Source organism: Tachypleus tridentatus, chromosome 9 (assembly GCF_004210375.1).
Source record: "Tachypleus tridentatus isolate NWPU-2018 chromosome 9, ASM421037v1, whole genome shotgun sequence".
NCBI lineage: Eukaryota > Metazoa > Arthropoda > Merostomata > Xiphosura > Limulidae > Tachypleus > Tachypleus tridentatus.
The window spans coordinates 160,942,128-161,080,045 of NC_134833.1; the positions used below are offsets into that span (position 1 = coordinate 160,942,128).

The 137,918-nt window shown below is 36.3% G+C and overlaps 1 protein-coding gene and 1 long non-coding RNA gene across 3 annotated transcripts in view; one reads left to right on the forward strand and one right to left on the reverse strand.

The window, feature by feature from the left end:
* The window catches only part of LOC143226823 (uncharacterized), a 78,175-nt gene extending 63,934 nt beyond the window's left edge, over positions 1 to 14,241 (reverse strand). The window contains exon 1 of the mRNA XM_076458266.1: positions 14,100 to 14,241. Coding sequence (XP_076314381.1) covers positions 14,100 to 14,137 — 38 coding nt within the window. The 5' untranslated portion in view covers positions 14,138 to 14,241. The remainder of the gene's footprint in view (positions 1 to 14,099) is intronic.
* Positions 14,242 to 46,430: 32,189 nt separating this feature from the next.
* On the forward strand, positions 46,431 to 112,582 carry LOC143226824 (uncharacterized). Of its 2 annotated transcripts, none has more exons than XR_013014760.1 (2): positions 46,431 to 46,688; positions 112,166 to 112,582. It is a non-coding gene; the product is annotated as an uncharacterized LOC143226824 (long non-coding RNA). The 2 variants fall into 2 exon arrangements; XR_013014759.1 differs by lacking the exon at positions 112,166 to 112,582 and adding an exon at positions 96,462 to 97,312.
* The last annotated feature ends 25,336 nt before the right edge of the window (positions 112,583 to 137,918 follow it).

Consider the following 137,918-nt stretch of genomic DNA (forward strand, 5'->3'; position numbering starts at 1 on the left):
AAAGACAAATGAAACATTGTATTAATTTATGAAACTGCTTTAACACTCCTACGAAAAGACGTTTCTAGTCCTGATTTCTCCAAGCCCGTTCCCCTGGCTGTGGTTTCGCTAGATAGTAGATAGGGACAGTGGGAATCTCGTTAATCCATTCATTAATGGATTCAAATGGCAGTTTCATTTAAATACAAAATTATTAGCCTAATATTAATAACCTTTCAAGTTGCTCTGGGGCCTATTAGGCCTCACTTTTCGTAGGAGTGTTAATAAGATTTTGAACGATGGGTTTTATACCCGTAAGTAACACGTAAAGTGACTAACACGTCATCATAACACACATCACACGATTGGATACGTTGTCTTCCACGTGGTTAAATTGATCTAAACGTGGAGTTTCACAAATATTATGACCATCGGTTTCTTCACTGCGTTCGTGTGAACAAGAAACCTGTTCGTTTGTTTGTTTTGCGCGAAATTCAAAAATACTCTAAAACAAACAGACAACATAATCGGAAATCTGACGCAAAAAAAAAGATTGTTGTTGTTGTTGTCCATCAACACCCGCGATCTCGAGGGAAAGGGTGTATTTTAGAGGGTGAAGGAGGTGTTGATTCAACCAACAAATGAACCAGAATCAGGCTTATCTAAAGTCTCAAAACTATTCAAGTGTTATAACCAATGAAAGTCGGAGTATAGGACGTTATATAACGAACAGGTAAACAAGTGTGTTTGAGTACATCTTTTGTATTTAAAGTCTGTAAACATATCGTGTGTTGATATTGGTGTTTATAAATAATAATTCGTTGAAATTAAGAAAAAATGATATATTTTTAAAATGACGAAAAATCCAAGTTCAGAAATAGTGGGTGATTTTTACCCAACAACTTAGAGACGACATAAGGTGTAACAAGACTGGATAAACACTTTGTAATTAAAGTGCTAATGTCGAAAAACTAACAAACATGACGCAGTCGTATGCTTTCAAGCGTATGTAATTTCATGATTATGTTTTCAAGGTTTGATTTCTTTTGAATTTCGCGCAAAGCTACACGAAGGCTATCTACGCTAGCCGTCCCTAATTTAACAGTGTAAAACTAGAAGGGAAAACACGTGGAATGTGTTTTACGGTGACGCAATTACTGAAGAGACTAGCTCAGGTAATACTGGACACGGCAGCATAACCCTAACACAGTTATTTCCCAGTCAGAATACTCACGTGGTCATATGCACAAATATCAGCTTAATCATAATACAATTCATATCTGTTAATCACTATCAGAAAATATTGCTTGGAACTGAACATGTGATATGTATTGTTCTGAGCTGGTATTTCTAATGGTATGTATACAATGTTAGACGGGATTTTGATATGTATTGTTCTGAGCTGGTATTTCTAATGGTATGTATATAATGTTAGACGGGATTTTGATATGTATTGTTCTGAGCTGGTATTTCTAATGGTATGTATATAATGTTACACGGGATTTTGATATGTATTGTTCTGAGCTGGTATTTCTACTGGTATGTATATAATGTTAGACGGGATTTTGATATGTATTGTTCTGAGCTGGTATTTCTACTGGTATGTATATAATGTTAGACGGGATTTTGATATGTATTGTTCTGAGCTGGTATTTCTAATGGTATATAATGTTAGACGGGATTTTGATATGTATTGTTCTGAGCTGGTATTTCTACTGGTATGTATATAATGTTACACGGGATTTTGATATGTATTGTTCTGATCTGGTATTTCTACTGGTATGTATATAATGTTAGACGGGATTTTGATATGTATTGTTCTGAGCTGGTATTTCTAATGGTATATAGTGTTAGACGGGATTTTGATATGTATTGTTCTGAGCTGGTATTTCTAATGGTATATAATGTTAGACGGGATTTTGACGCCAAGAAACGAGAGTGTGTCTTGAAGTCTGAAACTTTCTTGAAAGGTTAAAAACATTTATCATGAATTTCACGCAAAGCCACATGAGGGCTATCTGCGCTAACCGTCCCTAATTTAACAGTGTAAGATTAGAGGTAAAGCAGCTAGTCATCACCATCCACCGCAAACTCTTGGGATACTCTTTTACCAACGAATAGTGGGATTGACCGTCACTTTAAAACACTGCTACATCTGAAAGGGCGAGCATGTTTGGTGGGACAGGAATTCGAACCCACGACCTGCAAATTTGCGAGTCGTGCACCCTAATCATCCGGCCATGCCGGCCCGGGTTAGAAGATAATACGTTTATGAGCCATTCTTATTAATTTGCAAGTTTGTTGGTCATTGTTACTTCAATTTTGTGAATTTTGGTTGAGCTTGTGTTTTATAAAGTGTAGCACATACGAGAAAAATTACCAAGCAAGTGAATTTCTTACATTAGTTTCTGCTTTAAACTTAGGCTTATTAGTGAACGTTACTTGAGCTAACTTGTAAAATTTAAAGTTATAGAAATAAAACACATTAATTCTACTGGAGATCTACGCGTGACTTCAGATTATTTTTTAACCCAGTAAACCAAAAGAACGAATAATAAAAACGGTATGGAAGTATTATGTGTTTTCTTACATCAAAGCCACATCGGGCTATCTGCTGCTGACAGTAATAACTCCTCTGTAAACAACAGCTGGTATGTCAAGAAAACCACGCGTAAGGGCAATAAATGAACAAATATTTTAAGTTTACAGGATTATATTGATGTTGACCATTTTGTTACGGTTTGGGCCGGGCATGACCAGGTGGGTTAAGGCGTTCGACTCGTAATTTGAGGGTCGCGGGTTCGAATTGCCGTCGCACCAAACATGCTCCCCCTTTCAGCCGTGTTGGCGTTATAAGGTGAGGGTCAATCCCACTATTTGTAGGCAAAAGAGTAGTCCAGAAGTTGGCGATGGGTGGTGATGACTAGCTGACCTCGTGTAGCTTTGCTCGAAATAAAAAAAACAACAACAGACAAAACAAACTGTTACGGTTTATTAGTTGTCAATTTTTTTTTAATTTCGTGTTCGTCTGCATCTCATTTCGAAAATCTTAATCAATGAATGTGTCTTCATCACACATAGTTCTGATAATGTTAAAACACAACAATAAAAACCTCTAGAATAAAGGCTGCCAGATGTTTTTTTTTTTTTAACACATACCACAGTAGGGGTTACCCACACCCATTATAAACGCCAACCGTACCTGGGAAATAAATGGTCTTTCAAGCATTAAAGCACATGCAGTAGAACTGTCCATCGGGCAAGAACTCGAAAGGAAAAGCGATTAGATTTCTCCGTTTGTTAAAAGAGGTTTGGTCTTGGTCACAAACGACATCGTATTACAGGTCCATTACAGTTGTCTATCACAAAATAACAGACACTAGGCAAGGTTAGGTCAGATGCCTACAGATATGGAGTAATATGAAGCTTTTTTGTGATCAGCAGTGGTCCAGCTGCACCCCCGCAACAGACAAAATCGGTCGAAGAGAATTTGTGTGCCGCGTGGCCGTTATTAATGTGTGGGCCAAATTTTGTTGTCGGGTGGACGTTGTTGTTGAAACCAGTTCCGGTTGGAGGTGGGGGATTGCATTGTCCCTCGGTGTCTCCTGATAACTCAAGCCAGTACTTTATTTAGAGCCCCTGGCGTTATTATCTGGTCACCGCCTAAGTGATAATGGACGACACACCTAAAAATGTACATGGGCCCGTCGGAAGGCACGTGCACGATAGCAACCAGAGCCAGCTACTGCGCGGTTGATTTTAATGATCGGGATTCTGGAAGGGAAGGGTGGTAAGGGAGGTGCGGGACGTTAACTTCCCATCATTGTTTGAGGCAGTCGACCTTATTCTTCATAAATGTTAAAAAAATACTCAAACATTCTACCGGTAGCATTAGCATGCTTTTACTCTAACCTGTATTCCACGGACACTGGTCTTAGCTTACACGAAAGTAATCATTCTAATAAGAACAGTGATGCTAGTATTACTTTAGTGTGTATTCTACAGACACTAGTTCTAACTTACACAAAAGCCATTATTCTAATAAGAACAATGATGCTAGTCTTACTTTAGTGTGTATTCTACAAACACTAGTTCTAACTTACACAAAAGCCATTATTCTAATAAGAACAGTGATGCTAGCCTTACTTTAGTCTTATTCTTTAGTTCTGTGCCATTATTCTACAAACACTGTATTCTGGTTCTAACACAAAAGTTATTATTCTAATAATATTATGGAGATGGCCGGGCATGGGCAGGTGGTTAAGGCGTTCGACTCGTAATCTGATGGTCGCGGGTTTGAATCCAGGTCGCACCAAACATGCTCATCCTTTCAGCCGTGGGGTCGTTATAATGTACGATGAATCCCACTATTCGTTGGTAAAAGACTGACCCAAAAGTTGGCGGTGAGTAGTGATGACTAGCTGCCTTTCCTCTAGTCTTAGACTACTAAGTTAGTGATGGCTAGCGCAGATAGCCCTTGAGTAGATTTGCGCGAAATTCAAAATAATAACAAACTGAAATATAACTCCAGACTTGGAGGATTCCTGGACAGTGCCTGAGATGCAATGCCTCTATTTGTCAGCTCCAGCAGGAATATTTATTTGTATTCCAGATAACAATACAGAGGACGTCGTTGTCTTCAGTTATCTACTTTTTAAACTAGGTATACTAAATCCAAAAGCTTGAATAACAGTATGCGATACCTCTTTATGACACTTTGCGCCCTCTAGTAGCGCAACGGCAAGTTTGAGGGTCTATAAAACTAGAAACTAGGGTTTGATAATCGTAGTGGGCACATTACAGATAGTCCAATGTGTGACTTTGCACTTAGCAACAACATAACTAAACTTAGTTAGAGCAATTTGTTTGCACGCACTCAAATCTACAGCTCTGACGTCACCAAAAACACCACCATCAGGCCAGTCTAAAGATTAGGAAAGCTAACTCTGAATGTTATGTAGAGCTCCATGTGCTTCAATTTGAGTATATAAAGTCAAACCTTTCCTTACCTTTACATACAGCGGCAAGTTTCAGAGATTGTTTCTCAGCTGTAACTCGTAATTTTAATCACGTAGTCATGAAATGACCTTGACCTTTGAGAATTCTTCCCAGTTTGGTTGAGCTGATTTAATTCTAAATCTTTTGTGTGCGTCACTTACAGAATATTGACTTCAGCACCCTGACTTTGAAAGTTGTGAAGTGACAGTCAACATTTCGGGCTGAGGATCAGAAGTGAAAGTACATGTTTTGCGTTGTACTCACACGGTCAGCAGTGGGTGATTTATAAGAGAAATAATCAATCCCGTTATATGATTGAAAACCAGACAAAACCCTTATTTTACGTGTGTGTGTGTTGAAGGGAGTTTGAAGTTACGTTTGAGTGCGTGCAAGCGAAGTGTTGTGACCTTGTTTAGTTTTGTTGTTGTCAAGTGCAGAGCTACATAATAGGCTATCCGTGCTGTGCCCACCGCGGGTGTCAAAACCCGGCTTCTAGCGTTGTAAGTACGCAGACATAGAGCTTTGTCGCTGAGGGGGACGGCTACCTTCCATTTGGTACAAAATTAAGGATAGATGCACCTGAGACCAACGAGTCTCTCTCTAGTCTGGTTGGTTAGTCTATGCTCTGGTTTAAAATGCCTCATAAAAAGTGCTCTTAAATTCTAATTCACAAAACAAATGTGGCAGATAATGTATTAAAACACAACAGTCTTCAGTCAACATCTGGTTTATGTAACAACAGCGCCGGTCCCTAAGTAAAAGCAAAAAAAGTTACTACAGAGAGCCTCGAACTGGTTACTTTTTGTCGTCTTTCAAACTTTGTAGTGCAAACTGGAGGCATTTACACATTTTACATAAGTTAAGAAAATACGACGTTTACACTACGTATAATTATGTATATTAACCCTGAAGAAGCCGCAATGGCGAAACGTTGGCTTAAACAAAATGTTACTATTTTCTATCTATCTGTAGTATGAAGTAATTATGTATATTAACCCTGAAGAAGCCGCAATGGCGAGACGTTGGTTTAAACAAGATGTTACTATTTTCTATCTATCTGTAGTATGAAGTAATTATGTATATTAACCCTGAAGAAGCCGCAATGGCGAAACGTTGGCTAAAACAAAATGTTATTATTTTCTATCTATCTGTAGTATGAAGTAATTATGTATATTAACCCTGAAGAAGCCGCAATGGCGAAACGTTGACTTAAACAAAATGTTACTATTTTCTATCTATCTGTAGTATGAAGTAATTATGTATATTAACCCTGAAGAAGCCGCAATGGCGAAACGTTGGCTGAAACAAAATGTTACTATTTTCTATCTGTAACATGAAGTAATTATGTATATTAACCCTGAAGAAGCTGCAATGGCGAAACGTTGGCTGAAACAAGATGTTACTATTTTCTATCTGTAACATGAAGGTTGTTTTTACTCTTAACTCAAACTGTTTATTTTGCTAAATTATTTTATACTTTGTAAAAAATACAACAAACTACGGACAATGAAAACTATATATATATTAACAGTGGGTTAGCCCTTTCTCAGTGACACAGCGGAGATATAAACCAAGGTTCGATACCTGCGGTGGGCAGAACATAGTTCACCGTGTAGCTTAACTACAAAGAAAAAAATAATAAATCTGGGGTTTTCTTGGCACACTCACATTTTTACACAAAATAAAATTTTGAGAGTCGGACCTATGAATCCACTAATTTTATAGTTTTGGATTCATTGATCCACCGAAGTCCAACCCACGCACGTCTTACATAACAAATGGGATGAAGGAAGTTATTTAATTTCCGAACACTCCGGGTCTTCAAACCCAGATCTCTTCTAGCACAACTCAGCTTCTTCATTCTACCAACTCCCACAGTCCATAGTAGTGAAATAGCTATTAGGATTTTGCACAAAGCTACACGAGGGCTATCATCGCTAGCTGTCCCTAATTTAGCAGTGAAAGAGTAGAGGGTAGGCAGCTAGTCATCACCACCCACCGCCAGTTCTTGGGATACTCTTTTACCAACAAATAGTGGGTTTGACTGTAGCGTTATAACGTCCCTACGACTGAAAGAGAGAGCATGTTTGGTGGGGACGGGATTCGAATCTCCGACTCTCAGATTACGAATGGAGCGCCCGAACCACTTGGTCATGCTGGGGCCCTGCGATTGCTCAGGCTTGCACTTTGTGCAGTTAGCTTGTTTGTTTCAGATTGTTCGTACAAAGCCGCACGAATGGCTATCTTCGTATAGCAGTCTCTAATTTTCAACTGATTGCCTAGAGGCATGGCAGTTGGCTAACAGCATTTTCTGTCAGTGTTGAGATATTCGTAACTGACCGAACAGTGGCCTCTGTTCACCACTATCATAGTTTATCCACAACCCTAAAGCGGTGTGAAATGTATTTTATTTTGTGACAACGGGGCTTGAATCGTGAATTTATTGGTTAACAATCAGGGCGTGTAAACCACAAGGCCACGCCCTGTCCGAGCACCGCTGAGCCAATATACCAGTTTCACGAAATTAAACAGACATTGTAAGCTGTGTTAGGCCTCAAATGAGCTTTCTTACAGAACAACAACAGAAAACAATCATGACGTATGCAATATGAAAATTCACGTAGTTTACCGATTTTTGAACACTGCAACACCAAACATATGTTTAAAGCAGCAAGATAATGCATGTCACTTACATGCAGTGTAGTCGTTTATGAATGACCAATATTACGTAATGGCACAAAAGTAAGCCTATTCTTCTGTCCGCCTACCTGTTTGTGAGCCTTATATTAATTTAAAGCAAGGATAGAGAGAGCATTATCTGTGTTCAGTATGCTTAACATTAGGGCACTATCTTCTGTAACCATGGTATCGCATATTAATACCCGTCCCGTAAAACCTCAGGTATGTCAGTGTCTTCGAACGGTTCATTCGTTTTCTAGGCATATACTAGTACAGGTTTCTGCTTGGAATTCAGGGTTAGTTGTTCGTTATTTCGTGTTTAAGGTAGAGTTGAATGACAATTAATATGAGATAAACTCCTACATTGCTTTAAACGGATGTATTTAGTTATTCATTTCTCTGTTTTTGTTTTAAGCACTAACCTTTCGGATATTCTTATAAATGTTATAAAACTGGGCATTTGTTTCAGGGTTAACACTGATTTTAAATTCTAATTACAATTTGCATTTATTAAATAACCAGAAGTGACAGTGGAAAAAACAACAAATTATTGTTACATCCATGTGGAATCCGAAGCATTTTAAAAATTGTTTTACTGACTGTGCTTTCTTTTGCTGAAAACAAACAAATGGAGAGTGATAAATTAATTAATTCACGCAGCTGATGAAGAAATAAAGAATACTGATTTTGAGAAGTGTGAACCTGGTGTTAACTCAGTGCCAGAGAAGGTGGGTAGAATCTCCTAACAGTCAAAGTCATTCCTTGTCCTCTCAGTCACAGTATGCTATTTGGTGTCCCCTCAATCAGAGCGTGTTATCTGATATGCCCTCAGTCAGAGCGTGTTATTGGTGTCCCTTAAGTCCCTTAAGCACGTTATTTGATGTTCCCTCAGTCATAACATGTTATTTGGTGTCTCCTAAGTCAGAACATGTTATCTGGTGTTTCCTAAGTCAGAACATGTTATCTGGTGTCTCCTAAGTCAGAACATGTTATTTGATCCCTACATGTTTAATATACGTTTCTTAGCACACTTATAATTTCATAGTTTTTCTTGAAATAAAATGTCTTAGCTACTTCCTTCAACTTTTTACAATGTGTGTTGGTTCTTTATGTGTAAACAATTTCATTCTGTTAGTTGATGTTGTCACAGTCCATATATTAGTGGATGTCCCCAAAGTTGTTGCATATTATATGGAGTTTTACAACTGTAATGTATTATTTAAAATTATAACGTGTTACTTGAAGTTCGTACAATATGACGAAGGTTTATTTGTTCTAGTATGCAACCATGTTCTTGATGTGGTCTCCTTTTGATACCTTAACAGTCGGCTTTTAACAGTGATTTTTGTACAAAGGAGTCTTGTTTTACTGCTATGTGTAACATTAAGCTATGTCTCGTCTTAACTGCTGAGTAACGTTTTACTGCTATGTGTAACATTAAGCTATACCTTGTCTTAACTGCTGAGTAACGTTTTACTGCTATGTGTAACATTAAGCTATACCTCGTCTTAACTGCTGAGTAACATTAAGCTAAGTCCCGTCTTAACAGCTATAGACAGTATTAAGCTGCGCCTTAAGTTAGCTCTCTAAATACGAATTTAACTTTTGCATAACCATACCTGCCATGTATAATCAGTATTTCACGAAGAGGGTGTAGGCGAAAAGACGGAAGCATCTAGGCCACAGCCTGAGGTCGAGAGTGAAGTCAGGACAAGAGAAAAGGGGGTAGGGGTGGGTAGTGACACGGAAAACGAGTTTACCGTCACTTTATTCTGCACGTGCAGGGGACTAGCTCTTCATGAGGAATCACGTGATACGATACCACGGAATCGATCAGTGACGAGTCAACACGATGTGTCGGTCAGCGCAGTGTGCACGGACAGATGTAATGAGGGATCACTTGATACGATACCACGGAATCGATCAGTGACGAGTCAACACGATGTGTCGGTCAGCGCAGTGTGCACAGACAGATGTAATGAGGGATCACTTGATACGATACCACGGAATCGATCAGTGACGAGTCAACACGATGTGTCGGTCAGCGCAGTGTGCACAGACAGATGTAATGAGGGATCACTTGATACGATACCACGGAATCGATCAGTGACGAGTCAACACGATGTGTCGGTCAGCGCAGTGTGCACAGACAGATGTAACATTTACATGGACCAGTGAAGAACATAAATATTAACTTATGGTCGAACAGTGAAAAATAAAGATCAAGCGGTGAATGTTCAAAGTATCATCTTTGTTCAAATTGTTCGAAAACATCACCTTTGTTCAATTATTCAAAGTACCGCCTTTGTTCAGATGTTCAAAGTGTCATCTTTCTGGAAACGCAGTCGTTGATTCACTACCATATAACATTAATTTCGTTAACTAACGTAACAGCAGAAGAAAAACACACTATGTGCAAAAAATGCATAATTATTAGGACCGCCTCAAAAACTGCCACTTTGACACATGCAATTAATTATTATATCTATCTCAAATAACATAACTGATGTATATAATTAATTTGAATAATCACTTAAAAAGAACTAAGCTTGACAAATGTAATTAATTATTGGAGACGCTTCAAAAACTGAAATTTGAAGCATATAATTAATTACTAAAGTAATCTCAAAGGATGAAACATGACGCATGTGTTAAACTACTACAAATAACTCAAAACTGAAACTTGATACATCTAATTAATAATTAAAGCCAAGTCATAAACTGAAACTTTACACACCTAATTAATTATTATAGTCACTTCAAAAACAGACACTTAACACGTGTAATAGATTACAGACACTTGAAAAACTGAAATTTGACCCATTAATTAATTATTACAGATGCATCAAAAACTGGAACTTGACGCATGTGATCAGTTACTACAGTCATCTCAAAACCTGAAACTTGACGTATACAGTTAATTTCTACAACTGCTTCGAAAAACTGAAACTTGACCCATTAATTAATTATTACAGATGCATCAAAAACTGGAACTTGACGCATGTGATCAGTTACTACAGTCATCTCAAAACCTGAAACTTAACGTATACAGTTAATTTCTACAACTGCTTCGAAAACCTGAAACTTGACCCATGTAGTCAATTACAAGCACCTCAAACACTGAAACTTGATAGGTGTATTTAAACAGACACGTCAGGCCCGGCACGAGCAGGTAGGTTGAGGCGTTCGACTCGTAATCTGAGGGTCGCGGATTCGAATCCTCGTCGCACCAAACATGCTCGCTCTTTCATCCGTGGGACTGTTATAATGTGACGGTCAATTCCACTATTCGTTGGTAAAAGAGTACCCCAAGAGTTGGCGATGGGTGATGATGACTAGCTGCCTTCCCTCTAGTCTTACACTGCTATATTATGGAGGGCGAGCGCAGATAGCTCTCGTGTAGCTTTGCGCGAAATTAAAAACAAACAAAAAAAGAAACAGACACATCAGAAACTGATGCTTGACCCATTTCATTAATTATTGGAGCTACCTCAAAAACTAAAACTGAGTTCAGTCTCAAGAAATTCTGATGGAAATAAGTTATATTGGAAACTTTAGTCCAGTGAAGTCTGGTAGAAGATTAACTTGAACAAATAAGTTGTATTGGAAACTTTAGTCCAGTGAAGTCTGGTAGAAGATTAACTTGAACAAATAAGTTGTATTGGAAACTTTAGTCCAGTGAAGTCTGGTAGAAGATTAACTTGAACAAATAAGTTATATTGGAAACTTTAGTCCAGTGAAGTCTGGTAGAAGATTGACTTGAACAAATAAGTTGTATTGGAAACTTTAGTCCAGTGAAGTCTGGTAGAAGATTAACTTGAACAAATAAGTTATATTGGAAACTTTAGTCCAGTGAAGTCTGGTAGAAGATTAACTTGAACAAATAAGTTATATTGGAAACTTTAGTCCAGTGAAGTCTGGTAGAAGATTAATTTGAACAAATAAGTTATATTGGAAACTTTAGTCCAGTGAAGTCTGGTAGAAGATTAACTTGAACAGATAAGTTATATTGGAAACTTTAGTCCAGTGAAGTCTGGTAGAAGATTAACTTGAACAAATAAGTTATATTGGAAACTTTAGTCCAGTGAAGTCTGGTAGAAGATTAACTTGAATAAATAAATATTAGAATACATATAAACCTGAGACCTGATATTAATGTTACTGAAAAAACAGTGAACTAGCATAAACATGTAAGAACTTCATAATTGTTGTTGTATGAAAACAACGTTTACGATACATTTTGACATTACGTATGAAGTACAGGACAGTGAGAGTCACTGAAACTGGTCACATCCCTGGTCAGAATATAGCTGTTCGTTCTACTTCCGTTTATCTTCGTCAGTTTTACTGGAGATCGGAAGGTCATATCATTTCCAGTTCAAGAGGTATGTTGTCCATGTGTTTTTACATCACGTGTTGCTTTTACCTTGACATACTTTACATCGGATAAAACACAAAACCTTTATCTTCGGTATGTCTGCGGTCTTACAACTCTAAAAACCGCGCTTCGATACCCATTGCAGACAAAACACTAATAACCCATTGTGTAGCTTTGTACTTAACTACAAACAAACGTCACGGAAATACCGCATACGAACTACTCAGAGATTTGATATTTTTAGGTGTTTTTTGTTTATCAGCAAGAGTAAACACGTAACAGCCAGCGATTATCAGTAGGTTAACGTATGGAAACACTAAATAATTGGATATAATAAAGACACCTATACCAGGGTTAAAGAACATCCGATGAGTTCAGTGGGATTTTTTTTTTTTTATGCCGGCAAGAAAAAGACCGTAACGGCTCGCTACGTGGTCATCAGAGCACATTGACACGTGTTCCTGTTTGCTAACAGACTAACCTTCCCAGGCAATGCTCGAGCAGACCGAACACCAGGGGGACGACGTTTTTGAGAAGAGACGGCAGGAGGCCAGTTTCTAAATGTATGAAGATCTGATGCCAGCTCTCAAGATGAAATGGAATAGGGGCCAGGACGATCTGCAAACAAACCAAAACAATTTGGGACAACTCTGAGGGAAGAATCTCTCAAGATGAAATGGTATAGGGGCCAGGACGATCTGCAAACAAACCAAAACAATTTGGGACAACTCTGAGGGAAGAATCTCTCAAGATGAAATGGTATAGGGGCCAGGACGATCTGCAAACAAACCAAAACAATTTGGGAAAACTCTGAGGGAAGAATCTCTCAAGATGAAATGGTATAGGGGCCAGGAGGATCTGCAAACAAACCAAAACAATTTGGGACAACTTTGAGGGAAGAATCTCTCAAGATGAAATGGTATAGGGGCCAGGAGGATCTGCAAACAAACCAAAACAATTTGGGAAAACTCTGAGGGAAGAATCTCTCAAGATGAAATGGTATAGGGGCCAGGAGGATCTGCAAACAAACCAAAACCATTTGGGACAACTCTGAGGGAAGAATCTCTCAAGATGAAATGGTATAGGGCGCCAGGACGATGTGCAAACAAACCAAAACAATTTGGGACAACTTTGAGGGAAGAATATTAGAGGAAATACAGGGACATTTTACTTCCCACGAACAAACCATATTCTTTTTAGTCCATTATTTGAGACGTTGTTATATCGTCCTCATTTTTCGTTATAAAACAGAGTTTATCTTAGTAGTCCACTCGTAATGACTTTACCTCATAGCCTCTTGTCCTATGATTATCATTTTCATAATCTCTTCTTGAACATGGCCCGCTATTCCAGTGCCTTCATAGACTTGTATAGCTGACCCTAGTGACATGCTTCCGCTGATAGAGGAGGTGGACACTCGTGATGGGCTAGTCTTTCACGTCCGAAATCACCGTGTGCATCGTATCGACAGGTAAACCAACTGACCACTTATAAAACGGGACGTCACGCATTGAAATTCCCACTCACGATTTGTATGTGTGGGGAGGGGTGTGGACATGAGTAGCACGTGGTATTGCTGTGACCGACTAACACTAATGTAATACCGTCAACCCTGTAATTTACTATTTTATAATCCTAAATACAACGTGATATCACGTAATGGAATGTTACCATACACTTTTTAGACAGTTTATGAGTCTAAACTGATGTTCCAAATACCGAGTAGAACTCGGTTGTTTGGTCGAAATAAATGAACATCTTAACTGACCATGTAGGTATTGCGACGTAAAATAACAAAACCCCAAATAAACCTGGTGGAAGATGCTGTAAACAAAACGCCAGTTTACATACAACATTAAACTCCCAACTAATTACGTGGAGTAAGTTGTAAAATTGTGCCCGTCTAAATACAATGTGCAAGTTCAAGTTAACCACTTAGAAAACAAATTATTATAAAACCTAGCAGACGAATATCCCAGGAAATAGCATGAAAACTGCAACCCTTTACTCATTTAGCATGTTTGTCAAGATACATGTAATTAGGAGACCAAGAAGTTGATCTTACCTGCACATTTGTAGAAGACTCGAACTATTGGCTAACATGGATACCCAGGTAAAGATCACTGAGACAAGAGACCGGGCTAGAACCCCGCCTCGACACAGAAGTCAAATACAGACTGCAGGCCAGAAGCTGGCACGTGAATCCCTACACTACACACGCACTGATCACCACCGGTCTCACTCTCACCTGGCTGGTTACCTGCTCACACCTGATTGGTTCCGAGGAAGTGACGCCACACTGACGTAATCGGAACTTTTCCAATGATTATGTATTGCTAGCGGGTAGTCTATTGAAAGCATGTGGAGCAGCTGTCCGCGCTGTTTCAGGTGGGAAACTCACCTATCGGCCGGAAAATGAATGACTATCTGGCGGTTCATTTGTAAGCTTAACCTCAGTGGGGGCTTCTTTAGCCGGGATTTGTTCTGAGACATCAATTATTGTTGATAGTGCACTTACAGGCTGTAAGTTGGTAATGGATGGAATAATCAGGAGACACCGGAATCGAGCTGTAACTTAATGAAATATTAGAGGAACTCAGTCAGGATATCCAGCCATTGTCCACTAACTGAACACAAGCTTAAGTATGACTCATTAGAGTATCCCATTCAAAATAGAAGAGAATGAAGTTTGGTCATGTCTCATTATTGTTACCTACTGCTGATCTACATAGCGAACGATGTAATATGTGATAATATTAACCAGTAAGACTAATTCCTTATTTCTACCCATTAACAGAGGACAATGTAAATAATAATAATAACTCATTACGATGGTTACTAAGCAGTTGATTGGTTGGTGTTAATTAGTATAAAACACCTATGCTATTTGCTCCAAATTACTAAACAGACGAAACCAAACAAAAAGAAAACATCGGCTCTTCTGACTGTTACACACTAGATAAAGAAATAAGTAAAATTTGACCACGTTCGCTGCTATTCACATAAAGACACAAAACTTTGCAATATTTCGTTGTTGGTTATAATCAGATATTAAAAAAGTGAAGGCAGAGGGTATGTCATTCTTGTTCGTTGCTGAACAAAGTAATGAGATGAGGTTTGCACCTTTGTGTTAGATATTAGATATTTAGGAAAGTAACGTTTGCTCAAGTATCATTGTTGTCCATCTCTGAAATGCGAATGCGTAACTTCTAGCCCTGTGCCATTTAACAAAAAAATCCTGACAATATAATATCTGCGCTAGCCGTCCCTAATTTAGCAGTGTAAGTTCTTGGGCTACTCTTTTACCAACGAATAGTGGAATTGACCGTAACAATATAACGTCCCACAGCTGAAAGGGCGAGCATGTTTGGTGAGACTGGAATTCGAACCCTCGACCCTAAGATTACGAGTCGAGTTCCTTAACCACCTGGCCATGCCGGGCCTTTCAGTATTGTTAATCCTTATGAAGGTAAAGAGATTTTGACCATGTCTCGTTATTTTTTTGGAAAGTATATAAACATAAAAATAGAAACAGACAATGTCCTTCGTTCTCCGCTAGTACAGTGGTAAGTGTACGGGTTTACAACGCTAAAATCAGCGGCTCGATCCCACTCGATGGACTCAGGAGATATCCCGATGTGGGTTTGCTATAAGAAAACACAGTGTCTCTCCCTCTATTGTTCGTTACTGGTATAAAAATAATAAAGCTCTGGCCATGTAGTATTATTGCCAGTCATTAAATTATCGAATAGATAAAGTTATTTATGTATTGTTATGTTTTTCACTAAATAAATGAGTTTTTAAGTTTCGCCATGTCTCACTACTGTTCGTCACTAAGGAAGTAAAAGATAAACGTTTGGCCACGTGTCGTCAAAAGTAAACAAACAATTAAAGTATTGTACCATATTTATAAACGACTGAGTAAAGTTTTGACACGCCTACCTATTGTTCGTTCCTAACGAAACAAAGTACGATCATGTGTCATAATTGTTTGTTACTACACAAAATAATTATTAAAGTTTTGTCATATATATTACTATTATTTCATTAAACATATGTCAGGTATAGACGTGTCTCCTTATTGTTCTAAGCTTAATATAAAGTATATAATGTCCGATGGTGTTTTGATTTTATCTCTTCTCTAAATAACGAAACAAGTAAGATTTCGTCACGTCTCTCTCTTGGAAAGGTGGTTAAGACACTCGACTCATAACTGGAAGATCGCAGGTTCGAATCTCCGTCACACCAAACATAATCGCTCTTTCAGCCGTGGGAGCGTTATAATGTGACGGTCAATCCCACTATTCGTTGGTAAAAGAGTAGCTAAAGCTCTTTCTGGATTAGGGACGGCTAGCGCAGATAGCTCTCGTGTAGCTTCACCGAAAAACAAACAAACGCCTCTCTCTCTCCAGTGTTCGTCACTGTGTAAATTAATAGGTAATTTTGAGCATGCTATATTACTCTAAGTCTCTAAATAAAAACACATTTAAAGAGGGTGCGTGTCACATTACTGTTCGTCTCTAAGTAAACAAACATATTCCATTCTGTACTAAATAAAAAAAAAAATTAAACTCTAATCAGTGTCGTTACTGATCGTGAGTACATAAACAATTAATCAGAGTGTGGTTACGTTTAGTTATTATTGGTCACTACTTAAACGTACAGGTAAAGTTTCACAATGTCTTATATTGTTAATGGTAAAATAGATAAACAATTACGTCTACCCATGAAAGGGTAAATAAAATATAACCGTGTGTCACAGCTGTTCATCAATAAATAATCGAATCAGTAAATTTTGTGTATTATTTCTAATGCTTTTCATTAATAAACAGAATAGTAACTTACCAATGTATATGTAAAAAGGCTCGTTTGGGTTGAGAAAATTTTTATGTAGAGGAGCGAACAGCCGTTTTTACATATATATTTTTACATGTATATTTTTACATATATATTTTTACATATATATTTCTCTCTACAAGTAGGTTTTTCTCGTCATCACTGATTAATAACCTACCAATGTTTCATTATTCTTAGTTATTCTAAATAGACGAATATGTGAAGATTAGCCGTATATCATCCAATGATCCTCACAAAATAAACAAGTATGTAAGTGTTGACTAGGTCTGTTTATTGTTATAAATTGACAACACCAAAAGAGTAAAGGTTGGTCATTTATCGTTTTCACCTATTATCAAAATAACAAAGCAATAAATAGCGAAATTTCCTCATTTTTGTTCATGAAATAAGAGAATGATCATATTTTTGACTATGTGTCGTTATTGTTTGTGAATAAATGGACGATTAAGTATGTCGTGTCTCGTTAATTGCTTATTACTCAAGAAAGGACCAAGTGAGGTCTGATCATGTCTGACTACTGTACGTCTAGAATAAACGAGTGATTCTAGTATACTGTTTTACACTATTATTCTCTGTTTGACAGGAAAAGGGCTCGGCATGGCCAGGTGGTTAAGGCATGCGACTCGTAATCTGAGGGTAGCGGGATCGAAACCCCGTCGCACCAAACTTGGTCGCCCTTTCAGCCGTGAGGGCGTTATAATGTGACGGTCAATCACACTATTCGTTGGTAAAAGAGTAACCCAAGAGTTGGCGGTGGGGGGTGATGACTAGTTGCCTTCCCTCTAGTCTTATACTGCTAAATTAGGGACGGCTAGCACAGATAGCCCTCGTGTGGCTTTGCGCAAAATTCAAAACAAACAAACAAATTGACAGGAAAAGACAAAATATTTAGTCATGTCTCGTCATTTAAATAAACAAAGAAATAAGAAGTGACCATGAATCGTAATGGTCAACCACTAAATGAACGAATGAGTATCTAAAGTCTGGCCATGTCTCAATATTGTTCGTGACTGAATAATATAGAGAGTAAACTTTGTTGATGTGTAATAATTTTTAGATATAGATAAAAGATATTTCGTCGTATCTCGTTATTAAATAAGTAAAGAAATAAAGGCTGACAATACATAATTACATAACTAAGAAATGAGCAAAGTTTGTCCATTTTTTATTATTCTCTGCTTGTAAATAATGTTTTGAACAGTTGTCTCATCTAGCCTAATGAACTCTGGATTGACCGAAACGCGTCGTCGGCAATGGATATGATAAATATAGAGTGGTTGGAATACCATTATAACACACTTTTCTAACACTTCAAAATCTGTATACGTGACCATGTATCTTTATTTTTTATTATGACATAAAAGGCAAAGTAACATTTTGTTATTTCATTGTCGTGTATATATTGTTCATGTATCCTCAATATTCGTTCCAAATTGGCCCGGCATGGCCAAGCGTGTTAAGGCGTACGACTCCTAATCTGAGGGTCGCGGGTTCGCATTCCCGTTGCGCCAAATATGCTCGCCCTTTTAGCCGTGGGGGCGTTATAATGTGACGGTCAATCCCACTATTCGTTGGTAAAAGAATAGCCCAAGAGTTGGCGGTGGGTGGTGATGACTAGCTGCCTTCCATCGAGTCTTACACTGCGAAATTAGGGACGGCTAGCACAGATAACCCTCGAGTAGCTTTGCGCGAAATTCACAAAACAAACAAACAAACGTTCCAAATTAATAAACCTGTAAGGTATGTCTATGCCAAATTATTATATTTTATTAAACAAACGAGTGAGCAAAGTTTAATCAAGTTTTATTATTGCTTGTCAACAAATAATGTAATTAGTAAGTTTTCGTCACGTGCCTTTTTTCAACAAAATGCTAACAAGTGAATAATGTTTGATCGTGTCTCATTATTGTTCATTATCATATCAATTAATAATTATGATTTGTGCTTGTCGTCATTAAATAAGCGAGTAAGTAAAGTCTGCCCACGTTTAATTGTTTTTATTCACTGAAGAAATATTAAACATTCATAAACTTTTTCATGTATCATCTACTTTCGTCATAAAGGTTTGTTTGTTCGTTTTCAAAGTCTGTGCAGAGCTATAGGAGGGCACTAGCTGTCCCTAATTTAGCAGGGTATGAGACTAGAGGGAGGGCGGCTAGCCGTCACCACCCACCGCCAACTCTTGAACTCTTCTTTTGCCCACGAATAGTGGGATTGACCGTAACATTATAACGACCCCACAGGTGAAAAGGCGAGCTTGTTTTGGTGTGACGGGGATTCTATCTCGCGGCCAACTGTTTGCGAGTCGAGCGCCCTAATCACCTGGCTACGCTGGACCACCGTCACCTAACCACCTGGCTACGCTAGACCACCGTCACCTAACCACTTGGCTGCGCTGGACCACCGTCATAAAGGAAGTGAATACATAAAGCTCATCCATGTCTTGTTGCTAAATATGCGAATTTTGATAAAGCTATAAAACTTGTCTATGTGTTGTTATTGTTCGTTATCATTACAAACAAACAAACAACGAAGACTAATTAATACGTTTCATTTATTAATCATTAAATAACAAAAAGCAAAATTTAATATATCCCATCTTTGTTGGTCACTAAGTAAATGGGCCTGACATGGCTAGGTGGTTATGGCTTTCGACTCATAATCTGATGGTTGTGGATTCGAATCCCCATCACATCAAACAGGTACGCCCTTTCAGCCGTCGTTGGGGCGTTATAAAGTCACGGTCGATTTCACTATTCATTAGTAAAAGAGTAGCCCAAGAGTTGGTGGTGGGTGGTGTTGACTAGCTATCTTACACTGTTAATTTAGGGACGACTATCATAGATAGCGCTCGTGTAGCTTTGTGCAAAATTCAAAAACAAATAAATAGTAAATAAATAAGTAGTAAACTTTGACCGCGTTACGTTACTGTTGTTCCTTAAATAACAAACGAATATAGCCTAATTAGGCCTCAGTATTATTTGTTAAGACATAAACAAGTAGAGTTTACTCATTTCTTCATTAGCCCTCGTCAGGGAAATACAATATTAGGCACAGATTGGTTAGTTATGTCTCGTAACTGTTCTTCACCAAATAAACAAATTAGTAAATTCAAAACAAACCAAACCTTTATCATGTTAATATATTATCTTGTGTTATTAACCGTCATGTGATTTGGTTGAGGCCTTCCAGTGGCCCAGCGGTATATCTGGAAACTTAAGCTGTGTAGTTTTGTGCTTAATTTAAAAAACAACAACAAGCATTTGGTTAAGCTAAAATAATAAGTTTTCCTACCCGAATGATACGATGACTAATTTGTTTATTTGTTTTTGAATTTCGCGTAAAGCTATTTGAGGGCTATCTGCGCTAGCCGTCCCTAATTTAGCAGTGTAAGACAAGAGGGAAGGCACCTAGTCATCACCACCCACGGCCAACTCTTGGGCTACTCTTTTACCAACGAATAGTGGGATTGATCGTAACATTATAACGGGCCCACGACTGAAAGGACGAGCATGTTTGGTGCGACATGGATTTGTGCCTGCGACTCTCAGATTACGAGTCGCACGCTTTAACCCACCTGGCCATACCGGGCCACGATGACTAGAAATATTAGGATAGAGAGAAGTGTCTGTATGTATATATACATAAGGGTTGTATTCATTTTGATTTCATCCTGTCTCAAAATAACCTTTTTGCCCTCCCATGGCACAGTGGCATGTCTGCCGACTTACAACGCTAAAAACCGGGTTTTGATGCCTGTGGCGGGCAGTGCACAAGGTGGCCCGTTGTGTAGCTTTGTGCTTAATTCTAAACAACAAATAATGTTCTAATTGTGTACCTGAAGACGTTGCTCGTTTTAACTGTGTTTACAGAAGTATCTTGAATATTACTATTTACATGTCACTATCGTTAGATGATCGACTAATTACAGTTTAGTCGCGCATCGTTATATTTCGCGTCATAATAAACGATTAGTCAAATTTAATTATTGTTTGTCATTATATAAGCGAGTAAGTGAATTATGACAATGTCTCAATATTTTTGTAAAATAAATAAACGAATGTCTTGTTACTACTCGTTACTGAATAAATGAATAAATGGTTTGTGTATCATTATTGTTTATCACTAAATAAGCGACTTAGTGAAGTTTGTTTGTGCATCATTATTGTTTGTCACTAAATAAACAAAGAGTTAGATTTTTGTCATGTCTCCCCATAACTTACTTGTCATTAAATGAACAAACAAATAAGTTTGGTGTGGATTCGTTATCGTTTGTTTGTTTGTTTGTTTTTATAGAATATAGATGGTAGAAATCCGATGCCCAATAATTCTTTGCCGGAGACATTTTGTAGCAGACCCATTGTAGCTTTAAATTATTACACTTTATTAATTTTGTCTTTGAATGGGAAGACGTTTCTTAAACGAAAGATCTTTCTATAAACACTAGTTGTATCTAAAGATAGGCCTTATTATACAGTTACTTTGACAACAAGGATTTCTAACTCCAATAAAACACTGTTATAGTTATCGAACGTTTAACAACTGTTTAAGTTCGAGAAGTGTTAGTCCTAATTTGATTCTCCATTCTCTAGAGCATGGAAAAAAATCGAAAGGCAGAAAGATGGCGTTGAAGAAAAATGTGAGATTAAACATCAATGACTTTTGAGAAGACGAATGTGTTGAATTTTTAAATTTGTGTGCAAATGATCAAATACGAGAACATTATAACTCTTCTATGGATGGAATTTGTTAGTCATGGGCCCGGCATGGCCAAGCGTGTTAAGGCGTGCGACTCGTAATCTGAGGGTCGCGGGTTCGCATCCCTGTCGCGCCAAACATGCTCGTCCTTTCAGTCGTGGGGGCGTTATAATGTTTCGGTAAATCCCACTATTTGTTGGTAAAAGAGTAGCCCAAAAGTTAGCGGTGGGTGGTGATGACTAGCTGCCTTCCCTCTAGTCTTACACTGCTAAATTAGAAACGGCTAGCACAGATAGCCCTCGAGTAGCTTTGTGGGAAATTCAAAAACAAACAAACAAACAAACAAACAATTGTTAGTCATATAACAATATTATAAACGGATACTTCAAATGAAGACTAAGTCTATAACTCTGTGATTTGAAATCCCCACTGGAACGGGAACAGTATGCCTATAATATTACAGTTTGAAATCAGTACCGCAACGGGAAAATTAGACTTATAGTATTGTAGAAGGAAACCAACATTTCATCGAGTTTACTACCAGACACGGTAGTGAGAAGTCAGTACGAGAAGGTTGGGACATAAACACTGTGAATGAAAACTAGGAAATCAAAAATGTAACAGGAAAGGTCGCTTGAAATCAGTACTGCAACAGGAAGGTTAGGCCTATATCTGTGCGCTTGAAAACAATAAGTATAACCTTTCAGTTGTAGTATTACTGTATGACTTGAAACCAGTACTACAATAGGAAGATTAGGCCTATTGCTGCGTGGCTTATAATCTGTACTGTGACCGGAAAGTTAGGCCTATATCTGTGTGGCTTAAGACCTGTACTATGACTAGAATGTTAGGCCTATAACTGTGTGGCTTAAGACATGTACTGTGACTGGAAAGTTAGGCCTATAACTGTGTAACCTGAAACTATAATCCTTTGCCGGGGACATTTTGCAGTGGACCCAGTATATCCTTTCAAGCAGATCGGACATTTCTATTTTTAGACGCCAAAAACTGTTGAACTGTGAGATTGAACATCAGCGAAGAACTAGATACGTAAATCTGTAGTTTGAAATTATTACCGCAGTGGGATGGGGGTCGCTAGGCCTAAAATACAGTAGACTGAAATCAATATTGCAGCAGGAAGTAAAGTCTAAGACACTATAGTTCTATAGCAGTCCAAAACAAGAAGTTTAGAACTACAATAGAATGGATGGAAATCAGTAAGTGATGCAATGGGAAAGTGATACCAGTAATAACGAAGGTTTGATAACGATGTTGTTACTACGCTAGTCAACGTCTTTTGAATTCAATTTTGACGATAAAATATCGAGAAAACTATCTTTGTAATAATGCCTTTGTTAATGTTGAAGCTTTAAAAGTTATGTCAGACGGTGATTGTATAAAGATAGATTTTTTCGCTTATTGGAGTAAGAAATAACGTTAAGTAAATGGTTTCTTTAGTCATAGAACACCAAAGAAAAACGTTATAACTTCTACTTTTCGAAGTAATAGAAGGAAGTATTACAATAAAAACAACACAGGGAAAACATCAACAGATTTGTTTACCGTGTGTGTTGTTTGGGTTTTTATGTCTTATGATTTTGCACTTTTTGATTTTTGTGTTTTATTTATATTGTTTTCTAAGATAATGAATTACACATGTTTTTTTTGTTGTTTTTTTTAATTTCGCGCAAAGCTATACGAGGACTATCTGTGATATCCGTCCCTAATTTAGGGTTGTAAGATTAGAGAAAAAGCGGTTAATCATCACCATCCACCACGAACTCTTGGGCTATTTTTTTAACCAATGAATAGTTGGATTGACTGCACATTATAACGCTCCCACAGCTGAAAGGACGAGCATGTTTGGTGTGACATGGACTTGAACCTGCAACCCTCAGATTAGGAGTCGATCTCCTTAATCACCTGGCTATATTATATATACACAGTGAAAGCTTTCTAAATGTAAACATAGTATCCATGTGTTTGTTGGTGTTGAACTGTATATGTTAATACTCGTATACCAACATGGGCTTGTATGGCTGTCTGTAATTTGCAGCATGACGTAACTAGTTGTTTTCTTAGCTAACTGACAGCTGTCTTGAAGTGAATTAAAATTCAAACGTGTGTGAAAGGTGTGGCGTGAACGTCAGATAAGGCAGTCTTTTTTTTTTCCTTTTCGTTTTATTATCTTGGTTTTCACTCAGTAAAAGACTAGATTAACTACACCTCATATTCTGAACGAGACATTCACGTGATTTTACTGGTCGTCACCACCAGTGGTGCAGTCTAGAACTACATGTACTATGCTGTAAGTTGCATGTTTCTGAATGGTCCTCGCCATAAGCAGATAAGAGTGGAACCTGCATGTTATTTGCTCGGAGTTGTGATCATAACTAGCTGTCACCGTTAGTTACGTAGCCTGGAATTATTTGAGTTTCGCTGGTGCTAGAAGCATAAACAAATATTTTATTGGATTTTGCGCTTGCATGTTCAACTAATGGACTAGAGACCAAGTGTGCGTGGTCGTGGCTAGTCTTAACCATACAGTATCATCTCTCTTTCTTTCTTCGTTTTCTGTTCACTAGAGTTTTCGGAGAAGGTACGTGTAGGTGACTCTCCGTCTGCGAGATTCGAATAATTACTACCTTTAAGCGTGCGTAAGAAGGGCTTCTGAATAGTTTATAGCACTGTCGCCCTTTTCAACTACCATCCTCCTTGAAAATAATTATACTCTATTTAGACGGCTCTTTTTGGGCCCTCAGTCTTTGTTTGTAGTATGGTTTAACTGTACTTAACTTTGATCTAAACAATCATCCTGAGGATGTTAACCTCAGGATGTTTTAAAAGATAGGTTTCATTCACTACAGGTCAGTGACTGAACTATCCGCATCAAAAGCAGATTTTGACCACCTTTACCTCTGAGCTGAGGAATCATACTATCCAATCCCATAATCACTCAGATATTTTTTTCACTTCAACGTTAGCTGAGTTTATCAGAACTGAACTTTAGAACAGTATAAAATATATATTATTAAATATGTTTTTTTTTCATAATTTCCTTCACCGAATACGTTACGGTACGGCGTATCAACGGATGACATACCAGTTGGTAAAATCATATGATTGGCATGACCTGTTGGATATCGTGTCAGGACACAGATTGATAGTTCCGGGGTTCGAGATGTTAATTCAATGAACACGCTCTGTAGTTTCAGCGATGGGCAAATTATAATAGTTAATACGAATATCATTAATTTATTCAAAGAACCAGACAACTAGTTGCGTTCCATTGGAATAGTAGTCCAAACATAGGGAATACTGTATTTGAAACTTACGGATGCCCTTCGAATGGAAAAGTATAATTTTTAAAATTCATGGCCTAGATTAAAGTTTTCTCATTTTTGTATCAACGACCTGAAAAGCTTTAACGTGATACGAGTTAATTGTTTTATGATAATTCAAAACAATTAATTAATAAAATAAAAAAGTTCCAACAATGTATTAACTACATTACGTCGCACTACGTGTTTTGAGAAGTTGGTTCACTCGCTGTTTTATAATTTAGAGCAGACTGAAAATTAGAAGAAGAATAAATAAATAATGAATACAATATTAAACGCAGCATATTATTTTTTCCAGAAATAACGAAACATTGTTTTTTTTGTAATTAACAGCCTTAAATGTGTAGTGTTTCAAATGTCCAATAGCTCTATAATTTTTAAAGTAAAACAATAATAAACGCAGTAGATATATGTAAAAATATCACCTAAGTACTACTGTTCTTTAGGCCAGGTGGTTAAGACTTGTAATCTGAGGGTCGTGCGTTCGAATCCCTGTCGCACCAAACATGCTCGCCCTTTCGGTCGTGGGGGCGTTATAATGTGACGGTCAATCGCACTATTCGTTAGTAAAAGAGTAACCCAAGAGTTGGCGGTGAGTGGTGATGACTAGCTGCCTTCCCTCTAGTCTTACAATGCTAATTAGGGACGGCTAGCGCAGATTGCCATCGTGTAGCTTTGCGCGAAATTCAAAACAAACCAAACTTTTTAGGCCTAACTAATAACTGTTCTTTAAGCCAAACTAATTTCTGGTATCTTCAAACTGCTGGTAGCAGCATCGTTAATGGTCTAGATGAGTGTTTTTCAAACTCTTGTATTTGTTAACAACCTGATTTTGTTTCAATTTTGAAGGCTTACATTGGGATATACACACTATACTGTCGCTGTATGTCCAGAAGTATTCAGTCTTTTCCCCGAATCTTCCGAAAAAAACAAACAACAAAAACCCTCGGACCACGGATTGAGAACCGGTACTCTAGATAATTTCTCTGCACGAATAATTTATGGGTTATGTTATTCAAACAAACAACCTTGAAAATATAATTTTATTTTCAAAATGATCCCGAGACAACTACATTCGCACTGCTTTTTATTCAATGCGTTACTTAATTTATGGCGGTTGAAAATAAACTAAAAAAAACAACATTTGTGGTAACTTTTGTTCGATATATTCAATTGTATAGATTGCGCATGTATATTAAGACGTTAAATGATGTACTCTCAACCCGATGCTTTTTTTCTGAAATGGTGTCGCTGTTCTCACAATACTACCGCAAAGCAATGATTATGTAAATTACGCTAACTAGTTTGGCGGCGACCGAATACAAGAACTACAGCGAGTAATGATACCCGCATGGTTGAACAAGTAGGGTCTGAAACCAGTTGATTATTTATATTAATTTGCAAGTACAGTGGAGGGGTGTAAATTTGGACAAAGGTTTGAGCAGCCAATTTTATTTTACTTATCAATCTAAAAGGCAGTTAGGCCTAACATGTATACATGTTATTAGGCTTTATTAGAAGTGATAGTTTTTTATTACTTGAATTTTTTAAGTGTCATTATTAGTTTTTAATTCGACTAAACTAAACTAGGGTGTCCGATATTCGAATATAAATTTATTCTGTTAATTTTCCTTCCAACCCTGTCAAACATGTGATAAACTAAGTTTGAACATTAAAATCAACAAATTATGATGAGTTGTCAATTTATAGTCAATTATATTTTAAAACTAATTATTAAGTTGATTTTAGCAGCGAAACTGTTTGTTTGTTTTTGAATTTCGCGCAAAGCTATTCGAGGGCTATCTGCGCTAACCGTCCCTAATTTAGCACTGCAAGACTAAAGGGAAGGCAACTAGTAATCACCACCCACCGCCAACTCTTGGGCTACTCTTTTACCAACGAATAGTGGGATAGTCACATTATAATGCCACCATGACTGAGAGGGCAAGCATGTTTGGCGCGACGGGGATGCGAACCCACGACCCTCGGATTACGAGTCGCACGCCTTAACCACCTGGCCATGCCGGGCCCAGCAGCGAAAGTGAATAAAACAAAAATATTGAATGATAACCTTGACCAAATTACAAACTGGTTTTAATAAAAATAAATCAAATCACATTATTTTGAAATAATGTGTTCCTCAGACAGAAGTTAACAGTTCTCTTGAAGAACAGATTGGTTTGTGTGATTTCTTTTCTATATTTTGTTATTCAATAAATATCCGTACTACCGTTTAGCTATTGCTGTGTAACACTGTCTAGCATGTGGTTATAGTTCCAGCACATTTAAAATAAACGCAATGTTGTGTCTCAAAATGAGTAGAAGATTGTTATAGTTTAATTCGAAATTAATCGTATTTGTAAAGCACAATAATATTTTTAACTGGGGTCGGGCGTGACCAGGCGTTAATGTGCGGCAACTGTGAATCTCGTAGTTTGTGTTTCGTTGCCGTGAAAACTTGTCCCACATTTTAAGGCTGAGGGTACGATATAAGATAAGTTTGGTTTCTAGCGTAAAGCTACACGAGGGCTATCTGCGCTAGCTGTCCCTAATTTATCAATGAAAGACTAGAGGGAAGTCAGTTAGTCATCACTACCTATCGTCAACTCTTGTGTTACTCTTTCATTGACGAATATTGGGATTGATTGTCACATTATAGCGACCTATAGCTGAAAGGTGCGAGCATATTTGATAGGATGGGAATTTGGACCCGCAATTTTTAGATTGGTGAAGAGCCCTAACCACCTGGCCCAGTACAAGAGAAACTTTCAAATAGTACTATTCGGTGAAATGAAAGTATCCCACCTGACCAGCTGACCTTCCTCTAGTCTGTCATTTCTAAATTAGGGACGCTTATAGGCATAGTTTTCGCACGTGTGGCTGTGCATGCAAGTCCTGAAACAAATAGATAGAACTTTTGCTCTGCTTTTCGTTACGTTTGTTCAACATGATGAAATGATTACGTGGAAATGTGTTATTTTATTGGACTGAAGTGACTTGTTCAGTAACAGAGACACAACCAAGTTGTTTAGCATTCGGTAACAGAGACACAACCAAGTTGTTGTTTAGCATTCAGTAACAGAAACACAACCAAGTTGTCGTTTAGCATTCAGTAAGAGAGACACAACCAAGTTGTTGTTTAGCATTCAGTAACAGAGACACAACCAAGTTGTTGTTCAGCATTTAATAACAGAGACACAACCAAGTTGTTGTTTAACATTCAGTAACAGAAACACAACCAAGTTGTTGTTTAGCATTCAATAACAGAGACACAACCAAGTTGTTGTTTAGCATTCAGTAACAGAGACACAACCAAGTTGTTGTTTAGCATTCAGTAAAAGAGACACAACCAAGTTGTTGTTTAGCATTCAGTAACAGAGTCACAACCAAGTTGTTGTTTAGCATTCAATAGTAGAGACACAACCAAGTTGTTGTTTAGCATCCGATAACAGAGACACAACCAAGTTATTGTTTCGCATGTTTGATTTCCTTTCACTTACGCAATGAATGTTCTAACAGCTATGTTCAATACCGACGCGGGTTGAACTTGTGGCAGAGCTCTGTATTTTGGAGCTAGGCCTAGCCAGGTTCTAAACTATGAAACAGTATAAAATATTCCCCCTTCTCTGATCAAGCTGCGGGTGCGTTATAAGTGTAACTGTCGATCCTTTAGCGAAGTGATAGGTGTTAGGTGCTGCTGATTGGTCAGTGGTTAAAAATTGCGGACATAAGTAGATATAACCATTACAAAAAAAACCAGCGTTTTGTGGCACAAAAATAAGTAAACTTATTTGATGTGAATTACCTTACCTTTTGATCTTGTTTTTCAAAAATGAACTCGCCCATTAACGGTTTAAATTAAATACTTAATCAACAGTGTAGAATTTTGTTTTTAAATTCGCGCAAAGCTACACGAGGATTATCTGCACTACCCTTCCTTAATTTAGCAGCGTAAAACTAGAGGGAAGGCAGCTAGCTAGTCATCACCACCCACCGCCAACTCTTGGGCTACTCTTTATTAACGAATAGTGGGATTGACCGTCATATTATAACGCCCCCATGACTGAAAGGGAGAGCATGTTTGGTGCGACGGGGATTTGAATCCGCGAACCTCAGATTACGAGTCGAACGCTTTAACACACCTGGCCAATAGACGTTTGATCTGACGATGGTAACACGTATACCGAAATTAATTGGCCGTTAGCTATATTAAATAATTTTAAACTGTGTATCTTTTAAACTGTATTTTTAAAGGAGAAAGAAAAGCGACAAGAGGTTGAGAGACCACACTTTAATCTGATAAAAAAGATGGTGGTGTTGAGAATGACACGGTCTGGTGGTTAAGGGACCACACTTTAATTTGATAAGAAAGATGATGGTGTCGAGAATGACACGGCCTGGTGGTTAAGGGACCACACTTTAATCTGATAAAAAAGATGGTGGTGTCGAGAATGACACGGCCTGGTGGTTATGGGACCACACTTTAATCTGATAAAAAAGATGGTGGTGTCGAGAATGACACGGCCTGGTGGTTAAGGGACCACACTTTAATCTGATAAAAAAGATGGTGGTGTCGAGAATGACACGGCCTGGTGGTTAAGGGACCACACTTTAATCTAATAAAAAAGATGGTGGTATCGAGAATGACACGGCCTGGTGGTTAAGGGACCACACTTTAATCTGATAAAAAGATGGTGGTGTCGAGAATGACACGGTCTGGTGGTTAAGGGACCACACTTTAATCTGATAAGAAATATGGTGGTGTCGAGAATGACACGGTCTGCTGGTTAAGGGACCAGACTTTAATCTGATAAGAAATATGGTGGTGTCGAGAATGACACGGCCAGGTGGTTAAGGGACCAATCTTTAAACTGATAAGAAATATGGTGGTGTCGAGAATGACACGGCCAGGTGGTTAAGGGACCAATCTTTAATCTGATAAGAAAGATGATGGTGTCGAGAATAACACGGCCAGGTGGTTAAGGGACCACACTTTAATCTGATAAGAAATATGGTGGTGTCGATAATGACACGGTCTGGTGGTTAAGGGACCACACTTTAATCTGATAAAAAAGATGGTGGTGTCGAGAATGACACGGCCTGGTGGTTAAGGGACCACACTTTAATCTGATAAAAAGATGGTGGTGTCGAGAATGACACGGCCTGGTGGTTAAGGGACCACACTTTAATCTGATAAGAAATATGGTGGTGTCGAGAATGACACGGTCTGGTGGTTAAGGGACCAAACTCTAATCTGATAAGAAATATGGTGGTGTCGAGAATGACACGGCCTGGTGGTTAAGGGACCACACTTTAATCTGATAAAAAAGATGGTGGTGTCGAGAATGACACGGTCTGGTGGTTAAGGGACCACACTTTAATCTGATAAAAAAGATGGTGGTGTCGAGAATGACACGGTCTGGTGGTTAAGGGACCAAACTTTAATCTGATAAAAAAGATGGTGGTGTCGAGAATGACACGTTCTGTTGGTTAAGGGACCACACTTTAATCTGATAAAAAAGTTGGTGGTGTCGAGAATGACACGGTCTGGTGGTTAAGGGACCAAACTTTAATCTGATAAAAAAGATGGTGGTGTCGAGAATGACACGGTCTGGTGGTTAAGGGACCACACTTTAATCTGATAAAAAAGTAGGTGGTGTCGAGAATGACACGGCCTGGTGGTTAAGGGACCACACTTTAATCTGATAAGAAAGATGGTGGTGTCGAGAATGACACGGCCTGATGGTTAAGGGACCAAACTTTAATTTGATAAGAAAGATGATGGTGTCGAGAATGACACGGCCTGGTGGTTATGGGACCACACTTTAATCTGATAAAAAAGATGGTGGTGTCGAGAATGACACGGCCTGGTGGTTAAGGGACCACACTTTAATCTGAAAAAAGATGGTGGTGTCGAGAATGACACGGCCTGGTGGTTAAGGGACCACACACTTTAATCTGACCACATAATCTGATAAAAAGATGGTGGTGTCGAGAATGACACGGTCTGGTGGTTAAGGGACCACACTTTAATCTGATAAGAAATATGGTGGTGTCGAGAATGACACGGTCTGCTGGTTAAGGGACCAGACTTTAATCTGATAAGAAATATGGTGGTGTCGAGAATGACACGGCCAGGTGGTTAAGGGACCAATCTTTAAACTGATAAGAAATATGGTGGTGTCGAGAATGACACGGCCAGGTGGTTAAGGGACCAATCTTTAATCTGATAAGAAAGATGATGGTGTCGAGAATAACACGGCCAGGTGGTTAAGGGACCACACTTTAATCTGATAAGAAATATGGTGGTGTCGATAATGACACGGTCTGGTGGTTAAGGGACCACACTTTAATCTGATAAAAAAGATGGTGGTGTCGAGAATGACACGGCCTGGTGGTTAAGGGACCACACTTTAATCTGATAAAAAAGATGGTGGTGTCGAGAATGACACGGCCTGGTGGTTAAGGGACCACACTTTAATCTGATAAGAAATATGGTGGTGTCGAGAATGACACGGTCTGGTGGTTAAGGGACCAAACTCTAATCTGATAAGAAATATGGTGGTGTCGAGAATGACACGGCCTGGTGGTTAAGGGACCACACTTTAATCTGATAAAAAAGATGGTGGTGTCGAGAATGACACGGTCTGGTGGTTAAGGGACCACACTTTAATCTGATAAAAAAGATGGTGGTGTCGAGAATGACACGGTCTGGTGGTTAAGGGACCAAACTTTAATCTGATAAAAGATGGTGGTGTCGAGAATGACACGTTCTGGTGGTTAAGGGACCACACTTTAATCTGATAAAAAAGTTGGTGGTGTCGAGAATGACACGGTCTGGTGGTTAAGGGACCAAACTTTAATCTGATAAAAAAGATGGTGGTGTCGAGAATGACACGGTCTGGTGGTTAAGGGACCACACTTTAATCTGATAAAAAAGTAGGTGGTGTCGAGAATGACACGGCCTGGTGGTTAAGGGACCACACTTTAATCTGATAAGAAAGATGGTGGTGTCGAGAATGACACGGCCTGATGGTTAAGGGACCAAACTTTAATCTGATAAGAAAGATGATGGTGTCGAGAATGACACGGTCTGGTGGTTAAGGGACCAAACTTTAATCTGATAAAAAAGATGGTGGTGTCGAGAATGACACGGTCTGGTGGTTAAGGGACCACACTTTAATCTGATAAAAAAGTTGGTGGTGTCGAGAATGACACGGTCTGGTGGTTAAGGGACCAAACTTTAATCTGATAAAAAAGATGGTGGTGTCGAGAATGACACGGTCTGGTGGTTAAGGGACCACACTTTAATCTGATAAAAAAGATGGTGGTGTCGAGAATGACACGGTCTGGTGGTTAAGGGACCACACTTTAATCTGATAAAAAAGTTGGTGGTGTCGAGAATGACACGGTCTGGTGGTTAAGGGACCAAACTTTAATCTGATAAAAAAGATGGTGGTGTCGAGAATGACACGGTCTTGTGGTTAAGGGACCACACTTTAATCTGATAAGAAAGATGGTGGTGTCGAGAATGACACGGCCTGATGGTTAAGGGACCAAACTTTAATCTGATAAGAAAGATGATGGTGTCGAGAATGACACGGTCTGGTGGTTAAGGGACCAAACTTTAATCTGATAAAAAAGATGGTGGTGTCGAGAATGACACGGTCTGGTGGTTAAGGGACCACACTTTAATCTGATAAAAAAGTTGGTGGTGTCGAGAATGACACGGTCTGGTGGTTAAGGGACCAAACTTTAATCTGATAAAAAAGATGGTGGTGTCGAGAATGACACGGTCTGGTGGTTAAGGGACCACACTTTAATCTGATAAAAAAGATGGTGGTGTCGAGAATGACACGGCCTGGTGGTTAAGGGACCACACTTTAATCTGATAAAAGAGATGGTGGTGTCGAGAATGACACGGTCTGGTGGTTAAGGGACCACACTTTAATCTGATAAAAAGATGGTGGTGTCCATAATGACACGGTCTGGTGGTTAAGGGACCACACTTTAATCTGATAAAAAAGATGGTGGTGTCGAGAATGACACGGCCTGGTGGTTAAGGGACCACACTTTAATCTGATAAAAGAGATGGTGGTGTCGAGAATGACACGGTCTGGTGGTTAAGGGACCACACTTTAATCTGATAAAAAGATGGTGGTGTCCATAATGACACGGCCTGGTGGTTAAGGAAACACACTTTAATCTGATAAAAAAGATGATGGTGTCGAGAATGACACGGTCTGGTGGTTAAGAGACCAAACTTTAATCTGATAAGAAATATGGTGGTGTCGAGAATGACACGGTCTGGTGGTTAAGGGACCAAACTTTAATCTGATAAGAAATATGGTGGTGTCGAAAATGACACGGCCTGGTGGTTAAGGGACCACACTTTAATCTGATAAAAAAGATGATGGTGTCGAGAATGACACGGTCTGGTGGTTAAGGGACCACACTTTAATCTTATAAGAAATATGGTGGTGTTGAGAATGACACGGCCTGGTGGTTAAGGGACCACACTTTAATCTGATAAATAAGATGATGGTGTCGAGAATAACACGGCCAGGTGGTTAAGGGACCAAACTTTAATCTGATAAGAAATATGGTGGTGTCGAGAATGACACGGTGTGGTGGTTAAGGAACCAAACTTTAATCTGATAAGAAATATGGTGGTGTCGAGAATGACACGGTCTGGTGGTTAAGGGACCAAACTTTAATCTGATAAAAAAGATGGTGATGTCGAGAATGACACGGTCTGGTGGTTAAGGGACCACACTTTAATCTGATAAAAAAGATGGTGGTGTCGAGAATGACACGGTCTGGTAGTTAAGGGATCACACTTTAATCTGATAACAAAGATGGTGGTGTCGAGAATGACACGGTCTGGTAGTTAAGGGACCAAACTTTAATCTGATAAAAAAGATGGTGGTGTCGAGAATGACACGGTCTGGTGGTTAAGGGACCACACTTTAATCTGACAAAAAAGATGGTGGTGTCGAGAATGACACGGTCTGGTGGTTAAGGGACCACACTTTAATCTGATAAAAAAGATGGTGGTGTCGAGAATGACACGGTCTGGTGGTTAAGGGACCAAACTTTAATCTGATAAAAAAGATGGTGGTGTCAAGAATGACACGGCCTGGTGGTTAAGGGACCACACTTTAATCTGATAAGAAAGATGGTGGTGTCGAGAATGACACGGTCTGGTGGTTAAGGGACCACACTTTAATCTGATAAAAAAGATGGTGGTGTCGAGAATGACACGGTCTGGTGGTTAAGGGACCACACTTTAATCTGATAAAAAAGATGGTGGTGTCGAGAATGACACGGTCTGGTGGTTAAGTGACCAAACTTTAATCTGATAAAAAAGATGGTGGTGTCGAGAATGACACGGTCTGGTGGTTAAGGGACCAAACTTTAATCTGATCAAAAAGATGGTGGTGTCGAGAATGACACGGTCTGGTGGTTAAGGGACCACACTTTAATCTGATAAAAAAGATGGTGGTGTCGAGAATGACACGGTCTGGTGGTTAAGGGACCACACTTTAATCTGATCAAAAAGATGGTGGTGTCGAGAATGACACGGTCTGGTGGTTAAGGGACCACACTTTAATCTGATAAAAAAGATGGTGGTGTCGAGAATGACACGGTCTGGTGGTTAAGGGACCACACTTTAATCTGATAAAAAAGATGGTGGTGTCGAGAATGACACGGTCTGGTGGTTAAGGGACCACACTTTAATCTGATAAAAAAGATGGTGGTGTCGAGAATGACACGGCCTGGTGGTTAAGGGACCAAACTTTAATCTGATAAGAAAGATGATGGTGTCGAGAATGACACGGCCTGGTGGTTAAGGGACCACACTTTAATCTGATAAAAAAAGATGATGGTGTCGAGAATAACACGGTCTGGTGGTTAAGGGTCCAAACTTTAATCTGAGAAGAAATATGGTGGTGTCGAGAATGACACGGTCTGGTGGTTAAGGGACCACACTTTAATCTGATAAAAAAGATGATGGTGTCGAGAATGACACGGCTTGGTGGTTAAGGGACCAAACTTTAATCTGATAAGAAATATGGTGGTGTCGAGAATGACACGGTCTGGTGGTTAAGGGACCAAACTTTAATCTGATAAGAAATATGGTGGTGTCGAGAATGACACGGCCTGGTGGTTAAGGGACCACACTTTAATCTGATAAAAAAGATGATGGTGTCGAGAATGACACGGTCTGGTGGTTAAGGGACCACACTTTAATCTTATAAAAAAGATGATGGTGTCGAGAATGACACGGTCTGGTGGTTAAGAGACCAAACTTTAATCTGATAAGAAATATGGTGGTGTCGAGAATGACACGGTCTGGTGGTTAAGGGACCAAACTTTAATCTGATAAGAAATATGGTGGTGTCGAGAATGACACGGCCTGGTGGTTAAGGGACCACACTTTAATCTGATAAAAAAGATGATGGTGTCGAGAATGACACGGTCTGGTGGTTAAGGGACCACACTTTAATCTGATAAGAAATATGGTGGTGTCGAGAATGACACGGCCTGGTGGTTAAGGGACCACACTTTAATCTGATAAAAAAGATGATGGTGTCGAGAATAACACGGCCAGGTGGTTAAGGGACCAAACTTTAATGTGATAAGAAATATGGTGGTGTCGAGAATGACACGGTCTGGTGGTTAAGGGACCACACTTTAATCTGATAAAAAAGATGGTGGTGTCGAGAATGACACGGTCTGGTGGTTAAGGGACCACACTTTAATCTGATAAAAAAGATGGTGGTGTCGAGAATGACACGGTCTGGTGGTTAAGGGACCAAACTTTAATCTGATAAAAAAGATGGTGGTGTCGAGAATGACACGGTCTGGTGGTTAAGGGACCACACTTTAATCTGATAAGAAAGATGGTGGTGTCGAGAATGACACAGTCTGGTGGTTAAGGGACCAAACTTTAATCTGATAAAAAAGATGGTGGTGTCGAGAATGACACGGTCTGGTGGTTAAGGGACCACACTTTAATCTGATAAAAAAGATGGTGGTGTCGAGAATGACACGGTCTGGTGGTTAAGGGACCAAACTTTAATCTGATCAAAAAGATGGTGGTGTCGAGAATGACACGGTCTGGTGGTTAAGGGACCACACTTTAATCTGATAAAAAAGATGGTGGTGTCGAGAATGACACGGTCTGGTGGTTAAGGGACCACACTTTAATCTGATAAAAAAGATGGTGGTGTCGAGAATGACACGGTCTGGTGGTTAAGGGACCACACTTTAATCTGATAAAAAAGATGGTGGTGTCGAGAATGACACGGTCTTGTGGTTAAGGGACCAAACTTTAATCTGATAAAAAAGATGGTGGTGTCGAGAATGACACGGCCTGGTGGTTAAGGGACCACACTTTAATCTGATAAGAAAGATGGTGGTGTCGAGAATGACACGGTCTGGTGGTTAAGGGACCAAACTTTAATCTGATAAAAAAGATGGTGGTGTCGAGAATGACACGGTCTGGTGGTTAAGGGACCACACTTTAATCTGATCAAAAAGATGGTGGTGTCGAGAATGACACGGTCTGGTGGTTAAGGGACCACACTTTAATCTGATAAAAAAGATGGTGGTGTCGAGAATGACACGGTCTGGTGGTTAAGGGACCACACTTTAATCTGATAAAAAAGATGGTGGTGTCGAGAATGACACGGTCTTGTGGTTAAGGGACCAAACTTTAATCTGATAAAAAAGATGGTGGTGTCGAGAATGACACGGCCTGGTGGTTAAGGGACCACACTTTAATCTGATAAAAAAGATGGTGGTGTCGAGAATGACACGGTCTGGTGGTTAAGGGACCAAACTTTAATCTGATAAAAAAGATGGTGGTGTCGAGAATGACACAAAGGGTCAACCAAAATTTGGGCCATATTTAAATGTATTAAATAAAAAGGTAAAATGGAGTTAGCAGACAAGACAGATGTTTAAAACAGACTGTGAATGTGGTAGTTCGGTGTTTATTTTGACGAAACTTAGAGAGCGGAGTCAAAGGAACATAAAAGATACGTAAGGAACATTTGAATAGAAGAAAGAGTTACAGTAAAACATGTACAAATAACATACAGTTTTATGTGGTGCGAAGGCGTGTCTGCAGACGTAGGATACTAAAATTCGGGTTTCGATACCCATGGTGGAGTGGACCTACATAGTCCGTTATGTTGCTTTGTGCTTAAATTCAGACAAACGAATTGAAGTACAACATTAGCTCCACTGAACAGTGTTTAAACTTTTAATTTCCGAGAAACGTTATATAGTTAGTTATATAGAATGAAATATCGTACATATTGGCAAGAGATTTATTTAAATAACCTTCAAACGTAACTCCTCGTGATATGCAGGAAATATAAATTTTTGTTAAACAAGACCCTAAGACTACATTCACGTGCAGCTAGACGTGTGACGTGTTTCTTGTTGAAGCCATTGACGGCTTGAATAAACTTGTAGTTGTGGAAGTGCGAATCGTTTTACTTTCAATTAGTTATTTGATTTTAAAATACTCCTCTAAGAGTCATATCAGATATCCCAGTTCCAGTCAAACGAGATACATATGTAATAATACAACAACACTCTTGTGGTACAGTTGAATAAGATGTTTCAATTACATAAGATACCAGGAAACTTGAGAGCCTAAGGCCCACATGCTTAGCCCGCTATAATGCAAATTTAATACCAAAACTACCGTCTTCAGTTACACGTTTACTGGTCATTGCCGCGAAATTGCAAACTTAATTTCTTTAACCAAGTTACGAAAAGTAATTAGAAGGGGTAGTTATTTATTTGGTGTAATGTATATCAATGCCAAATATGGGGACCACTTTCGGGGAATCCCCGTATAAGTGTTTTCGCGAGATATCCTGGTTCCCTCATGGGCTTGGTATAAAAGGGTTTACTTTCTTTCAAATCTTGGAGCCGAGACGATTCGTTTGGCACCATGTAGAAGTTGGTGAGTCCAGCAATTTAGGGAAAGGTGTGTTAGGGAAATTCCTGGGTTTCTCAAGGATTTACCTTTATACAAACCTCGGGACCGGACGATCCTATTTGTACGATTTGTAAGTCGGTGCTCAGAAGTTACGGAGGTTTGTTTGTTTTGGAATTTCGCGGAAAGCTACACGAGGACTATCTGCGCTATCCGTCCCTAATTTAGCAGGGTAGGACTAGAGGGAAGGCAGCAAGTCATCACCACCCACCGCCAACTCTTGGGCTACTCTTTTACCAACGAATAGTGGGATTGATCGTCACATTATAACGCCCCCACGGCTAGGAGGGAGAGCATGTTTGGATGCGACCGGGATTCTAATCCGCGACCCTCGGATTTTAACTTTAAACTACCTATCTTGTTCCTGTATTTTAACTTTAAACTACTTATATTGTTCCTGTATTTTAACTTTAAACTACCTATATTGTTCCTGTATTTTAACTTTAAACTACCTATATTGTTCCTGTATTTTAACTTTAAACTACCTGTATTGTTCTTGTATTTTAACTTTAAACTACCTGTATTGTTCTTGTATTTTAACTTTAAACTACCTGTATTGTTCTTGTATTTTAACTTTAAACTACCTGTATTGTTCTTGTATTTTAACTTTAAACTACCTATCTTGTTCCTGTATTTTAACATTAAGCTACCTGTATTGTTCTTGTATTTTAACTTTAAACTACCTGTATTGTTATTGTATTTTAACTTTAAACTACCTATCTTGTTCCTGTATTTCTATAAACTTCCCTGTTTCCCTTTTTAAATCAACCATTTTTAATAATTTTGTTTCTTTAGTATTTTTATGTCCATCATGAACATAAATCTGTATAATAACAATATTGTTCTATATGAAACACTTTAATGTAACGAAATACGTAGTTGGTGTCTGATGATCTCACTGGAAATAAAGACAACCTTTGGATTAGCTCCATGCAGACTGGATGGCTATTGGTCCTGATATCGTTGTCACAAGTTATCAGTAATAATAGTACTGTATGTATGACCAACATACTACATGTTATGTATATGTTTGTAAAATCAATATAGCTATTATATTTATACACTGTAGCTATATAGGGAGCTTGTAAATACTTAATTAGAGAGACTATTAAACTATACTAGGATGTTAATAATCACTGTGATACACGTGTCATGACTACCATATAAACAATAAATTTCATTCAAGGCCTCGTTGAAGCTATATATTTATGGTTGTAGTTGGTTATGAGGCTCCATATAAACCACAAACTACATGAAAATGATTGAATGTGAGTGGCTTTATAACTGCTGTTACTTGCCAGGTAGTAAAATAAACTTAAAAACTACCGTACACAATGCACAATAATGCGTCTAGTAATACTGCCCAGGTTTTGTCACAATACTTACAGCCATTTTGTTGTAATCTGACTGTATAATATCAAACAGTAATAAAGAAGAACAATTGTACGATGTAATACTGCCCAGGTTTTGTCACAATACTTACAGCCATTTTGTTGTAATCTGACTGTATAATATCAAACAGTAATAAAGAAGAACAATTGTACGATGTAATACTGCCCAGGTTTTGTCACAATACTTACAGCCATTTTGTTGTAATCTGACTGTATAATATCAAACAGTAATAAAGAAGAACAATTGTACGATATTTATTTCCCGCGCTGGAACAGCGGTAAGTGATCAGGTTTACAACGTTAAAATTAGCAGTTCGATTCCTCTCGGTGGACTCAGCAGATAAAAACATTGTGACTTTACTATAAGAAAAATAGGCACACACACGGTATTTCTTTTAAAATTAAGGTTACTTGTGTATAGCACATTTTAACTTACAGTAGCTCATCACATAATAACATTGTTTGATATTTGATACTAAAATTTAATGTTAAAATGTACAAGTAAAATAGGTTACGAGGTCAGTCAAATTGATTGATCTTTCAGCGAGAGTCTCTAATAATATAGTGAATCCGTGGTTCCAAAGTGTTGAGATTTTTTGTGTGGTTTGAATAAGAAACTGTGAAGCTCGAATGTATAGACTAGTCTTTCCAAGTTCAATTAAAATATAAACTTCAATAGTATTATATTGATGTTTTTACATTAATGTGTAACTGTGTGTCCGAATACATAACTACCAAGTTACTTACTATATTTATTTCGTTCATTTTCTACAATTGTCGTTCTTTCCATAATGCCATTTTTTCTGTCCCTTTGGTATTATTTTACTTAGTTTTAATGCAAATTGAGTATTGCATCAGAAAAGAATTCGTAACAAAATGGTTACACGGTAGTTCAATTCGACCGACCTGTAGCGAGAACCTATAATAATCAAAGCACGTTTTGACTACACTTGGTTGTCCTTTTACGTAGATCATACCCTCGTAGTTACACTACATTGATGTTTACCCAGACGTGACCATGATATTATGATAAACATGCTGCATGCCAACAGTTAGGAATATATAACTTCAAACTGCAGTATTGTTAAAGTTAAGTATTCATTTTACACTACCATCCCTACATCATTTTACACTTACAAAATGCTTTTATTACTCGTTTTATGACAATTTTACCCCAATTAAAAGTTAATGTATTCTATAACGGTGTGAACTAGAATTTAATTCTGGTAATTTCTGTTTCATGTTGTACTTAAGTTTTTAAAGGGACACCATATTTCTGTAAAAAATGCTATCTTTAATAGGTAATGATAACATCGTTTACACTAGAGTTATGATTTTTAAATTACTACAAGTTATTACGTCTAAACTCAGAAACACATAGATTGAATTTACGCTTAAACTGTTGTTAGTGATAAAGTATTTGTAGAGATACCTCAACTGAAATAATAACAAGAAAGATAAATACTCTCTGGTTTGATATCTTAGTGATGGTTTCTTGTCTTGTTTTTGAGCTTCTTGGCTAGAAAAACAAATGAAAGTGAGTGTCAGTCACTTAAACTAAAATTTCTATGTTATTGTTGAATTTCAGCGGGAAATAGAGTGCACCAAATCTGTGATAACCATTTCAACCCAAGACAAAGTTATTCACGTTGTTATAAAGCAAACGAATTTCTTGGCGATATTGGATTAATGTTATATCATAAGTTTATTAGTGTATGTTAAAAGGTACCAATATTCACCCACCTATAACTCTATTTTTTATCTAGCAATACCAACTCACCCCTTGAAGAAGGAAGGTCTACCTGCTAAAGTCACTCAGGTTTTTGGGTATGCTATATTGTATGTTTTTGTATTAATAATATCTTGATTTATAACCTTGCAGATTCCTAGTTGGATGACTCTAGTTGTCATCGTATTCATACTTTCAAGGTGGTCAGGGCACTTGACTCGTAATATGAGAGGTGTGGGTTCCAATCCTCGTAACATAAAACGCCGCGTGGGCGTCATAATGTGACGGTCAACCTTGTTGACCATTCGTTGGTAAAAGAGTAGCCCAAGAATTGGCAGTGCGTTATGATGACTAACTGCCTTCCCTTTGTCTTACACCGCTAGTGAAGATGGTCCTTGTGTAACTTTGCGCGAAATTCAAAAACAAAAAAACATACTTTCAAAAACAACACATCCTTACCACATTTTTTTCTTGGGCTGTCTGCTATCAGTGATATCGCAGTTCTGTCTATGTGATCAAGAAAAACCTGTCGTTAGGTTATTCATTGGTGACTTTGGTACCCATGAAAACAATCGGCAAGAATGTCACCATTGAATTATCAAGATACATTCTTTGTGTTTAAAGGAAAATTGTTCACTTTGAGTCGACGTTTTGAACTACAATTGTTGTATATTATTAATAAATACAATTTCAAGTAGTAAGAAAGTTGACTAACGAACTCTAAGGAGTGATGAGTGTGTGTAGAATAACTTATGCAATCTGTACGTAGCTGACTGACATCCTCATCAAACCGCCTTACAATTCTGCAAACCATTGACATCCTTAATAAACCGCCTTGCAATTCTGCAAACCATTGACATCCTCATCAAACCGCCTTACAATTCTGCAAACCATTGACATCTTCATCAAACCACCTTACAATTCTGCAAACCATTGACATCCTCATCAAACCGCCTTACAATTCTGCAAACCATTGACATCCTCATCAAACCACCTTACAATTCTGCAAACCATTGACATCCTGATCAAACCGCCTTACAATTCTGCAAACCATTGACATCCTTAATAAACCGCCTTACAATTCTGCAAACCACTGACATTCTCACCAAACTACCTTACAATTCTGCAAACCACTGACATCCTCATCAAACCGCCTTACAATTCTGCAAACCATTGACATTCTTAATAAATCGCCTTACAATTCTGCAAACCATTGACATCCTTAATAAACCGCCTTACAATTCTGCAAACCATTGACATCCTCATCAAACCGCCATACAATTCTGCAAACCATTGACATCCTGATCAAACCGCCTTACAATTCTGCAAACCATTGACATCCTTAATAAACCGCCTTACAATTCTGCAAACCATTGACATCCTCATCAAACCACCTTACAATTCTGCAAACCATTGACATCCTGATCAAACCGCCTTACAATTCTGCAAACCATTGACATCCTTAATAAACCGCCTTACAATTCTGCAAACCACTGACATTCTCATCAAACTACCTTACAATTCTGCAAACCATTGACATCCTCATCAAACCGCCTTACAATTCTGCAAACCATTGACATCCTTAATAAATCGCCTTACAATTCTGCAAACCATTGACATCCTCATCAAACCGCCATACAATTCTGCAAACCATTGACATCCTGATCAAACCGCCTTACAATTCTGCAAACCATTGACATCCTTATCAAACCGCCTTACAATTCTGCAAACCACTGACATTCTCATCAAACTACCTTACAATTCTGCAAACCATTGACATCCTGATCAAACCGCCTTATAATTCTGCAAACCACTGACATCCTCATCAAACCACCTTACAATTCTGCAAACCATTGTCATCCTCATCAAACCACCTTACAATTCTGCAAACCATTGACATCCTTATCAAACCACCTTATAATTCTGGAAACCATTGATATTCTCATCAAACCATTTTACAATTCTGCAAACCACTGACATCCTTAATAAACCGCCTTACAATTCTGCAAACCATTGACATCCTCATCAAACCGCCTTACAATTCTGCAAACCATTGACATCCTCATCAAACCACCTTACAATTCTGCAAACCATTGACATCCTCATCAAACCACCTTACAATTCTGCAAACCATTGACATCCTGATCAAACCGCCTTACAATTCTGCAAACCATTGACATCCTCATTAAACCGCCTTACAATTCTGCAAACCATTGACATCCTTAATAAACCGCCTTACAATTCTGCAAACCATTGACATCCTTAATAAACCGCCTTACAATTCTGCAAACCACTGACATCCTCATCAAACCGCCTTACAATTCTGCAAACCATTGACATCCTGATCAAACCGCCTTACAATTCTGCAAACCATTGACATCATTAATAAACCGCCTTATAATTCTGCAAACCACTGACATCCTGATCAAACCACCTTATAATTCTGCAAACCATTGAGATCCTCATCAAACCGCCTTACAATTCTGCAAACCATTGACATCCTCATCAAACCACCTTATAATTCTGCAAACCATTGACATCCTCATCAAACCACCTTACAATTCTGCAAATTATTGACATCCTCATCAAACCACCTTACAATTCTGCAAATTATTGACATCCTCATCAAACCACCTTACAATTCTGCAAAGCATTGAGATCCTCATTAAACCGCCTTACAATTCTGCAAACCATTGACATCCTTAATAAACCGCCTTACAATTCTGCAAACCATTGACATCCTCATCAAACCGCCTTACAATTCTGCAAACCATTGACATCCTTAATAAACCGCCTTACAATTCTGCAAAGCATTGACATCCTCATCAAACCATTTTACAATTCTGCAAACCATTGAGATCCTCATCAAACCACCTTACAATTCTGCAAACCATTGAGATCCTCATCAAACCGCCTTACAGTTCTGCAAACCATTGACATCCTCATCAAACCACCTTACAATTCTGCAAACCATTGACATCCTGATCAAACCGCCTTACAATTCTGCAAACCATTGACATCCTGATCAAACCGCCTTACAATTCTGCAAACCATTGAGATCCTCATCAAACTACCTTACAATTCTGCAAAGCATTGAGATCCTCATAAAACCACCTTACAATTCTGCAAATTATTGACATCCTCATCAAACCACCTTACAATTCTGGAAAGCATTGAGATCCTCATAAAACCACCTTACAATTCTGCAAATTATTGACATCCTCATTAAACCACCTTACAATTCTGCAAACCATTGACATCCTCATCCAAACCGCCTTACAATTCTGCAAACCATTGACATCCTGATCAAACCGCCTTACAATTCTGCAAACCATTGACATCCTCATCAAACCACCTTACAATTCTGCAAACCATTGACATCCTCATCAAACCACCTTACAATTCTGCAAACCATTGACATCCTCATCAAACCACCTTATAATTCTGCAAACCATTGATATCCTGATCAAACCGCCTTACAATTCTGCAAACCATTGATATCCTGATCAAACCACCTTATAATTCTGCAAACCATTGACATCTTCATCAAACCACCTTACAATCCTGCAAACCATTGACATCCTTATTGAACCACCTTACAATTTTGCAAACCATTCACAGATGAAGAACCGTCTTGTGTTGGTTTTTAAAGGTAGTACATTCATTGTACAAAATTGTTTTTTGTAAGTCTAAATAGTTGTTTCCTGGTCTTTCTGTACCATTCATTACTTTTCAGACAACGCTAATAAAGATGGGTCTCAGAAATGGTACTACTTACATAACTTTAGTATTTGCATTTCTGAGAACGTTAAGAAGTCTGGTCTGGATATTGTTAAGCACAAATCAAAATAATGAGCTGGCCATGGGGATCCAAACCCGAATTGGAGAGTCGTAGTTCCGTGGACTTATCGCTGAGGAGCTGCAGAGAGTTGACGTTTCACAAATGAAACGTTTGACTTCAATTAAAGTAAAACAAAATTTACAAAATATTCGTGTGTTCCCTTTTATACGCCTAGTTTTCATACGCTGAATGAATGACTTCACCAGATAAATTACTCCGCTGGTAGCAAAAACATTCACAAGAAAACAATAGGAAATATAATTGCACTCTTTTTTTTCTGTTATTTCTTCTTTCTCTTGCTATTATAATGACTTCAGGCTGTTTGTGTGGTTGTTGGTGATGTAGGAATACGCCAGTGACTGACTGACAGACCATATCCTGATCAATGACTCATAACGCTCTACCTGTATTTCTTGCTGAGAAATTCGATCCTGTAATTAACCTATGGTTGAGTTGTAAGACTGACAGTCAAACTCGTAGCATCAGTAGTAAGTGGACGAGTACTGCCGACCGCCAGATGTCCTTAGTAGCTTTAGCTTTGTCATAAATACAAATACAAAAATATGTTTAGTAATATTAACAATTTTAAAGTAATTTACTGTGACAAGACAAAACAGTAGAGCGGGCTCTCAGATGAGGATTTTCTGTTAGTCTTAATAAAAATAATGGAACCTTATTTGTTTGTAGACCTTTGATCATTTGGATAGGCACACAAATATCTAGTTGGACAGACATGCACCTTAGTAAGGAAAAGTAACTGAAAAAAATTCTTTCTATAGTAAGAGACTGGCAGGAAAGACATTCAGTTTAATTATCAACGCTGGAGTAAACAAATGCGTAGGTGGCGCGACCGTAGTGACTGACATCAGTAATGCATGGTATCTGCAAGGATCCAGTTATCCATAAGTCCTTTACAAGTGAGCACCTAATGAATTATTAATTACGTGTAACTGACCTATAATAAATGTAAATGTTCTTAATGTGTTGACAAATATGTACTTTTTTACTCATATGTATGTATGTGTGTGTGTGAGTTAACTATCACCCCCCTCCATCAAAACGTAACTCTGTAGAAACAGTTTGTAATGCTGAATTCGAAATAAGAAAACGTGAGCAAAACAATAATAGTTACCAAATGTTACAAGAATTAAGAACAATTCGATTATTTGTATTTATCCTCTGGTTACTGATGTGAAGTAATAATAAGGATCGAAATTACTTTTGAAAATTTACTGTTAACCTCATTGTAACTTTGACATTTCTTTTATAGTTTCTCGCAGCTCATTCATTACCCTCAAACGTCTTTTAACTTTAGAACAATTGGATACACGTGCGATTAAATTACAGGCTTCTGTGGTCGTTAAAGAGCTAACAAGTTTCTAATTCCTTGTTTATATCCTGTCCTTGCACAGTGGAGAAAGAGAACACGTAGATCGTACGTAAGGACCTTAACAACAGTGAGATATTTGTGTATCCTTGCAGACTTACCGTGACTTGCTGCGTCCGGCTCCTAGCAACAAGCCCTGGCCTTAGAATCACGATATCGTCTAGGAAGCGTGTTCAGAACACGATCACAATTCCAGCTGAAAACCTTCCCCGAGTGGCTTTACTCTAGCAAGGACGCATGCTCTTTGTGAGTTGTGGTCACTGCAAACATGTCGAGGCCTAACGTTACTCGATGGGTTTTCCATCCATTACATTACCATACAGCACCGGTGTGCTACCAAAATAACAGGATGGATGAGGACAGCAGGCAATATTATGACAAATTCCAAGGTGAGCAGTCTTTCCTAAAGGATGTTTAGTAAGATTAGTAATAATTTCTTATATAAAGACAGGAAAAATTCGAGTTTCACTCATTTGCGTTCGTTTTTTATTGTTTAGTGTTCACTTTGCAAAGAGGCCATGTCCTCCTATCTCAAGAAACTTTTTTACAGATTGAAGTAAACATAATTTCAAAGTATAATACTTTATTACAAAACAAATACTGCAGTTAAGAATATACAGATATCTGTACGTACGTTCTTCTATACAATAAAAGTTACCCGATAGTTCTTATTATATTTTGTAGATATCTGTACGTACATTCTTCTATATAATAACATTTACCAGATAGTCCTGATTATATTTTGTAGATATCTGTACGTACACTCATCTATATAATAACAGTTATCAGATAGTTGTGATTATATTTTGTGTATATCTGTAGGTACATTCTTCTATATAATAACAGTTAACAGATAGTTCTGATTACATTTTACTGACATCTGTTTCTATGTTCTTTCTGACATGTTATTATCGGTTAGATGTTTCACCTCTATACGTTTATGTTAATTTTTGTGAACACAATCTTAGCGTCCCGCTGCGATCTGTCCGCATTATGTCGCTTTACGTCACATTTCGTTAGCTCATCTGTGATCCCAAAGATAAAAGTGATAAAATCCTTCGTTCTTTGTGACACAAGACTGTATAGTTATCCTCTTATAATTAACCTTGCCCCTGGAGGAAGGAGGGCGAGGTTATTGCAGTCGGGTTTGTGTGTATGTGTGTTTGCGAGCGTGTATCTCGCAAAATAATTAACCGACGTACACAAAACTTTTACGCAAAATAGAAAGTGAGGGTGGGAAAGGGTTGCTCAAATTTAGTCTGGACTAAAGTCCGAATCTGAATTCTGGATCACTTTGAACCATTTTTGTATGAAGAGGTGATAAGACATTTTCGCAGTTATATTGGTCAACAACTCCGTACCAAATATTACAGACACATGAAGGTTGACACTTCTCATTACACTACAGAGTTTCATCCACAATGTTGGTCATTCTGGATCTGAGCAGGATTTTCTGAGTTTTTGAAGGTGAAATCGTAATCTGAGGGTCGCGGGTTCGAATTTCCGTCGCACCAAACATGCTCGCCCTTTCAGCTATAGGGGTATTATAATGTTACGGTGAATCCCACTATTCGTTGGTAAAAGAGTAGCCAAGAGTTGGCGGTGGGTGGTAATGACTAGCTGCATTCCTTCTAATCTTACACTGCTAAATTTGGGACGGCTAGCGCAGATAGCCCTCGAGTTGCTTTGCGCGAAATTTAAAAACGAATATCCAAACAGGTTCCAGATCTCAGATCCTTATTAAGTACCGGATAATGGGTTAAGTTTAACCAGTCTAGTCTCGTCTCTAAATTATTTCTACATTATATTCTGGTAATCAACATGTAAGACCAGTAATGGTTTATTGAACTTAGCAGTATTTTATCAGATTATTTATTGTGCTGTTTCTTATTGCTTATACAATTGGCTATTGTTGCTTTGCTTATTGCGAATATCATAAGTGACTTTATAAACCCAGGTTTAATGCTAAGCCACTTGGTAGCTAATTATTTGTAGGTGTTCACAAAACAAACATTCTTATTGAACTGATTATACTGTATTATTTTAATGTAACACTGTTCTTTATGTGTATTCATTGACCATACAGAATTTAATATTCGCCTGTGTTGTTGAAATGTTTCTATTAATAAAGCAGTCTCACGACACGTCTAAATTGGTAAAATACTGGAGACAAACCAAGTTTAAACTGATAATACGTGCGTGTACCCTGAGGAAACGTCTACAGTCCACTGTGTCCTATTTATAAATTTTGTTCCCCGATGAGGAATCAATAAGTCTATGGACTTACATCTCTAAAATACGGTGTTCGATTTCCTGCTTTGGTAACCAATATACTGTCGAGTGATAAGTGCCTTGTTTAACAAGCTTCTCAGTATTCACCAGTTTATATAAATAGCACAAAGACGTGGTTTTCTACATATTTTCACATTTTTCCCACTACCTGTTCTAGGCTAGTTATATACAGGAGTTCTTCTTAGGTTTTGTTACCTTTACCAAGTCTCTCAATCTTTGTCGTTATTCAGCACGGTGACTAATTGGGAGTTCATTTCTTGTACGTATTGCATCATGTGACTAGATCTTGAAGCTCTGTCTTTGTTCTAACTAAAATCTAGAAGTTCACGTCTTGAACAACACTCCACATCTAGAAGTTCAGGTCTTGCACTTGTACATGTTCTAACTAACACCTAGAAGTTCACGTCTTGAACAACACTCCACATCCAGAAGTTCAGGTCTTGAACAACACTCCACATCTAGAAGTTCAGGTCTTGCACTTGTACATGTTCTAACTAACACCTAGAAGTTCACGTCTTGAACAACACTCCACATATAGAAGTTCAGGTCTTGCGCTTGTACATGTTTTAACTAACACCTAGAAGTTCAGGTCTTGAACAACACTCCACATCTAGAAGTTCAGGTCTTGCACTTGTACATGTTCTAACTAACACCTAGAAGTTCACGTCTTGAACAACACTCCACATCTAGAAGTTCAGGTCTTGCGCTTGTACATGTTTTAACTAACACCTAGAAGTTCAGGTCTTGAACAACACTCCACATCTAGAAGTTCAGGTCTTGCACTTGTACATGTTCTAACTAACACCTAGAAGTTCACGTCTTGAACAACACTCCACATCCAGAAGTTCAGGTCTTGAACAACACTCCACATCTAGAAGTTCAGGTCTTGCACTTGTACATGTTTTAACTAACACCTAGAAGTTCACGTCTTGAACAACACTCCACATCTAGAAGTTCAGGTCTTGCACTTGTACATGTTTTTATCATGTCCTCACGTTTAGAAATTTAGTTCTGTTTTAACCACGTCCCACGCATTTCAAGTGTATGATGCTATTGTTTAGCTGAACTTACCTGGACTTACTATACTTCGACATTCAAAGTTAGAGTTGTGTCTTCTCGTCAGTTATGCAACTGTAGAAGTTTGCTTCCATTGGTTATTTACGATAGGTGCCGCTGATTTGATTTGTTTGTTTGTTTGTTTGTTTTGAATTTCGCACAAAGTTACTCGAGGGCTATCTGCGCTAGCCGTCCCTAATTTAGTAGTGTAAGACTAGAGGGAAGGCAGCTAGTCATCACTACCCACCGTCAACTCTTGGGCTACTCTTTTACCAACGAATAGTGGGATTGGCCGTCACATTATAACGCCCCCACGGCTGAAAGGGCGAGCATGTTTGGCGCGACGGGAATGCGAACCCCCGCTGATTTGAAAATCATGGAATTTATTCATATTCTATTTCCATCCCTTCTTCACTTGTAGAAGCGACTAAAGCTGTAAAAGATTTTCTGAACGACACGAATAAACTTCCTAGAATGTTTTCTAATGGATGAAATATTCTTGCTTTTCACCCACTAGCGACACGCGTATGTTTTGATATTCATTGATAACACTAACATGAAGCCACGTGTAGCTACTTTAAATATCCATATGTCAGTTTCAGTTCGCAAGTTTGAATTACGTTCCCGGTTAAAAGTTAAAGGGGAAGAGGTAAGTAGTACACATTAATACTACCTGTGAGTAATTCACTAAATAGTTTATAATAGGTACATGGAGGTTTTGACACAAGTAAATTGTCAAAATCATATTTTATTGAGACCTTACTAGACGATTTATAACCTTTGTCCGATATTTCCATTTATTTATTATTTATTTATTCACAAGTTAGTGGAGTTTAGCACTAATTCTTCTTCCCTCTAATTGTGGAGCCCTGTAGCGACACCTTTGTCAGAACTTAGTCCAGGTGGCGTTGCGCCGTCCCTAATTCTTAACTATCGATCACAATTTGGTTTGTTTTAAATTTCACGCAAAGTTACTCGAGAGCTATTTGCGCTGAACGTCCTTACTTTAAAGTGATAGATTAGTTCGAAAGCAGCCAGTTAATACCACCCATCGCTGATTATTTGGGTACTCTCATACCGACGAATAATGGGATTGACTGTCCCATTTTAACGCCCCTACAACTGAAAGTTTAAGCATGTTTGGCCTCGAATACATTCAGGCAACCGGCTGGTAATAACTACTTTTATTGGATACTTTATTGTTGTTAGCTACTGTATAATATTTTGTAAAATTGTTTTTACTTTAATTTTACAGCGTCCACTGATTACCATTACTTACACCGGTAGTAAAGGCTCTGCTCCCTCTAACCATCTCTCGAAGTTTTTTTGATGATAATTTGAAATTAACTTTCACTAGCTAAGCATCTGACCTTTCGACATATTTTCACACTCGACCCACTTTTATTATTTCATCCTCTCCCACTCCAATTTTCCAATTGACCATCTTTTCCTGTTCCTCCAGTCAATATGCTACTCCACTTACAACATCAGTTCAAAATCTAACGAGGTTGCCCAAGGGCTGTTCCTTATCAGCCAGGTGGTCTACTTTCTCATTTACTGATATACCGTTGTGGCCTAGAATATAGGTCGTTATTAGCTTAACTTTTCTATGAATAGAAATAATCCTCTGTTTGAATAAATAAGTTATAAAAATGATAGATATTCTATTTTCTAGCTGTTTTAAGCATCACTAGTTTCGAGTACCCATGCACCTCTGCGGAGTTCAAAAGCATTCTCATGAATCACAGAAGCTCTAATGCACTGATCGAGACCCCCATTATCCCTAATAACTTCTACAGTCATGCTAAGGGAGTTCATCCCTACTAATCGCTCGTAGTACCTGAACACATGCGATACGTGTGTTCCTGCCAGCTTGTGAGCATGGCGTATAAAAACAAGTTTTAAACATGGTACTTTGGGGATCTTTATCAGGTCAGAAACACAAAATTCAATGAATTATTCGAGTTCAGCGATTCTGAATACTTGAACTTTGAGCCCCACGATGCTCAAATGACCTTTTGAGGGCAGCTTAACCTCTTTACTTACGAGGCTAAGTCGTGTAGATAAGGACGTTTTTCCGGCCACCCACGTTCCTTGCTCCAGAACAGTAGGAAGAATTAGTTGGACAAGAATACATATGAAGCTACAAGCTGATTTTTTTTAAATATCATATCTTGAGTTCCAAATAGACATTATATAAACCGACAGTTAGTAGGTTCGAATTTTTTAAGCATCACTCCCCCCCCCCCGAATTCACAAAACGTACACTTATGTACGTTGTATGTTTTTAAAAATAAAACAACCATATTACACTTAGAACATTTAGACTTAGTTTTCCATTCGTCACGTTCCGAGATCACACTGCTAGTTTAGACGTATCTTAGCTCTTATTCTGTTTGTTTGTAAATAACCACAAAACTAAAGAATGGACGATGTTTGCTAGGCCTACCACGAGTATAGAATCCAGGTTTTTAGCGGTGTGAACCCAAGAACATGCCACTGAGCCCTATTGGAGGGCTTTTATATATTTTGGTTGGATACAATGTTAAATAAATGCCAAACAATATCAGTTATCATCAACTCAGGTAAGGGTTGGGATATAGGCTACTATCAGGTGAGATAAGAGGATGTGATATCAGCTACCATCAGGTGAGATTAGAGGATAAGATATCAGCTTCCATTAGGTGAGATTAGAGGATAAGATATCACCTTTCATCAGGTGAGATTAGAGGATAAGATATCAGCTACCATCAGGTGGGATTAGAGGATAAGATATCAGCTACCACCAGGTGAGATTAGAGGATAAGATATCAGCTTCCATCAGGTGGGATTAGAGGATAAGATATCACCTTCCATCAGGTGAGATTAGAGGATAAGATATCAGCTACCACCAGGTGAGATTAGAGGATAAGATATCAGCTTCCATCAGGTGGAATTAGAGGATAAGATATCAGCTACCACCAGGTGAGATTAGAGGATAAGATATCACCTTCCATCAGGTGAAATTAGAGGATAAGATATCAGCTACCACCAGGTGAGATTAGAGGATAAGATATCAGCTACTATCAGGTGAGATTAGAGGATAAGATATCACCTTCCATCAGGTGGGATTAGAGGATAAGATATCAGCTACCAACAGGTGGGATTAGAGGATAAGATATCAGCTACCACCAGGTGAGATTAGAGGATAAGATATCACCTTCCATCAGGTGGGATTAGAGGATAAGATATCACCTTCCATCAGGTGAGATTAGAGGATAAGATATCAGCTACCACCAGGTGAGATTAGAGGATAAGATATCAGCTTCCATCAGGTGGAATTAGAGGATAAGATATCAGCTACCACCAGGTGAGATTAGAGGATAAGATATCACCTTCCATCAGGTGAGATTAGAGGATAAGATATCAGCTACCACCAGGTGAGATTAGAGGATAAGATATCAGCTACCATCAGGTGAGATTAGAGGATAAGATATCAGCTTCCACCAGGTGAGATTAGAGGATAAGATATCACCTTCCATCAGGTGAGATTAGAGGATAAGATATCACCTTCCATCAGGTGAGTTTAGAGGATAAGATATCAGCTACCATCAGGTGGGATTAGAGGATAAGATATCAGCTATCACCAGGTGAGATTAGAGGATAAGATATCAGCTTCCATCAGGTGAGATTAGAGGATAAGATATCAGCTTCCATCAGGTGAGATTAGAGGATAAGATATCACCTTTCATCAGGTGAGATTAGAGGATAAGATATCACCTTCCAGCAGGTGAGATTAGAGGATAAGATATCACCTTCCATCAGGTGAGTTTAGAGGATAAGATATCAGCTACCACCAGGTGAGATTAGAGGATAAGATATCAGCTACCATCAGGTGGGATTAGAGGATAAGATATCAGCTACCACCAGGTGAGATTAGAGGATAAGATATCAGCTTCCATCAGGTGGGATTAGATGATAAGATATCAGCTACCACCAGGTGAGATTAGAGGATAAGATATCAGCTACCACCAGGTGAGATTAGAGGATAAGATATCAGCTTCCATCAGGTGGGATTAGAGGATAAGATATCAGCTACCATCAGGTGAGATTAGAGGATAAGATATCAGCTACCACCAGGTGAGATTAGAGGATAAGATATCACCTTCCACCAGGTGAGATTAGAGGATAAGATATCACCTTCCATCAGGTGAGTTTAGAGGATAAGATATCAGCTACCATCAGGTGGGATTAGAGGATAAGATATCAGCTACCACCAGGTGAGATTAGAGGATAAGATATCAGCTTCCATCAGGTGAGATTAGAGGATAAGATATCACCTTCCATCAGGTGAGATTAGAGGATAAGATATCACCTTTCAGCAGGTGAGATTAGAGGATAAGATATCACCTTCCATCAGGTGAGTTTAGAGGATAAGATATCAGCTACCACCAGGTGAGATTAGAGGATAAGATATCAGCTACCATCAGGTGGGATTAGAGGATAAGATATCAGCTACCACCAGGTGAGATTAGAGGATAAGATATCAGCTTCCATCAGGTGGGATTAGAGGATAAGATATCAGCTACCACCAGGTGAGATTAGAGGATAAGATATCAGCTTCCATCAGGTGGGATTAGAGGATAAGATATCAGCTACCATCAGGTGAGATTAGAGGATAAGATATCAGCTACCACCAGGTGAGATTAGAGGATAAGATATCACCTTCCATCAGGTGAGATTAGAGGATAAGATATCACCTTCCATCAGGTGAGTTTAGAGGATAAGATATCAGCTACCATCAGGTGGGATTAGAGGATAAGATATCAGCTACAACCAGGTGAGATTAGAGGATAAGATATCAGCTTCCATCAGGTGAGATTAGAGGATAAGATATCAGCTTCCATCAGGTGTGATTAGAGGATAAGATATCACCTTTCATCAGGTGAGATTAGAGGATAAGATATCACCTTCCAGCAGGTGGGATTAGAGGATAAGATATCAGCTACCACCAGGTGAGATTAGAGGATAAGATATCAGCTACCACCAGGTGAGATTAGAGGATAAGATATCAGCTTCCATCAGGTGAGATTAGAGGATAAGATATCACCTTCCATCAGGTGAGATTAGAGGATAAGATATCACCTTGCATCAGGTGAGATTAGAGGATAAGATATCACCTTCCATCAGGTGAAATTAGAGGATAAGATATCACCTTCCATCAGGTGGGATAAGAGGACAAGATATCAGCTACCATCAGGTGGGATTAGAGGATAAGATATCAGCTACCACCAGGTGAGATTAGAGGATAAGATATCAGCTTCCATCAGGTGGGATTAGAGGATAAGATATCACCTTCCATCAGGTGAGATTAGAGGATAAGATATCAGCTACCACCAGGTGAGATTAGAGGATAAGATATCAGCTTCCATCAGGTGGGATTAGAGGATAAGATATCAGCTACCACCAGGTGAGATTAGAGGATAAGATATCAGCTTCCATCAGGTGAGATTAGAGGATAAGATATCAGCTTCCATCAGGTGAGATTAGAGGATAAGATATCACCTTCCATCAGGTGAGATTAGAGGATAAGATATCACCTTCCATCAGGTGAGATTAGAGGATAAGATATCACCTTCCATCAGGTGAGATTAGAGGATAAGATATCAGCTACCACCAGGTGAGATTAGAGGATAAGATATCAGCTACCATCAGGTGGGATTAGAGGATAAGATATCAGCTACCACCAGGTGAGATTAGAGGATAAGATATCAGCTTCCATCAGGTGGGATTAGATGATAAGATATCAGCTACCACCAGGTGAGATTAGAGGATAAGATATCAGCTACCACCAGGTGAGATTAGAGGATAAGATATCAGCTTCCATCAGGTGAGATTAGAGGATAAGATATCAGCTACCATCAGGTGAGATTAGAGGATAAGATATCAGCTACCACCAGGTGAGATTAGAGGATAAGATATCAGCTTCCATCAGGTGGGATTAGAGGATAAGATATCAGCTACCATCAGGTGAGATTAGAGGATAAGATATCAGCTACCACCAGGTGAGATTAGAGGATAAGATATCACCTTCCATCAGGTGAGATTAGAGGATAAGATATCAGCTACCATCAGGTGGGATTAGAGGATAAGATATCAGCTACCACCAGGTGAGATTAGAGGATAAGATATCACCTTCCATCAGGTGAGATTAGAGGATAAGATATCAGCTACCATCAGGTGAGAAAGGAGGATAAAATATCAGCTACCATCTGCTCAAGTAAGTAGATAATAAGTCGGTGGAGCTTTACATTGGTATACGAACAGTAACTGACGTGTATTGTGAGAGTTTTCTACTACTTTAACGGCGACTTCTTTGTAAGAATATTTAGTTCTTGAATAAAAGAAAATGTTTTTAAAGTAAACCGATAGAAGAATCCTTGGATACTAAATCCAGGTAGAGAACATGATAGTTTATAAATACTTTAACATCCAGCTAGAGAACATGATAGTTTAAAAACACTTTAACATCCAGCTAGAGAACATGATAGTTTAAAAACACTTTAACATCCAGCTAGAGAACATGATAGTTTAAAAACACTTTAACATCCAGCTAGAGAACATGATAGTTTATAAATACTTTAACATCCAGCTAGAGAACATGATAGTTTAAAAACACTTTAACATCCAGCTTAGAGAACATGATAGTTTATAAATACTTTAACATCCAGCTAGAGAACATGATAGTTTATAAACACTTTAACATCCAGCTAGAGAACATGATAGTTTAAAAACACTTTAAGATCCAGCTAGAGAACATAATAGTTTAAAAACATTTTAACATCCAGCTAGAGAACATGATAGTTTAAAAACACTTTAACATCCAGCTAGAGAACATGATAGTTTATAAATACTTTAACATCCAGCTAGAGAACATGATAGTTTAAAAACACTTTAATATCCAGCTAGAGAACATGATAGTTTATAAATACTTTAACAACCAGCTAGAGAACATGATAGTTTAAAAACAGTTTAATATCCAGCTAGAGAACATGATAGTTTAAAAACACTTTAACATCCAGCTAGAGAACATGATAGTTTAAAAACACTTTAACATCCAGCTAGAGAACATGATAGTTTAAAACACTTTAACATCCAGCTAGAGAACATGATAGTTTAAAAACACTTTAACATCCAGCTAGAGAACATGATAGTTTAAAAACACTTTAACATCCAGCTAGAGAACATGATAGTTTAAAAACACTTTAACATCCAGCTAGAGAACATGATAGTTTATAAATACTTTAACATCCAGCTAGAGAACATGATAGTTTAAAAACACTTTAACATCCAGCTAGAGAACATGATAGTTTAAAAACACTTTAACATCCAGCTAGAGAACATGATAGTTTAAAAACACTTTAACATCCAGCTAGAGAACATGATAGTTTAAAAACACTTTAACATCCAGCTAGAGAACATGATAGTTTATAAATACTTTAACATCCAGCTAGAGAACATGATAGTTTAAAAACACTTTAACATCCAGCTAGAGAACATGATAGTTTAAAAACACTTTAATATCCAGCTAGAGAACATGATAGTTTATAAATACTTTAACATCTAGCTAAAGAACATGATAGTTTAAAAACACTTTAACATCCAGCTAGAGAACATGATAGTTTAAAAACACTTTAACTGCGAAAGATTAGGGAGGCACATTCCTTCGCTAAAATTTAAAATTCTCTCCTGTTCACTAAAAGTTGTTCTAATAATCGGTACAAACTACGAGTTTCTTTTTTTCGCACTAAAACATTACGAGATTTAAAAAACAAAGTTGCACAACATTTTATAAATTCCACAATAATAGGTTTCTCATTCAGTATTTTCTTTGCTATATGTGTTTATTTCTCCACAGTTAAAACCTCTTAGAGCATTAATAACGAAAATAACCACCAGGCGATGTGACTTGATGCAATTTTGCATGCAACTTTTGTCTTTCACGCTTATATTTACATCTTTAATATTTTTGTAATAACTTTTTACTAGGGCAACATTTATGCAGTTAACAGTAAGAAATAAGTTTACATATAGGCTTAATGTTCACCATAAAGCTAGGCCTAATTTATTTGCATATGCTTAACTATATTTAGTTACCCATTGTTTTCTTGAGTTTAGATATATTTCAAATAAACTACGTAAGTGTGCACACATATGTATAGTTACGTTTGTTTCTGGACGAAAAAATAAGACATAGATCTGACTGGGGAGTTTAAAATTAAGAATTTTGTTTTTCGTACATGAATAGTAGGACTAGGTAACACAAATATAAATACTGTCAGGGTAAGAAGAGTCATCTTTATCTAAGGCAATTTAATTTTTCTAATAGGGTGGTTGTCGTCTGGAATGGGTTGTTTTCAGATGTGGTTGAAGCAGTAAATTTAAGGGAGTTTATGGTTAGGCCTGATAAATGTCTGAATGATAAAGGCTGGCTTTAAGGGTTATTTAATGGACGGAACAGTCTAGATGTAACAATAGGTTCCTCGTTGTCCTTATATATTAAGTTTAACGTAGTATTTATATATAGTAATTAATGATCGTCTGAATCCATAAAGAACCACTTTGAAAACATTAACGAGGTTGAATTTTTATATATAAGTTCGATTCTCAAACAATAATAAGTCCTTTTAGATGGCTATTTGTTTAAGTAACCCACCTCCCTCCAGTGACTCAGCAGTAAACTTGGATATGTATAAAGCTACAATTCTGGGTTCAGTCTCTGTAGTAGGAACAGTGCAGGGATATAATTACGTAACTTTGTACTTAACAGCAAAGCAAGCAGAAATCAAAACCATTAGGTTCACGTACATTTTATTTCAATAAATTTTTCTAACCTTGCTTTAAACTTTCAGATATTTTGTTCTATTATTCTATAATGTAGTTACAGACAGATGCTTTCTTTTTTGGTTTTACAAAGAAATAAGAACGCTTTACTCCCGCAGTTCAAACTTTTACATTTAATGTTTTCGCCGTGAGAAACATTTGAGCGGCTCGACTCGTAATTCGAGGATCGCGGGTTTGAATCCCCGTCGCTCCAAGCATGCTCGCCTTTTCAGCTGTGGGGGCGTTAGAATGTGACGGTCAATCCCCCTTTTCGTTGATAAAAGAGTAGCCCAAGAGTTGGTGTTGGGTGATTATGACTAGCTGCCTTTCCTCTAATGTTACATTGCTAAATTAGGAGCAGCTAGTGCAGATAGCCCTCGTGCAGCTTTGCGCGAAATTAAAAAACAAACAAAACAAATTTGAGTATTTCACGTTGTGTACTATCTTTTATTTTGCTTTAAATATTTCTTGCAGTACAACAAATTCTGACTATCATGTGTAACCTTATAACGCTTAAGTTCGGGATTCGATCCCGCGCCGTGAACACTGTGAAATTATGCGTTTAAAAAAAATAGCAACAAAAACATAGTTCTGTCTTTAGTTACAACCTTTCAATTAAATATTCCTATAATCACAGGCGATCGTTTTTTGAATTTAGAATATTCACGTTAATCTGCAGAATGGTTTATCTATGTTAACGGGATAAAATCATGAATCCTCGGATTTACAGTCTGGTTACACTAACCAATAAGCCACCCCCGATCCATCTAAATAATCGTGTATTCACAAGCTTCTAATAATTTTGCTTGTGTTTCAAGCTTTCCAACAGGGCTGTTTAACACTGAAGAGTGTTAAACCATTCACTATATCATATTTATATATTCGTAAGTTTCAAGTAGTCAGTTTGCTTGTATGTTATAGATTTAACAGATTTTCATAAACTTGTAAATCTTTGAGTATTGTAGGATACATTTTCACCATTGTAAACCACGTGATCTCTGGCTCGCTCACAGGGCCACTGTTAAAGAAAGAACCTCGAAACATAAGTTGGTCTCATTCGTACCTTTTAAAAATGTAGGTTGTGACCTTCAAGGTTAAAACGGAGGGTCTGGAAGATATAAATGATAAATAATGTTTTGTTTTCACATCAAACAGATACCGAATCAAAATTACCAATAAAACAGAACTATTATCAGTGATGTTTCTGTTTTTCCAAATCTGTACACAAGTAACAGTAATATTGTACAATTTACTTTGTACGGAGACCAAGTTGTACCATCAGTTTATACTTATTTGTAGTTACTACGGAGACCAATTTGTACCATCTGTTTAAATCATCTATAACGGTAGTCATTATAGTCAAAATGAAACCGAACTTGTTCAAACAGGTATGACCCTCCTGTAACACATCACGTTCATTGGTCCAAAGTTGTGTTTTTGTTTTGTTAATATTTTGACTAGCGCTATAAGTATAATACAGAAAAGTCCACGGTGGACTAGAGTTACAAAGATTGTCAGTGTAGGAGTCATTTTCAGCTAAGACAATTTTATATTTTGAACAGGGTACGTGGCATAAAAGAAATCACGAAAAGATTTGAAATACCAAAATTGTTTGTCTCACTTTAAGCTTGTTAACTATTTCACCAGTTTTATCTCACTCTACAGTGGTCAACTCTTTCACCAGTTTTATCTCACTTTACAGTTGTTAACTCTTTCACCAGTTTTATCTCACTTTACGCTTGTTAACTCTTTCACCAGTTTTATCTCACTTTAGAGTTGTTAACTCTTTCACCAGTTTTATCTCACTTTACAGTTGTTAACTATTTCACCAGTTTTATCTCACTTTACAGTTGTTAACTCTTTCACCAGTTTTATCTCACTCTACAGTTGTCAACTCTTTCACCAGTTTTATCTCACTTTACAGTTGTTAACTATTTCACCAGTTTTATCTCACTTTAGAGTTGTTAACTATTTCACCAGTTTTATCTCACTTTACAGTTGTTAATTCTTTCACCAGTTTTATCTCACTTTACAGTTGTTAACTATTTCACCAGTTTTATCTCACTCTACAGTTGTTAACTCTTTCACCAGTTTTATCTCACTCTACAGTTGTCAACTCTTTCACCAGTTTTATCTCACTTTACAGTTGTTAACTATTTCACCAGTTTTATCTCACTTTACAGTTGTTAACTATTTCACCAGTTTTATCTCACTTTACAGTTGTTAATTCTTTCACCAGTTTTATCTCACTTTACAGTTGTTAACTATTTCACCAGTTTTATCTCACTCTACAGTTGTTAACTCTTTCACCAGTTTTATCTCACTCTACAGTTGTCAACTCTTTCACCAGTTTTATCTCACTTTACAGTTGTTAACTATTTCACCAGTTTTATCTCACTTTACAGTTGTTAAGTATTTCACCAGTTTTATCTCACTTTACGCTTGTTAACTCTTTCACCAGTTTTATCTCACTTTAGAGTTGTTAACTCTTTCACCAGCTTTATCTCACTTTAGAGTTGTTAACTCTTTCACCAGTGTTATCTCACTTTACAGTTGTCAACTCTTTCACCAGTTTTATCTCACTTTACAGTTGTTAACTCTTTCACCAGTTTTATCTCACTTTACAGTTGTCAACTCTTTCACCAGTTTTATCTGACTTTACAGTTGTTAATTATTTCACCAGTTTTATCTCGCTTTACAGTTGTTAACTCTTTCACCAGTTTTATCTCACTTTAGAGTTGTTAACTATTTCACCAGTTTTATCTCACTTTACAGTTGTTTACTATTTCACCAGTTTTATCTCACTTTACGCTTGTTAACTCTTTCACCAGTTTTATCTCACTTTACAGTTGTCAACTCTTTCACCAGTTTTATCTCACTTTAGAGTTCTTAACTCTTTCACCAGTTTTATCTCACTTTACGCTTGTTAACTCTTTCACCAGTTTTATCTCACTCTACAGTTGTTAACTCTTTCACCAGTTTTATCTCACTTTAGAGTTGTTAACTCTTTCACCAGTTTTATCTCACTTTACAGTTGTTAACTCTTTCACCAGTTTTATCTCACTTTACAGTTGTTAACTCTTTCACCAGTTTTATCTCACTTTACGCTTGTTAACTCTTTCACTAGTTTTATCTCACTTTACAGTTGTTAACTCTTTCATCAGTTTTATCTCACTTTAGAGTTGTTAACTCTTTCACCAGTTTTATCTCACTTTACGCTTGTTAACTCTTTCACCAGTTTTATCTCACTCTACAGTTGTTAACTCTTTCACCAGTTTTATCTCACTTTAGAGTTGTTAACTCTTTCACCAGTTTTATCTCACTTTACGCTTGTTAACTCTTTCACCAGTTTTATCTCACTCTACAGTTGTTAACTCTTTCACCAGTTTTATCTCACTTTAGAGTTGTTAACTCTTTCACCAGTTTTATCTCACTTTACAGTTGTTAACTCTTTCACCAGTTTTATCTCACTTTACAGTTGTTAACTCTTTCACCAGTTTTATCTCACTTTACAGTTGTTAACTCTCTCACCAGTTTTATCTCACTTTACGCTTGTTAACTCTTTCACTAGTTTTATCTCACTTTACAGTTGTTAACTCTTTCATCAGTTTTATCTCACTCTACAGTTGTTAACTTTTTCACCAGTTTTATCTCACTTTACAGTTGTCAACTCTTTCACCAGTTTTATCTCACTTTACGCTTGTTAACTCTTTCACCAGTTTTATCTCACTCTACAGTTGTTAACTCTTTCACCAGTTTTATCTCACTTTAGAGTTGTCAACTCTTTCACCAGTTTTATCTCACTTCAGAGTTGTTAACTCTTTCACCAGTTTTATCTCACTTTAGGCTTGTTAACTCTTTCACCAGTTTTATCTTACTTTACAGTTGTCAACTCTTTCACCAGTTTTATCTCACTTTAGGCTTGTTAACTCTTTCGCTAGTTTTATCTCACTTTACAGTTGTTAACTTTTTCACCAGTTTTATCTCACTTTACAGTTGTTAACTCTTTCACCAGTTTTATCTCACTTTACAGTTGTCAACTCTTTCACCAGTTTTATCTGACTTTACAGTTGTTAATTATTTCACCAGTTTTATCTCGCTTTACAGTTGTTAACTCTTTCACCAGTTTTATCTTACTTTACAGTTGTCAACTCTTTCACCAGTTTTATCTCACTTTAGGCTTGTTAACTCTTTCGCTAGTTTTATCTCACTTTACAGTTGTTAACTTTTTCACCAGTTTTATCTCACTTTACAGTTGTTAACTCTTTCACCAGTTTTATCTCACTTTACAGTTGTCAACTCTTTCACCAGTTTTATCTGACTTTACAGTTGTTAATTATTTCACCAGTTTTATCTCGCTTTACAGTTGTTAACTCTTTCACCAGTTTTATCTTACTTTACAGTTGTCAACTCTTTCACCAGTTTTATCTCACTTTAGGCTTGTTAACTCTTTCGCTAGTTTTATCTCACTTTACGCTTGTTAACTCTTTCACCAGTTTTATCTCACTCTACAGTTGTTAACTCTTTCACCAGTTTTATCTCACTTTAGAGTTGTTAACTCTTTCACCAGTTTTATCTCACTTTACAGTTGTTAACTCTTTCACCAGTTTTATCTCACTTTACAGTTGTTAACTCTTTCACCAGTTTTATCTCACTTTACGCTTGTTAACTCTTTCACTAGTTTTATCTCACTTTACAGTTGTTAACTCTTTCATCAGTTTTATCTCACTTTAGAGTTGTTAACTCTTTCACCAGTTTTATCTCACTTTACGCTTGTTAACTCTTTCACCAGTTTTATCTCACTCTACAGTTGTCAACTCTTTCACCAGTTTTATCTCACTTTAGGCTTGTTAACTCTTTCGCTAGTTTTATCTCACTTTACAGTTGTTAACTTTTTCACCAGTTTTATCTCACTTTACAGTTGTTAACTCTTTCACCAGTTTTATCTCACTTTACAGTTGTTAACTATTTCACCAATTTTAGCTCACTTTACAGTTGTTAACTCTTTCACCAGTTTTATCTCACTCTACAGTTGTCAACTCTTTCACCAGTTTTATCTCACTTTACAGTTGTTAACTATTTCACCAGTTTTATCTCACTTTACAGTTGTTAACTATTTCACCAGTTTTATCTCACTTTAGAGTTGTTAACTATTTCACCAGTTTTATCTCACTTTACAGTTGTTTACTATTTCACCAGTTTTATCTCACTTTACGCTTGTTAACTCTTTCACCAGTTTTATCTCACTTTACAGTTGTCAACTCTTTCACCAGTTTTATCTCACTTTAGAGTTCTTAACTCTTTCACCAGTTTTATCTCACTTTACGCTTGTTAACTCTTTCACCAGTTTTATCTCACTCTACAGTTGTTAACTCTTTCACCAGTTTTATCTCACTTTAGAGTTGTTAACTCTTTCACCAGTTTTATCTCACTTTACAGTTGTTAACTCTTTCACCAGTTTTATCTCACTTTACAGTTGTTAACTCTTTCACCAGTTTTATCTCACTTTACGCTTGTTAACTCTTTCACTAGTTTTATCTCACTTTACAGTTGTTAACTCTTTCATTAGTTTTATCTCACTTTAGAGTTGTTAACTCTTTCACCAGTTTTATCTCACTTTACGCTTGTTAACTCTTTCACCAGTTTTATCTCACTCTACAGTTGTTAACTCTTTCACCAGTTTTATCTCACTTTAGAGTTGTTAACTCTTTCACCAGTTTTATCTCACTTTACGCTTGTTAACTCTTTCACCAGTTTTATCTCACTCTACAGTTGTTAACTCTTTCACCAGTTTTATCTCACTTTAGAGTTGTTAACTCTTTCACCAGTTTTATCTCACTTTACAGTTGTTAACTCTTTCACCAGTTTTATCTCACTTTACAGTTGTTAACTCTTTCACCAGTTTTATCTCACTTTACAGTTGTTAACTCTCTCACCAGTTTTATCTCACTTTACGCTTGTTAACTCTTTCACTAGTTTTATCTCACTTTACAGTTGTTAACTCTTTCATCAGTTTTATCTCACTCTACAGTTGTTAACTTTTTCACCAGTTTTATCTCACTTTACAGTTGTCAACTCTTTCACCAGTTTTATCTCACTTTACGCTTGTTAACTCTTTCACCAGTTTTATCTCACTCTACAGTTGTTAACTCTTTCACCAGTTTTATCTCACTTTAGAGTTGTCAACTCTTTCACCAGTTTTATCTCACTTCAGAGTTGTTAACTCTTTCACCAGTTTTATCTCACTTTAGGCTTGTTAACTCTTTCACCAGTTTTATCTTACTTTACAGTTGTCAACTCTTTCACCAGTTTTATCTCACTTTAGGCTTGTTAACTCTTTCGCTAGTTTTATCTCACTTTACAGTTGTTAACTTTTCACCAGTTTTATCTCACTTTACAGTTGTTAACTCTTTCACCAGTTTTATCTCACTTTACAGTTGTCAACTCTTTCACCAGTTTTATCTGACTTTACAGTTGTTAATTATTTCACCAGTTTTATCTCGCTTTACAGTTGTTAACTCTTTCACCAGTTTTATCTCACTTTAGAGTTGTTAACTATTTCACCAGTTTTATCTCACTTTACAGTTGTTTACTATTTCACCAGTTTTATCTCACTTTACGCTTGTTAACTCTTTCACCAGTTTTATCTCACTCTACAGTTGTTAACTCTTTCACCAGTTTTATCTCACTTTAGAGTTGTTAACTCTTTCACCAGTTTTATCTCACTTTACAGTTGTTAACTCTTTCACCAGTTTTATCTCACTTTACAGTTGTTAACTCTTTCACCAGTTTTATCTCACTTTACGCTTGTTAACTCTTTCGCTAGTTTTATCTCACTTTACAGTTGTTAACTCTTTCATCAGTTTTATCTCACTTTAGAGTTGTTAACTCTTTCACCAGTTTTATCTCACTTTACGCTTGTTAACTCTTTCACCAGTTTTATCTCACTCTACAGTTGTCAACTCTTTCACCAGTTTTATCTCACTTTAGGCTTGTTAACTCTTTCGCTAGTTTTATCTCACTTTACAGTTGTTAACTTTTCACCAGTTTTATCTCACTTTACAGTTGTTAACTCTTTCACCAGTTTTATCTCACTTTACAGTTGTTAACTATTTCACCAATTTTAGCTCACTTTACAGTTGTTAACTCTTTCACCAGTTTTATCTCACTCTACAGTTGTCAACTCTTTCACCAGTTTTATCTCACTTTACAGTTGTTAACTATTTCACCAGTTTTATCTCACTTTACAGTTGTTAACTATTTCACCAGTTTTATCTCACTTTACAGTTGTTAATTCTTTCACCAGTTTTATCTCACTTTACAGTTGTTAACTATTTCACCAGTTTTATCTCACTCTACAGTTGTTAACTCTTTCACCAGTTTTATCTCACTCTACAGTTGTCAACTCTTTCACCAGTTTTATCTCACTTTACAGTTGTTAACTATTTCACCAGTTTTATCTCACTTTACAGTTGTTAACTATTTCACCAGTTTTATCTCACTTTACAGTTGTTAATTCTTTCACCAGTTTTATCTCACTTTACAGTTGTTAACTATTTCACCAGTTTTATCTCACTCTACAGTTGTTAACTCTTTCACCAGTTTTATCTCACTCTACAGTTGACAACTCTTTCACCAGTTTTATCTCACTTTACAGTTGTTAACTATTTCACCAGTTTTATCTCACTTTACAGTTGTTAACTATTTCACCAGTTTTATCTCACTTTACGCTTGTTAACTCTTTCACCAGTTTTATCTCACTTTAGAGTTGTTAACTCTTTCACCAGTTTTATCTCACTTTAGAGTTGTTAACTCTTTCACCAGTGTTATCTCACTTTACAGTTGTCAACTCTTTCACCAGTTTTATCTCACTTTACAGTTGTTAACTCTTTCACCAGTTTTATCTCACTTTACAGTTGTCAACTCTTTCACCAGTTTTATCTGACTTTACAGTTGTTAATTATTTCACCAGTTTTATCTCGCTTTACAGTTGTTAACTCTTTCACCAGTTTTATCTCACTTTAGAGTTGTTAACTATTTCACCAGTTTTATCTCACTTTACAGTTGTTTACTATTTCACCAGTTTTATCTCACTTTACGCTTGTTAACTCTTTCACCAGTTTTATCTCACTTTACAGTTGTCAACTCTTTCACCAGTTTTATCTCACTTTAGAGTTGTTAACTCTTTCACCAGTTTTATCTCACTTTACGCTTGTTAACTCTTTCACCAGTTTTATCTCACTCTACAGTTGTTAACTCTTTCACCAGTTTTATCTCACTTTAGAGTTGTTAACTCTTTCACCAGTTTTATCTCACTTTACAGTTGTTAACTCTTTCACCAGTTTTATCTCACTTTACAGTTGTTAACTCTCTCACCAGTTTTATCTCACTTTACGCTTGTTAACTCTTTCACTAGTTTTATCTCACTTTACAGTTGTTAACTCTTTCATCAGTTTTATCTCACTCTACAGTTGTTAACTTTTTCACCAGTTTTATCTCACTTTACAGTTGTCAACTCTTTCACCAGTTTTATCTCACTTTAGAGTTGTTAACTCTTTCACCAGTTTTATCTCACTTTAGGCTTGTCAACTCTTTCACCAGTTTTATCTGACTTTACAGTTGTTAATTATTTCACCAGTTTTATCTCGCTTTACAGTTGTTAACTCTTTCACCAGTTTTATCTCACTTTAGAGTTGTTAACTATTTCACCAGTTTTATCTCACTTTACAGTTGTTTACTATTTCACCAGTTTTATCTCACTTTACGCTTGTTAACTCTTTCACCAGTTTTATCTCACTCTACAGTTGTTAACTCTTTCACCAGTTTTATCTCACTTTAGAGTTGTTAACTCTTTCACCAGTTTTATCTCACTTTACAGTTGTTAACTCTTTCACCAGTTTTATCTCACTTTACAGTTGTTAACTCTTTCACCAGTTTTATCTCACTTTACGCTTGTTAACTCTTTCACTAGTTTTATCTCACTTTACAGTTGTTAACTCTTTCATCAGTTTTATCTCACTTTAGAGTTGTTAACTCTTTCACCAGTTTTATCTCACTTTACGCTTGTTAACTCTTTCACCAGTTTTATCTCACTCTACAGTTGTCAACTCTTTCACCAGTTTTATCTCACTTTAGGCTTGTTAACTCTTTCGCTAGTTTTATCTCACTTTACAGTTGTTAACTTTTTCACCAGTTTTATCTCACTTTACAGTTGTTAACTCTTTCACCAGTTTTATCTCACTTTACAGTTGTTAACTATTTCACCAATTTTAGCTCACTTTACAGTTGTTAACTCTTTCACCAGTTTTATCTCACTCTACAGTTGTCAACTCTTTCACCAGTTTTATCTCACTTTACAGTTGTTAACTATTTCACCAGTTTTATCTCACTTTACAGTTGTTAACTATTTCACCAGTTTTATCTCACTTTACAGTTGTTAATTCTTTCACCAGTTTTATCTCACTTTACAGTTGTTAACTATTTCACCAGTTTTATCTCACTCTACAGTTGTTAACTCTTTCACCAGTTTTATCTCACTCTACAGTTGTCAACTCTTTCACCAGTTTTATCTCACTTTACAGTTGTTAACTATTTCACCAGTTTTATCTCACTTTACAGTTGTTAACTATTTCACCAGTTTTATCTCACTTTACAGTTGTTAATTCTTTCACCAGTTTTATCTCACTTTACAGTTGTTAACTATTTCACCAGTTTTATCTCACTCTACAGTTGTTAACTCTTTCACCAGTTTTATCTCACTCTACAGTTGACAACTCTTTCACCAGTTTTATCTCACTTTACAGTTGTTAACTATTTCACCAGTTTTATCTCACTTTACAGTTGTTAACTATTTCACCAGTTTTATCTCACTTTACGCTTGTTAACTCTTTCACCAGTTTTATCTCACTTTAGAGTTGTTAACTCTTTCACCAGTTTTATCTCACTTTAGAGTTGTTAACTCTTTCACCAGTGTTATCTCACTTTACAGTTGTCAACTCTTTCACCAGTTTTATCTCACTTTACAGTTGTTAACTCTTTCACCAGTTTTATCTCACTTTACAGTTGTCAACTCTTTCACCAGTTTTATCTGACTTTACAGTTGTTAATTATTTCACCAGTTTTATCTCGCTTTACAGTTGTTAACTCTTTCACCAGTTTTATCTCACTTTAGAGTTGTTAACTATTTCACCAGTTTTATCTCACTTTACAGTTGTTTACTATTTCACCAGTTTTATCTCACTTTACGCTTGTTAACTCTTTCATCAGTTTTATCTCACTTTACAGTTGTCAACTCTTTCACCAGTTTTATCTCACTTTAGAGTTGTTAACTCTTTCACCAGTTTTATCTCACTTTACGCTTGTTAACTCTTTCACCAGTTTTATCTCACTCTACAGTTGTTAACTCTTTCACCAGTTTTATCTCACTTTAGAGTTGTTAACTCTTTCACCAGTTTTATCTCACTTTACAGTTGTTAACTCTTTCACCAGTTTTATCTCACTTTACAGTTGTTAACTCTCTCACCAGTTTTATCTCACTTTACGCTTGTTAACTCTTTCACTAGTTTTATCTCACTTTACAGTTGTTAACTCTTTCATCAGTTTTATCTCACTCTACAGTTGTTAACTTTTTCACCAGTTTTATCTCACTTTACAGTTGTCAACTCTTTCACCAGTTTTATCTCACTTTAGAGTTGTTAACTCTTTCACCAGTTTTATCTCACTTTACGCTTGTTAACTCTTTCACCAGTTTTATCTCACTCTACAGTTGTTAACTCTTTCACCAGTTTTATCTCACTTTACAGTTGTTAACTCTTTCACCAGTTTTATCTCACTTTACAGTTGTTAACTCTTTCACCAGTTTTATCTCACTTTACAGTTGTTAACTCTCTCACCAGTTTTATCTCACTTTACGCTTGTTAACTCTTTCACTAGTTTTATCTCACTTTACAGTTGTTAACTCTTTCATCAGTTTTATCTCACTCTACAGTTGTTAACTTTTTCACCAGTTTTATCTCACTTTACAGTTGTCAACTCTTTCACCAGTTTTATCTCACTTTAGAGTTGTTAACTCTTTCACCAGTTTTATCTCACTTTACGCTTGTTAACTCTTTCACCAGTTTTATCTCACTCTACAGTTGTTAACTCTTTCACCAGTTTTATCTCACTTTAGAGTTGTTAACTATTTCACCAGTTTTATCTCACTTTACAGTTGTCAACTCTTTCACCAGTTTTATCTCACTTCAGAGTTGTTAACTCTCTCACCAGTTTTATCTCACTTTACAGTTGTCAACTCTTTCACCAGTTTTATCTCACTTCAGAGTTGTTAACTCTTTCACCAGTTTTATCTCACTTTAGGCTTGTTAACTCTTTCACCAGTTTTATCTTACTTTACAGTTGTCAACTCTTTCACCAGTTTTATCTCACTTTAGGCTTGTTAACTCTTTCGCTAGTTTTATCTCACTTTACAGTTGTTAACTTTTTCACCAGTTTTATCTCACTTTACGCTTGTTAACTCTTTCACCAGTTTTATCTCACTCTACAGTTGTTAACTCTTTCACCAGTTTTATCTCACTTTACAGTTGTTAACTCTTTCACCAGTTTTATCTCACTTTACAGTTGTTAACTCTTTCACCAGTTTTATCTCACTTTACAGTTGTTAACTCTCTCACCAGTTTTATCTCACTTTACGCTTGTTAACTCTTTCACTAGTTTTATCTCACTTTACAGTTGTTAACTCTTTCATCAGTTTTATCTCACTCTACAGTTGTTAACTTTTTCACCAGTTTTATCTCACTTTACAGTTGTCAACTCTTTCACCAGTTTTATCTCACTTTAGAGTTGTTAACTCTTTCACCAGTTTTATCTCACTTTACGCTTGTTAACTCTTTCACCAGTTTTATCTCACTCTACAGTTGTTAACTCTTTCACCAGTTTTATCTCACTTTAGAGTTGTTAACTATTTCACCAGTTTTATCTCACTTTACAGTTGTCAACTCTTTCACCAGTTTTATCTCACTTCAGAGTTGTTAACTCTCTCACCAGTTTTATCTCACTTTACAGTTGTCAACTCTTTCACCAGTTTTATCTCACTTCAGAGTTGTTAACTCTTTCACCAGTTTTATCTCACTTTAGGCTTGTTAACTCTTTCACCAGTTTTATCTTACTTTACAGTTGTCAACTCTTTCACCAGTTTTATCTCACTTTAGGCTTGTTAACTCTTTCGCTAGTTTTATCTCACTTTACAGTTGTTAACTTTTTCACCAGTTTTATCTCACTTTACAGTTGTTAACTCTTTCACCAGTTTTATCTCACTATACAGTTGTTAACTTTTTCACCAGTTTTATCTCACTTAACAGCTTGAAGTTAGACATTTTGTGAATTTTTTTAGCGTTATATGTTAACCATAGAGTTTCATTTTAAAGCCTTCTTTCTTGAAAGTTAAGACTAGTTATGGTTTCAAATTTTCAGGAATTGTCCAGCTTAATATAATGTTTTATAAGTTGTTTCCTTCGTCTATCCTTATTGTGACAGCGGTTATGATTGCCAGTCATATTTAATCACACATTACACAGCTCTTAGTGAGAGTTTCGTTTTAAGAGTCAGCTCAGACTCTATGGTACAATTATTCAGGTTTCATTCTTCAGAGCATCAAACAGGGAACACCGGTTTCACTTACAGAGTTTTACGTCTTTTTAACTTTCTTTTACATATTTCCAAAGCTTCATAATACTTGATAAAATATGCATTAGGCTTAACAGCATACGAGTATTTGTTCCTGCCTATAATATTGAATAAAATTAACAATAAGCTTAGCACTATATTTTTTCTTTTGCCTCTAAGATATCACAAAACCTGAAATAGGCTTAATTTTGTAACTCTAGGTGCTTGTTCATATGAAACATGAGAACTTTGCGTTATTGTTTCGGCCTATAACATTTGACAAAACTTACAATAAACTGAACGTTGTAGTTATTTTTCCAACATATAAAATTTGAAAAGCTTGCCCTAGGATTTAAAATAAATATACTCTTTTATCAATAGGTTTGACAGCAAAATTATTTCTGCCCGAAGAATGAACAGGAAAATTATTTTGATCCAACAACTTACTCTAATTTAACTTGTTACTTACAATCGTAGTTAAAGAAAATCGTGTAACAGGTAATAATAGAAACAATATTGTTACTGCTCGTGTAACACGTAATAATAGAAACAATAATGTTATTGTTCGTGTAACAGGTAATAATAGAAACAATAATGTTATTGTTCGTGTAACAGGTAATAATAGAAACAATATTGTTACTGTTCGTGTAACAAGTAATAATAGAAACAATATTGTTACTGTTCGTGTAACAGGTAATAATAGAAACAATATTGTTACTGTTCGTGTAACAGGTAATAATAGAAACAATATTGTTACTGTTCGTGTAACAGGTTCTAATAACAACAATATTGTTACTGTTCGTGTAACAGGTAATAATAGAAACAATATTGTCACTGTTCGTGTAACAGGTAATAATAGCAACAATATTGTTACTGTTCGTGTAACAGGTAATAATAGAAACAATATTGTTACTGTTCGTGCAACAGGTAATAATAGAAACAATATTGTTACTGTTCGTGTAACAGGTAATAATAGAAACAATATTGTTACAGTTCGTGTAACAGGTAATAATAACAACAATATTGTTGTTCTGTACACCGTTAAAGTAAGAGGCATTAGTGGTAACAATAGTGCTGTTCCGTACCCAGTTAAATAAAACTGTGTAACAGGCAATATTACCAACAGTAATGTTACTTTGAACTCGTAATCTAAAGGTCGCAGGTTCGAATCCCCGTCAAACCAAACATGCTCGCACTTTCAGCCATGGGTACATTATAATGTAATGATCAATCTCGCTATTCGTAAAGTAAAGGAAAAATAGATGAACCACTTAATTATTACGTCACTTTATATAAGTATGTAAGGAATTATAAACAGATGGTTTTCATTTTACGTTTAGGCCCGGCATGGCCTAGCGCGTAAGGCGTGCGACTCGTAATCCGAGGGTCGCGGGTTCGCGCCCGCGTCGCGCTAAACCTGCTCGCCCTCCCAGCCGTGGGGGTGTATAATGTGACGGTCAATCCCACTATTCGTTGGTAAAGAGTAGCCCAAGAGTTGGCGGTGGGTGGCGATGACTAGCTGCCTTCCCTCTAGTCTTACACTGCTAAATTAGGGACGGCTAGCACAGATAGCCCTCGAGTAGCTTTGTGCGAAATTTCCAAACAAACAAAATCATTTTACGTGACATCTTAGAGACCTGAGTTATTTAAACCAAAACTTGAAATGATGGCACCACTTCACCTAAGAGTAACACGTGGAATGAAATCTTCATGTCTTATCCTATGCTTAACAGTTTGTCTTAATAACGATCCATCTAATAAGATGCCATTTTAAACAAATAAATAACATTTAACGTGTTGTGATAAATGAAACTGATGACAAATTACTCTCTTCGAACATGATCCATTTCACACCGTAACAGCTGTTGTTAGACAATTTGCTAATATAAAGCATCTCAACCACAACTATGTCCGCTGTATTCCAACTGATCTTAATAACTCTAGTATCGCTGAAAATCCTCGTCGGCACTGGAAGTAGCAGGTATAATATGATTGACATAGTTTGTATGCACTCTTCATTACTTTCATTCTGAAGTCCTATATTAATTATTTATTTAACAGTAGTACTGTCTCCATCGTGTCCTCTGTTCTCCGCTAGTACAGTGATAAGTCTACGGATTTACAATGCTAAAATCAGGGATTCAATTCCTCTCGGTGGACTCAGCAGATAGCCCTATGTGGCTTTGCTATATAAAAGAAAACACACACACTCGCGTCCCCTAGTGACAAAGTGGTATGTCTGCGGACTTGCACCTTGCTGAGCATAGCACAGATAGCCCATTGTGTAGCTTTGCGTTTGACTTCAAAACAAACAAACAAGCTTCCACCGTTCAGTATATGCTCTCCATTAAGTTAATTATGCATTGTCGTCTCTATTTTAATGAATATGTCTCGAAAAATTTCTTTGTTTTTCTGGATCGTGTGAAAACTTTTAAAAGTATGAATTAATTAACTTACTTAGGAGGTTTTCTGGGAACCTAAAATTTCAGAGGAATAAGAAAGAGAATTACATAACAAAATAGTAGCTACTTATATATTTATTTTTACTGAAATAACTCATTAGAATAACATTTTCGGTCAGGTATGTGACGTATCTGTAAAAAGAAAAAAAAACACACTCAGTTTCTATTTTAGTTTTTACAACACCAGCACAGTGTATTTGTATTTTTACCCAAGAAGATAGGGATGACTGCTAGGCCTAATCCACAGATATTGTCAATATTACAAGGCCATATTTAAATACTTTTACGCTTCTAAAATGTATTTCATTATCTGGTACAGTTTCTTAAGCCGGATTACGTGAGTCATGTGCAAAATTTTATTTAAACTAATTTTAAATATGATTTATAGAATAAACAATATATTTTTGGTAAAACTGAATATATATGAATAATATAAGATATATATGAATTTAAAATATTTAATTTTAAATACAGCTTTTTATATACAGAGAATCCTTATTTTTATTTCAAAACATAAAACATCGATAGCTCTGAGACCACGCCAGAAAATTCAAATTCAAAGTGTTATGAAAGTTTGAAAACCGCTGTTGATGCAAATTCATGATTACTGAAAGGATGTAACGAGACAAGAAAACTTTCTTCCCTTATATGTAATTGTAAAAAGGCAAAAACGCCATAAAAACTGTAAAATGCAAATTGTAAAACTGATAGTAAGTGTGTAGCTTCCCATGGGCCTATTGAATCTCCGTACCAAATTTGAAGATCCATCCAGAGAAGAAGATACAGTGATGCAAAAGGTAAAAACACCGTAAAAACTTTCTACGTATCTTCCCAAGAACCCAATAAACCTACATTCCAAATTTGGTAAACATTCATCCATAATGTAGCAGTTACATAGACAAAGAACAGACAGTGCTACCGATACATTTATTATCATTTCACAATAGGATCAAACTGCGAATTAAGAACATCAAATGATTTTCACTTTATTTTTTATATACATATATTTGTCTGAATTAATTATAGCTGATAGAAAACTTAAAGTTCCATAAAATGCCGAAATACAAGTAACTCCAGTTCATGTTTATGAAAGTGTGTGTGTTTTTCTTTTAGCAAAGCCACAACGGGCTATCTGCTGAGCCCACCGAGGGGAATCGAACCCCTGATTTTAGCGTTGTAAATCCTTAGACTTACCACTGTACTAGCGGGGGGCGTTTATGAAAGTATATTCACTTTCTGTAAACAAATATTACGTGATGTCTATTAAACTACATAACACAAATTTTGTTCCTGGATAGTATGTGTTATTTCTTAATTGCTTATGTTGTAAAAGTACAGAAAATGGCCATTATTCCCTTCATACTTTGCTTTTGTGACCTGGATAATAAAGTTTATAAATTAACCTATTTTCTATGTAAAAACGGGCAAATTTACACATTTTCATTTACATTACAGTCGCAAATTTCGAAAACCTACTCACTTCTAAACATTTTGTTTATTTTTGTATGACTTTAGTATAAATATATGTTAGTCACTTTCACGTATCAGCCCCCAAATATAGTCTCCCATCATGTTTTCGTTATACGCTACCAGGTCACAAAAGCAAAGTTTGAAGAGAGAAATAGGTCGTTTCCATTTACTTTAGGCTTAAGTAATTGAGAAACAACACTTTCTGTCCAGGAACAAGAAAAAGTAAACATTTTGTTACGTAGTGATATCAAATAATAAATGATTATCTTAAACACTCAAGTCATTTCAAGAGAACTCGGGGGTTCACTATTTAAGGCTTGATATGGTATGCTTATACTTTTTTTTCACTGTTTTCAAAGCTATACAATTTATTTTGTCTCATATGAATCTGTGTCTGATTAGTTTCTCTTTTTCAAATCATTAACATTAATTAATGACGTTTAAACTAACTTGTAGTTAAAGAAATAAAACTCTTTTGTTTTTATTCAATGGGCCGAACTTTGCATTATTGTTTCACCTATTAATCCAATCTTTTGGTTATTTTTTTGCTCAACAGTACCGTATTATCGAGGACTGACTTTGGTGCATAAAACATGAATATTTATTTATATATCACAAGATACAACTTGGTCTAGAAGTTGAATTATCTAGACTGAGTTGAAACTTCGACAGGCGTAGACAATACGACAACAGTAACTGTTTTCGATACACAGGATTACAACGTGTGACAGAATAATGCACTATGTTGATTAATTTAGGGTTCCAACATGAACCATTAATGAATAAGACTTGTTCCTTTCTTATCTAAATATATATATACATACATTCTTTTAACATCGGCCCACTTGACATAAAATCTGAGGGAGCCTATAGTGTGTGTGTTTTCTTATAGCAAAGCCACTTCTGGCTATCTGCTGAGTCCACCGAGGGGAATCGAGCCTCTGATTTTTACGGAAGCCTGAAGCGGAAGGACTTATCAGGATTGCTTTTTTTTTTTTTGTAGTAAATATACGTCAGGCTGTCTGTGTACACCACAAGAATTCCAATCCCGGGTTTTAGCGTTCTACGTACGTACACTTACCACTCTCTCACTAGGAGCAATTATCAAGATAGAATAAAAAAGCTTATTTATTTACTCAGTAAGTCTAATCATGGCTGATTTAGTGAATAAATAATAAAGATAAAAAAAACTGAATCAAAATAATTGTATTCACTAAGAAATGTGTTCGTACTCACTGGTAATGGTGGATATGTTATTATATGTGGATTTATTTTAATCGTTGTGAGTCATGTCACGATTATATAGGACTAACTGATGGATCGGTACACAAATAACTAACAGATAAGTAAATTGTGCATGACATATTGTGTAGCGCTAAAACAAACTAAACAAGTTTCCCTTCTTCTCATTACATCTGTTATTCAGACATTTTATTTAGTCAGAAAAAAGTCCAGTTAAGTGTTTTTTATGTTTTGCGATTCTCAACATGGAGACGCGACAGTCTCTATTTCACGAAGTTTTGAGCGAACCAATTAAACAAAAGAAATCGTTGCAATACACCGGAACTTGTCGCCTTGGCTGGATGTGGGCAGAAAAAGGTATATTTAAACGCTACTTTATATGACAGAGGAAAAATATAATGTTACTCTATTAAACGCAGAAAGCAGAATAAATGAAACCAAAACGCCTAGTGTTTCTTAATAAAAATCAGATTTCATTAGTTCTTTGAGAGTTTTAGTAATGAAATATTAGGCTTATTGTCTTCATTTCTTTGCTAGTTTTCTTTGTAATTTATTTTTTATCACGAAATATTAGGCCTATTGTTTACTTTTTGAAATTTTTGTTATGGTGTAATTTTTTCCATGAAACGTTAGACCTGTTGGTTTCATTTTATTAACAATTTTTTGTGGGATAATTTTTGTCATAAATATTAGGCCTATTCATTTCATTTTTGACAGTTTATGCTGTGGTCTAATTTTTATCACGAAACGTTAGACGAAGCTGATTTATTTTTGACAGTTTCCGTTGCAGTGTTAATTTTATTACGACACGTTAGGCCTACTGGTTTCATTTTATTGACAGTTGCTGTTGTGGTGTACTTTTTATCACGAAGCGTTAGGCCTATTAGTTTAATTTTACTGGCACTTTTTGTTGTGGATTAGTTTTTATCACGAAACGTTAGACTTATTGCTTTACCAACTTTATGCATATTACAGCGAGCCCATCATGAAAATTTACTACCATAAACTTGAATATTGGAAATTTTCGTCTGTAACGGGTTCAAATAAACATGCCATTACAGCCAGGGTTCAAAAACACACAACAATAATTTATTTAACAACGACAACACTTTGAAATAAATTCAACTCTTGGCAAAACGTGGTTGATAATCACGTGCTTGGACAGAGCTGGACAGTAATTTAATAAATTATATACCATAAATATTAATATTATTTCAACTAATCTAATCAGAAGAAAGAACAAGGATGTAAAAAGAAAAGAAGAAAACACAATGTTTCAAAAACACCTTTCAATATTATTAAAAATATTGAATAACAAACAGCAATAACTGACTAACTGCTTTGTTAACTAACTACCTCATGAAGCATTTGACAGAATATTTATTCACAGAATAGATCACTAGAGTACATCTGATGTGATCATAAACTTACAAAATCGTTTGCTACATTAGGTCATCGCTAGGGGAGCTGGTGTCACTCGCATACATATTCAAAATACAAATAAGTAACTAAAGGCAGCTAAAACTTTCTAAATAAACTATACGATAGAATGAATATATATATATGAAATTTATTTCACACGTCGCCTTTACATAGTTAAAGATAAAATGCAGTGAAAGATATCAAGGCTAAATATTGTAATAAATCTTACTCCATGTCGGTATCAGAATTTCATCATTTTGTAAATGAAAACCTTTGAAAGTCTTAAACTTAAAGAAACGTATAATTTTATGAAACAACTGTCTCATCTTAGCAACACACGCTTAAAGTGACGACGCTAACCCTGCTTTTGTTAAATTTATTCTCGTGCAAGGTTTCAGCCATCAGGCACGAGATCAGTAAAGTTTTATTAACTGGTAACACTATATAAATAGATGTTAATACACAAGGTGACTTACTGGACAACGTAATAAGCCTTTCGTCAGATGTTTACGTTGTCGGTGACGAAAGTACCTTACAATAACATCAGTGTTACTATTCGTACCTCCCCTAGTACAGAGGTAGGTCCACGGATTTACAACGCTCCAATCATGGGTTCGATTCCCGTCGGTAGGCTTAACATATAACCCACTGTGGCTTTGCAATAAGAAAACAGAAACACTGTTGTTATTTAAGACTCACGACATAGTTAAATTAATATGAAGATTTATACATGGACTTTTATCTACATTAAGTATATTTGTTTGCAAGTTTTCGGTCTTCTTATTAACGTGCTATTTCATGTTATGATAGCCTAAAGCATTGTTGTAACAAAGAATTGAATAATATGTTTGACCAGAATAGGTAAAGTATAATATAAAAAAGGATACAATACTAAATAAAATTATTAAATATAAATGAAACTTAAATAATTAAGTAGTTTGTCGACAGGAAATACACGAGGATGAAAAATAGAGAAATAAAAAAATGGTCCCTAAAATATAAATGAACGTTACCATATTTCTTAACCCTGACTTTTTTATAAGTTGTTTTGAATTAAGCACAAAGCTACACAATGGGTTATCTGTGCTCTGCCCACCACGGGTGTAGAAACCCGGTTTTTGCGTTGAAAGTCCGCAGACATGCCGCTGAGCTACTGGGGGGCTTTTCTATAAGAAAATAATTTTGAAATAATGTGTTTGGTTTGGTTTGAATTTTACAGCACTCGAATAAAATGATGCAATCTAAGCAATACCAAGTGTTTGTTTTGAATTTCGCGCAAAGCTACACGAGGGCCATTTGCACTAGCCGTCCCTAATTTAGCAGTGTAAGACTAGAGGGAAGGCAGCTAGTCATCAACACCCGCCGCCAACTCTTGGGCTACTCTTTTGGCAACGAATAGTGGGATTGATCGTGACATTATAACGTCTCCAAGCCAGTAAGGGAGAGCGTGTTTGGTGTTATAGGCAGTAGATGTGAAACTCCGGATCCACAAAATCGGAATATGAACCGTTTTGTCACACGTGACACATGTATGTGTCAAGACGTTATTTGGTGATTCTGTTTAACATTTTTGTTTAACAGTTTTGTTGTACAAATAAGGATTTTATTGAATGTTATTTGAAGTTTTATGTTAACTTATGATGAACAAGAAGGTGTTCTCTTACTTTTATTTCAAAGAATATAATGAAAAATTATAATTACGATATAAAATTCGTCCAAAAACATATTTATGGTGAGTTGATTGTTCCTTTATAATAAGCAATTAAACCAACTGTTGAATCCCATGAAGTTGAGTTTGAAGGGAAAATTCATATGAGTTTTTTTAATGCGACAAGTTATTTAACAGTACACTGCTAGAAACTGGGTTTCAATACCCGTGATGGGCAAAGCACAGATAGGCAGGCCTTTGTGTAACTTTGTAATTTCTACGTAAAGGTAGGCGCTTCGAGTGCTAAAAGTTAAGTGACACAACGGATATCAATGTGTCTATATAGTTAAACAATTTTATTTTATTTTATTTCTAAACATGCATAATTAACTATGTGTCTGTCCCAAATAATTTGTTTACAAGTGCTGTTGCGCAACTACCACCTTAATGTATAATAGAAAATTAATGATAAACAAGTAAACATTTTTTTCATCAGGTGGCACTTTTCCATGGATATAATATATGTGACTTGACAGACAAATTTTGTATGTGAATGTCTTCCTCCCTCGTTTTTTTTTTCTCGTTACAACGTATGTTTAAGTAAAGAACTTGTGTAGGGAAATATGGTAAAACTAAAAGTAGCTTATACTTTCCATCAGAGCTGGTTCGATAGTCTCTAAGTCATAGTACCAGTGCTAAAGCTAGGGTTAACTTGAGGTCGGTAAATGCGTGAGAAGGGTCCGAACGTTCGCACTCGACTTACTGTTTCTTCAACTTTCGCGCACATTAAACGTAATTACCTCTCGATTTTTTCTTAAAAACAATAAGTTTTACGCTCGAGTAGCTTGCTAGGGGGAGACAATGTAGAATGGTAGGATGACGAGATTATACCGTTTCTCTACTCATGTTTGATCCCGTGTTTATTAAGACAAGTTGGCGGCGTAGTGAACACTGATGTCTAATTACTCGATATAGATCACAGGAACAGGACAACGTTACGTGTTAAAATTACAGTAATATTTAAACAGTAGCGCATTCAGGAGATGTGAAGCGACACCTTTTGCCGGAGGGGTGAAACCCAACTACGATGGTCAACCCCATTAAAGAATTGTAGAAGTATTACATAACACTTAACATATATGAGGTACAATTACAAGACACGTAAGTTATAATTAAGTTTCATTTTTCAAAGCTTAAGGATAAAATGGCCTCTAATAAAAAATAAGTGTTATTATTAGTATTTTATTGAACTTGTGCATTAATTACTTTTATTACTACACGGTGTCGTTGTCACCTTATCTTAAATGAGTCAAAATGTGTCACTGCACCTACATTATTACATAATTTTGAGTTTATAGATGCAGCGAGGCCAAAGGTAACAAGAGCTCTGTGACGTCACACCACTCGCCCTTCAATAACTGACAGGTATTCATTACGTCACATGTTGTGCACGTGTCTTTTAACGATTTTCCATGCAGACTAGGATATCACGACATTCAATTACGTATGCTCGTGACAATAATCTCCATTTCAACTGATGCAAAGCAGCTAATTAAGTTTAAACCGAAAGTGTCGGCAAACGTCCTTTAATTATGAAACACTTAAATTGTAAAATTATACACAGTAGAGTGTAGAATCGTTTTTGTCTCTTTTCCATCTCAATTTTAGGGTTAAAACTTCAATTTCTTCGTATAACTTAGAATGAAATAAATGAGTTACTTGGATTGTACTTGAAGATTTTAAAGAAAAGATATGGGATGAAAACTACAACTGGAAATATTGAGCGCTTTTGTAACGGATAATTATTTATGTTCCCAGTGGCATAGTTTTAGTAAAATATTGGGGGGTGAAGTTGGAGAAGCTGAACTGTAATTTCTAAACACAATACGTGAATTGTTTATGACAGTAATAATTACGTCAGAACTAGAGAACATTGAAAAACGAAAGAAACAAATATGGAAGTTTCGACTTTATACTTTGCGTGTATTAATATTAGGGAATTATCATAAAATTAGTTCTTTAACTAAGTGCCCCATTGGCACAGAAGCTTGTCTGCCGATTTATGCTACTAGAAACTGGGTTTCAATACCTGTGGTGGGCAGAGCACAGGCCTTTGTGTAACTTTGTGCATAGCAAAACATACAAACCCTTTAACCAGACGTTAAAGGACGTCTAAGAGACCAACTCTTAGACCAGAAGGAAAGAAGATGGTTAGGGGCACCTGCCGCCAACTCTTGTGATGCTCCAATCGAATAGTTGGATTTGGCTCGTATTAACACATTCCCCCGGGGGGAGGACGTCAGTAGAGTCGAATGTAATTTCTGTGAAGTTTTGTCAACACCAATGGACACTCTGCTAGTCACAAAATGTAGCACTCGGTAATCAAGGAAATACTACTGACAACAAGGGTTCGTTCTCTTATTTGGTAAAATAGCTTAAAATTAATTAGCTATAATGTTGTGTAATTAGTTCGACTCGTTTATACAGTTATGGTCACAGTGCATCACAAATCAGCCAATGGAGACAAACGTTTCTTGTAAAGGCTACCACAAAACAGCGAGTGGGGGTAAATGTTTTATGTAAAGCTTAACTCTCAGTTATATTTATTGTAAATAACAAAATTCTCGTCCAGTTATTTTTATTTATGTTGTTTTACGTTGAACTGATTATCAAACTTGGGACTTCATTGTTGTAAGCTGGTAAATACACTGCTTTACAGCTGGTAAACACACTGCTTTACAACTGGTAAATACATTGCTTTACAGTTGGTAAACACACGGCTTTACAACTGGTAAATACATTGCTTTACAACTGGTAAATACATTGCTTTACAGCTGGTAAACACACGGCTTTACAACTGGTAAACACACTGTTTTACAACTGGTAAATACATTGCTTTACAACTGGTAAATACATTGCTTTACAACTGGTAAACACACTGTTTTACAACTGGTAAATACATTGCTTTACAACTGGTAAACACACGGCTTTACAACTGGTAAACACACTGTTTTACAACTGGTAAATACATTGCTTTACAACTGGTAAACACACGGCTTTACAACTGGTAAATACATTGCTTTACAACTGGTAAATACATTGCTTTACAACTGGTAAACACACTGCTTTACAACTGGTAAACACACGGCTTTACAACTGGTAAACACACTGTTTTACAACTGGTAAATACATTGCTTTAGAACTGGTAAATACACTGCTTTACAACTGGTAAACACACTGCTTTACAACTGGTAAACACACTGCTTTACAACTGGTAAACACACTGTTTTACAACTGGTAAATACATTGCTTTACAACTGGTAAACACACGGCTTTACAACTGGTAAATACATTGCTTTACAACTGGTAAATACATTGCTTTACAACTGGTAAACACACTGCTTTACAACTGGTAAACACACGGCTTTACAACTGGTAAACACACTGTTTTACAACTGGTAAATACATTGCTTTACAACTGGTAAATACACTGCTTTACAACTGGTAAACACACTGCTTTACAACTGGTAAACACACTGATTTACAACTGGTAAATACACTGCTTTACAACTGGTAAACACACGGCTTTACAACTGGTAAATACATTGCTTTACAACTGGTAAATACACTCTTTACAACTGGTAAACACACTGCTTTACAACTGGTAAATACACTGCTTTACAACTGGTAAACACACGGCTTTACAACTGGTAAACACACGGCTTTACAGCTGGTAAACACACGGCTTTACAGCTGGTAAACACACGGCTTTACAGCTGGTAAACACACTGTTTTACAACTGGTAAACACACGGCTTTACAGCTGGTAAACACACGGCTTTACAGCTGGTAAACACACTGCTTTACAACTGGTAAACACACTGTTTTACAACTGGTAAACACACTGCTTTACAGCTGGTAAACACACTGCTTTACAACTGGTAAACACACTGCTTTACAGCTGGTAAACACACTGCTTTACAACTGGTAAACACACTGCTTTACAACTGGTAAACACACTGCTTTACAGCTGGTAAACACACTGCTTTACAGCTGGTAAACACACTGCTTTACAACTGGTAAACACACTGCTTTACACTGGTAAACACACTGCTTTACAGCTGGTAAACACACTGCTTTTACAGCTGGTAAACACACTGCTTTACAACTGGTAAACACTGCTGCTTTACAACTGGTAAAACACACTGTTTTACAGCTGGTAAAACACTGTTTTGCTGGTTTGCTGTTTTACAGCTGGTAAAACACTGCTTTACAACTGGTTACTGCTTTACAGCTGGTAAACACACTGTTTTACAGCTGGTAAACACACTGCTTTACAACTGGTAATCACACTGCTTTACAACTGGTAAACACACTGCTTTACAGCTGGTAAACACACTGCTTTACAACTGGTAAACACACTGCTTTACAACTGGTAAACACACTGCTTTACAGCTGATAATCACACTGCTTTACAACTGGTAAACACACTGCTTTACAGCTGGTAAACACACTGTTTTACAACAGGTAAACACACTGCTTTACAACTGGTAATCACACTGCTTTACAACTGGTAAACACACTGCTTTACAGCTGGTAAACACACTGTTTTACAGCTGGTAAACACACTGCTTTACAACTGGTAATCACACTGCTTTACAACTGGTAAACACACTGCTTTACAGCTGGTAAACACACTGCTTTACAACTGGTAATCACACTGCTTTACAACTGGTAAACACACGGCTTTACAGCTGGTAAACACACTGCTTTACAACTGGTAAACACACTGCTTTACATCTGGTAAACACACTGCTTTACAACTGGTAAACACACTGCTTTACAACTGGTAAACACTGCTTTACAACTGGTAAACACACTGCTTTACAACTGGTAAACACACTGCTTTACAGCTGGTAAATACACTGCTTTACAACTGGTAAACACACTGCTTTACAGCTGGTAAACACACTGCTTTACAACTGGTAAATACACTGCTTTACAACTGGTAAACACACTGCTTTACAACTGGTAAACACACTGCTTTACAACTGGTAAACACACTGCTTTACAACTGGTAAACACACTGCTTTACAACTGGTAAATACACTGCTTTACAACTGGTAAATACACTGCTTTACAACTGGTAAATACACTGCTTTACAGCTGGTAAACACACTGCTTTACAACTGGTAAACACACTGCTTTACAACTGGTAAACACACTGCTTTACAACTGGTAAAACACTGCTTTACAACTGGTAAACACACTGCTTTACAGCTGGTAAACACACTGCTTTACAACTGGTAAATACACTGCTTTACAACTGGTAAACACACTGCTTTACAACTGGTAAATACACTGCTTTACAGCTGGTAAACACACTGCTTTACAGCTGGTAAACACACTGCTTTACAACTGGTAAATACACTGCTTTACAACTGTGACTCTCATGGCAATAACTGGTTTTGAATTTCACACAAAGCTACTCGAGGGCTATCTGCACTAGCAGTCCCTAATTTAGTAGTGTGTAGGACTAAATGAAAGGCAGCTAATCATCACCACCCACCGCCAACTCTTGTGCTACTCTTTTACTAACGAATAGTGGGATTGACCGTCATCTTACAATACTCTCACGGTTGAAAGGGTGAGCATGTTTGGTGCGATGGGGATTCGAACCCGTGACCCTCAGATTACGAGACAACTGCCTGGCCGTATCGGGCCTGCACGCACCATAAAATGAACTGTTCAGTTTTATATTGATATATTTTAATATAGTAATTGATGGGTCGATTTTGTGAACAACTGAAACAGGGAGATACAACCAATATTTATTAAAATACTTTAATAATAAAAGCAAATGTGTTGATTTTTAAAAATTTTCATCCGTGAGACAAATTAACTTACCATTTTCAGTTTGAAACAATGTCGACGACGGAACCAATTTTTTTATCAGACTAAAATAGAGTATTAGTAATAATAACAAACACCTGTTCAGTGATTCAATTTTGTGTTCGTTGTTAAGTGGTCCCTGGCATGGCCAGGTGGTTAAGGCGCTCGACTCGTAATCTGAGTGTCGCGGATTCCAATACCCGACACATTAAACATGCTCGTGTTTTCACCATGGAGATGTTGTAATGTGACGGTCAGTCCCACTATTCGTTGGTAAAAGAGAAGTCCAAGATTTGGCGGTGTGTGGTAATGACTAGCTGCTTTCCCTCTAGTCTTACACTGCTAAATTAGGGATTGCTAGCGCAGATAGCCCTTTTGTAACTTTGCGCGAAATTAAAAAACAAAACAGAACAAATATTCGTTGTTAAGCGCAGAGCTACACAATGGGTGATCTGTGTTGTTTTCACTACGTTTCAAACCCAGATTTTTAGCGTTATGAGTCTTCAGACTTACATAACGCTGAGCCAATGAGATCCACTTTAATATATTTAATTTTACAGTTTCTAAAAAAATACTGGAACGCATACTTTTTACATACAGCAGGAACGTTTTTTTTTAAATCAGTGAGGCGGGTGTTCAGATGATTTGTGTCTTTGTTCCTTTTGAATTTCGCACATAGTTACACGAGGGCTATGTACGCTAGCCGTTCGTAATTTAGCAGTGTAGGACTACAGAAAGCAGATAGTTGGATTACTCTTTTAGCAACGAATAACAGGATTGTTTGCGACAACATAACACCCTCACAGCTGAAAGGGCGAGATGTTTAGAGTGACGGGGATTCGAACCCTCGCCCCTCAGATTACGAGTCGAGTATCTTATCCATCTGGCCATGCTAGCCCTATTGAAGGTGAAAAATTACCGGGAATTCGGCTTTCCCCCCATGATCTGTTATCTGTTTTACTGTCACGTGTGCCCCATTTGTTAGCACTGCCTGAATCGTAAGTCCGAGGATCCGTGATTTGCATTTAACTGTAGCAAAAGGCGCCCGGATTGTTTTATCCGTGGGTGAGCTATAAGAGTGAAAATCCCACAGTTCGATCAGACAAGAGGTGGTGATGGGTACTATCAACTCGTTGCTTTATCACAGTCTTTCCTAATCAGTGGTAAGCCTAGAAATAGACGAGAGCTTCGTCTACATAGAAAACCATATGGAGATGGTGATGGGTACTATCAACTCGCTGCTTTATCACAGTCTTTAAGCCTAGAAATAGACGAGAGCTTCGTCTACATAGAGAACCATATAGAGATGGTGATGAGTACTATCAACTCGCTGCTTTATCACAGTCTTTAAGCCTAGAAATAGACGAGAGCTTCGTCTACATAGAAAACCATATAGAGATGGTGATGAGTACTATCAACTCGCTGCTTTATCACAGTCTTTAAGCCTAGAAATAGACGAGAGCTTCGTCTACATAGAAAACCATATAGAGATGGTGATGGGTACTATCAACTCGCTGCTTTATCACAGTCTTTAAGCCTAGAAATAGACGAGAGCTTCGTCTACATAGAAAACTTCGTCATATAGAAAACCATATAGAGATGGTGATGGGTACTATCAACTCGCTGCTTTATCACAGTCTTTAAGCCTAGAAATAGACGAGAGCTTCGTCTACATAGAAAACCATATAGAGATGGTGATGGGTACTATCAACTCGCTGCTTTATCACAGTCTTTAAGCCTAGAAATAGACGAGAGCTTCGTCTACATAGAGAACCATATAGAGATGGTGATGGGTACTATCAACTCGCTGCTTTATCACAGTCTTTAAGCCTAGAAATAGACGAGAGCTTCGTCTACATAGAGAACCATATAGAGATGGTGATGGGTACTATCAACTCGCTGCTTTATCACAGTCTTTAAGCCTAGAAATAGACGAGAGCTTCGTCTACATAGAAAACCATATAGAGATGGTGATGGGTACTATCAACTCGCTGCTTTATCACAGTCTTTCCTAATCAGTGGTAAGCCTAAAAATAGACGAGAGCTTCGTCTACATAGAAAACCATATAGAGATGGTGATGGGTACTATCAACTCGCTGCTTTATCACAGTTTTTCCTAATCAGTGGTAAGCCTAAAAATAGACGAGAGCTTCGAAAATCATTAAAAAAAAGAACACCATATGTCACTAACTCACACTCGACGTTCTGGTATTCACTAGTGAATTATTTCTTTGATTTACATTTTAATTGATATAAACCACTCTTAAGTTACCTTTCCACCAATTAATATGCATCAGGAGTGCATTACTGGCTTAAATATCTGACTGGAAGAAGGTACGTGACGTAGAAAGATCGGGAACCACTGTTCTATCAGTTTAAACTTGAGGAAGGATATGCGCAGATAAGCGTTACGTATCTTGCGCAGGAATTCTATGAAAAAAACCCACAAAAACAAAAGAAATCTTTGGTATTTTACCGTTGGTATTTCTGGTAGTTCTGGTGTACTAAACTTTATATGTCTGATGGATCTATTTAGCATTAAGCAAGTCCAATATAATCACATAAATGACCAAAGTAGTAAATTATTCTAAATGGTTTTTGTAGTCTTAACAAACTTTCACTTGTTTCGTTGTTAAGAGGCTCAATGTTAAATGCCTCATCAGATTAAGGTGTGCCAGTTCTAATGACCCAGTGATACATCGAACAAGTGACCTTTGGTTAGAGGACGAAGAGTTAGTCTTGCATGTGTTTTTCTCCACCCTTAGTCTAAAGTGTTCTCATGCGTTTTCGTCTTGGTTGCTTAACTTACTTCATATATATGCATATCCCCCCCATCCCTTAATATAATACAGTCTTAGGCGGATGTTCTTGGTACGACATAAACATTTCAACCGCATCAGATAACATCATGGGTGGGTTGTCCTTCCCCGACGGTGGTGGCGTGGGGCGCACGTGCCGCGTGGGTGCGGGTTTATATATATATATATGAGTGTGTGTGTGTATATACCTTGCCGCAGGCAACATCAATTTCACTTCACACCAAAGGTCGGGCACACTCGAAGTAGATTTGGAATGTCTTCACGCCGCCCGCAGATCTCGAGTTTTATAGCAAGATTTCAAGCTTTTAGTTCTGGCACATTCCACTGGAGGTGAAATCAATTCATTAGCCTATTTCACTTGTAAGTGTAATAATTTAGCTATCCTGACAACCATTAACCTCTAGATGAAACTTAAATGAATCGAAAACTTTGTTCATTTATGGGGTTAACTGATGACATAAACTGTAGCCTCATACCCACCTTTTCCTTCCAACTCCACCTCAAATTCTGATGAATCAAGCGCTCCATTAAAAGAGGTTATTGTTTACATCAAGTACTGAGAGAGTTGCATCATTCTTAATTAGTTGTTCAAACTCGCTAGTACTGATGTTATGAAGAAACAACTGGGTGACGACCACTTGTAGTTTTGTTGTGTTATGTGTTATGAAGGAACGGCTACATCATGACCACTTGAAGTTTTGTACTGTTGTGTGTTATGAAGGAACGGCTACATCATGACCACTTGAAGTTTTGTAATGTTGTGTGTTATGAAGGAACGGCTACATCATGACCACTTGAAGTTTTGTACTGTTGTGTGTTATGAAGGAACGGCTACATCATGACCACTTGAAGTTTTGTAATGTGTGTGTTATGAAGGAACGGCTACATCATGACCACTTGAAGTTTTGTACTGTTGTGTGTTATGAAGGAACGGCTACATCATGACCACTTGTAATTTTTTTTGTGTTATGTGTTATGAAGGAACGGCTACATCATGACCACTTGAAGTTTTGTAATGTTGTGTGTTATGAAGGAACGGCTACATCATGACCACTTGAAGTTTTGTACTGTTGTGTGTTTTGAAGGAACGGCTACATCATGACCACTTGAAGTTTTGTAATGTTGTGTGTTATGAAGGAACGGCTACATCATGACCACTTGAAGTTTTGCACTGTTGTGTGCTATGAAGGAACGGCTACATCATGACCACTTGAAGTTTTGCACTGTTGTGTGTTATGAAGGAACGGCTACATCATGACCACTTGAAGTTTTGTAATGTTGTGTGTTATGAAGGAACGGCTACATCATGACCACTTGAAGTTTTGTACTGTTGTGTGTTATGAAGGAACGGCTACATCATGACCACTTGTAGTTTTGTAATGTTGTGTGTTATGAAGGAACGGCTACATCATGACCACTTGAAGTTTTGTACTGTTGTGTGTTATGAAGGAACGGCTACATCATGACCACTTGAAGTTTTGTACTGTTGTGTGTTTTGAAGGAACGGCTACATCATGACCACTTGAAGTTTTGTACTGTTGTGTGTTATGAAGGAACGGCTACATCATGACCACTTGAAGTTTTGTACTGTTGTGTGTTATGAAGGAACGGCTACATCATGACCACTTGAAGTTTTGTACTGTTGTGTGTTATGAAGGAACGGCTACATCATGACCACTTGAAGTTTTGTACTGTTGTGTGTTATGAAGGAACGGCTACATCATGACCACTTGAAGTTTTGTACTGTTGTGTGTTATGAAGGAACGGCTACATCATGACCACTTGAAGTTTTGCACTGTTGTGTGTTATGAAGGAACGGCTACATCATGATCACTTGTAGTTTTGTACTGGTATGTGTTTTACAAAGAACAACACATGCATGAAAATCGTACTACCTATGTGTTATAATATATGATGAACCTGCTGGTATAGTGATAAGTCTATAGATTTACAACGCTAAAATCAGGGGTTCGATTCCCCTCAGAAGCTAGATCGATGTGGCTTTGCTATGAAAAAACACAAACACTCGTTACATGTTTCTTGAAAGTGTTTTAAAGTATCTTCAACAAACTGAAGATGTTTATTTAGATAACTATTTTTTAAAATTTTGCTTCTTTAATGGATCGGAAGTTAGTTTGAGGGCTTATAATGTAACAAAAAACGGTTTGATTATCAGAGATAACAAATGTGTGTTTCCTTATCATATAATATATTTAAGTTGTGACAAACAGTGTCTTCCTAACACTATAGGCCCGACATGGCCAGATGGATTAAGGTGTTCGACCCGTTATCTGAGGGTCGCGGGTTCGAATCCCCGTAGCACCAAACATGCTCGCTCTTTCAGCCGTGGGGGCGTTATAACGTTACGGTCAATCCAACTATTCGTTGGTAAAAGAGTAGCCCAAGAGTTGGCGGTGGGTGGTGATGACTAACTGCATTCCCTCTAGTCTTACATTGCTAAATTAGGAACGGCTAGCGCAGATAGCCCTTGAGTAGCTTTGCGCGAAATTAAAAAACAACAACAAATACTATAATGCATTTCATTTCCGATAAACATATTTCTGATACCACAAACTGTATCTAACTTGTTGGCTTTTGATTCTGTAGATTTCTTCTCACTCTTATGGTCTTCATTGCTTAAACAAAATATCTTGTTTACATTTACCTAACCGATGTCTGGTGAAACTGGGGTTTACGGTTGATGAACTAAGCAAAAAACAAGCTTGTACCTCTGTGGGGGCTTTGTCAAAGTGTCACACAGAAGATGGAGAGACTTATTTTGAAGAATGTATGAACTTTCTCTCTCCCCATGCTTATTTGTTCCAAGTTTCGCTGAAAGATTGGTTATAAGTAGTTCAGTGTCTCTGGCTATGAACGTCTGCAAATTCTAATTGATGCCCTGTCACCAATTGAGTATCGGCGTGAATGTTAACTACCCGAAGATGAGGGCGGAGGGGCGGGCACATTGTTCATTATTACCTGTCTGGAAAGGCAGATGTGGTTTCCGAATGAGAAATGACACTCTACATAATTTGCACAAAGTTTAAAGAATTCCAGAGAACGAACTCTGCCTGAAGTCGAATCCGGTTTGAAATTCTTAAAGAGTTTAAACTTATAAACTAGAGCACTAGTTGAAACGAATGTGTGTGTTTCTAAAGCAAAGCTACATCGTATATACCTAAGGGAATCGAACACTTGATTTTAACGTTGTAAATCCGTAGTTTTAACGATGTCCCATCGGGGGACTGCTGTGATGTAACCAGGCACTTTATTTTCTCAAAATGAAACGCTTTTGGCTGAAAACAAATAATGTTGCTGTTTAGTTAACTTATGAAATGAACGTGGTTTAGAAATTTGTGTGCCGGGCTGAAGATCGATAGGTTCAAAGTTCGAGGCAGAAATACCTTTAATTTTCTCCGCACTTTCAGCTGTTTTAAACTAGACAAATCTCTTCTGTTACTGCGTGGTTGAAAATCACAAACAATTACACTTGGCCCCCTAGGGTCTCTGAGCTTTCATCCATTTAGTCCGCGGGCAAAATAAGGTGCTGTTAGGTTTCAAATTCCAGTTCCTTATTTTCATTTAAATTATTCCCCCACTGGCATATTTGGGGACTTGTTTGTTTTGAAATTAAGCACAAATCTACATAATAGGCTATCTGTGCTCTACCTACCATGGGTATCAAAACGCAGCTTATAGCGGTGTGAGTCCGTAGAAATATCGCTATGTCACGGGGGAGAGAGACTTTTAGGGGCTTACAATGTTAGAAACAGGGTTTCGATACCCATGCTGGGCAGAGCATAGATAACCCATTGTGTAGCTTTGTGCTTTACTACAAAAAAACTATTTCAAGACACTCACCATGTGACTCAGCGGTAAACGTGAAAGCTAATAATACTGAAATTCGAGGTTCGATCTCTGTATTAGGCACAGCGCGTAGTTAGCTCATTGTTAAACTTTTAATTGCAACTATAAACAAAACCGGAATAAACCTTTCATATAGTAGTCTAATATCACAGACAAGTTTTAAACGGCTTTTATCTGTAATTGTCAGACTTTCGTTCTTATACGTGTAATGATTAACTTATTTGGTGTGGCTTACTTATTAACATTTCGTTCTTTGGATATTTCGTTTTCTGTTGTTTCAAACACAAAATAGTAAATGACAAAAATCGTGCTCGTGCATTGAGACAGCGGTGCGTTATAAGAGTGACGCTATCTGATTAGAATTAATCCAGGAGTTGATGGTGTATGTTGTTGACTAGTTGTCTTCTTTCTAGACAATTAATACCAAATTAAGGACGATTAACTTGTCCAGTAATATCGTTGAGGGTGCGATATACAATGCTGTGGGAGTTTGAATGCTATCCATATCATACTATAATGGAGTCTTTGCTTATATGATACTCGTAAAATATTTCTTTTACACGATGTACAACCCCCAACTTCGCAAAATTTTTATCCTGTGTGAATGTAGATTTGCATTAGTGGTCACGACTTTCCCGTTTCGCCTCCGTTTCCCGACAAGGAGAACTGTATTTTTTTTTCATTCTCAGGGTGCAGGTATGACGTCATGCATACAGCATACGCGTATCTAATACACTGGCGCCACGAGTAATCGATTAGTATTTAATAATTAGATTATTAAAATTATTTTCAGGCTGCTTCGACAACTTATCAGCAACAAATAAATAATTCAGGTGAATAAATTTTTCCAATTTGACAACTTGCAAGTTCAGTTACAAAATATACTTGAAGTTTCTAGGCAAAGTGAAAGAAAAAATATCACGAACTTTGCCTTTTTGTGGATTCTCTAGAAAGCCTGCGTGAAACCATAGCAACAAAAAATTGTATCCAGATATTTATAAAACGGTGACTTAACGAAAAGAATAACTCATTCTCAGTAATTTGTGATAAACACTTCCTGGTTCAGTTGAAGTAGTTCTGAAGAGACCTTCATCAACGTTTAGAACAATACTACAGAAATTTGCCCCCTGGCGAGAACATACTTACATATCATTATTTTTTGTAATGAAGGTTATGTTTAGTGGCTAAAATTTTGAAAACACGTGTAAGGTTTTCATGATCATTAATTATTACTAATTATTATATACTTCTTGCAGAACTACTTGTTACGGTTTTTATTTTATCTATTTTTATCTCGTTATTGTGCAAATTAATTTAATTTAGATGTTGTTGTCTTGTTTGTTTGTTTATTTGTTTTTGAATTTCGCACAAAGCTACTCGAGGGCTATCTGTGCTAGCCGTCCCTAATTTAGCAGTGTAAGACTAGAGGGAAGGCACTAGTCATCACCACTCACCGCCAACTCTTGGGCTACTCTTTTACCAACGAATAGTGGGATTGACCGTAACATTATAACGCCCCCACGGCTGAAAGGGCGAGCATGTTTGGCGCGACAGGGATGTAACCCGCGACCCTCGGATTACGAGTCGCACGCCTTAACGCGCTTGGCCATGCCGGGCCAGATGTTGTTGTCGTTTGCAATTGAGCACAAAGCTACACAATGGGCTATCTATACTCTTCCTTCCACGGGTATTGAAACTCGGTTTCTAGTGTTCTAAGTTCACAGACGTACCACTGAGCCACTGGCATGGGACATTAGAGAAATGGAGGGGAAAAAATTAGTATTTTTGTAAACAGCAAAACGAGGAGGTATCGGACAGAGTTTGATTCTCCAAGGTGGAGCTCACGTGACTATACAAAACAAACAAACAAAAAACTTTTAATGTGTCCCATTTTTATCTGTTTTGTGGTAACTTATTTATGGAATATCTCAGGTACGGTTTTAGTCCAATTTAATTTTTCGAACGACCCACTTTGTCAATTTTTTGGGTGTATTCTAATACAACGAACAAGAAAAACTGTTCAAGACAAAATAACATTGTTACTTTAGGAGTAATTTTCACGCACCTTTGAAAATAAAATTACGCCAGTGATGGCTATTCTCTAATTCGATTAACGTGTTAGCCACAAAATCGTATAAGAAGATTAGGATATTACGAGACAGCAAGCCACGGGCATAGAGTTAGGATATTACGAGACAGCAAGCCACGGGCATAGAGTTAGGATATTACGAGACAGCAAGCCATGGGCATAGAGTTAGGATATTACGAGACAGCAAGCCATGGGCATAGAGTTGTATAGAAAAACTTGGATATGACACGAAAACGTCTCGAAACGTTGTCATTATCATCCGTGGCCAGACTTAATGGAGTTTTAAGTTCCGCATTCACAAAGAAGGCGATTTTAGGCGTGGGATTGTCCGCCCAGCATCGCATGACCTCGTTTTTGTTAAAAAAAAAAAAAGGCCTAACTGGACCTGCTCCTGCAGTGTACATTGAACGTGAGATCTTTCTAGTTGCTGCTTGTTCACCCATCGTACCAGTCGAGAAAACTGGAATAAAGAGCAAAGGTTAGACTGGTAGAATTCGTACAGCTTGCTTTATTGCTTAACCCAAAGGGCCTGATTTGTGCTTTGTTCTTTCCTTTGTCATCTGGAATGTTTTGTCTATATTGAGTCCCCTCCCCCCTTTTAGTTCTCGTGGTTCTCCTAATGATATCTGTACAATTTTCATAGTAGGGATATACTCTAAAGATAACAGAGGGGGGGAATCTAATAATTTCTTTTTGTGTTCAAATTGTGTGCCCTAATTGAAGTCAATTAGATTTCCAACAGACACCACGAGAGACGGAATGAACGAGGCCAATCATGGAACAACTCCGGAGAAACTTCAAAAGCCGCGTGAATTATGTCTTTGTTGGTCGGGCAGGATTATAATCGCTAAGGCAAAATTACGCATTTTAACGTTCACATGTACGTTGGTTGTCTCAGGATTTAGCGGTTTCAGCGCGGGAATTATTGTGGTTTTAGTACACTCAGAACTTTAAGAGACGCATTCTTTTATTGTTCGAAAAAAAAAAAGAACAAATAAAAGAGTAGCCTGAGAAAATAGTTAGGAATTCTTTAAACATGAAATAATTTCATAGTCTTAACGTCTATCATGTAGTTTACTGACTTCCCCCTAAGAAGCGCTGTAGACAACCGGCAAAAACTTTAACGTTTCAGTGTTTCTTAGAAAAAAAATTAAAACACAATATATGTTTTGTTTCCACTATGTGTGTATGTGTGTTGTATTTCGGTTTACCGTATCTAATAAATTATGAGGTTTACTTGTATGTGTATAAACCCTATAAAAAACTGCGTAAATCTCAACTCCAAGAGAAAAAGAAACGAACTTTACAATACCGTTGTTTTATTATGTGTTTATAAATATCTACTCGCATGCCAACTTACAATGCAAAGAATTAATGTTAAAGTATGTCTGTTCTTATTGTAAATTTTTATAGTGCCTGCTTGATAATTATATACAACTGTGTTTTAAAAACCAGTATTGGTTACTTTATACTTATCAGAATGTTGATGAAACTTTGGTTAACAAAACTGCGAAGTAATTAGACTCGAGTGGTTTAGAAACTTTAGTGTTCTGTCTTTTTACTATAGGCATTCTTAATAATGTTCAAACATTAAGTTTAATTAGTCTGATAGGAATCTCCTAGATTTATCATATTAGTTTCTTGGTCCGGCATGGCTAGGTTGATAAGACTCGTAATTTGAGGGTCGTGGGTTCGAATCCCCGTCACATCAAATATCCTTGCCCTTTCAGCCGTGGAGGCGTTATAATGTGATAGTCAATACCACTATTCGTTGGCAAAAGAGTAGCCCAAGAGTTGGTGGTGGGTGATGATGACTAGCTGCCTTCCTTCTAGTCTTACACTGTTAAATTAGGGACGGCAAGCACAGACAGCCCTCGTGTAGCTTTGCTCGAAATTCAAACTAAACCCAATTATTAGAAAAGTGCCAACATTAAGTGTAATTAGTTTAAGAGAGAGTTATTAAAAGATTACCACCATAATGTTTAGTTGTGTAAACGGAATTTCCTAGATAAGGAAGTAGCACCAATATTAAGTTTAATTGGCTTTAGCAGATGAACTTGGTAGTTACCTCACAAAATAAGATTGGTGTGTTGTTTTAAGTGCACTAATTGTTTTTGTTAAGACAAATGCTACAGAATATTTATGCTGTGTCCGCCACGGGTACTGAAACCTGAATTTTGCGTTATAAGTACACTAAAGATAAACCCAGACATTAAATTTGGGTTGAACAAAGTGAGTGAGTCAAGCTGTGTTATTTTTATTCATATAACCTTGTTTTCCTTATTATTAAAACGTAAGACTTTATGAGATTAATATTCATCGTTCTGTCCGGCCTTGCACTGTTTATTAGCTGTAATGAGCCTTTATTGCGTTGTTTACCAGTAATTGCGGATGTTGCAGTATGGTCCAGCGCCACGCAACAAGGCTGTTTCGCCAGTTCGCTGGTGTCATTTGGCAACAACCCAGCCAACTTTCTCCAACCACAAACCGCTCATCCACTGCAGTATATCCTAACTACATCCTTGTTCCAAGGTCAGCGAGATTCAAACGTCTAAAACGCGACCAGGCCGGTTTTTGTGAACAGACAACTATCACAGCACAATCGTTTTATAAAAGTAGATACCTCTGGAAACAAAGGTTCATCCCTAAGCCAAGATACTCTTGTGATGATTCGCTAAAGCAGGCGGTGTTCGCTGGGCACACGAACTAATTTCTTGGCCAAACCCCACGTTCTGTTGAACCACCGTGTTCTCCACCCCTGTAGGTTACATCCGGGTTCTGGTATCCTCACGACCAAGAAGAAAGCCACGATCTTCGACTTTTTTACCAATTGGCGGTACTTGAAGACAAGTATAAAGCTACTGGTTTGAGTAAAGAATATGTCCATTATAAAACCCTCTTCATGATCGGATATTAAAGAGGTTCTGAAGTGATAAACATTTTTAATGTAATAAATAAACTTGACTTAAGTTCATGTTTTTCTCTCATTCTTTCATTGGGGAGGTTCGGTTTCCCTCGGTGGACTCAGCAGATCGCCTAATGTGGCTTTCTTATAAAAAAACACACACACTCTCGTGGATGATAAAAATTCTCAATAATACCGACAGATGGCGTATTTGATACCTCCAACAAAGCTCAAACGAGTGTCTTGCTGGTAAGATTTGTAGATAAATAAAAAATTACAGGACCTATGATAAAACTAGAAAGAATAATACTGAGCTCAGGAATTAATATACGGATATGTACATATGTTCATCCATATGCGTGTAACACGTATTATGATGTTGTAACTTCTAGTAACTGAAGTACACATTTACTGATTAGAAAATCAAATAAAACCTGAAACTGAAGAAAAACTGTTGTGCTGCGAAAACTTCTTTAGATTAAATAAAACCTTTGTTTTGTTTTGTGAATTAAAGAAGACTGCACAGCTTCTACTTACATAAGTAAAAATATTCTTTGTGGATTAAAGAAGACTGCACAGCTTTACTTACATAAGTAAAAATATTCTTTGTCAATTAAAGAAGACTGCACAGCTTTACTTACATAAGTAAAAATATTCTTTGTGAATTAAAGAAGACTGCACAGCTTCTACTTACATAAGTAAAAATATTCTTTATAAATTAAAGAAGACTGCACAGCTTTACTTACATAAGTAAAAATATTCTTTATAAATTAAAGAAGACTGCACAGCTTTACTTATATAAGTAAAAATATTCTTTGTGAATTAAAGAAGACTGCACAGCTTTACTTACATAAGTAAAAATATTCTTTGTGAATTAAACAAGACTGCACAGCTTTACTTACATAAGTAAAAATATTCTTTGTGAATTAAAGAAGACTGCACAGCTTCTACTTACATAAGTAAAAATATTCTTTGTGGATTAAAGAAGACTGCACAGCTTTACTTACATAAGTAAAAATATTCTTTGTCAATTAAAGAAGACTGCACAGCTTTACTTACATAAGTAGAAATATTCTTTGTGAATTAAAGAAGACTGCACAGCTTCTACTTACATAAGTAAAAATATTCTTTATAAATTAAAGAAGACTGCACAGCTTTACTTACATAAGTAAAAATATTCTTTATAAATTAAAGAAGACTGCACAGCTTTACTTATATAAGTAAAAATATTCTTTGTGAATTAAAGAAGACTGCACAGCTTCTACTTACATAAGTAAAAATATTCTTTATGAATTAAAGAAGACTGCACAGCTTCTACTTACATAAGTAAAAATATTCTTTATGAATTAAACAAGACTGCACAGCTTTACTTACATAAGTAAAAATATTCTTTATAAATTAAAGAAGACTGCACAGCTTTACTTACATAAGTAAAAATATTCTTTGTGAATTAAACAAGACTGCACAGCTTTACTTACATAAGTAAAAATATTCTTTATGAATTAAAGAAGACTGCACAGCTTCTACTTACATAAATAAAAATATTCTTTCGCGTATTTTAAAAATATTATGTTAATGTATTTTGGTTTATGACTTGAAAATTTTATGGTGATAATATAATTAATCAGAGGTTTGGATTTTCTGTTTTTAACTCAGTCCTTCCTTATGATTTTGTTTATTCATTTAGACGTAATTATTTCATTTCACTGAAATGTATATATATATATTACTATGTACACAGTGATCTGTCACTACTCCAACTCTATATCCATGTAATATATTACTATGTACGCAGTGATCTGTCACTACTCCAACTCTATATCCATGTAATATATTACTATGTACCCAGTGATCTGTCACTACTCCAACTCTATATCCATGTAATATATTACTATGTACGCAGTGATCTGTCACTACTCCAACTCTATATCCATGTAATATATTACTATGTACGCAGTGATCTGTCACTACTCCAACTCTATATCCATGTAATATATTACTATGTACGCAGTGATCTGTCACTACTCCAACTCTATATCCATGTAATATATTACTATGTGCGGTGATCTGTCACTACTCCAACTCTATATCCATGTAATATATTACTATGTGCGCGGTGATCTGTCACTACGCTCCAACTCTATATCCATGTATATGTAATATATTACTATGTGCGCAGTGATCTGTCACTGCTCCAACTCTATATCCATGTAATATATTACTATGTGCGCGGTGATCTGTCACTACTCCAACTCTATATCCATGTAATATATTACTATGTACGCAGTGATCTGTCACTACTCCAACTCTATATCCATGTAATATATTACTATGTACGCAGTGATCTGTCACTACTCCAACTCTATATCCATGTAATATATTACTATGTACGCAGTGATCTGTCACTACTCCAACTCTATATCCATGTAATATATTACTATGTACGCAGTGATCTGTCACTACTCCAACTCTATATCCATGTAATATATTACTATGTACGCAGTGATCTGTCACTACTCCAACTCTATATCCATGTAATATATTACTATGTACGCAGTGATCTGTCACTACTCCAACTCTATATCCATGTAATATATTACTATGTACGCAGTGATCTGTCACTACTCCAACTCTATATCCATGTAATATATTACTATGTACGCAGTGATCTGTCACTGCTCCAGCTCTATATCCATGTAATATATTACTATGTGCGCAGTGATCTGTCACTACTCCAACTCTATATCCATGTAATATATTACTATGTACGCAGTGATCTGTCACTACTCCAACTCTATATCCATGTAATATATTACTATGTACGCAGTGATCTGTCACTACTCCAACTCTATATCCATGTAATATATTACTATGTACGCAGTGATCTGTCACTACTCCAACTCTATATCCATGTAATATATTACTATGTACGCGGTGATCTGTCACTACTCCAACTCTATATCCATGTAATATATTACTATGTACGCAGTGATCTGTCATTGCTCCAACTCTATATCCATGTAATATATTACTATGTACGCAGTGATCTGTCACTACTCCAACTCTATATCCATGTAATATATTACTATGTACGCGGTGATCTGTCACTACTCCAACTCTATATCCATGTAATATATTACTATGTACGCAGTGATCTGTCACTACTCCAACTCTATATCCATGTAATATATTACTATGTACGCGGTGATCTGTCACTACTCCAACTCTATATCCATGTAATATATTACTATGTACGCGGTGATCTGTCACTACTCCAACTCTATATCCATGTATATATATTACTATGTACGCAGTGATCTGTCACTACTCCAACTCTATATCCATGTAATATATTACTATGTACGCAGTGATCTGTCACTACTCCAACTCTATATCCATGTAATATATTACTATGTACGCGGTGATCTGTCACTACTCCAACTCTATATCCATGTAATATATTACTATGTACGCAGTGATCTGTCACTACTCCAACTCTATATCCATGTAATATATTACTATGTACGCGGTGATCTGTCATTGCTCCAACTCTATATCCATGTAATATATTACTATGTACGCAGTGATCTGTCACTACTCCAACTCTATATCCATGTAATATATTACTATGTACGCAGTGATCTGTCACTACTCCAACTCTATATCCATGTAATATATTACTATGTACGCAGTGATCTGTCACTACTCCAACTCTATATCCATGTAATATATTACTATGTGCGCAGTGATCTGTCACTACTCCAACTCTATATCCATGTAATATATTACTATGTACGCAGTGATCTGTCACTACTCCAACTCTATATCCATGTAATATATTACTATGTGCGCGGTGATCTGTCACTACTCCAACTCTATATCCATGTAATATATTACTATGTACGCAGTGATCTGTCACTACTCCAACTCTATATCCATGTAATATATTACTATGTACGCAGTGATCTGTCACTACTCCAACTCTATATCCATGTAATATATTACTATGTACGCAGTGATCTGTCACTACTCCAACTCTATATCCATGTAATATATTACTATGTACGCAGTGATCTGTCACTACTCCAACTCTATATCCATGTAATATATTACTATGTACGCAGTGATCTGTCAGTGATCTGTCACTCCAACTCTATATCCATGTAATATATTACTATGTACGCAGTGATCTGTCACTACTCCAACTCTATATCCATGTAATATATTACTATGTACGCAGTGATTCTGTCACTACTCCAACTCTATATCCATGTAATATATTACTATGTACGCAGTGATCTGTCACTACTCCAACTCTATATCCATGTAATATATTACTATGTACGCAGTGATCTGTCACTACTCCAACTCTATATCCATGTAATATATTACTATGTACGCAGTGATCTGTCACTACTCCAACTCTATATCCATGTAATATATTACTATGTACGCAGTGATCTGTCACTACTCCAACTCTATATCCATGTAATATATTACTATGTACGCAGTGATCTGTCACTACTCCAACTCTATATCCATGTAATATATTACTATGTACGCAGTGATCTGTCACTACTCCAACTCTATATCCATGTAATATATTACTATGTACGCAGTGATCTGTCACTACTCCAACTCTATATCCATGTAATATATTACTATGTACGCAGTGATCTGTCACTACTCCAACTCTATATCCATGTAATATATTACTATGTACGCAGTGATCTGTCACTACTCCAACTCTATATCCATGTAATATATTACTATGTACGCAGTGATCTGTCACTACTCCAACTCTATATCCATGTAATATATTACTATGTACGCAGTGATCTGTCACTACTCCAACTCTATATCCATGTAATATATTACTATGTACGCAGTGATCTGTCACTACTCCAACTCTATATCCATGTAATATATTACTATGTACGCAGTGATCTGTCACTACTCCAACTCTATATCCATGTAATATATTACTATGTACGCAGTGATCTGTCACTACTCCAACTCTATATCCATGTAATATATTACTATGTACGCAGTGATCTGTCACTACTCCAACTCTATATCCATGTAATATATTACTATGTACGCAGTGATCTGTCACTACTCCAACTCTATATCCATGTAATATATTACTATGTACGCAGTGATCTGTCACTACTCCAACTCTATATCCATGTAATATATTACTATGTACGCAGTGATCTGTCACTACTCCAACTCTATATCCATGTAATATATTACTATGTACGCAGTGATCTGTCACTACTCCAACTCTATATCCATGTAATATATTACTATGTACGCAGTGATCTGTCACTACTCCAACTCTATATCCATGTAATATATTACTATGTACGCAGTGATCTGTCACTACTCCAACTCTATATCCATGTAATATATTACTATGTACGCAGTGATCTGTCACTACTCCAACTCTATATCCATGTAATATATTACTATGTACGCAGTGATCTGTCACTACTCCAACTCTATATCCATGTAATATATATTACTACGCAGTGATCTGTCACTAGTCCAACTCTATATCCATGTAATATATTACTATGTACGCAGTGATCTGTCACTACTCCAACTCTATATCCATGTAATATATTACTATGTACGCAGTGATCTGTCACTACTCCAACTCTATATCCATGTAATATATTACTATGTACGCAGTGATCTGTCACTACTCCAACTCTATATCCATGTAATATATTACTATGTACGCAGTGATCTGTCACTACTCCAACTCTATATCCATGTAATATATTACTATGTACGCAGTGATCTGTCACTACTCCAACTCTATATCCATGTAATATATTACTATGTACGCAGTGATCTGTCACTACTCCAACTCTATATCCATGTAATATATTACTCCATGTACGCAGTGATCTGTCACTACTCCAACTCTATATCCATGTAATATATTACTATGTGATCTGCAGTGATCTGTCACTGTACTCCAACTCTATATCCATGTAATATATTACTATGTACGCAGTGATCTGTCACTACTCCAACTCTATATCCATGTAATATATTACTATGTACGCAGTGATCTGTCACTACTCCAACTCTATATCCATGTAATATATTACTATGTACGCAGTGATCTGTCACTACTCCAACTCTATATCCATGTAATATATTACTATGTACGCAGTGATCTGTCACTACTCCAACTCTATATCCATGTAATATATTACTATGTACGCAGTGATCTGTCACTACTCCAACTCTATATCCATGTAATATATTACTATGTACGCAGTGATCTGTCACTACTCCAACTCTATATCCATGTAATATATTACTATGTACGCAGTGATCTGTCACTACTCCAACTCTATATCCATGTAATATATTACTATGTACGCAGTGATCTGTCACTACTCCAACTCTATATCCATGTAATATATTACTATGTACGCAGTGATCTGTCACTACTCCAACTCTATATCCATGTAATATATACTCTATATCTATGTACGCAGTGATCTGTCACTACTCCAACTCTATATCCATGTAATATATTACTATGTACGCAGTGATCTGTCACTACTCCAACTCTATATCCATGTAATATATTACTATGTACGCAGTGATCTGTCACTACTCCAACTCCATGTAATATATTATATCCATGTCACTATCCAATTACTATATTACTATGTACGCAGTGATCTGTCACTACTCCAACTCTATATCCATGTAATATATTACTATGTACGCAGTGATCTGTCACTACTCCATACTACTATGTATATCCATGTACTTTATATATTACTATGTGTACGCAGTGATCTGTCACTACTCCAACTCTATATCCATGTAATATATTACTATGTACGCAGTGATCTGTCACTACTCCAACTCTATATCCATGTAATATATTACTATGTACGCAGTGATCTGTCACTACTCCAACTCTATATCCATGTAATATATTACTATGTACGCAGTGATCTGTCACTACTCCAACTCTATATCCATGTAATATATTACTATGTACGCAGTGATCTGTCACTACTCCAACTCTATATCCATGTAATATATTACTATGTACGCAGTGATCTGTCACTACTCCAACTCTATATCCATGTAATATATTACTATGTACGCAGTGATCTGTCACTACTCCAACTCTATATCCATGTAATATATTACTATGTACGCAGTGATCTGTCACTACTCCAACTCTATATCCATGTAATATATTACTATGTATATCCGCAGTGATCTGTCACTACTCCAACTCTATATCCATGTAATATATTACTATGTACGCAGTGATCTGTCACTACTCCAACTCTATATCCATGTAATATATTACTATGTACGCAGTGATCTGTCACTACTCCAACTCTATATCCATGTAATATATTACTATGTACGCAGTGATCTGTCACTACTCCAACTCTATATCCATGTAATATATTACTATGTACGCAGTGATCTGTCACTACTCCAACTCTATATCCATGTAATATATTACTATGTACGCAGTGATCTGTCACTACTCCAACTCTATATCCATGTAATATATTACTATGTACGCAGTGATCTGTCACTACTCCAACTCTATATCCATGTAATATATTACTATGTACGCAGTGATCTGTCACTACTACTCTATATCCATGTAATATATTACTATGTACGCAGTGATCTGTCACTACTCCAACTCAAAATAACGCAGTGATCTGTCACTACTCCAACTCAAAATAATGTGACGGTGAATCCCACTTTTCGTTGGTAAAAGAGTAGCCCAAGAGTTGGCGGTGGGTGGTGATGACTAGCTGCCTTCCCTCTAGTCTTATACTGATAAATTATGGACGGCTAGCGCAGATAGTCCTCGTGTAACTTTGCGCGCAGTTCATAAAAGAAACAAAACCAAACCTACTTTTTCAAAATGGTCTGGTGGTTGGGGCAGTGGAGTCGGGAGCTCGAATCCCCGTCGCCAAACATGCTTGCCCTTTCAACTGCCAGTATTCGTTAGTAAAACTGTAACCCGACAGTTGGCGGTGGGTGATGTCAACTAGCTATCTTCCCTCTAGTCTCTCACTACTAAATAGGGGAAGGTTACTGTATATAGCTTTTGAAGAGATTTGCGCGAAATTCAGACTCAAAGAAATAAATAAGTTTGAAAAAATGCCTTTTGTACAAAAATGTATTTATTATGTCGGAACTTTGTTATTTAGTTAAAATACAAATAGTTGTTACTAGATGTTTCTATCTTTTGTTTCTTTGCAAGTTTCCTATTAAACTGTCATTACATTTTATTTTTGCACATGGTGCACGAGATGATAGACGAGTACGAGACCAAGTATCACAATAATGGTAACACTGTTGTAGACGTCTTAATATCTTTATTGTTCTCAATAGTACATTAATAGAAGAAAATAAAACAATGTGTTAATATAGCGTATTCCCACACAGCTATGCTGTCATTTAGTCATATCGAAATGTTTGTCATTATTTGAACTTTTTCGCAAACGTTGTTTGGCTTACAACGTTAAAACCGGGGTTTCGATACCAGCGATGGGCAGAGCACAGAGAGCTCATTGTATGATGTCGTGCTTAATTATTAACACTCCTACGAAAAGACGTTTCTAGTCCTGATTTCTCCAAGCCCGTTCCCCTGGCTGTGGTTTCGCTAGATAGTAGATAGGGACAGTGGGAATCTCGTTAATCCATTCATTAATGGATTTAAATGGCAATTTCATTTAAATACAAAATTATTAGCCTAATATTAATAACCTTTCAAGTTGCTCTGGGGCCTATTAGGCCCCACTTTTCGTAGAAGTGTTAACAAACACAAACGTTGCAAAGCATACTTTTAACCAGGTTTATATTTTCACTCGCTAGATTTGAAATGTTTCAGTTCAATTTCCATCTTTAGTAGAGGAAGAAGATATTATTAATAATAATGAGACACACAAGTTTAATTCGCCACCTACATGTGGTTTTATTGTAGACGTCATACGTAGCATGACATCTAGCGGAGATGGTATCAGTGACATACACACACACACAAATGCACGTACAAAAACAAAACAAAAAACTAAGAGGCCAATGATGCAGTGACAGTTGGGTTTCCGGGTCCCAAGGCCCCTTCACTGCTCATGTTAATTCGTCAAGGTCTATAGCCTACGGCCCCTTCACTGCTCATGTTAATTCGTCAAGGTCTATAGCCTACGGTCCCTTCACTCCCCGTGTTTACCCGTCACTTAAAAAACAAAGGTTTTTGGAACGTATTGCTTGGAATAACAATATGTTATGTATATTGATGGCAAAAAATATTTTGAATAGCTATTTATGATGTTTTTTAAATGTTTTTGCTATATTTCCTTAGTATGTTAGGATTTCAAGGATTTAAAAAATAGAGAATATTTTATAAAATATATTTCTGAAGAACATAATTGTTTAGATAAAAATCTTAAGGATTCGCTGTACTAGTAATCAAAGAATAACTTGCATGCAAACATTTTTGCACTCGATTATAAAAACAACGCTATAATTATTATGGAGTATTTAAAAGCCATTTTATATTGATTTTCTATCATTTTTATCTATTACATTTATTGAATAAAAACGTAGCAGTACAACTAGGAGAAGAAATGTATATTAAAATAACCTGATGAAAAGCAACGTATGTAACACCCAAAGTCTAGTGGAACCAAACACGACAAACATGTTCGTCCTTTCAGCCGTGGGAGCTTCATTACGTGACAGTCAATCCCACTATTTGTTAGTACATACAACGTATGTATCACCCAAAGTCTAGTGGAACCAAACAGAATCAAACATGTTCGTCCTTTCAGCCGTGGGAGCTTCATTACGTGACAGTCAATCCCACTATTTGTTAGTAAAAGAGTAGCCCAAGAGCTGGCGGTGGGTGGTGGTGAATAACTGCCTTCTCTCTAGTCTTACACTGCTAAATTCATATCATACAGACTGCAATGAGAGAAATTATTATATATAATGATTCTCGCTGTGTTTGCTAACTGGTCTTTGTGTGTATGTGCGTAAGTAGTTACCTGAAGTAATGAGCAGTTGTTGTTTATATAATGTTTATTCGTGTGTTTTTAAACTGTACACTTTTATGTAGTTTTATTGTGTCTAAATAGAATAGTTTCGTGTGGTTTGGTTTGTATTAAAAAAAATGTACTTTTATGGATGGTATTTAGACATAAGAAGAACTTATTAAACCGATAAATATAAAATAATAATACTTGGTAAAACCATTAGGTATAGCAAGCAACAAACATTTTATATTTCCATCATGTATAGCAATATGCATATGGTGAAACCGCTAAATATAACAACTTCATGATACACTAGATGTAACAATAATCAGTAAACTAGGTACGTTTAGACGTTCAGGATGGAATCCAACATCACCATGGCAGTGACAAAATATTCCATAAGACTTGCTGGAGTAAGCTAAATAGTTCGTCTTTTGCGAGTAGGATTCGAACGCGAGATTATCCTACTACAAGCGAGTGCTGTTTCAATTAAGCAATCATAAAGCACCCTATAACAACTACTAAATTTACACAAATAAGAAAGCGAACCGTAAATGAACGAATTTTCCTTAAAGCAAGATAAGCACGCTTGGAGAGAAATGCAAACAAGGTAAAGATATACAATTCATAGTTTTATGCTGGTATGATCCAGTGTTATACGTTCTGTATTTGCTTACATAATTTATTAGATGTGCTATCCAAGAGAAGCCGGTAAAAAAGATGGTTTAATTATTTCACCAAGGCACGAGGGCGGAAAACTTCTCAGGAGTGCCCTTGCGTAAATTAATTACGTCATTCACTAGGGTTAGGACGGTGATTATAAGCTTCATATACTTGATTTTCTTGAAGTATGGGCGGTAACCTTTCTTATTCAAAGTTTCGTTCGAAACGGGAGGCCGTGCAGTAGTTAGTGTTTCAAAGTCTAACTTTATGATTTTTACAACTTACTCTCAAAGTTGAAACTGGTGTTTTCAGTTTCTCAGAACACCTTGATATCTGGGTTTTATTGTTCAATAAATAACAAGTTGAAAACTATCGTATTCAGTAAGTTCAGTGTATTAAAACTACTCGTTTTGTTTGTATTGTTACGAAACCTGATAATCAAGTAGTTTTAGGCTTTAAACCTAAACAAACTCGATTAAATCAGCCATTTTTGTTGCATTGTTTTTTAAACGATGAAGTTTTAAACGATGAAGTTATGTTCTTATTATAACACCTTCCATTTTTAATACATTAAGTTCTTATTATAACACCTTCCATTTTTAATACATTAAGTTCTTATTATAACACCTTCCATTTTTAATACATTAAGTTCTTATTATAACACCTTCCATTTTTAATACATTAAGTTCTTATTATGACCTTCAGTCTTTATATGTCTTTAAATACATTAGTTTTAGGCTGTGTCAGTTATCAATTTATAACGTTATAGCTACGGAACTGTTTTTTTTTTTTTTAAAGGGTAATTTTTAACTATCTCTGCGCATTACGAAGCCGACATAAACCCCGTACTACAGGGTGATTGAAACGTCACTGTGCAGTTTTGAAAGCAGCGACAACAACATTCATTCAGTCTATTTCAAGCCAGCAACTGATAGCGGTGTTTAGAAACAAAATAAGAAGGATCCAGGCCTATATTGATGCCAACGGGGGTCACTTTCAACATTGTTTATAATTGTCATTCATATTTACCTCCTGTATTCTATATTGAAACATGTCTGTTAATAAATATATAAGTGCACAGTGACTTTCCGAACACCCTGTATTAATAACAATGTTAAGTCGCTATGTAGAAACGTGTGCTCGGATCTTTGGAATGCGTTGTTCATGTAACATTTCAAGTTCTTCACAGCGTTGTTCGTGTAACCACTGTACACAAATATTTCAGTAACAGATGAAGGGGTTCATTTGAGATTTTCGTGCAAAGCTTTTGGAAACCCTTAGCTCTCCCTAGGTTTGAACTTATAAATTAGAGGGAGCTATTCATTAGCAGCCACCTTCAGCCACTGTGCTATTCTTATCTGTTGGAAGAGTGAGATTTGTCCACTACTTTAACAGTTCACCCGCAGCCCTGAAGTGCAGAGGGTGTTTTTGAGGCAATAGGCTCCGAACTGGGGTGGTTTGACAGCCAAGCTACTCTCACCACTGGACCACGATAGGCCAACAAGACAGAAGGACAAAGTTGGATTTAATATCACTACACATATTGTCACTTTTTTATGGAAATATCAAATAGTAATAAAAACAACTGGTTTGAGTGACATTTCTTGTTTATTATTGGCCAGTTTATACAAATATAATAGCCTAAGTACATGGACATCCATTGACCATTCTAGTCTGACGACTCATCTAACACAGGTGATACGGTCTTACATTAGGGACGGCTAGCGCAGATAACCCTCGTGTAGCTTTGCGCGATATTCAAAACAAACCAAACAAAAACAATAGTATGTGTATGATGCTATATTAGGGACATAAGCCAATAACATTTTTCAGTTGTATTTGTAATCGTTCCAAACCTACGTTATTATTACCCGTAGTTAAAGTGTTTGAAAACACAACAAAATTCTCATGACAATACTATCATGACCACTGTTATTATAGAAGCAGGACGTAAACCCCCGTAGTTAAAGTGTTTGAAAACACAACAACAGTAGTCATGTTATTACTATCATGTTATTATAGAATCAAGTGTAAAAGTTGATTAAACTTCAGTATCAGTAACGGAAATTTTGCGGAATAACGTTTGTTTGTCCTCGTGCGCGGAACTCGTCAATATAACGTACGTGAGATACACAAACCACTGACTACAATATAGACTCAGAGACAGTGCAGTCAAAATGACTACAATATAGACTCAGAGACAGAGCAGTCACAATGACTACAATATAGACTCAGAGACAGAGCAGTCACAATGACTACAATGTAGACTCAGAGACAGAGCAGTCACAATGACTAAAATGTAGACTCAGAGACAGAGCAGTCACAACTGAATAAACAGACGCTAATGTGAAAGAAATGTATAACAAAACCAGTGTCACAGTAAACCAACACAGTTTAAACCGGACGAAGTCTCATCTCTAAAGCCATTAAAAACGTATTTTCACGTTCATACAACAGTTCTTTTAGTTTCACATTAAGAATACAAATAGCTCAACAACACTTAGCTCGTATTATTCCACACATCATACACATTATTGAGCACAAATACAACACAACCATGTAGTAAAATATCAAAAACCAGTTTAAAAAAAACAGTCACTCCAGTCCAGAGTTAACTACACCATTCATACAACGTAACCCTCAAAGGGAGTAGAAAGAATAACACAACAACAGACTTTTTAAAACAACGGTCAAGGAAGAAGAAATACATATAACTGTACCCGACCCTTACAGGTCAACACAACACCTTAGTTCACATGGTGATTCGACTGAGCACCCCTAACCATAGACATAAACGTACGGTTTCTACCTTTCAACATGTTCCAAGCTAGCCATTATTAGTTATCCATGATCTACACCAGTTTAAATAAAAAACATAAAACAAACACGTTGCAGCTATGTGGCTGGAGCAACATCCACATTTTGTTTTCTTAGATAATAACAAACATCTAAGGAAAACCAGGACAATTAAATAAAAACATCTTTCAACGAGGGTATACAATTAAAACTACGTTAGTTTCGAGTTCTGTAATATATCTAAGCAGTATTTTAGATAAGGGGTGGCATGGCTAAGTGTGTTAAGGCGTTCGACTCGTAATCCGAGGGTCGCGGGTTCGAATCCCCGTCGCACCAAACATGCTCGCCCTTTCAGCCGTGGGGGCGTTATAATGTGATGGTTAATCTCACTATTCGTTGGTAAAAGAGCAGCCCAAGGGTTGGCGGTGGGTGGTGATGGCTAGCTGCCTTCCATCTCGTCTTACACTGTTAAATTAGGGACGGCTAGCGCAGATAGCCTTCGTGTAGCTTTGGGCGAAATTCAAAACAAACAAACAAAATTTAGATAGGAAAAATAGCTTACGTTACCGTAGCAATGCTTTGTAGAATTTCAAGCTAATTCTGTTGAGGGAAAGTATGATGGTTTGAAGTAACAATTGAATATTTTTAGTCAACTCGAACATTCCTGGAAAGAAAACAAAATTTAACAGCTCACACAATCCGCTGACCTCGAAGGACGTCTCTTTCTTCTTCGACGTAATTAACGCATTGTTTATTCAAACAAAAATACAAGTGTTTATTTGTTTAGACATTTTTTTTGAATGAATACCTTTATCATACAAAATATTACTTTACTATCACCAGTTTAATGCTAATGGTTTAATCTGTTTTTATGGTTCACTGAATTACGCTCAGATCCAACCAGTAGGTTTGGAGACAAAGCCTGAACCCAAAATTACGCCAGTTAACAATCTTGTAACACGATTCGCTCCGTTGACTGCTTGTTTAAATTACGTTGCTGCAAGACTGTAGCGAAAATTAAAGGACTTGAAAATGATAAAATAGCTGGAAAATTGTTCTTTCAAGTTAGACAAAAGACTTTAGTCGACGCACAATCAGTAACCGGAAAATAAGTTTTATAAGTTGTTTAAAATTTCTAACATGTTTGATTACAAAGTAAATTTCATTCTCCGTATTGTCTCAAGTTTAACTTACTGAAAGACATATTCTAGTAAGCATACTCTTCTCGTGTTGTATTGATATCCGAGTTACGGAATGACGAACATTAGAAAACAAGATGTCTTCTTGATGTGGGTGAAAAACTTCTGTTTTGTGTGGTCAAAGAACCATCAGCAGTCTGGTCTTTCTGGAGCCAGGTGTGACCAGGTGGTTAGGCCTCTCGACTCGTAATCTGAGGGTCGCGAGTTCGAATCCTCGTCAAATCAGAGATGCTCACCCTTTCAGCCATGTGAGCGTTATAATGTTACGATCAGTTCCACTATTTGTCGGTAAGAGTAGCCCAAGAGTTGGCGGTGGGTGGTGATGACTAGCTGCTTTTCCTCTTGTCTTACACTGCTAAATCAGGGATTGCTAGCGCGGATAGCCCTCGTGTAGCTTCGTGCGAAATTAAAAAACAAACAGTTCTGTGTTACTATAGCCATGGATTAACAAATTTGTCTTTCCAACAGTTCTAAACTGATACAGCCCTGGGTTACGACACTTGTCTTTGCAAGAGGTCTGAACCTACTACAGCCCTGGGTTACGACACTTGTCTTTGCAAGAAGTCTGAACCTACTACAGCCCTGGGTTACGACACTTTTACTTCGGACGGTTTTGAGCTGCTAGAGACATGAACACTTTTCAACAGTTCATAGCTGCTACAACCATGGAGTACTATAGTGTATTTTCTAACAGTTCTGTTTGCAGATATGGACATCCATCTGATAGTGTACATGTAGCATCTAATGCAATAGATGTAACAACCAAAAAGTTCAATTACAGAAGACGTGAAATTCGTAAATTACATCAGAGAGCGACACATTGAAATGGAACTCGATGGAATGTCTTCATGAATAAAAAATAAACAACAATAATTAATGTAAAGGAGCAGCTTAATTATCATATCAATGAAATAAACAAGTTGTCATGTGATTAGATGTTTAGTATAACAATAGTATAGTCACAAACACATTGTTTCATCAGTTCGAACAAAAACACGACAAATAAATTATAATTCGAGAAGACAAAAATAAACAGAACATTTAATGTTTGGACAGTAACGAAGAAAAGACATTCTAGACGATACAATACAGACGTAGACGTTGTTTATAGGAATGTGTTTCTGGTGGATGGGCAATAAATCTTATGGCTAGTGTTAAAATTTGAAGTTTAATCGGTGCGGTGGGCGAGAATATAAGTTATTATGTAAATTTCATTAAGAAGACATTCTAGGATGGAACGAGTAGAAAGACAGTTTGAACTCGACAGTGAAAACACTTGTAGGTAAAAACAAAAAAACTTAGTGGACGATCGTAATGAAAGATAATATAACATTAGTAGGGAACTACAGAAGTAATGTTTTACATTCAGCTGGATACGTTTACTATACCGAAAGGATTTATGACAGGATGAATGTTTTAGGGTTCTGAAGGACAACATTTAGCTGTCCTCCACAATAGTGCATTCCGGTTAATGGGTAAATTTCTGTTTTTGGGAAGACAACATTTTCTGTTTTTTGGGAAGACAACATTTGTCTCTCTTCCAGAATCACTTAACAGTAGTGTACCATTTTTTCCCCCAAAAGGCATTCTCGACTACCATCTCCTCAGTATGTCTGGAGAAGCTAATAATTTGTTTTCCAAACACGTTTATGCAAATATACATTCTCATTTAAATATTTTTATACGCTCAAGTATCTAAATAGAAATCTTATCTCCTGTCTGAACGGATGTGGTCCTTGAAAACGAAACCCGTTGCAGCACCTTCACATGCACATGACTAGTCCTGGTACTTTGCGTAAAGAGCCTCGTGTTCATCCTGTCTCTGTTCATGCTTTAAACTAGGCCAGGGTAAGGAACGTTTAAATATAAACCCTTGTAGCACACAATTATATTTTTATTTTTCCACACCTTACGCATAGCTCGCTTATTGCAAACCCATTTCCACCCACTGAGTTAAGAGAACACCACCCCTCTAAAGCGTTAATGACGAAGGTCCAGCATATCGTATACTAGTGGTGGCTGATCGTTCTGCTCTGGTTGGGATGTTCCTACGAAATTGGTATTGTGGTTTATAAATTGTAGCTTTTCAAACTTTCTTCCAGTTGAGGTCATAATTTGCAAGTCAAAATATCCTCTTAAATCGGTGAAAAATATTTTAAAAAACAAGAAAAGCATGCTTAATGTGAGAACCTCTATACACAGTTCTTTAAGGAGGATGGACGAGTGACTGAAAATCATATAGCAGAAATGACGATTTTGGTGTTATTGTTTTGTACATCAGTTCCTTTTGTTAAAGTAAATTATATAAACTTAACAGTTCTGTCTCTTGTATGTCCGTGTAACTATTCCGTGTGGTGTGGATGGATCTTCATCCAAATTGATATGGAGGTTCATTAGGTCCATGCGGGGGGAACATTTCAAATGTTTAGTTTTGTATTTTGCGATTTTTATGGGGGTTTTAAATTTTATAACTATTTCACCCCCTGTTGACGGATATTCACCAAATTTGGCACGAAGGTTTGTTGGGTCTATGCAGATATATGAACAAAATTCAGTTTTTGTCTTCTGCATTTTGCGGGTTTTACGAGCGTGTTTTACCAATACTTTGCCCCATGCAGAAAGACATACAGATTTGAGATTTCACATTTTGTATTTTGAAGTTTTATGAGAGATTTTTACAAACACGTATAAAGGAAGCAACTTTTCATGCCCTAATATCAACCTTTCATTAATCATGAACTTACATCGCTTTCGTCCAGGAGACAGTTACTCTAGCTAGTTGGTTAATATACTGTTATTGCAGTAATGTTTAGGAAAATGAACGAAATTACAGGACTAAAAACAAAATCGGTAATTGTTTTAATTTTAAAACTATTTTCACAATTGTCTTTATGGAAAGCTGGTTTCACAACAATATACAAATTTTGTTATAATTTAAACTTGCGCCACCTGTGTTTTGAAACAACTTAAAGTATTTTGTGTTAAATATTTTTTATTGCAAATTCAGGTTTTTCAAAACTTTTAAAGTCGCTTTTAAGGAAAACAAGTTTTAATGCAACATTCATTCTTCTGATGTCGTGAAACCATATCATCCTTGAAATGTGCTGTTACGTGGATAAGGAAGCTACTTTAATGTGACATGGGCGCTGTGACGTTAGCCCCTTTAACGTATGTGTATTTGTGCTTTATTTTGTTTTGTTTTTTTGGAGTGTGCTTTCAGCTGGCACGAATATGAAATTTAGGCCATAGCTTGGGAGTTCCTAAATCTCTATAGTTTCACGTTGTTTGGTTTATTTTGTTTATCTTACAAATAAAGATTAATTAAGGTTAGGTCGTTTCGTATACAATTTCTCTAGAGTTTTGAAATTATTCAGAAACTCTGTGTAATTCGTAATCTGTTTCTCTGTTGGTGTATCGTCATCTGTTGGCCCAAAAGGCTCACTTCCATCTTTTTTTTTTGTATTGGTACAGTAACTAAAAAGGTGAAAGGATTGAGAACCAGTTCGTATAATAATAGTTATTGCTAGGTTTTTAAAAGAGTTGGAGCTCGGGCCGAAAGGTGTGGGATTTTTTTTGACGTTTCAGTATGACAGTGATTATGGTTTTCTATTTTGATTTTTAGAGATACCATTTTAGGGTTTTGGAGTTGTGTCAAGTGCCCCGTGTACCAGCGCCTAGCGACACTTTTGGGTATAACGTTTCAACAGAAGAATGAATACCCTTTATCATTTCTTGGTCAAATGTCTAAACAGCAGAATGTAGTATCATTTCCTATTTCATGGTATGGATGGAGCGCCATTATCTTGAAACCTGTTGGAAGATAGTATGGAGAGACGTCTGCTCTCAGTGTTGTTGGGTTTTTAAATTATAATACCATATAAATGCACAAACATGAACAATTTCATAGCTAGAAAACTCACTAAAACTGCGAATATTAGACTATATGAACATGACGGATAAATGTTAAAGAGAACACTTGTATAAAACTCACGTTATAAATAACTTCAACATGAATAGAGTCACAAATGTTATATTTAAAACAAATGTGAAATGATATGAAAAATGGTACCATTGAGATAGAAAACATGAGCATTGGTACTTCTGAGAGGGAACACCTGAATATTCATATCACTGAGACTGAAGACACGAACAGTAGAAGACAACACATGGATATTCGTATCAGTGAGAGAAAACATAAAGACTGGCACTTGTTAGAGGGACCACATAAAGACTGATACTTGTTAGAGGGACCACATGAAGACTGATGCTTGTTAGAAGGACCACATGAAGACTGATACTTGTTAGAGGGACCACATGAAGACTGATACTTGTTAGAGGAAACACATAAAGACTGATGCTTGTTAGAGGGACCACATGAAGACTTATACTTATTAGATGGAGCACATAAAAACTGGTACTTATTAGAGGAAACATACGAACATTGGTACTTATGAGAGGGAACATAAGAACATTGGCTCATATGAAAGGGAATACGTGAAGACTGGCACTTGTTAAAAGAAGCACCTGAACATTGGTACTTATGAGAAGGAGCAAGCAAAGTGAGAGGAAGCACGTGATGGACGATACCATAGAGACGGAACACGTGAAGACTGCTACCAGAGAGAGCACATATATCAATAATAACAACACTGTGGTGAAGAATATAAAAGCAATGCTTTCAGTGAACATGGTTGCATCCAGTCCCATGTTGTCTTTAACGTTATACTTTAACAAACGAAACATTGTTACAGTAAGTAACACGATCTGTACATAGCAACAAAATGTTGTTTTGAAATAAAACTAACAATATTTTATAACATAGAAACCACCAAACCGGCGTAAGTTGAGCTACATACAGAAAACCAGGAGTGTCTATATATGCTATAGAATCTACATACAGAAAACCAGGAGTGTCTATATATGCTATAGAATCTACATACAGAAAACCAGGAGTGTCTATATATGCTATAGAATCTACATACAGAAAACCAGGAGTGCCTATATATGCTATAGAATCTACATACAGAAAACCAGGAGTGCCTATATATGCTATAGAATCTACATACAGAAAACCAGGAGTGTCTATATATGCTATGGAATCTACATACAGAAAACCAGGAGTGTCTATATATGCTACAGAATTTTAAGAGTATATTTTGTAACGTTTATTTTTATTAAAACTAAATAAAATTTGATTTTAGTGTTTGAAATGCTAACAGTGCTGATGTGGGCGGATGGGTGGTAGTGAGTGGGTAGGTGACAATATATGGGTGGAAGTGTCAATGTGAGTGTGAGAAGGTAGTATGTAAAAATACGTATATGTGTCAGTATATGTATGAGATTCAATGTATGTGTGGGTGTGTCGTCGTGTATGCTAAGATATATGGATGAGTGGTGATGGATATAATCATACCAGTAAGTATACAAAGTGTTAGTATGGGTGGTTTTGTTTGTGCGCGCGGAAGGAACACATTTTCTAGAACGTCATATAACACGTACATTTTATTGTGTTTTTGCCCACTTCTGTGTAAGGGGTAGATGGAGTGTCATTACGTGTACGTATAAAGAGGTGAGGTGTCATTATGTGTGTAAGGGGTAGATGGAGTGTCATTACGTGTATGTAAAAAGAGGTGAGGTGTCACTATGTGTGTAAGGGGTAGATGGAGTGTCATTACGTGTACGTATAAGAGGTGAGGTGTCATTATGTGTGTAAGGGGTAGATGGAGTGTCACTATGTGTGTAAGGGGTAGATGGAGTGTCATTATGTGTATGTAAAAAGAGGTGAGGTGTCATTATGTGTGTAAGGGGTAGATGGAGTGTCATTACGTGTACGTATAAAGAGGTGAGTGTCATTATATGTGTGTAAGGGGTAGATGGAGTGTCATTACGTGTATGTAAAAGAGGTGAGGTGTCACTATGTGTGTAAAGGGTAGATGTAGTGTCATTACGTGTACGTATAAAGAGGTGAGAGGTGTCATTATGTGTGTAAAGGGGTAGATGGAGTGTCATTACGTGTATGTAAAAGAGGTGAGGTGTCACTATGTGTGTAAGAGGTAGATGGAGTGTCATTACGTGTACGTATAAGAGGTGAGGTGTCATTATGTGTGTAAGGGTAGATGGAGTGTCATTACGTGTATGTAAAAAGAGGTGAGGTGTCACTATGTGTGTAAGGGGTAGATGTAGTGTCATTACGTGTACGTATAAAGAGGTGAGGTGTCATTATGTGTGTAAGGGGTAGATGGAGTGTCACTATGTGTGTAAGGGGTAGATGGAGTGTCATTATGTGTATGTAAAAAGAGGTGAGGTGTCATTATGTGTGTAAGGGGTAGATGGAGTGTCATTACGTGTACGTATAAAGAGGTGAGGTGTCATTATGTGTGTAAAGGGTAGATGGAGTGTCATTACGTGTATGTAAAAGAGGTGAGGTGTCACTATGTGTGTAAGGGTAGATGTAGTGTCATTACGTGTACGTATAAAGAGTGAGAGTGTCATTATGTGTGTAAGGGGTAGATGGAGTGTCATTACGTGTATGTAAAAAGAGGTGAGGTGTCACTATGTGTGTAAGGGGTAGATGGAGTGTCATTACGTGTACGTATAAAGAGGTGAGGTGTCATTATGTGAGTAAGGGGTAGATGGAGTGTCATTACGTGTAGGTAAAAAGCAGGTGAGGTGTCATTATGTGTGTAAGGGGTAGATGGAGTGTCATTACGTGTATGTAAAAAGGTGAGGTGTCACTATGTGTGTAAGGGGTAGATGTAGTGTCATTACGTGTACGTATAAAGAGGTGAGGTGTCATTATGTGTGTAAGGGGTAGATGGAGTGTCATTACGTGTATGTAAAAAGAGGTGAGGTGTCACTATGTGTGTAAGGGGTAGATGGAGTGTCATTACGTGTACGTATAAAGAGGTGAGGTGTCATTATGTGTGTAAGGGGTAGATGGAGTGTCATTACGTGTAGGTAAAAACAGGTGAGGTGTCATTATGTGTGTAAGGGGTAGATGGAGTGTCATTACGTGTATGTAAAAGAGGTGAGGTATCACTATGTGTGTAAGGGTAGATGGAGTGTCATTACGTGTACGTATAAAGAGGTGAGTGTCATTATGTGTGTAAGAGGGTAGATGGAGTGTCATTACGTGTATGTAAAAAGAGGTGAGGTGTCATTATGTGTGTAAGGGGTAGATGGAGTGTCATTACGTGTAGGTAAAAACAGGTGAGGTGTCATTATGTGTGTAAGGGGTAGATGGAGTGTCATTACGTGTACGTATAAAGAGGTGAGGTGTCATTATGTGTGTAAGGGGTAGATGGAGTGTCATTACGTGTATGTAAAAGGGTGAGAGGTGTCACTATATGTGTGTAAGGGGTAGATGGAGTGTCATTACGTGTACGTATAAAGAGGTGAGGTGTCATTATGTGTGTAAGGGGTAGATGGAGTGTCACTATGTGTGTAAGGGGTAGATGGAGTGTCATTAGGTGTATGTAAAAAGAGGTGAGGTGTCATTATGTGTGTAAGGGGTAGATGGAGTGTCATTACGTGTACGTATAAAGAGGTGAGGTGTCATTATGTGTGTAAGGGGTAGATGGAGTGTCATTACGTGTATGTAAAAAGAGGTGAGGTGTCACTATGTGTGTAAGAAGGGGTAGATGTAGTGTCATTACGTGTACGTATAAAGAGGTGAGGTGTCATTATGTGTGTAAGGGGTAGATGGAGTGTCATTACGTGTATGTAAAAAGAGGTGAGGTGTCACTATGTGTGTAAGGGGTAGATGGAGTGTCATTACGTGTACGTATAAAGAGGTGAGAGTGTCATTATATGTGTGTAAGGGTAGATGGAGTGTCATTACGTGTATGTAAAGAGGTGAGGTGTCACTATGTGTAAGGGGTAGATGTAGTGTCATTACGTGTACGTATAAAGAGTGTGAGTGTCATTATGTGTGTAAGGGGTAGATGGAGTGTCACTATGTGTGTAAGAGGTAGATGGAGTGTCATTATGTGTATAAAAAGAGGTGAGGTGTCATTATGTGTGTAAGGGGTAGATGGAGTGTCATTACGTGTACGTATAAAAGAGGTGAGTGTCATTATGTGTGTAAGGGTAGATGGAGTGTCATTACGTGTATGTAAAAGGTGAGGTGTCACTATGTGTGTAAGGGTAGATGTAGTGTCATTACGTGTACGTATAAAAGAGGTGAGAGTGTCATTATATGTGTAAGGGGTAGATGGAGTGTCATTACGTGTATGTAAAAAGGTGAGAGTGTCACTATGTGTAAAAGGGGTAGATGGAGTGTCATTACGTGTACGTATAAAAGGTGAGGTGTCATTATATTGTGTAAAGGGGTAGATGGAGTGTCATTACGTGTAGAGTAAAACAGGTGAGAGTGTCATATATGTGTGTAAGGGTAGATGGAGTGTCATTACGTGTATGTAAAAGAGGTGAGTGTCACTATGTGTGTAAAGGGGTAGATGGAGTGTCATTACGTGTACGTATAAAGAGGTGAGGAGTCATTATTATGTGTGTAGCAAGGGTAGATGGAGTGTCATTACGTGTATGTAAAAAGAGGTGAGGTGTCATTATGTGTGTAAGGGGTAGATGGAGTGTCATTACGTGTAGGTAAAAACAGGTGAGGTGTCATTATGTGTGTTAGGGGTAGATGGAGTGTCATTACGTGTAGGTAAAAACAGGTGAGGTGTCATTATGTGTGTAAGGGGTAGATGGAGTGTCAGTAGGTGTATGTAAAAGGTGAGAATGTCATTATGTGTGTGTAGGGGTAGATGGAGTGTCATTACATTAGAGTAAAACAGGTGAGGTGTCATTAAGGGTAGATGGAGTGTCACTATGTGTGTAAGGGGTAGATGGAGTGTCATTATGTGTGTAAGGGGTAGATGGGTGACATTAGGTTTATGTAAAAAGAGGTGAGGTGTCATTATGTGTGTAAGGGGTAGATGGAGTGTCATTAGGTGTACGTATAAAGAGGTGAGGTGTCATTATATGTGTAAGGGGAAGAAGTAATGTCATTACGTGTAGGTAAGGCGCGTGGGTATTGTGTCATTATTGGCATACAAGTAAAGAAAAACATTCTAAAAGGAAGGAAATGTTGGGATGTGTATTATCAATTGTTTACAGACAATGTAAACAAGCTAGTGATGGGTATTATCAGTTGTTTACAGACAATGTAAACAAGCTAGTGATGGGTATTATCAGTTGTTTATAGACAATGTAAACAAGCTAGTGATGGGTATTATCAATTGTTTACAGACAATGTAAACAAGCTAGTGATGATGGTATTATCAATTGTTTATAGACAATGTAAACAAGCTAGTGATGGGTATTATCAGTTGTTTACAAGACAATGTAAACAATGTAAACAAGCTAGTGATGGGTATTATCAATTGTTTACAGACAATGTAAACAAGCTAGTGATGGGTATTATCAATTGTTTACAGACAATGTAAACAAGCTAGTGATGGGTATTATCAATTGTTTACAGACAATGTAAACAAGCTAGTGATGGGTATTATCAGTTGTTTATAGACAATGTAAACAAGCTAGTGATGGGTATTATCAATTGTTTACAGACAATGTAAACAAGCTAGTGATGGGTATTATCAATTGTTTATAGACAATGTAAACAAGCTAGTGATGGGTATTATCAATTGTTTATAGACAATGTAAACAAGCTAGTGATGGGTATTATCAGTTGTTTACAGACAATGTAAACAAGCTAGTGATGGGTATTATCAATTGTTTACAGACAATGTAAACAAGCTAGTGATGGGTATTATCAATTGTTTACAGACAATGTAAACAAGCTAGTGATGGGTATTATCATTTGTTTTACAGACAATGTAAACAAGCTAGTGATGGGTATTATCAATTGTTTACAGACAATGTAAACAAGCTAGTGATGGGTATTATCAGTTGTTTACAGACAATGTATACAAGCTAATGATGGTATTATCAATTGTTTACAGGGAATGTAAACAAGCTAGTGATGGATATTATCAAATGTTTACAGACAATGTAAACATGCTAGTGTTTGGTATTATCAGTTGTTTACAGACAATGTAAACAAGCTAGTGATGGGTATTATCAATTGTTTACAGACAATGTAAACAAGCTAGTGATGGGTATTATCAATTGTTTACAGACAATGTAAACAAGCTAGTGATGGGTATTATCAATTGTTTACAGACAATGTAAACAAGCTAGTGATGGGTATTATCAATTGTTTACAGACAATGTAAACAAGCTAGTGATGGGTATTATCAATTGTTTACAGACAATGTAAACAAGCTAGTGATGGGTATTATCAATTGTTTACAGACAATGTAAACAAGCTAGTGATGGGTATTATCAATTGTTTACAGACAATGTAAACAAGCTAGTGATGGGTATTATCAATTGTTTACAGACAATGTAAACAAGCTAGTGATGGGTATTATCAATTCTTTATAGACAATGTAAACAAGCTAGTGATGGGTATTATCAATTGTTTACAGGCAATGTAAACAAGCTAGTGATGGGTATTATCAATTGTTTACAGACAATGTAAACAAGCTAGTGATGGGTATTATCAATTGTTTATAGACAATGTAAACAAGGTAGTGATGGGTATTATCAATTGTTTACAGGGAATGTAAACAAGCTAGTGATGGGTAATATCAGTTGTTTACAGACAATGTAAACAAGCTAGTGATGGGTATTATCAATTGTTTACAGACAATGTATACAAGCTAATGATGGTATTATCAATTGTTTACAGGGAATGTAAACAAGCTAGTGATGGATATTATCAATTGTTTACAGACAATGTAAACAAGCTAGTGATGGGTATTATCAATTGTTTACAGACAATGTAAACAAGCTAGTGATGGGTATTATCAGTTGTTTACAGACAATGTAAACAAGCTAGTGATGGGTATTATCAATTGTTTACAGACAATGTAAACAAGCTAGAGATGTGTATTATCAATTGTTTACAGACAATGTAAACAAGCTAGTGATGGGTAATATCAATTGTTTATAGACAATGTAAACAAGCTAGTGATGGGTATTATCAGTTGTTTTACAGACAATGTAAACAAGCTAGTGATGGGTATTATCAATTGTTTACAGACAATGTAAACAAGCTAGAGATGTGTATTATCAATTGTTTACAGACAATGTAAACAAGCTAGTGATGGGTATTATCAATTGTTTACAGACAATGTAAACAAGCTAGTGATGGGTATTATCAATTGTTTACAGACAATGTAAACAAGCTAGTGATGGGTATTATCAATTGTTTACAGACAATGTAAACAAGCTAGTGATGGGTATTATCAATTGTTTACAGACAATGTAAACAAGCTAGTGATGGGTATTATCAATTGTTTACAGACAATGTAAACAAGCTAGTGATGGGTATTATCAATTGTTTACAGACAATGTAAACAAGCTAGAGATGTGTATTATCAATTGTTTACAGACAATGTAAACAAGCTAGTGATGGGTATTATCAGTTGTTTATAGACAATGTAAACAAGCTAGTGATGGGTATTATCAATTGTTTACAGACAATGTAAACAAGCTAGTGATGGGTATTATCAATTGTTTACAGACAATGTAAACAAGCTAGTGATGGGTATTATCAATTGTTTATAGACAATGTAAACAAGCTAGTGTTGTGTATTATCAATTGTTTACAAGCAATGTAAACAAGCTAGTGATGGGTATTATCAATTGTTTACAGACAATGTAAACAAGCTAGTGATGGGTATTATCAATTGTTTACAGACAATGTAAACAAGCTAGTGATGGGTATTATCAATTGTTTACAGACAATGTAAACAAGCTAGTGATGGGTATTATCAATTGTTTACAGACAATGTAAACAAGCTAGTGATGGGTATTATCAATTGTTTACAGACAATGTAAACAAGCTAGTGATGGGTATTATCAATTGTTTACAGACAATGTAAACAAGCTAGTGATGGGTATTATCAATTGTTTACAGACAATGTAAACAAGCTAGTGATGGGTATTATCAATTGTTTACAGACAATGTAAACAAGCTAGTGATGGGTATTATCAATTGTTTACAGACAATGTAAACAAGCTAGTGATGGGTATTATCAATTGTTTACAGACAATGTAAACAAGCTAGTGATGGGTATTATCAATTGTTTACAGACAATGTAAACAAGCTAGTGATGGGTATTATCAATTGTTTACAGACAATGTAAACAAGCTAGTGATGGGTATTATCAATTGTTTACAGACAATGTAAACAAGCTAGTGATGGGTATTATCAATTGTTTACAGACAATGTAAACAAGCTAGTGATGGGTATTATCAATTGTTTACAGACAATGTAAACAAGCTAGTGATGGGTATTATCAATTGTTTACAGACAATGTAAACAAGCTAGTGATGGGTATTATCAATTGTTTACAGACAATGTAAACAAGCTAGTGATGGGTATTATCAATTGTTTACAGACAATGTAAACAAGCTAGTGATGGTATTATCAATTGTTTACAGACAATGTAAACAAGCTAGTGATGGGTATTATCAATTGTTTACAGACAATGTAAACAAGCTAGTGATGGGTATTATCAAGTTGTTTACAGACAATGTAAACAAGCTAGTGATGGTAATCAATTGTTTACAGACAATGTAAACAAGCTAGTGATGGGTATTATCAATTGTTTACAGACAATGTAAACAAGCTAGTGATGGGTATTATCAATTGTTTACAGACAATGTAAACAAGCTAGTGATGGGTATTATCAATTGTTTACAGACAAGACAATGTAAACAAGCTAGTGATGGGTATTATCAATTGTTTATAGACAATGTAAACAAGCTAGTGATGGGTATTATCAATTGTTTACAGACAATGTAAACAAGCTAGTGATGGGTATTATCATTGTTTACAGACAATGTAAACAAGCTAGTGATGGGTATTATCAATTGTTTACAGACAATGTAAACAAGCTAGTGATGGGTATTATCAATTGTTTACAGACAATGTAAACAAGCTAGTGATGGGTATTATCAATTGTTTACAGACAATGTAAACAAGCTAGTGATGGGTATTATCAATTGTTTACAGACAATGTAAACAAGCTAGTGATGGGTATTATCAATTGTTTACAGACAATGTAAACAAGCTAGTGATGGGTATTATCAATTGTTTACAGACAATGTAAACAAGCTAGTGATGGGTATTATCAATTGTTTACAGACAATGTAAACAAGCTAGTGATGGGTATTATCAATTGTTTACAGACAATGTAAACAAGCTAGTGATGGGTATTATCAATTGTTTACAGACAATGTAAACAAGCTAGTGATGGGTATTATCAATTGTTTACAGACAATGTAAACAAGCTAGTGATGGGTATTATCAATTGTTTACAGACAATGTAAACAAGCTAGTGATGGGTATTATCAATTGTTTACAGACAATGTAAACAAGCTAGTGATGGGTATTATCAATTGTTTACAGACAATGTAAACAAGCTAGTGATGGGTATTATCAATTGTTTACAGACAATGTAAACAAGCTAGTGATGGGTATTATCAATTGTTTACAGACAATGTAAACAAGCTAGTGATGGGTATTATCAATTGTTTACAGACAATGTAAACAAGCTAGTGAGTATTATCAATTGTTTACAGACAATGTAAACAAGCTAGTGATGGGTATTATCAATTGTTTACAGACAATGTAAACAAGCTAGTGATGGGTATTATCAATTGTTTACAGACAATGTAAACAAGCTAGTGATGGGTATTATCAATTGTTTACAGACAATGTATACAAGCTAATGATGGTATTATCAATTGTTTACAGGGAATGTAAACAAGCTAGTGATGGATATTATCAAATGTTTACAGACAATGTAAACATGCTAGTGATGGGTATTATCAGTTGTTTACAGACAATGTAAACAAGCTAGTGATGGGTATTATCAATTGTTTACAGACAATGTAAACAAGCTAGTGATGGGTATTATCAATTGTTTACAGACAATGTAAACAAGCTAGTGATGGGTAATATCAATTGTTTATAGACAATGTAAACAAGCTAGTGATGGTATTATCAATTGTTTACAGACAATGTAAACAAGCTAGTGATGGGTATTATCAATTGTTTACAGACAATGTAAACAAGCTAGTGATGGGTATTATCAATTGTTTACAGACAATGTAAAAACAAGCTAGTGATGGTATTATCAATTGTTTACAGATAATGCAAATAAGCTAGTGATGTGTATTATCAATTGTTTACAGACAATGTATACAAGCTAATGATGGTATTATCAATTGTTTACAGGGAATGTAAACAAGCTAGTGATGGATATTATCAAATGTTTACAGACAATGTAAACACGCTAGTGTTGGGTATTATCAATTGTTTACAGACAATGTAAACAAGCTAGTGATGGGTATTATCAATTGTTTACAGACAATGTAAACAAGCTAGTGATGGGTATTATCAATTGTTTATAGACAATGTAAACAAGCTAGTGATGGGTATTATCAGTTGTTTACAGACAATGTAAACAAGCTAGTGATGGGTATTATCAGTTGTTTATAGACAATGTAAACAAGTTAGAGATGGGTATTATCAATTGTTTACAGACAATGTAAACAAGCTAGTGATGGGTATTATCAATTGTTTACAGACAATGTAAACAAGCTAGTGATGGGTATTATCAATTGTTTACAGACAATGTAAACAAGCTAGTGATGGGTATTATCAATTGTTTACAGACAATGTAAACAAGCTAGTGATGGGTATTATCAATTGTTTACAGACAATGTAAACAAGCTAGTGATGGGTATTATCAATTGTTTACAGACAATGTAAACAAGCTAGTGATGGGTATTATCAATTGTTTACAGACAATGTAAACAAGCTAGTGATGGTATTATCAATTGTTTACAGACAATGTAAACAAGCTAGTGATGGGTATTATCAATTGTTTACAGACAATGTAAACAAGCTAGTGATGGGTATTATCAATTGTTTACAGACAATGTAAACAAGCTAGTGATGGGTATTATCAATTGTTTACAGACAATGTAAACAAGCTAGTGATGGGTATTATCAATTGTTTACAGACAATGTAAACAAGCTAGTGATGGGTATTATCAATTGTTTACAGACAATGTAAACAAGCTAGTGATGGGTATTATCAATTGTTTACAGACAATGTAAACAAGCTAGTGATGGGTATTATCAATTGTTTACAGACAATGTAAACAAGCTAGTGATGGGTATTATCAATTGTTTACAGACAATGTAAACAAGCTAGTGATGGGTATTATCAATTGTTTACAGACAATGTAAACAAGCTAGTGATGGGTATTATCATCAATTGTTTACAGACAATGTAAACAAGCTAGTGATGGGTATTATCAATTGTTTACAGACAATGTAAACAAGCTAGTGATGGGTAATATCAATTGTTTACAGACAATGTAAACAAGCTAGTGATGGGTATTATCAATTGTTTACAGACAATGTAAACAAGCTAGTGATGTATTATCAATTGTTTACAGACAATGTAAACAAGCTAGTGATGGGTATTATCAATTGTTTACAGACAATGTAAACAAGCTAGTGATGGGTATTATCAATTGTTTACAGACAATGTAAACAAGCTAGTGATGGGTATTATCAATTGTTTACAGACAATGTAAACAAGCTAGTGATGGGTATTATCAATTGTTTACAGACAATGTAAACAAGCTAGTGATGATGGTATTATCAATTGTTTACAGACAATGTAAACAAGCTAGTGATGGGTATTATCAATTGTTTACAGACAATGTAAACAAGCTAGTGATGTAAACAAGGTATTATCAATTGTTTACAGACAATGTAAACAAGCTAGTGATGGGTATTATCAATTGTTTACAGACAATAAACAAGCTAGTGAAATCAATTGTTTAAGCAATGTAAACAAGTAGATGATGGGTATTATCAATTGTTTACAGACAATGTAAACAAGCTAGTGATGGGTATTATCAATTGTTTACAGACAATGTAAACAAGCTAGTGATGGGTATTATCAGTTGTTTACAGACAATGTAAACAAGCTAGTGATGGGTATTATCAATTGTTTACAGACAATGTAAACAAGCTAGTGATGGGTATTATCAATTGTTTACAGACAATGTAAACAAGCTAGTGATGGGTATTATCAATTGTTTACAGACAATGTAAACAAGCTAGTGATGGGTATTATCAATTGTTTACAGACAATGTAAACAAGCTAGTGATGGGTATTATCAATTGTTTACAGACAATGTAAACAAGCTAGTGATGGGTATTATCAATTGTTTACAGACAATGTAAACAAGCTAGTGATGGGTATTATCAATTGTTTACAGACAATGTAAACAAGCTAGTGATGGGTATTATCAATTGTTTACAGACAATGTAAACAAGCTAGTGATGGGTATTATCAATTGTTTACAGACAATGTAAACAAGCTAGTGATGGGTATTATCAATTGTTTACAGACAATGTAAACAAGCTAGTGATGGGTATTATCAATTGTTTATAGACAATGTAAACAAGCTAGTGATGGGTATTATCAATTGTTTACAGACAATGTAAACAAGCTAGTGATGGGTATTATCAATTGTTTACAGACAATGTAAACAAGCTAGTGATGGGTATTATCAATTGTTTACAGACAATGTAAACAAGCTAGTGATGGGTATTATCAATTGTTTACAGACAATGTAAACAAGCTAGTGATGGGTAATATCAATTGTTCATAGACAATGTAAACAAGCTAGTGATGGGTATTATCAGTTGTTTTACAGACAATGTAAACAAGCTAGTGATGGTATTATCAATTGTTTATAGACAATGTAAACAAGCTAGTGATGGGTATTATCAATTGTTTACAGACAATGTAAACAAGCTAGTGATGGGTATTATCAATTGTTTACAGACAATACAGACAATGTAAACAAGTAATGGTACAAATTGTTTACAGACAATGTAAACAAGAGTGATGGGTATTATCAATTGTTTACAGACAATGTAAACAAGCTAGTGATGGGTATTATCAATTGTTTACAGACAATGTAAACAAGCTAGTGATGGGTATTATCAATTGTTTACAGACAATGTAAACAAGCTAGTGATGTGTATTATCAATTGTTTACAGACAATGTAAACAAGCTAGAGATGTGTATTATCAATTGTTTACAGACAATGTAAACAAGCTAGTGATGGTATTATCAATTGTTTACAGACAATGTAAACAAGCTAGTGATGATGGTATTATCAATTGTTTACAGGGAATGTAAACAAGCTAGTGATGGATATTATCAAATGTTTACAGACAATGTAAACATGCTAGTGTTTGGTATTATCAGTTGTTTACAGACAATGTAAACAAGCTAGTGATGGGTATTATCAATTGTTTACAGACAATGTAAACAAGCTAGTGAGTGATAAACAAGCTAGTGTATTATTAGTTGTTTATAGACAATGTAAACAAGCTAGTGATGGGTATTATCAGTTGTTTTACAGATAATGTAAACAAGCTAGTGCTGGGTATTATCATTTGTTTTACAGACAATGTAAACAAGCTAGTGATGGGTATTATCAATTGTTTATAGACAATGTAAACAAGCTAGTGATGTGTATTATCAATTGTTTACAGACAATGTAAACAAGCTAGTGATGGGTATTATCAATTGTTTATAGACAATGTAAACAAGCTAGTGATGGGTATTATCAATTGTTTACAGACAATGTAAACAAGCTAGTGATGGGTAATATCAATTGTTTACAGACAATGTAAACAAGCTAGTGATGGGTATTATCAATTGTTTACAGACAATGTAAACAAGCTAGTGATGGGTATTATCAATTGTTTACAGACAATGTAAACAAGCTAGTGATGGGTATTATCAATTGTTTACAGACAATGTAAACAAGCTAGTGATGGGTATTATCAATTGTTTACAGACAATGTAAACAAGCTAGTGATGGGTATTATCAATTGTTTACAGACAATGTAAACAAGCTAGTGATGGGTATTATCAATTGTTTACAGACAATGTAAACAAGCTAGTGATGGGTATTATCAATTGTTTACAGACAATGTAAACAAGCTAGTGATGGGTATTATCAATTGTTTACAGACAATGTAAACAAGCTAGTGATGGGTATTATCAATTGTTTACAGACAATGTAAACAAGCTAGTGATGGGTATTATCAATTGTTTACAGACAATGTAAACAAGCTAGTGATGGGTATTATCAATTGTTTACAGACAATGTAAACAAGCTAGTGATGGGTATTATCAATTGTTTACAGACAATGTAAACAAGCTAGTGATGGGTATTATCAATTGTTTACAGACAATGTAAACAAGCTAGTGATGGTATTATCAATTGTTTACAGACAATGTAAACAAGCTAGTGATGGGTATTATCAATTGTTTACAGACAATGTAAAAACAAGGGTATTATCAATTGTTTACAGACAAGTGATGGGTATTATCAATTGTTTACAGACAATGTAAACAAGCTAGTGATGGGTATTATCAATTGTTTACAGACAATGTAAACAAGCTAGTGATGGGTATTATCAATTGTTTACAGACAATGTAAACAAGCTAGTGATGGGTATTATCAATTGTTTACAGACAATGTAAACAAGCTAGTGATGGTATTATCAATTGTTTACAGACAATGTAAACAAGCTAGTGATGGGTATTATCAATTGTTTACAGACAATGTAAACAAGCTAGTGATGGTATTATCAATTGTTTACAGGGAATGTAAACAAGCTAGTGATGGATATTATCAAATGTTTACAGACAATGTAAACATGCTAGTGTTTGGTATTATCAGTTGTTTACAGACAATGTAAACAAGCTAGTGATGGGTATTATCAATTGTTTACAGATAATGTAAACAAGCTAGTGATGGGTATTATCAGTTGTTTACAGACAATGTAAACAAGCTAGTGATGGGTATTATCAATTGTTTATAGACAATGTAAAGAAGCTAGAGATGTGTATTATCAATTGTTTATAGACAATGTAAACAAGCTAGTGATGGGTATTATCAATTGTTTACAGACAATGTAAACAAGCTAGTGATCAATTGTATGTATCAATTGTTTATTAGACAATGTAAACAAGCTAGTGATGGGTATTATCAATTGTTTACAGACAATGTAAACAAGCTAGTGATGGGTATTATCAATTGTTTACAGACAATGTAAACAAGCTAGTGATGGGTATTATCAGTTGTTTACAGACAATGTAAACAAGCTAGTGATGGGTATTATCATTTGTTTTACAGACAATGTAAACAAGCTAGTGATGGGTATTATCAATTGTTTACAGACAATGTAAACAAGCTAGTGATGGGTATTATCAATTGTTTACAGACAATGTAAACAAGCTAGTGATGGGTATTATCAATTGTTTACAGACAATGTAAACAAGCTAGTGATGGGTAATATCAATTGTTTACAGACAATGTAAACAAGCTAGTGATGGGTAATATCAATTGTTTACAGACAATGTAAACAAGCTAGTGATGGGTATTATCAATTGTTTACAGACAATGTAAACAAGCTAGTGATGGTATTATCAATTGTTTACAGACAATGTATACAAGCTAATGATGGTATTATCAATTGTTTACAGGGAATGTAAACAAGCTAGTGATGGATATTATCAAATGTTTACAGACAATGTAAACACGCTAGTGTTTGGTATTATCAGTTGTTTACAGACAATGTAAACAAGCTAGTGATGGGTATTATCAATTGTTTACAGACAATGTAAACAAGCTAGTGATGGGTATTATCAATTGTTTACAGACAATGTAAACAAGCTAGTGATGGGTATTATCAATTGTTTAGAGACAATGTAAACAAGCTAGTGATGGGTATTATCAATTGTTTACAGACAATGTAAACAAGCTAGTGATGGGTAATATCAATTGTTTACAGACAATGTAAACAAGCTAGTGATGTGTATTATCAATTGTTTACAGACAATGTAAACAAGCTAGTGATGGTATTATCAATTGTTTACAGACAATGTAAACAAGCTAGTGATGGGTATTATCAATTGTTTACAGACAATGTAAACAAGCTAGTGATGGGTATTATCACTTGTTTACAGACAATGTAAACAAGCTAGTGATGGGTATTATCAGTTGTTTACAGACAATGTATACAAGCTAGTGATGGTATTATCAATTGTTTACAGACAATGTAAACAAGCTAGTGATGGGTATTATCAATTGTTTACAGACAATGTAAACAAGCTAGTGATGGTATTATCAATTGTTTACAGACAATGTAAACAAGCTAGTGATGGGTATTATCAATTGTTTACAGACAATGTAAACAAGCTAGTGATGGGTATTATCAATTGTTTATAGACAATGTAAACAAGCTAGTGATGGGTATTATCAATTGTTTACAGACAATGTAAACAAGCTAGTGATGGGTATTATCAATTGTTTACAGACAATGTAAACAAGCTAGTGATGGGTATTATCAATTGTTTACAGACAATGTAAACAAGCTAGTGATGGGTATTATCAATTGTTTACAGACAATGTAAACAAGCTAGTGATGGTATTATCAATTGTTTACAGACAATGTAAACAAGCTAGTGATGGTATTATCAATTGTTTACAGACAATGTAAACAAGCTAGTGATGGGTATTATCAATTGTTTACAGACAATGTAAACAAGCTAGTGATGGGTATTATCAATTGTTTACAGACAATGTAAACAAGCTAGTGATGGGTATTATCAATTGTTTACAGACAATGTAAACAAGCTAGTGATGGTATTATCAATTGTTTACAGACAATGTAAACAAGCTAGTGATGTGTATTATCAATTGTTTACAGACAATGTAAACAAGCTAGTGATGGGTATTATCAATTGTTTACAGACAATGTAAACAAGCTAGTGATGGGTATATATCAATTGTTTACAGACAATGTAAACAAGCTAGTGATGGGTATTATCAATTGTTTACAGACAATGTAAACAAGCTAGTGATGTGTATTATCAATTGTTTACAGACAATGTAAACAAGCTAGTGATGGGTATTATCAATTGTTTACAGACAATGTAAACAAGCTAGTGATGGGTATTATCAATTGTTTACAGACAATGTAAACAAGCTAGTGATGGGTATTATCAATTGTTTACAGACAATGTAAACAAGCTAGTGATGGGTATTATCAATTGTTTACAGACAATGTAAACAAGCTAGTGATGTGTATTATCAATTGTTTACAGACAATGTAAACAAGCTAGTGATGGGTATTATCAATTGTTTACAGACAATGTAAACAAGCTAGTGATGGTATTATCAATTGTTTACAGACAATGTAAACAAGCTAGTGATGGGTATTATCAATTGTTTACAGACAATGTAAACAATGTAAACAAGTTTAGTGATGTAAACAAGTAGTGATGGTATTATCAATTGTTTACAGACAATGTAAACAAGCTAGTGATGGTATTATCAATTGTTTACAGACAATGTAAACAAGCTAGTGATGGGTATTATCAATTGTTTACAGACAATGTAAACAAGCTAGTGATGGGTATTATCAATTGTTTACAGACAATGTAAACAAGCTAGTGATGGGTATTATCAATTGTTTACAGACAATGTAAACAAGCTAGTGATGGGTATTATCAATTGTTTACAGACAATGTAAACAAGCTAGTGATGGGTATTATCAATTGTTTACAGACAATGTAAACAAGCTAGTGATGGTATTATCAATTGTTTACAGACAATGTAAACAAGCTAGTGATGGGTATTATCAATTGTTTACAGACAATGTAAACAAGCTAGTGATGGGTATTAGATGACAATGTAAACAAGCTAGTGATGGGTATTATCAATTGTTTACAGACAATGTAAACAAGCTAGTGATGTGTATTATCAATTGTTTACAGACAATGTAAACAAGCTAGTGATGGGTATTATCAATTGTTTACAGACAATGTAAACAAGCTAGTGATGGGTATTATCAATTGTTTACAGACAATGTAAACAAGCTAGTGATGGGTATTATCAATTGTTTACAGACAATGTAAACAAGCTAGTGATGGGTATTATCAATTGTTTACAGACAATGTAAACAAGCTAGTGATGGGTATTATCAATTGTTTACAGACAATGTAAACAAGCTAGTGATGGGTATTATCAATTGTTTACAGACAATGTAAACAAGTTAGTGATGGGTATTATCAATTGTTTACAGACAATGTAAACAAGCTAGTGATGGGTATTATCAGTTGTTTACAGACAATGTATACAAGCTAATGATGGTATTATCAATTGTTTACAGACAATGTAAACAAGCTAGTGATGGGTATTATCAATTGTTTACAGACAATGTAAACAAGCTAGTGATGGGTATTATCAATTGTTTACAGACAATGTAAACAAGCTAGTGATGGGTATTATCAATTGTTTACAGACAATGTAAACAAGCTAGTGATGGGTATTATCAATTGTTTACAGACAATGTAAACAAGCTAGTGATGGTTTACAGACAATGTAAACAAGCTATATATCAATTGTTTACAGACAATGTAAACAAGCTAGTGATGGTATTATCAATTGTTTACAGACAATGTAAACAAGCTAGTGATGGGTATTATCAATTGTTTACAGACAATGTAAACAAGCTAGTGATGGGTATTATCAATTGTTTATAGACAATGTAAACAAGCTAGTGATGGGTATTATCAATTGTTTACAGACAATGTAAACAAGCTAGTGATGGGTATTATCAATTGTTTACAGACAATGTAAACAAGCTAGTGATGGGTATTATCAATTGTTTACAGACAATGTAAACAAGCTAGTGATGGGTATTATCAATTGTTTACAGACAATGTAAACAAGCTAGTGATGGTATTATCAATTGTTTACAGACAATGTAAACAAGCTAGTGATGGGTATTATCAATTGTTTACAGACAATGTAAACAAGCTAGTGATGGTATTATCAATTGTTTACAGACAATGTAAACAAGCTAGTGATGGGTATTATCAATTGTTTACAGACAATGTAAACAAGCTAGTGATGGGTATTATCAATTGTTTACAGACAATGTAAACAAGCTAGTGATGGGTATTATCAATTGTTTACAGACAATGTAAACAAGCTAGTGATGGGTATTATCAATTGTTTACAGACAATGTAAACAAGCTAGTGATGGGTATTATCAATTGTTTACAGACAATGTAAACAAGCTAGTGATGGGTATTATCAATTGTTTACAGACAATGTAAACAAGCTAGACAATGTAAACAAGATGGGTATTATCAATTGTTTACAGACAATGTAAACAAGCTAGTGATGGGTATTATCAATTGTTTACAGACAATGTAAACAAGCTAGTGATGGGTATTATCAATTGTTTACAGACAATGTAAACAAGCTAGTGATGGGTATTATCAATTGTTTACAGACAATGTAAACAAGCTAGTGATGGGTATTATCAATTGTTTACAGACAATGTAAACAAGCTAGTGATGGGTATTATCAATTGTTTACAGACAATGTAAACAAGCTAGTGATGGGTATTATCAATTGTTTACAGACAATGTAAACAAGCTAGTGATGGGTATTATCAATTGTTTACAGACAATGTAAACAAGCTAGTGATGGTATTATCAATTGTTTAAGACAATGTAAACAAGCTAGTGATGGGTATTATCAATTGTTTACAGACAATGTAAACAAGCTAGTGATGGGTATTATCAATTGTTTACAGACAATGTAAACAAGCTAGTGATGGGTATTATCAATTGTTTACAGACAATGTAAACAAGCTAGTGATGGGTATTATCAATTGTTTACAGACAATGTAAACAAGCTAGTGATGGGTATTATCAATTGTTTACAGACAATGTAAACAAGCTAGTGATGGTATTATCAATTGTTTACAGACAATGTAAACAAGCTAGTGATGGGTATTATCAATTGTTTACAGACAATGTAAACAAGCTAGTGATGGGTATTATCAATTGTTTACAGACAATGTAAACAAGCTAGTGATGGGTATTATCAATTGTTTACAGACAATGTAAACAAGCTAGTGATGGGTATTATCAATTGTTTACAGACAATGTAAACAAGCTAGTGATGTAAACAAGGTATTATCAATTGTTTACAGACAATGTAAACAAGCTAGTGATGGGTATTATCAATTGTTTACAGACAATGTAAACAAGCTAGTGATGGTATTATCAATTGTTTACAGACAATGTAAACAAGCTAGTGATGGGTATTATCAATTGTTTACAGACAATGTAAACAAGCTAGTGATGGGTATTATCAATTGTTTACAGACAATGTAAACAAGCTAGTGATGGGTATTATCAATTGTTTACAGACAATGTAAACAAGCTAGTGATGGGTATTATCAGTTTACAGACAATGTAAACAAGCTAGTGATGGGTATTATCAATTGTTTACAGACAATGTAAACAAGCTAGTGATGGGTATTATCAATTGTTTACAGACAATGTAAACAAGCTAGTGATGGGTATTATCAATTGTTTACAGACAATGTAAACAAGCTAGTGATGGGTATTATCAATTGTTTACAGACAATGTAAACAAGCTAGTGATGGGTATTATCAATTGTTTACAGACAATGTAAACAAGCTAGTGATGGGTATTATCAATTGTTTACAGACAATGTAAACAAGCTAGTGATGGGTATTATCAATTGTTTACAGACAATGTAAACAAGCTAGTGATGGGTATTATCAATTGTTTACAGACAATGTAAACAAGCTAGTGATGGGTATTATCAATTGTTTACAGACAATGTAAACAAGCTAGTGATGGGTATTATCAATTGTTTACAGACAATGTAAACAAGCTAGTGATGGGTATTATCAATTGTTTACAGACAATGTAAACAAGCTAGTGATGGTATTATCAATTGTTTACAGACAATGTAAACAAGCTAGTGATGTGTATTATCAATTGTTTACAGACAATGTAAACAAGCTAGTGATGGGTATTATCAATTGTTTACAGACAATGTAAACAAGCTAGTGATGGGTATTATCAATTGTTTACAGACAATGTAAACAAGCTAGTGATGGGTATTATCAATTGTTTACAGACAATGTAAACAAGCTAGTGATGGGTATTATCAATTGTTTACAGACAATGTAAACAAGCTAGTGATGGTATTATCAATTGTTTACAGACAATGTAAACAAGCTAGTGATGGGTATTATCAATTGTTTACAGACAATGTAAACAAGCTAGTGATGGTATTATCAATTGTTTACAGACAATGTAAACAAGCTAGTGATGGTATTATCAATTGTTTACAGACAATGTAAACAAGCTAGTGATGGGTATTATCAATTGTTTACAGACAATGTAAACAAGCTAGTGATGGGTATTATCAATTGTTTACAGACAATGTAAACAAGCTAGTGATGGGTATTATCAATTGTTTACAGACAATGTAAACAAGCTAGTGATGGGTATTATCAATTGTTTACAGACAATGTAAACAAGCTAGTGATGGGTATTATCAATTGTTTACAGACAATGTAAACAAGCTAGTGATGGGTATTATCAATTGTTTACAGACAATGTAAACAAGCTAGTGATGGGTATTATCAATTGTTTACAGACAATGTAAACAAGCTAGTGATGGTAGCTAGTGATGGTTATCAATTGTTTACAGACAATGTAAACAAGCTAGTGATGGGTATTATCAATTGTTTACAGACAATGTAAACAAGCTAGTGATGGGTATTATCAATTGTTTACAGACAATGTAAACAAGCTAGTGATGGTATTATCAATTGTTTACAGACAATGTAAACAAGCTAGTGATGGGTATTATCAATTGTTTACAGACAATGTAAACAAGCTAGTGATGGTATTATCAATTGTTTACAGACAATGTAAACAAGCTAGTGATGGGTATTATCAATTGTTTACAGACAATGTAAACAAGCTAGTGATGGTATTATCAATTGTTTACAGACAATGTAAACAAGCTAGTGATGGGTATTATCAATTGTTTACAGACAATGTAAACAAGCTAGTGATGGTATTATCAATTGTTTACAGACAATGTAAACAAGCTAGTGATGGGTATTATCAATTGTTTACAGACAATGTAAACAAGCTAGTGATGGTATTATCAAT